This window comes from Chamaea fasciata, unplaced genomic scaffold, assembly GCF_029207755.1.
Source record: "Chamaea fasciata isolate MVZ Bird 193981 ecotype frontalis unplaced genomic scaffold, bChaFas1.0.hap1 SCAF_16, whole genome shotgun sequence".
Classification (NCBI taxonomy): domain Eukaryota; kingdom Metazoa; phylum Chordata; class Aves; order Passeriformes; family Sylviidae; genus Chamaea; species Chamaea fasciata.
The window spans coordinates 4,481,813-4,625,991 of NW_027094101.1; the positions used below are offsets into that span (position 1 = coordinate 4,481,813).

At 40.4% G+C, this 144,179-nt stretch overlaps 2 protein-coding genes across 2 annotated transcripts; one reads left to right on the forward strand and one right to left on the reverse strand.

The window, feature by feature from the left end:
* Positions 1-1,354: 1,354 nt before the first annotated feature.
* On the reverse strand, positions 1,355-10,888 carry TMEM130 (transmembrane protein 130). The gene is made up of 8 exons (XM_066198075.1): positions 10,750-10,888; positions 8,153-8,443; positions 6,961-7,129; positions 6,373-6,542; positions 5,620-5,704; positions 3,759-3,961; positions 2,653-2,765; positions 1,355-1,926 (listed from the first exon to the last, which is right to left on the reverse strand). Exons 1-8 carry the CDS (start codon positions 10,814-10,816, stop codon positions 1,750-1,752), a joined length of 1,275 nt encoding a protein of 424 aa, XP_066054172.1. The 5' UTR covers positions 10,817-10,888; the 3' UTR covers positions 1,355-1,749.
* A 791-nt stretch (positions 10,889-11,679) lies between these two features.
* Positions 11,680-87,142, forward strand: TRRAP (transformation/transcription domain associated protein). The gene is made up of 72 exons (XM_066197744.1): positions 11,680-11,895; positions 12,086-12,160; positions 12,733-12,883; positions 13,256-13,305; positions 14,237-14,347; positions 14,902-15,006; positions 15,658-15,741; positions 16,500-16,556; positions 17,208-17,333; positions 17,661-17,738; positions 17,963-18,051; positions 18,880-18,976; positions 19,343-19,481; positions 19,981-20,059; positions 21,086-21,320; positions 22,094-22,421; positions 22,534-22,631; positions 23,287-23,481; positions 23,981-24,172; positions 25,565-25,730; positions 26,954-27,210; positions 27,854-28,054; positions 29,919-30,070; positions 31,102-31,301; positions 32,869-33,086; positions 33,208-33,405; positions 33,831-34,091; positions 35,054-35,215; positions 35,526-35,622; positions 36,056-36,177; positions 37,627-37,797; positions 38,491-38,559; positions 42,336-42,455; positions 42,775-42,894; positions 43,250-43,414; positions 43,817-43,998; positions 44,265-44,463; positions 44,878-45,006; positions 45,619-45,885; positions 46,431-46,637; positions 47,502-47,660; positions 47,747-47,881; positions 48,053-48,163; positions 49,007-49,153; positions 49,463-49,676; positions 50,363-50,488; positions 52,130-52,276; positions 53,472-53,674; positions 54,361-54,482; positions 55,339-55,552; positions 56,314-56,493; positions 56,815-56,961; positions 57,625-57,744; positions 58,038-58,325; positions 58,882-59,019; positions 59,413-59,525; positions 60,052-60,187; positions 62,522-62,713; positions 65,106-65,301; positions 65,538-65,803; positions 66,995-67,095; positions 69,251-69,452; positions 70,548-70,712; positions 72,537-72,627; positions 74,087-74,286; positions 75,034-75,295; positions 81,766-81,991; positions 82,386-82,603; positions 83,293-83,477; positions 83,733-83,936; positions 84,861-85,055; positions 85,872-87,142. Exons 3-72 carry the CDS (start codon positions 12,784-12,786, stop codon positions 86,154-86,156), a joined length of 11,514 nt encoding a protein of 3,837 aa, XP_066053841.1. The 5' UTR covers positions 11,680-11,895; positions 12,086-12,160; positions 12,733-12,783; the 3' UTR covers positions 86,157-87,142.
* Positions 87,143-144,179: the final 57,037 nt, after the last annotated feature.

Sequence of the window (144,179 nt, forward strand, 5' to 3'; positions counted from 1 at the left end):
TACAATATGGAGAAGAAAGGGCTTTTTACACATTCATTAACATGTCAAGGGGCTTCTTTAAGTGTATTACAACAGCAAGGGCCACATGTCTTTCACAAATGTAATTAAAGAAGCCCAAACTAAATTCTGGCTGTAGAAACCCCTGTGCAGTCTGTCCCAGGACTCTGTCATTCTGAGCTGCATTTTGCATATCAGAAATCTCTTCTTTCCAGTGCCCGCAGACCCTGTAGTCCTTTAAAAACCACACTGACATCCCAGAACAAGTCACTGCCTTTGGCAGTGGCTCAGAGGGCTGGGATCTCAGGAATAAACAATAAAACTGAAGCTCTCAGGCACAGTAGCTTCGTTGCTAAAGAGAGGCACATTCTTAGCAGTAACTGAATATGGCTGATGATAAGATTTTGATACCAGAGCACTGAGAAAGAACACAAAGAACACCACTCCTGATCAACAAATTTGCTTAGAAATAGCATTTCTCCTTGAAAGAAAAGATGAAAGAAGTTCTGCTTTGGAAAGGGCCTTTAGAAAAAACTTGGGTTTATAGATTTGTTATCTTAGATAACCCTATTCTATTTTAAATGTATCAGGTTAGTTAAGGGTCATGCAATTTCTTTCACAGAAGAACTGAAGCTCTGGGCTCCTCTTAGGAAGCACAGAAGTTAAACATGTGAGATGAGCACCCCAAAAAGCTCATGGTAAATCCACTCACATTCAGACAATTACCTTCCAATCATTTGAGAAACTATGAAAACCCCAAGCCCACAATACCCGTATGCTTTAAGCAGAGGTGGGGAGGGTGTGTCACATTTAAAAAAAGAAGCGGACACAAAGGCACTTCTGTTTAAAAGCCTCCAGGGTACTCTGAAATGCCAGCAGGCAAAGCCTGGCTGAGCAGGAAGCTGACAGTAGATGTAGTCTGCAACAGACATGGAGTTTATCCAACCTTGAAGATTGATTAGGAATTTCAGTTAAATATGTTTTGCTGAACAGCTTTCAGCTACAGGTTATTGTATTTTTTGGAAGAGGACTTTTGATGGCTAATTGGGGAGCAATATGAGATAAAAAAGAAGCATGAATAGCCAAAAAAAAAAAAAAGATATTTATACAGATTAGAGTGGAGTTCTATTTTAGAAAGTGGTCAACATGTGGAGGTTTCTGCAGGACCAAAATACTGCTAGCAGGTGAGTGTGTCACCACCACTGCAGTCTGACCGAAGTCCATTAGCTAAAGAAGGGGTCTTTTAGGAGAGGAAAAAGGACAACATAATTAGGTAGTCTGGTTCATTGGAAACACCTCCTCTGTTTCAACCTGGACACATCAGTTCCTTGATAGAAGAAATGCACATTCAACAGTATTTCGGATGACTTCCATTTTCAGTAACATTGTTGTACATAGGAAAGGAGGTATGTTTGTCTTAGGCATTTTTTTCTTTGAAACAGACAGCAGAAGGAACGGAGAAATTACAAGAGGTAGTGAATTCAGCAAACCTGCACATAAAACAATCTTTCATAAGAATAAAATGCTGCGTTTACAGCTGTAAATGTACACACCCATAGAGTTAAAAATACAAAGCTACTTGGACTGTGTTTCTTGTTCTTTTTAAGTTCAGAGAATGAAGTACTCAAGTGCTGGACTTAAAGTGGTGAACCTTGTTGCATTGGCAAAACCAAACCTCCCATGCAGCACCAGGCTTTTGACTTAGCCTAAGTGAGAAAGTTAGACAGTGCAACCAAAGTGCAGTTGTGTTCTTCACAGCGTGTACATTTTGACTGGCTTGTAAAGTGAATGTAGAAGTTCATGACTCTCCCAGTCAGCTTCTCTGGATGCTTGAAGAAAACATGATCTGCAACATACTGGGCCACAGCCTGACTTGGGATGGTTAGACCGGTGTTCATCAGACAGTGGAGAAAAGTCAAAGTCAGCTACCTGGAAAAGGAACATCAGAAAGATAATTTTTAGTTCAGTTCCCACTGGCTCAGGTCCAGCAAGAACACACTGGGCTACAAATGGCACTTGGTCCTCAACCATTTTCACTCAGCCACTACAAATAGAGTTCTGATTTATACCTGCTGTGCACATGGCTTATAGACAGTGTCTCTAGAGGCATATAATTTATATTGTGGCAGAATGAAAAGGGTATTAGGTACTTTCCAAAGTAACATGAAAGCTACTTTTGATTTAAGAACTCATGCTTATTGCAAACACCTTTTGTAGCAAGTGAAAGTATATTAGAGGTGGAAAGGAGCTGGGGAGGTGAAGGCCACATACAAGGGGTAAGTAACAATTTAGGGCTGCTTTAGGTAACATACCCCTCCTTTTTATTATCCTGTATCTTCATGCACTGTCTCCTTGCTTTCCTTCATGTAACTACTCTGAGGTAGATCCTCTGGAATGGATGCTTCAATGCAAGCATCTGCTTGGGAATATTAACAAACTGCCCATTATTATCCTGGCAATTTAGAGTTCTCTGCAACAAGCCAGAAGCATGGCTGTTTCTTCATTTGCCTTTACTGCTTGGATTTTCTGGTGGAACAGATCACACGTACCAGGGAAATTCTCCCTCCTGCTTTGTTTGTCTGGGGATTAAAGAATCTTTCATGGCTGAAAGCTACCTAATTACTATCCCAGCTCGAGGTAAGAGTAACTGAATACCTCCACGAGATCTTTTTGTTGTGTGTTACTTCGAAAAGTGGTGTACAGCACCAGTACCAGCATCACTGAAACCAGAGCAGTGCAGAGCAGGACAAAGAAAGCTGGGTGGATTCCTAGGAAAAAGCACAAGGACACATTCCTGGAGTGACACAATACCCCAGAAAAAGGCAACAGTGAGAAGGAAACAATGAAGAAATTTTAGGAGTATTTTTAGAAAAAAAGAAGGAACGTGTGTAAGAAGGAATAAAATTTTCAGCCCCAATCACTCCAGGTTTTTCTGAAATCTCAGGAGTGGGAGAGGGGCTTGTAAGGTCTTTCCCTTTATTCACTCTTTTCTCTTGAAGAGCCTAAAAATCTCCACCCTGTTACATATATTAGCCCCTGACTCCCCGGGTCTTTGTGGTACCCCAAGAGGATGGGAAGCAGTCTCACCCCCACAGCAGCTGAGAACCTCCAGCACAGGGGATTCAGCCCTGAATGCACACCAGAGCCTTCTGCAGAGGGCTGCCCTGTCTGTACACAGCTGGCTCAGAGTGACACGGTGTGACCAGCCTGTGTCACAGCCTGGCTGTGCCCTGTCCCCTTCACTTGGCCACCCAACTGCTCTCCCAGCTGGTTTAGGGACCCAAGAGGGTTGTGTGTGACCATGCATGTGGGAGCCAGCTCGGGTCACCAGCAAGATGGACAGAGACTTGTAATGAGATGGAGGCCTAGAAAAATCTACCCTCAAAAATCTATAACTAAACTAAGCAAAAAGAATTGAGACTGCTTAATTAAGATACTGTTACAGACACATACGTTTGCCTAGTTATCCTCTCTAACTACAAAACAAAAGCTGGACTATTTAAACTGAAAAATATTTAAGTAATACAGCCTTCCCAGTGTATTTAGCAGCTTCAAGACACTCTTGGGACTAAGGGTTCAGCAGAACACAAGAAGCTCAGAGCAATTACAGCAAGCACATTATAAATTCTCATTTCCCCTTTTATTCCTCTCTTTTTAGGGATCTACACTACATTCCTGACACCTCATCAGCAGGTTTAATCCACGTTTGTCCCTAGGGTGTTTGGGGCTCTCCGTGCTGCTCGGAGTCCCCTGCTCCTCACCTGCCGGCCGCACTCTGATGCCGTGGTACGTCTGCAGCACCGTCACGCCGTTCTCCACCCTGACACTGAGGCAGTACTGTCCCGCGTCCCTGAAGGTGTGGCTCAGGTTGTAGCAGGAGCCACTGATCTCCACCAGATGGCATTTGTCACCTTCAAGTGGAATGCACTCCGATTTTATAAGCCAGCATAATGCCAGTGGTGGGCTGAAACGACAAAAGCAAAACGGCAAAATTAAAAAAGGTGAAAACTCTGCGAAAATTTCAGCAAAGAGTTTGGTTAAAATAGCAGGATTATTTTGAAACTAATTAAGCTAATCAAAATACAAATAAAGAAATAATTAACTGCGCTGTTGTTAGGTTTATAGAGTCTGCCAAATGAAAAAGTTCTTTGTGATGCTTCTATAAAGGCAGGTCTTTTCAGCTGAGAGCTGAATACCTGTGTTCAACCTGCAAGGGTCATCAGCAGGCCACTGTGTGTAGAAAACTCCTTAGTCCTTCCTCAACAAAGATAAAAGGAATCTTTTTTCCTGTACTTCCAAGGGAAGGTAGTTTTTTTCTTTGTCCTTCACACACAGAAATCACTGTCTAAAACTGAAGCACACCCAAGACTTTTAATTAAAAAACTCCACAAATGAAACTGGAAAGAATATTAGATGAGCTCTGTACAAAGGACTAATAGCTGGAAAACGTAAGTAAATTTCAAGGATCACAACATTCCCTTACATTAACAAAAGGGTTTTTATTTGCTATCAAGCAATTTAGTGCAACCCACTTCATGGCCGTGTGGCTTCTCACCACATCTAATTAAAGCCTTTTATTGACCTTTCCAGATCCCTGTTTCAACTGATTCTGCTTGAACTCACCTTATGCACTATAGACTTTGATTCTGACAACAGGCAGAGTTTTCTTTACCCTATTTTATTAGTATTTTGTTTCTTATCTCTTTACGACATTCCTTGCTAAAGAAAGCATCATCTTTATGTGTTTAGCTCATTATCTAGCTTTGTTTTTGGTAACCCATCTCTTTGTCACTGCATCTCTATCTTAAACTCTTGCATCAGCCCCAGTCCTGTGACTAGGAGGTCACCAAGCCTGTTCTTAGTGATCCCAGGTTTGCCTGTCATAGTTTTTGGCTGTTCACCTTTACTGGGATGCCACCTCCAGTTCCCATTCCTGCCAATTCCTTTCACTTTCCTTTCACAGCAAACTGTCCTGCTTTGTCTGCAGGGACTGTTTGTGCTTTTGGTAAATGACTCTGGGTGCTGCTCCTTCAAAACTCCAGTGTGTTCTAATACTGCAACCTGAGAAAACTTGTGCTGGATTGAGGTGCTCACAACTCTTGTTATTTTTCTATGATCCTTGCTGCATGGGGCTTTTATGTCCTATTCATCTTGTGGCAATCTGAACTTTGCCAGGATTACTCCCCAAACCTATTAATCCCCTATGCCAGTCAAGTTTTGCTGCTATGCAACAAGACTTGGAATATATTTCAATTTAATAGCAGGGAAATTGGTGAAGGAGAAAAGTTCAGAAAGAAGTTTTCAGATGTATTTCCCCCCACTATTTCTCTGGCTGCATTTTAACATTCCTTTTACAAAGATCACAAAAAAAATAACATTTGCTTTACTTAGGAGGATTCTACTTTTCTGTAAAGATGCAGGGTCTTCCAGGCTCTTAGAGCTCATGGCATTTCAAGTCAAGAAAATGCAATATTCAAGAGTATTTTTGGGGGGGAAGGAGGTGGTTTTGATTTTTTAAAGTAAATGTTCTGTGGGGTTCAACTGACTATTTTTAGGAAACACGGGGGAAAAACACTTAAAGAGACAATTTTGGGTGGGAAAGAAGTTGTGTTTGCTACTTACGTGCCATTGATACGAAGGGATAAATTCAAGTTTTCCATTACATGAGTCTCTCTGGAGCCCACTATGTTAATACTTTTAACAGCATCTGGGAAGAAATGAAAAGCCAGCATGTCACACTCCACATGTAAACTTGACTCTCACTGGTTTCCCAGTGAAGGTTTGTTCCCACAGACTTGCAGATATGAGCTTCGTCAGTCACACAAATAATAGTATTTGTCTCACACCCCAAAAGGAAACATATCACTAGAGACAATGTAAGTTTTCTGACGTTTTGTCTGATTGCTTTTTAATATGTATAATCAACTTTATTAATTCTTTACATTTTTAGTTCTGTGTCTATTTACTCCTGATGCTGATCAAATCAATGAGACTTTCCTAATGCTTGATATAACTAATTTATCGTTTAGGGATAGCTGGTGTAAATTGGACAAATAAATCCACCATAAGTTACCATAAATACTTCATTGTTTGAATCGTATGTGAGGCTGTTACAAAAAGACAGTAAGATTGTCTGTAGATTAAAAAGAAACTGAAGATTTGATCTGTTTCCACCCATTTTTCTGCCCCAGAAGATTTTGCAGTCAATTCTGCAATGGAAACACTTCACCGAATGACGTTGACCAGTCATTGCACATGAAACGATGTTGAAGTTGTGTTACTGTGTTAAAGCTAGATTGTATCTGTACACACCAGACTGTGTCTGCACATATAGGGCTAGTTCTGCATTGAAGGTGCAAAACGTTCCATAATTACCCAAGAGCTCCAGAGCTGTGGTAAAATCACCAGTTTTCTGCATAATTTCTCTTTCGTGTATGATGCTCCCAGTTTGCTCCCATTCAGCCACAACCTTCAGATGCACTGTGCGATTCCCCATGGAGGAGCAGTTGCAGTAGACAAAGGGTTCCTTGGTAATCTGGTAAACTCTGGGTGCAACAGGAAAAGATTTAGAATCAAAATTGCCTTTTACCAAGTGCTTGCATATTTCTGGTTTAAAAAGGGACAGGCTCTAATATATTTTCTTTACAGACAGTGCTCCAGTGGCTGTGATTCTAATTCTACTTTACGTCCAAATAAATGAGGATTTATGTCTGTGGTATTACCTATACAACTACAATTAGTACAAGATCCAGAGTAAATCTCTGCATTTTTAATTAAAGTAACTAAAGATAATGCTAGAAGAATTCACAAAATTGAATAGGAATAGTCAGTAAATTATGAAAACAACTTTTATAGCAGGCAGACTATTAGCTAACTGATTTAATTGGAATTTTTCTCTAGATGAACATCTGAGTCAGAGGCATCTTGAATACTCATTAAAGCAAACAAAGTAACCACACCTACCCATCTCCAAAATCCCAGTTGTAGACAAATGATGCTGACTTGAAGTAATGACTTGGGTCATGAAGAGAGAAAGAAATTCGGGTCACTGTGTCCATAGAGGAACCAGAACCATGTGTGGTAACTCTGTTGTCTTCTATCTGGGCAATGGTGAGGTTCCCTGTGATAAATTCTGCAGAATAAAAAGGGGGAAGAAGAATGACAACATATGTGATAGAAGAATGACAGCATGTATGACAGCATATATGGCAAAAGAATGACAGTATGCTTCAACAGAACGCTGTGTGTGCATCAAAACATTCTTTCAGATATTCTGTGTAAGTCTTTCTGTTTCCTAGTCCAAGTGGTTAAGTGTTTTTTATATCTATTACTCAGTGTTGTCACACGTGTGAAGGAACCAGTGAAATTTGTGTTTTGATGAGACACTTATCAGCTCGTTATAAAATTAATGGGCTGTTGATTACCAGTAACAGAATCTTATCCTGTTAACAATTCATTAAATCTGGTTAACAGCTTTCTTGGTGATGCACAAGTAATAATTGCAATTACTGCTGGAATGGGGCTGTCAATCAGAGTTTAGGTTAACCATAGCACACCAGTGGTTAACTTGTGAAAGACCAAAACATATTTATGGTTATGAATATTCCCAGAAAACTGAAATTGCACTTAGCAACATTTAGAAATGCAGCCATGACTTCACATTCAACTCAGACAGAGCTTTAAAAGAAAAAGTAATGCTCTGCTGTGCTGATGGCCTAAGATTTGCTGTGTCATGCAACAGGGAAAAGCAGCAGATTGTCACTGCTGATGGCCATCCTAACTTTAGGTCTAGAAATGCTGGGAGGCAGTAGAAGAATCATTGTTCTAGGAGTCTGGGCATCACGAACCCATGCTGATGTGTGATCTGCAGCTGCTGAGGCAACTAGTTTCTAGTTCAGTTTCTCTAAGTGACAGAGGCAGGAAAACATGGGCAGCATTACATTTTCTTCCTGGATGTAGAGAGACTGGAGTGTGGCTGTAATGGTGCTGACTGCACCATGCCACCCAAACCCACCTTCAGCCACAGGGCTACAAATCAAACTCTGTTGTCAGAAGCCATATGTACACACACTGCCTTTCCTCCTGACGCTGGCAAGGGCATCTATACTGAGTTCCTGGAGAGCTACAGGTTGTAAAGTAATTCTACCCATTTTACCTGTAATCTGAAGCACGGTGATGTTCCTTATAACCGGCCGACACAACCAACAGTTTTTGTGAGTCACCCAGACAGACACAGGGAAAGTGCCAGGAAATTCACCAGTCACATTAATTACAGAATTTAACCGCTGCTCGGATTTCTCTATCAGAATCAGAGGAGCATAAATCCAGTTAAAGTGATACAAGTTTGATGTGTCATTTTCGTTCTTCATTCTTAGCCTGGCCTGAACAGTAGCTTGGGCTCCTGTTGTGATGGGACCATTGTTGGTTATTTCCAGGCTATACAACTCTGTGGAAATCAGAAGAAAATGAGTAAACCAAACCTTGTTGTATGGCATTTTAAATTTCTTTTTTTTTTTTTAAATAGATTTTAGCCAGTCAGTTCTAGTTATATGACTCACGATGACACTCATCCCAACAAAGACTTTACCACCATAATTTTTTACTGTTTAAATATCCGGAATAGAAACTGTGTATATTGTCACTAATGATCTAACATGATCAGTAGACTTCTAGCTACTGGAAGTGACTAAGCTCTAATCTCTGCCCTAAAAAATGTACACTTTCAAACTCAGGAGAGATTTCATTCACTAGATTCCTTTGCCACCTCTGTTAAAAAGCTTCTCTAACTCTCCTCATACGTAAACATAAAAAAATGTCAGTAAAATATTTTCTGTGCTATGGTTCACCTTCAATCTCCTTTTCCAGAGAAGGACCAAAAATCCAAAAGAAAGTTGTACCATGCTCTAAGTGGCAGATCAGTTGCTGTCCATAGGGACCAGGACAAGCTCAAAAAATGGGCCTGTGGAAACCTCCTGGGGTTGAACAAGGCAGAGTGCAAGGTGCTGCATCTGGATTGGGGCAACCCCTGGTATTCAGTACAGGCTGGGGGGTGAAGGGATAGAGAAGGACGTGGGGGTAGCAGTGGATGAAAATCTGGACTTGAGCCAACAATGTGCACCCAAGAAAGATCTGAGGCTCCTGCTTGAGGTAGGTGATGTTTCACAATGAGGGTGGTGAAACACTGGCACGGGTTGCCCAATATCTTCATACAAGGTCATTCAATATATTCAAGGTGAGGTTGGATTGGGGTCTGAGCTACCTGATCTAGTTGAAGATGTCTCTGCTCATAGCAAGGGGTTCAACTAGACCTTTAAAGGTCCCTTCCAACCCAAACTATGCTATGGTTCTATGAAACATCAAGGCATGAGTGGTGCAGGACCTGTGATATTGAACCAGCTTTGCTGCTCTGAATGACTCACCATTATCTTCTCTGCCATGTGTACTCAAATTACTTACAATGGGCAGTGTTGAGTTTTGTGGAAAGGATACATTAATTTTATCGAAAAAATAGCAGTGCAGCAGCATTAAAGGATATGCGTGTGTTAAACAACAAAATCAACCCCCAAACCCCAACACAAATGGAAAGGCAAAATAGCTGTGAACTGGGACAGAGGTGGGAACAGGATCTGGTTGCTTGCCCCCAACATGGAGCAAGATCCCTTCCCTGTATCAGAGCTCTTCTTGGCTCTCCTCTCATCAGCAGTGCTGGGCAGAGCAGCAGAGCTGGGGGGTTCTAATGCAAGCACTTTCCTTATCCTCTTTCAGCAGCCACCAAACTGCTAACAGGGACCTGAATCTCTGGCCTTTAGAAACTGCATTTCTCACTCATCCATCACCTTAATATGAAGGGAGCACTGGGGCCAGCTAACTCCTGTGCTGGCTTTTCTGCACCCATCTGCTTGGGATGGGATGGAAGAGACAGCATTCATGCCTGCATTTTATTTTACAGATCACAGGTGCTGAACAATTCTGGAGGCAGAAGGTCTGTGAGAAATGAACTGCAGCACTACTGCCTGAGAAAGAACTCCACTGTTCCCATTTCACAGCACAAGAAATGGGAACAGTGAGTTCAGGTTTTTGAGTTAAAAGTGAAAAGATCGTGATTTGATGAAACCTGGCAGAGGGAGGTTTCATGTCTCTAGAAGATTCAGGCTACGCTCCCCTTGGTTTCAGCAGAATTCGGGAAAAAAAATAGCCGACTACCTCATGCTTATCTAGCACTTCTCCTTGGAGGTTATCACGGCGCTTTACAAATCAGGGCCATACCAGCCCAACAGCTGCAACAGCTGGAGGTTCAGTGGCTAACCCAAGGTCACCCGGGGAGTGACCGGCACAGCGAGACACCCCATCCAATTCAGGGCTTTCTGCTGCCTTTTCTCTCTGCAGAGCTGTGGGAGCTCTGTGGGTTCCACGGCGAGGGGCAGCAGCTGCCCAGGTGCCTTGTGACCCGCGGCGCGGGGTCAGCGGAGGAAGCAGAAGTGCAAATTTGGGTTAGAAGTGCAAACCAGAACCCCTTCTGCCCGGGATGCCCCACCTTCATTGCAGGCACCAAGATCGCAGAGCCCGAGAGTAAAGTCTGGGGTGGTGGGAGCGTGCCCAGAGCTGCTTCCATCCCTTGTCACATCGATCAGGCTCGGGCGGGGAACCACCCCCACCCGGGATGCAGCTCACTCCTGAGGTCTGAGCCCTCGCCCCCCGCGCCCCTCGCCCGCTCCCCGGCGGCGATGCCAGCGCAGACCGGCGGCCCCTTACCTGCGGCCGGGGAGCGACCGTGGCCGAGCTGCAGCAGCGGCAGCAGCGCGCAGAACAGCCGCAGCATGCTGTGGACAGCGGCTCAGTGCCTCCGGGGCCGGGACTGGGGCCGGCTCTCGAACCGGGAGCGGCTCTGGCCGCGCTGTCCCCGCGGCACTGCGGCTCCTGTGTCCGCGCCCCCGGGACGCTCCCCCGCGGCAGCGCCCAGCCCGCCTCTCCGGGGGCAGATCCTGCGGGATGGCGCTGCCGGCGCGGCCGGGCTGCACAGCCGCCGGAGGTTTAAACAAACAGTCAATAAAAAACACAAATGCCTCGCATCGAGGCCGTGGGGACACCCCGGAGCGTTTGGGAAGGGGTTTGTGCTGCGCTTTGGTTGCGGCAAGCACCCATAAAGTATTTCTGCGGTGGCGCGGGGATGCCGCTGCCGGGGGCAGTTCGGCTGCTGTTACCGGTCCCGCAGCGCTCCGAACGGCCTCTACCGGGTGCGCTGCCGGAGAGAAGCGAGGGCAAAAGCGCCGGAATGTGGTTTTCTGGTGTTCTTTTTTTTTTTTGTCGTTTTATTTTCTTTTTTTCCTGTTTCGTTTTGTATATTTTGGTTTTAATTCGTTTACTTATATTTTTTTAATTTTCTTAAACTCAACATTCGAAGCCCTTTCTCACTCCTGGCCGCCGTTCTGTTCCTTGCGGCGGATCAGCCTCTCTGCGCGCTCCGCTTCCGGTGATGCCGCCGCTCCCCCGGGGCACCGGCGGGGCGGAGCGGGCTCTGCGCCGGCCGGGGGCACCGGCCGCGGCCGCCTCTGCCCCGGTAACTCCTCTCCCGCCGTTATCGGCGGAACCTCCGGGGACGGGAGGGGCTCGCCTCAGACGGCGGCCGCTGGCAGCGCCCAGCCGGGCCGAGACCGCCCCGGCGGGGCGGGTCGGGGCGAGGCTGTGCCGGGGTCGCGGGGCCGGCGAAGGGAGCGGGCGGCGCGGCGGAGCTGCGCGCCCGCCTCCGCCCGGGGAGAGGCGCGGGAGGCGGCACCGGGAGGAGGCGGCCGGAACTGAGCACGGGCGCTTCCGTCGCGCCCATGCGCTGCCGGCGGCCTCCGGGAGCAACAAAGGAGGGAGCCGGGGGCCCGGGGCCGGGCGATCCCGGGGAGCCGCGGGGTGAGGGGCGCGGCGGCAGTGCCCCGGTGGAGCCCGGGCCAGGGCGGGGGGAGGCGGGACCGGCGCGCCGCGGGCGGGAGGGAGCGGCCGGAGCCCCGCCGGAGGCCTGGGGCCGAGCAGGGCATCGGGAGGGCTGAGGGACGGGGGGGGGAAGCGCCGCCGCGGCTGATCACGGTGCCCGTGTTCGCAGGGCGGAGATGGGCTCGGCCTGATGGCGCCCTGGCAGCGCGGAGCGACCCGGGAGAGCGGCGCTGCGGCGGGGAAGGTGAGGGGCGCGGGGTCCCGGGCCGGCTCGGCCCGACCTGGCCGGGAGTGAAACTGACTGGAACGCACCAGGGGCGGAGGGAAGTCGCCGGGCTTTGAAGCTAGATGTGATTTTAGGCTTCTTTACGAGCGAGACAGGCAGCCTGTGGCAGCAGGACAGCTGCTGGCGCCCCAGGGAGTGAGTCCTGCAGGGATGTGTCCGAGGGTAGCTGGAAGTTCGGGATCTGGCTGGGGCGGAAGGCAGGATGACAGGTGTGCGGTGTCGGGAGCATCCCTGAGCCTGGAGCATCCCTGAGCCTGGAGCCTGCTGCTGGGAGAGAGGAAACCGGGCAAAACACCTGAATTTTTGTGCTATGCAAAGCTCAATAACCCCTTTTAACTGTTAGTGCAGTCCTGTCACAGTGGGTGCTGTACATGCTTGGTGTTGTATTTGTAAGCCTAAGTGGATGTTTCAGTTGTGGTTTTTGGAAAAGGTGGTTCTCTTCAATATGTTAGAAGAATGGATGTAGGTGATGGGATATCTGCTGTTAACAAGCCATATGAACTAACAAATACTTCTGTATTCTTTTGTAGGTGTGTTGAGCTTCATTTTATGTACTGAAAGCTGATCTTTCCTCCTCCAAGATGGCATTTGTTTCAGCACAAGGGCCTACGGTGGTGGACCAAACCACCTTGATGAAAAAATACCTTCAGTTTGTGGCAGCTCTTACAGATGTCAATACACGTAAGAGACTTTTTCTTTATTGTAAATTGCAGGTCTTCAGTAGTTTGTTTCCCAAGTGTTGCAGACTTGTTCAGATAGCTGATAAATGAGACAGTGAAGGGTGTCAAATTCACTTTGAAATTTGAATTTTGATTCTTGAAGAGGCAAAATGATGACAAACACTTACATGAGCCAAAGTGAGTGAGCTGTGTGTGTGTGTGTGTGCAGTTGTGTGGTGGTTGTTTGAGAGAGCTGTGTGCCTTATAATTGGGCAGTGATAGCTAAACTGATAAGATCTGATTGCTTCTTTGATCAATGAGCCTGGTGTTTTCCTTCATGACCTAGTTTTGCACTCACCTTTTTTTTTATTTTTTCCTGAATTTCCATTTTCAGCTGATGAAACCAAATTGAAAATGATGCAAGAAGTCAGTGAGAATTTTGAGGTAAATAAAAAGATAACAAAACCCCAACAAAAATCCCTAAACTTTCTGCAATGGCAGCAGAATTGAATTTCTGATCTTATGCAGTTAAAATATTCATAGTAGTATCCTGTGACTTATGATTTATATGGCTACAAGTCATTGATTTTAGGTTTGTATTTAGGAATTAACCAGGTTGTTGAAGAATTACATTTGGACTTAGAGAGCTTTCATTGCCAAATCTTTATTCATTAAGCATTTAAATAAAAGTGAAGTAAGAGACTTTCAATCTATTTTTTGAATGCCATGAAATGTCTGTATGTAAAGCTTTCTTTTATTTAGTTCAAATGTGTATTGTACCCTTGTGAAACAGAGGCCCTTCTGATTCCTCTGAGTATTCCGTGGTGTGGAAGTGAGAGAGGAGTTGTCAGATGCAGAATCTGACATCAGGAGTGGAGATGTCTCCAGTGACATCTTCTGCGTGGTGATGGACCATCATTTAGATGAGCAGCAGAGAAGATGTGAAACACAGGTTAACCCAGCCTTGTGTTAGCAGAAATTATACTTTAGTTGAATACTTAGTTGTTATATGCCTGTTGTGAAGTTACAGAAAACGAAAAATCATTCTTGTCTAATCATTATCTGCTTAAGCTATTTCTGAAACAGTTTATCTGACTAAAAGAATAGTTTTAACTGCTTAGTCTGGTGATCTGTTTAGAATCTGAAGACTTAGTTGATTCTCTTTGCTGTTCCCTGCAGTAGGGAAGAACTTGTTCAGTATTTGTTTTGGTAATGTTCTCTTGGAACTCACTTGGTTCTGTAGTGTGTCAGCAGATACTTAGTCACTGAATCTATTCAAAATTCACTGAAAATGTTGAATAGTGGCTTTGAATGTAACTGAATAGAATCTGTGTGATGTCTGTTTTATAACTTCCCATTTTTTGTTCTTAATTAGAATGTGACATCATCCCCTCAGTATTCTACATTCCTGGAACACATCATCCCTCGGTTTCTCACCTTTCTACAGGATGGGGAAGTTCAGTTCCTGCAGGAGAAGCCAGCACAGGTAAACTGTGTGGAGCATCTCCTGCTTTTTTTGCTGTGAAGTCCTTGATTAACCTAATGAACTCATTTAAAACTTGTTAAAAATAGATCTGTCCTTTGGAGTGGAACTGAAAAAGTCCTGTTTCTAAATCAGTTACTTATAAACTTTGCTAATCTGGGCTTCTGTGAAGAAGGCGGAAAAGTAGGTGCAACAGAATTGGCTGTCTTACTGAAGTATTACACATTGGTACAAGTTACTGGCTTCACTGAAGGTTAGGAATGAAAGGCAAAAGTTGAATCTTTGTCATTAAGTACTTAAAATTGCATTCCTTAAAAGAAGTTTGATTTTTCAACTATACCTTTGTTAATTTTGCCTCATTCACATAGGTGGGTAGTAGGAAGGGTTATGTCTTTGTATATAGGCTTATGTATACATGAAATAAATTGGCTTTTTTCTGTTTCAACATGCAGAAGTATTAAGCTGAAAAAGATGCTGCAACCAATCGTTAGTTTTTGTAGACTTTTCAGAAAGTTCTGTCATATCATTATTTTTCCTTTTCTTATATTTTTCCCCAGCAACTCCGGAAGCTTGTGCTTGAAATAATTCACAGAATACCAACAAATGAACATCTTCGTCTTCATACCAAAAATATCCTGTCTGTGATGTTCAGATTTCTAGAGGTATTTTTTACTTCCTCTTAAAAATGTTGGAAATTTTCAGAAATATTTTCCTCTACTTCCTTCATCTCCAAAATTTGCTGGGGGTAGGATTGTCAATAGCTGTGCTGCCAGAGCAGGAATGAGAGGACCTATTTAAGCTTCACTCATGCCCTCTTCTTGTCACCTGCAGGTTTTCTGCATGTTCTCTTCTGCCCTTTAGAAACTTGGGTCTTACAAATGCAGGGAGCTGTTCTCATGCTGGGCAAGATTTTCTGGCAGATAGCTTATTCTTGGGAGTTTGTTTTCTGTCTTGGAATTCACAACACTGTCATTTGAAGCTCACGTGGGGGTCTCTGTTTGAGGGACAGTGGGGTCAGATCTTATGGTGCAGAGTGGTTGAAATGTCTGGGTTTTATTGCCCCAGGGTGGATTTAATTTCGGCTGTATATTGATATATTGATGTATTTCAGCTATATGTTAATTTCAGCCATACTGTAGGACTGCAGGGTATCCAAGGAAAAGCATCTTGCTCATGCAAGTCTGTATTAATAGGGCACTTTAGGTTGTTGAGAGGAGTATAATTTTACAGGGTTTTGAAGTACCCACTGAGTAGCTGAAGAATTCAGCAGTGGGCTCGCTAAACAGTTTCTTTCTTTTTTTTTTTTTTTCCAGACAGAGAATGAAGAAAATGTACTGATTTGTTTAAGAATAATTATTGAATTGCACAAACAGTTCCGACCAGCAATCACTCAAGAAGTGAGTCATAACTCTTGTTACTTGCTATAAAACTTGCTGCCATGCTCTTCAGAGCTGCCATTTTGTTCAAGTGGGTTGGTTGGTTTGTTTTGCTGTTGCCCTTTTATGTTGACCTGTCGTGGCAACCATATGTTTAGTTTTTTTTTTTCCCTTTTTTTAATCTTAAAGTAATTTTCAAAAGAGGATTGCATAATGCTGCCACTCCTAGGGAAAAAAATACCTAAACTGTTAAAGCTTAGTTATACTTGGTTGAAGTGTTTATGGACAATATGATCAGTCTTAGGAATAAAATTCCCACACAAAGGAAGAGAATTGATGCCTTTTTAGTTCGTAAACTAAAATCCCGAAGAAGGAATTTACTCTGATTGACTTCCCCCTGCCTCCCCTCTTCTCTCCTGTGACTCATCAAGGGGAATTTGGAAGTTTACATTGTTATTCTCTTGCCTTTCACCTTGATTTTCTCTTGGGAAGACTTAGTTGTTTCATAGTAATTATACCTAACGATACTGTATTGGAGCTATGTAGAGATGATAGGTAGATGAGATTCTTTCCAAGTGAAATTTGAATTAATACTGACAGAGCAGAAGGAGGTAGGAGAACATTTTCAGATTATTTTCAGTTATCATGGAAAATATACTGTACTGGTGAGTAGAGATTTTATGTATTTGTACTGTTAATACAGAGATTCTAAAATTGTGTTTTTTAAGTTATTTAAAAAAAAAAAAATTCTTTATAGTAACTGACTTCTTCCTTCCTAGATTCATCATTTTTTGGACTTTGTGAAACAGATTTACAAGGAACTTCCAAAAGTAGTGGTAAGCTTTTTATTTCTTAAACTGCCCTTGCTATAGTCAGAAAACTAGTTTTTATTTCTTAATTTTATCTCTCAAATATATCAACAGAAAAGAGTTTCTTTTATTCTTCTTAATTATTACTGACATAAAATAATTATTTTGCATGTAGTGATACAAAGTAAATATAGTTTTAATGAATCTATCAAAACTGTGTCTAAAAATGGAGACATTTAGATTTTGATTTGGAAAACCTTCTGTTTCTGGCATACTGTTACTGGTAGGAGAAAACTGAGGTGAGCTGAAATTGGGGGGCAGGATGAGGTTGGCTGCAGTTTTCTCCAGGTAGCCAAATGTGTCTGTTTTTGAGGGAAGGGTGATGTCATGAAGGGAGGCCAGGTCTGATCCTCCCTGCCTGCTCCAGAGTGACTCTGGGGGTGTTTTCTTTAGCAGAAGAGCTGCTTTGGCTGGGGGTGGACTTTCCTGCTTCTCCCTCCAGTGGGGAAGGCTGCAGGGTGTGTGTCTGGCCCAGGCAGATGCTGCAGTGCAAACATCACGTGCAGAGAGGAGAAAACTGCTCCGGGGGAAAATTATCTGGAGGAGTTCTGAGGAGATGGATGGCCTTTCCACTATTAACTGGCATGATGATGTTTTTCTTCTGCTCTTTGCTTGTAGAATCGGTATTTTGAGAACCCTCAGGTGATTCCAGAGAACACTGTTCCCACTCCTGAGATGGTTGGCATGATTACAACCATTGTGGTGAAAGTGAACCCTGAGCGAGAGGACAGTGAGACGAGGACAGTGAGTGTTCTGGCTGCTCTTAACTGGGGGACTGTCTGTAGCACAGGACCACAGACTGTAAGGCCAGGCAAAAGTAACAGACTGTCTTTTTGCTTGTTTTTCATATCAAAACTTTCCTGTAGAAGTTGATTGAAACTTTCCAGATATTTTCTATGCTGCTGTAATTACCGGGTTTTTATTTAATGTAATACCCAATGCTTTTGTGTTAAATATTATTATTGTTAAATACAGTGCTACTAATATGAGCAGTTTCTGTAAAACTGTGTTTTACATACTCTTTTGAATTAATAATTAGAGTATTTATAAAGCATGTATTCTTTCTTTCAGCATTCAATAATTCCCAGAGGATCTTTATCACTAAAGGTCTTGGCTGAGCTGCCTATTATTGTTGTTCTCATGTATCAGGTTCGTACGCTTCAGTACTTTGCATGTAAATACTTCATTACTGAATGGCTTGTGTAACTTCTCTTGGCTAATATTAGTAAGAATGAATGTAATATACTTTTGAAATTAAAATATCATCTAAAAATAAGCTGGTGAGATGTCATAATTTTTTTCTGATTTGCTCACCAGTAATTTGACTGCAAGTGTGACTTGTCAATTTCTCTAATAATACTTTTTTTTTTAAGCTCTACAAACTGAACATTCATAATGTAGTAGCTGAATTTGTGCCCTTGATTATGAACACTATTATAATACAAGTTTCTGCTCAAGCAAGGTAAGAGCGTTTAACAGTATTTTGATTATATTTGAGATAAACTACTTAAACCTGTCATTCAGTATTGCTCAAAATATTTTTGTCTTCTATCTTGTGATTTTTGATTCTAGTCTTACTGCTTTTAATCTCAAAAGTAGCAATGATTATTTGAGTAAAAATTACCAAGGGTCTGTAGGTGAAGTTATTGGCATTACATGCCATTGGTAAAGTCCATAGTTGTGCAGTAGGTCCCAGTTTATTATTTGATAATGATTTTTTTAAAAATAGAGTGTCTGACAAAAATCCACAGTGTCACAGACAGTGATGAAGACCATGGGAGAGTGGACACTTGCTGTTGTTTAATCTTTGATACCATCAATGATAGATTTGTGCTCTTCTAAGCCTACCTGAAGCCTTGTGATGTTGCAGGGTTAGGCACTGCTTTCCCTGCCTCAGGGAGGGATGTTTCTGAAGAGCAGCAAGTGGTTCTGGTCAGGGCAGTGGGAGCAAGATCTCTGCCTTTGCCTGTCTGCCTGGATGACCTGATTGAGTGGTTGAAGCTTGAGAGAGACAGACAAGTCTGTGGGAGGGAATATTGCTCAGAGAAAAATTTCCCCCAGTTAGGGCAACTGAACCAAATGTGTGCTGCTTTGTGTTGGCTTGGCTTTCTGTAGAAAGGTGCTGCTGGCAATGTGAATGGCAGAGGGCTTGTTGAAAATGGGCTCCTCCAGAGCTTCTTTAAGAAGCAAGGACTTTACTACAAGATGATGTAATTTGAAACTTCACTGAATTTTCTGAGTGAAGCTACTAAAGGGGCAAAATTGTAACCACTGTTCGATTTAATTTCAGACAACATAAACTTTACAACAAGGAGTTGTATGCTGATTTTATCGCTGCCCAGATTAAAACATTGTCTTTTTTGGCTTACATCATCAGAATTTACCAGGTAGGATGAATTTTTATTGCTTTGGTGCTTCATGCATCAGGTTTCTAGTTGCTTTATGGCAGACAAGTGACCTGCATGACTGCAGTGCATCAAGGGTTGGAGACGGGAGCATTTGTGTAGAGTATCTGAAGGTGGAGGTGTACTTGGTTATCCTTTCAAAAGTATCCTCATGTGAATACAGAGTAAAAATATGCTGTTCCCCCTTCCTGGGCATTTATGGAATGACTATTATATTTTAGTTTTAGGATTAGATTTTGGAAGGGAAACCAGTGAATTTTAATGGAGTGCTATTTCACAAATGTAACACAAACCTTTAGAATAGGACGTTGTAGTAGTTGCACTCATGTTATTCTTTTTTTGTTGCAGGAATTGGTGGCTAAATATTCTCAGCAAATGGTAAAAGGAATGCTGCAGCTGCTCTCCAATTGTCCAGCTGAAACAGCGCACCTCAGGAAGGAACTCCTGATTGCTGCTAAACACATCCTGACAACAGACCTGAGGAGCCGTATGTAGCACTTTTTATAAGTGTACCTCTAAACTGGAAAGATTTCTGCTATTGCTGTCAATTTAAGAGGCATATTGCTTATTTATATTAGATTATCACAAGATGCCCGGCCAAATAGAATTGCTCTGTGCAGGGTTGCCCAACTTGACATTTCCAGTAACTCATTAGCTATATACAGAAAAATTTTCAAAGTTGTAAATAACCTGAGCATTTTTTTTCTCTTTGCAAATGTAATTTGCTTTGACTGGGTGCTGCAGTGTTACTCAAAGGGCAAGTGTCAGTGGAGTAGACAATCACAAAAGGTTGTTTGAAAACTTCCTTGCAAGTGGCACTGCCTTTTATAAGCTTCAGGAATTAATTTGGGGATAAAATCACTTTCTAACTTTAGGTTTAAACAGCTAAGTTAAGTGGTTTAATGCTCAACTATCTTATTTTGATTATTTCCTTTGTCAATTGTTGTGTATGGCTTTTTCATTTTCCTGTTTTTTTTAAATTCTAGAATTTATTCCATGCATGGACAAACTGTTTGATGAATCTATACTGATTGGCTCTGGATACACTGCCCGGGAGACTCTGAGGTATGAGAAAGTTTAGAGTAACTATCTGAGTGCTTGCCAGGGCTGCTTACTTTGAAAATTATTAATATTTACAGCAGCTTCTGTATAGGGTCCTAAATCTTTGCTTCAAATAACTAATTTTATTGTTTTATTGGCAGAGCTTCTGCTGCTGTAATGGGGGCTTTTGTTTAACACTTTGATGGCCCAGCATGGTAATGTAAGTGTAGGACAATATAAGAAAAATGGGTGAATGAAGATGATTTCAGTTTTTTGAATTGTGGAGGACAATTCAAAACAGAGAAACAAACTCAGTATCTGCCCAATATTTCATGAAACACCCTAAATGTTATGTCCAGTGTAAAATCTGAATGAGATACACTCATTTTGTGTAATAAATAAACTCTTTTGTCAATGAATACTTCAAAACTTACTTGTTTGCAATTGAAAAAGTAAATGGAGAGAATACTTAGCTTTCTGTGTCTTCAATAGTCTAAGTTTTAGGTGAGCTTGCTGACCAAATTGGTATCTGAACTAGGAGAATTACTTCATTTTGTTTAAGTATCAAGTGTACCTTATTGACAACATGTGTTAGAAGTATTTGCTCTGCTAGATTCTTTGCCTTTGGTATTTGAAATGAAATTATTTTAAAAATTTATCATTTTTCTTGACTGCCTTTGAAATCATGAATCATTTATGATTAATTATGAAACAGATTACCAGCACTGCTCAAAATGGGGCTGACATGCATGTTAAGTGCAGGCAGATGATAAATGTGGTGGGGTGTTCTGCAGTGAAGGAAGAAAGATCAGAGAGGCAATAGCAGAGTCGTGGGATAGACTGGTGTGTCTTTGGTTAGATGGTGCTGGTTAAAATTCCCTTGTGTAGCCAGAAAAGCCTCATGAACTCTGGATTTGCATATGAAACTAGAAAACTTACACTGAGAAATTTGGAAGTATCTCCAGACGGCAATTATTTATTTAATTAACGAATTAACAACATTTTTGGTTGTGCTCAGTGTGTTTTCCTCATCCCTTCTCTTGGCTGTAGACCCCTTGCATACAGCACCCTGGCAGACCTGGTGCATCATGTCAGGCAGCATTTGCCTCTCAATGACCTCTCCCTGGCTGTCCAGCTGTTTGCCAAGAACATTGATGATGAATCCTTGCCAAGCAGTATCCAGACCATGTCTTGCAAGCTTCTGCTGAATTTGGTAGACTGTATCCGGTCTAAAAGTGAACAGGAAAATGGAAATGGTAGAGACATCCTTATGAGAATGCTGGAGGTATTGATTTGCTTAAAGCATTTGATAATTGCTTGGATATCCTGTTTTGTAGTATGTTGTCAATCAGGTTTTACTTTCTCCTTTTTTCAGGAAAGAGAATATGTAGGAACAGCCTGTGTACTGTATTTCACTTCAGTGCTTTAGAGAAGGGCTCTTTAAAATGCTCTGCAGCTGGGATAATACCTCAAGTGTAGCAGAGATGCTTTGTCAACTCGGCTTCATTCAGTTGCTAGTTTCGAAGCAGGAAATTGAATGCTTGTTTTGAGTAGCTTGGATTCTTTTAAATAATTTTATTCTGAGTTTTAGTTATAATCATTTTTTCCTTGCATAAGGGTATGCAAAAATTGTATTTTTAATGCCTTCTGGTTATGGGTGTGCTTTTTGGTGGGGGTTTTTTTTTTACACCCTGAGAGAGGATCTTGGCACAGATCTTTGGCATGGCACATTACAGTCTGTACAGTTGGAAATATCTGTTCTTTGAAGACCTAGTGATCCTTTTAAGGATCTGTATATGGAGGGTTTTTTTGTATTTTTGAAAATCAAGGATGCACTTGTTGTTTGAAGAAGGCAAACTAGTTCATTCATGCACTTGAAAACGTTTGCTGTCATTTGAATGACTTCAAAAAATATCTGTAAGTTTTATTGGTCTCAGTATGCTGATTTGAAATACTAGTGCTAATAAATTTAGGATGATTTTCGAAGAAAAAACTTATTTCCTTTTTCTTTCCTCCCCCCTCCCTGCTCTTTGATCTGCCTCTCCACCTTTCCCTTAGGTGTTTGTTCTGAAATTCCACACCATAGCACGCTACCAGCTGTCTGTCATTTTTAAGAAGTGCAAGCCCCAGTCCGAGCTCGGGGCAGCTGAAGCTGCGTTACCTGGAGTGCCCACAGGAGCAAATGCAGCCCCTGTTCCTGTCCCATCTCCTGCTCCAGCCACTCCCGTGGCCCCTGCACCAGTACCTGTGTTTGAAAAGCAAGGGGAGAAAGAAAAAGAAGACAAGCAGACATTTCAGGTCACGGATTGCCGGAGCTTAGTGAAAACTTTGGTCTGTGGGGTCAAGACGATCACGTGGGGCATCACCTCATGCAAAGCTCCTGGTGGTAAAGCTGCATATTTAATTGCATTTATCTCTCATAATTCTACAGAAAAAAGCCTCTCTAGAATGAAAGCAAATAGTATTTTTAATGCTCTACTATCTTATTCTTCTTTCAGAAGCACAATTCATTCCTAATAAGCAGTTGCAACCTAAGGAGACTCAAATCTATATAAAACTGGTAAAATATGCAATGCAAGCATTAGATATTTATCAGGTATGTAACCTGCCCACATAGCACTTCTATTTATGCAATTACTTTATGTTAGATCTTTTAATAAGGATGGATTTGTCAGCTAAAACACAGATTACATATAGTATATTTTTACTAAGTCTTTAATTGGGACCACAACAATTGAGAAATGCCCAGTATGAAGAATTAATTTCAAAAGTGAATTTCAATGTACTTACTGTTTGCAAGCAACAGATTGTTTTCCCAACAGCTGTTTTTGTCTCTTCATGCTGGAAGGTCAGATTGGAAATAATTGTCTTTCATGCAGTGAATTAAATCTTCCCTTGAAAGAAATAGTTTAGCTAACAGTTGAAGCATTCACATGTCTGTGTTTATCTTCTGTAGTTGCACAAAGTACTAATGAAGTGTAAATGTGTTTGATTCGGTATCAAATATTTTACAAATACACCGATATCTCCTACTGTTGTCTTTCTCAGTTTCTAACTTCCTAGTTTTAAAATCTTGAACACTCAATTTTAGTATTTTTGTCATGGTTGGCTCTTGTGCCCAGCTTCTAGTTGTGTGGGGCTTGCATGTAAAACCCATAAAATCTCAGTTACTTTCAAAAGCTATTTTAAGAATAATGGGGAATAAGCTACTCAAATTCTGTAACCAGTGTATGTGTTCTCAATTGCTGTAGGTACAAATAGCAGGAAATGGACAAACATATGTTCGAGTAGCAAACTGTCAGACAGTCAGGATGAAAGAGGAAAAGGAAGTTCTGGAGCATTTTGCTGGTGTGTTCACAATGATGAACCCTTTAACTTTTAAAGAAATCTTTCAAACTACTGTTCCTTACATGGTGGAGAGGATCTCTAAAAACTATGCTCTTCAGGTATGTTATTGTTTACTTTTTGAATTGATATACATATGGCTGACATGGAATTATAAATATATTGAAATTAGCATGTGAGATTTGAAGCAGTCTGCATACAGAGTAGTCTATGAAAATAATTTAAAGGTGGATTTTCAAAAAACCTTACCTGACTTAGTGATGCAATACAAAAAAGAACACTTCAGTTTAGAAGATATGGACTTCATTCTTGAGGAGTGCTGAACATTATGGACTTGTTTTGTTCAGGTTGTTGTGCTGGTGTTCTATAGTTTTACAGAATGCACATCCTATTAAACACCCATTTAAAATTTAACCAAAGATTTCAACATTAAGCTACATACATGGTTGTTTTCCACTGAGAGCAAACTGAATCACTTGGGTAGCAGTGGAGATGGGGAAAGAAATTTGTCTTAGGTGTTTTTTTAAAATGGATAGTGCATTTATCCTTTTGTTCTTTTTATTACAGCAGTAATAAGTTCTTTGTGGTTTCCTTTTATAGATTGTTGCCAATTCTTTCTTGGCAAACCCTACTACCTCTGCTCTCTTTGCAACCATTTTGGTGGAGTATCTTCTGGATCGTCTGCCAGAAATGGGCTCTAATGTGGAACTCTCCAATCTGTATCTCAAGCTGTTCAAGTTAGTCTTTGGCTCAGTTTCACTATTTGCAGCTGAAAATGAGCAAATGCTGAAGGTAAAGGTCATTTGTGTTAAAAATAAGTCTGCTTTAATAACAACACTGTTAAGAGTTTTGCACAGTCTAACATTTGAGTCATTTAATGTTTGAAGCACAATTTGTGTCACATCTCCGTTTCTTTCCAAATTCTAAGTACATTTTCTTGTTTATAAGAGATGGTTTCTGTGAGTATTTTCTTCATATTTGAAAATATGAAGTGATGTACTAATTCTGAGTATAAATGCCTGATAAATTACTGTGGTCTGTGATTGCCATAAGCCCACGTAACTTCATGGTCAGGACATGCATAAATTCTTGCATATCTTCTCCCTTTGTTTCTGTATTAACTGTAGAGTTGTACTTGGACTGAAATGACTTTTTTGTGTTGGTAAATCTTGTTCACTCATGTCATATTCAGTGACATGTACTTCTTGAGTTAGATTTTTCTATGCTCTTGGGAAGTCTGGGCTTAAGGAATGCTATTTTTTCTACTGACAACATATTGTGTATTCCAGGGATCTATTTATGTTGATTAGATCATCTTATTATTCAGTGAATCTAGAAGTGCTGAGCTTGTAGCAAGCGTGCACTTTCCTCATAAAAGCAGCAGCTGCCTGTATCTAGAAAAGGCATTAAGAATTTAATGGAACACTGATTGTTTTCTCATGATTTCTCTTAGTTTTTCTTCCTTGTACTTTGTACCAAACAAAATTTCTGATACAGGTAACTGTGTAGAACAGAGGGAGGATTACCTATTTCCCAGAACGTTTGAAAACCAACAGTAATATGAAGCAATATTCATGTAATCCTGCTTTAATTCTTGCAGTTTGTCATCACAATCAAGGTCATTTGGATTTTATAAGATAGAGATGAAGTTTAAGGAGTGTAATTTACTACCTTCACAGTTTCATGCTTCTGCTACTTTTTTTTCTGTTTCCGCAGGATGGATGATAGGGGCCTTGGGCAGACAATTTAATTGAATGATGAAGGCTGTTTGCAGCATTTGCATAGCAATGCAGAAAGCTTTTTAGATGCTAATATATCCAGACATGTTACTGTTTGTCTCTGGCTCGTGAGAATATTGGTATTTATCAACTATTTTTAATGCATCTTGCAAGGTGTTCATGTCCTCTGCTCTAGAAAGTCCACCAGTTCCATAGCCTTTTTTACCTGAGAGAGTTGGCTTTCAAAATGAAATTTTAGCATTCACAAAATTAAGACCTAGTGATGAAATTAGATCAGGGGTAAATTAATATTGTTAAGTGTCCTCTCTTGTCATTCTGACCCCTCTGATTTCTGCTCCACATGTCAGATTTATAGAATCTCACGCTAAACTCTTGTACAGTACAATGATGACAGTGATGATAAAATTGGTATTTTATTAATCTTCAAGCTTTATTTTCTTTATAGCCACATTTGCACAAGATTGTGAACAGCTCTATGGAACTTGCACAGACTGCCAAAGAGCCCTATAACTATTTCCTGCTGCTCAGAGCACTGTTCAGATCTATTGGAGGAGGCAGTCATGATCTGTTATACCAAGAATTCTTGCCGCTGTTACCAAACTTACTGCAAGGTAGAACAATACCTTCTTTCCCCGCCCCAGCTTCTGATTTTTTTATATGAATAGCAGTAATAAAGTTATGTTATGTAGTTAAAAACCCCTCAAAACTAAAGCCCTACCCCTGGTAAGTAGCTTCTGATTTTGAGTTTAGTGATTGATTTAAATACCTTGAATGTGCTTATTTTCATTTCCTATCAGCTGCTTCAGGCTCCATAGTTTTGGCTGCTTCACAATTTCTGCTGCTTGTTTTTCTTCTTTTCATTGTGGGGCTGTTGGGGTTTTCTCATTTGTTCCTTTTGCTTGTTTGGGTTTTTTTGCAACGGGTGACTTTGTTGGCATAAAGCATTTGAGGGATGAGTGAGTAGGTGAAGCAATGTTGCCAGGCCATCACTGGTTTTGTGGGGAGAGCACAGCAATGAAGCTCTGGCTGTTGTGCAGTTGAGGGCATGTGTGTGCACCTGCAAGGGCATGGTAAATAGAAATTCAAGTAGTGCCAGACTGCAGAAAGAAATGGAAATAACAATCAGTTTGATTAATTGAGCATTTATGCTTGTAAGAACTGTGTTCCAGAAATACTGAGGGTGAGCAAGGAGATGTGGAGAGCTACTTATACCTAATGACAAGCTAATCAGAACTATCCCAAGACTGTAGACTGGTTTAGATCTACAGCTGTAGGGACTGTTTTTTTATTGTAGTACATATGTAAACAATGAATATGTAAAACTCATGTCAGTAGATTTATGGAATATGTGAAATCTTTATGGGCAGAAAAATCACTTGAGGAATGTGCTTAGTCTGTATGGGGCAATTAATGTACTTGAACTCACTGAATGTTTCTTTTCAGGATTCAAAATATTTTAGAAACAGTCGTTCTGCGTGGGTTTAGTTTATATTGTTACAAGGCTGATGTTTGAGTCAAATTATCTTTTTCTCTTTTTTTAATCTGCTGTATTCAAATGCTGCCTTATTGAGTCTAATTTTACCTTTAAAATATGCATTGGTGCTTTTTCTTCTATATGTGTGTACATGAAAAAGCATTCACTGCATGACATCCTCAGATGTAAGTTAGAATAATGAATGGTATTAGTATTTTGTAAATCCATTATTTACTGAGTTTTAAACTCTGCAGTGTTTAAAAACGTCAGGTTCTTCTGAATTTAGGAAATAGCAGTTTTTAGCAGTGCGCTGTGGACTGTCTTTTTGCTGTGAGTATATAACTTCTCTGTACTTTTCAGGACTTAATATGTTACAAAGTGGCCTTCACAAACAGCACATGAAAGACTTGTTTGTTGAGCTCTGCCTCACTGTGCCCGTCCGCCTGAGCTCGCTGCTGCCTTATCTGCCTATGCTGATGGACCCCTTGGTGTCAGCTCTCAATGGATCCCAGACCCTGGTTAGCCAGGGCTTGAGAACTCTGGAATTGTGTGTGGATAACCTGCAGCCTGACTTCCTGTATGACCACATCCAGCCAGTTCGAGCTGAGCTCATGCAGGTAAATGTGTTGTTTCCTCTTAGACCACAAGAGGTCATTGATTTGCTGAATATTATTAGAAATTTGTGTGGAGTTTTGGTTGCAAAAACTTGAAAAATCTCTCATGAGTTACCAGTTTGATATGAGTGTAGGAGGATAGTTGGTGTTGTGCTGTTAAGCTGAAAACTCTGAAACTTTAGAAGTGAATGAATTGTTCCTCCTATATACTTTGTTAAATGGTTATATTCTATTTACTTTATTTGCTTTTGTATTTCAAAACTAGCTCTGAGCTTAATTCAGTTCAGCCTGTTAACTGCTCTGCTTTTTTAATGAACAGTATTGTTTAATATCCATCATAAACATGAAACTACTATTCCAGGATAGCAAAGATTTTGTAGCTGATGACAGTTTAACCTAAAACTGAATTTAGGACAACCTTGTTACAAAGCACTTGGGCTCTTGTGAACTGAGACTGCTTATATTCAACCTTGATAAGGAACTTATTCAGAGTCAGTTATCCAAACACAAGAACAAAGCGTTTTCCTTGACTTTTTTTTACATTACAAGTTGAAAAGTGTTGAAGTAAGACTGTTTTTTTTTTTACATTACAACGTGAACAATGTTGCAGTAAGCCTGGTGTGCCCATGTGCCTTTTCACCCCCAGGCTTTGTGGCGAACCCTGCGCAATCCTGCCGACAGCATCTCCCACGTGGCTTATCGTGTGCTTGGGAAATTTGGTGGAAGTAACAGGAAGATGTTGAAGGAATCACAGAAACTGCAATATGTGGTCACAGAAATCCAAGGACCCAGTATCACAATTGAATTTTCAGACTGTAAAGCGTCCATTCAGCTCCCAATGGAAAAGGTAAGGGCTTAAGTTACTTTCAATGCTGAGAAACCAGCTTTAAAAATATCAGTCTGGAAGTTCTTTCTTGATTTCTTCTATAAACTGTGTAAGATTTCACTCCCAAAATAATACATTTATGCATGCTATACTGCTCTTATGTAGTGATAGGATAAGGAGTAAAACTGGCCCAAATAAATGTTTTCACAGAATGGGTAAGGTTGGAACTTCTGCTGTATTGCTTAGGTAAGGAGCAGGAATCTCATCTAACAGTCTCTGTTTGCTTTTTGAAATGTACCAAAAATTTACTGTAGAAATTCTTCAACGGTGATTATTCTCATGACTCCAGTGATTTGGTTTTGTTTGTTGTCTCTAGAAGCACTTTGTACTCCACTGGCTTTCATCTGGCAGTCACAGTGTATCACAAGTGCTTAGTTCTCACTAATTACAGCAATCTAGTCTCTGAGAGTGAAGCTGGATTCTGAGATAATTTGGTCTGTAGAGTTTTAATACTTACCTTTTCAATTAGACTTTCATAAGTAGATATGATCTGAATGTAGTAAGCAATTTTCTTCACAGGCAGCTGGCTCTCTGGCTCCATCCAGCCAACAGGCTTAAAAATAGCTTGGAAAAGTGATTCTTAAAATGCAGATTTACTGATTTCTCCACTGTACTGAAGCTGATGAATTGAATATGTATAAACACTGTAGTTGCTGACATTTACCTGTCCTGCCAGGTTTAATTCAAACTAACTTTTCCAAAGGATTTTAGCATCTAATATTGATATGGAGCAATCTTCAGCTGCTTGGTGTTGACCAAGAAAGCATTATCTACTGAAGGGTTTGTATCTGTGAGGAGGAAATGTCAAAGTTCAAAGTAAAAAAAAGCAGAATAAATTGAAAACAAAAAATCCTTGTTTTCTTTTAGTGCCCTGGTAGACTATTGTGGTCTGTCCAAAACTAATTTTTCTTTTCATTGAGATGCCGTGATAAAAACTTGGAATGACAATTGGTTAAGTAAGTGGAAATACCAAGGAAGCGAAATGCGCGGGGAAATGCCCACTTTGTAGCTGGGGCTTTTTCTGCATAAACTTATTAAGTATGGATGATTAGATTTTACGTGCAATTGATAATTCTTTTTTTCATGCATTCCAGAACAATTTTTACGTGTTTTCTTTTTTTTTATTTAATGGCCTTATTTATTTATTTAATTCCTTTCTTTTGTGGGAGAAGGATAGAAATCAGACAGTTGTGCTCTTATGTATTTTTATTTCTTTATATATATATATATGTATATAGATACAGAAAACAGAAATTTCCCAGAGAGATGTACTCCCCTTTTTAATCATCTTCATATTTTAAAAGATTGATTTAAATTATTCCCCAATGTATTAAATCTTCTTAAAAGGAGGAGTACTATTTCCATTAAATAACTGGTGTTTAGAAGTTGCTTACATGGACATTTCATCATGCATGGAAAGGTACCATTTATATATGGGTATAAATGCATTGTATACCTACAGCGTAAAGGGATTAGGCGCAGCAATTATTGCTGTTGGGAAGGCAAGGAAAGTTTTCTTTTTGGGGAAGAAGAGAGACACAGTGAAGGTTTACCTCACTCATAACTTGAAATGCTGTCTGACCATGGAGGTAGATGTATCTGCCATGAAGCTTAGCACATACAAAAGCACAGAAAATACCATGGTGTTTTCAACAGCTTTCAGGCTCTCTGGCTCTCTCTGCATTTCTTCGCTTGGGCACTCCAAACTGTGCATACTTTAAAAGTGACTTTTAATATATATTAATGATACCATTCCCTTGATTAATGACCATATGGTAAATGCCAAGAGCAAGGAATGTCTGGGCTCTCTCTTGTTCCATTCTAGGCCATCGAGACGGCCCTGGACTGTCTGAAGAGCGCCAACACGGAGCCCTATTACCGCAGGCAGGCCTGGGAGGTCATCAAGTGCTTCCTGGTGGCCATGATGAGCCTGGATGATAACAAACATGCATTATACCAGCTGCTTGCACACCCCAAGTATGACAATTCTTTAAACGTAAATGTGTATGTAAAATTTATGGTGTCTTTGGAGCAACCTAGTTTAGAGACGATGATTAGTCTGTGCAGTTCGTGGGGTTTTTGCCTGCTGGTGAAAAGGAATTTTCTTAGCATGTTTTTTAATGCCAGTGACATGTTAATGTGTCATAGTTTAATTTTCTCCCCCTAATTACGGTCCAGTGCATAATCTATTACATATGATCAATATGATTAATTTTAGTTTCATGTATATAAATAATTGGAATATTCTGGTGCTTAATTGTATTTTAAAGATTAATTTAGATTGTGACATTTTGTGTGTGCATCTAAGCTTTTACTAAAGTGAAAGAGAAAATTCCGTTTCGTTTAGTGACTAAGCTGTAGCATAGTCACACACAACTTCTGTTTATCTTAGTGTGGGAGCCTTATATTGAAGCTTTTCTTACATGTTTTGCAATTTTAGTCAGTGCTATTTCACAAGTTTATTGCTTTTAGACAACTTTAACATCTTTGCCCAAAAAGTGTGGGCTGACTTTGACTCTTGCAATGTAGTAAGTGTAGCTAAAGAGCATAGTAGCTTTCACAGTCTGGGGTTGTTAGACTTGACATAAATATAGCTTTGCAATGAATAAGTTTTGTTGGGCAGTGATTTGATAAATAATGCTTCAATCACTCAAGATTAAAATCAAATGTCATTTTTAAAAAGGGAAAAATGTCAAAATATTGAAAATGACATTCTGTAATTGAGTTGCAGTGTGATGCCTGTATACCTGTTATTGTATATACACGGCTTCTTCTGAACCACTGGCTTTAAATGCTCCTGATGAAATTGAGCTATCCATCATGCTGGAGACCAGTGGCTGACAAAATTAATATGGGCTGAACTGGTCCGGCTCTATCAAAATGGGGGCAAAACAGGAGGTGGAGAAGCAGTTAGATATCGAGAGCCAACTTCCAATGAAGTACCTGGCTGCGATGGGGCTGGGGGTGCTGCAGTGTGGGGTTGTGCTCAGCGGGACGTTGTGTTCCAGCTTCACAGAGAAGTCCATCCCCAGCGTGATCATCTCGCACCGCTACAAGGCCCAGGACACGCCGGCTCGGAAGACGTTTGAGCAGGCCCTGACCGGGGCCTTCATGTCGGCCGTCATCAAGGACCTGCGGCCCAGCGCGCTGCCCTTCGTGGCCAGCCTCATCCGCCACTACACCATGGTGGCCGTGGCTCAGCAGTGCGGTGAGTGCGGGGACACGGCGCCTGTGTCTGTGCTGTGCTGTGGTGGCCCGGGGGCCTGCCGCCAGGGCAGCTGTGCCTCAAGCCTGGGGGGGCCGATGCAAACACGCAGAAACACCCCTCTGGGTTGTGAGAAAAGCCTCCCTCGCATGGGCCTTTGCAGCCACGTGATGATATCTTTTAAGTTCTGTTGTGGTATTGGTTAGTTAGTTGATGTCTCCTCTGCTGAGCTCCGTTAAACCCTGGAGGGACTGACATAAACAGGCAGAAACACCCCTCTGGCTTATGGTGGGAAAAGTCTCCCTCCTGTGGGCCTTTGCAGCCGCATGATAATGTCTTTTAAGTTCTGTTATATTATTGGTTAGGTGATATCACCACTGTTCAGCCCCTGTTCACCATGTATGTACCCTTTCCAGAATACTCTTCCCCTTCCTTAACTCCCATTGGCTTAATTTTGCCATGGTACTCCACCCCTGTTACCCTGTTGGTTCACCCCAGTTCCTACTTACCCCTTTGCACCACTTCTCTTTATCCCTGTTGGCCGTTGACCGTCAGATCTGCCCGTTTTGTCTTGTATATAACCCTGTGCCCTTGGCCTGATCCTTGTTCTTGTTCCTGATCCCATTCGAGGCTGTTCTTGTCCTTGATCCCGGTCGAGGCTGTTCTCATCCCTGATCCCATTTGAAGCTGTTCTTGTCTCTGACGTCCCTGGACCCCTTTGCTATTCCTGTTTGTGTCCCTGAATTAACAGCCGTTGGATATCCAAAGGAGACCCAGTCCCTTTGCCAAATCCTCAGTGCCGTTACAGTCCTGTGCTCTGGGCTCAGAGATGCCGAGTTGCTCTCTAGGCCCATGTTTTAAACTCACAGTTGGTTTTAAAAAGTCACAATACTGCAGTTGCTCCTGGGTAACCGTGCTGGATTTTTGTTTGATGGCTGAATTATGTTTTAATTCTTTGGAGCAGTGGAAATTATTAAACGAATTTTTAAAAAGCAATTAATCACCTAATAATGCTCTGTAAATGCTACAGCCAATGAAATAATTGCAGTGTGGAACAGCTTGTATAGTTCCAGAGCATTTGTGTAACTTAATACTCACAGTACTATTTGCAGATGGTTTTAAATGGGTTGTTTCCAGTAGTAGTTTTGAAGGACCTTTAGAGGAACTAAGTAAATGTTGGAGCACTGCAGTGTCCTATATCCATGAAGAAAACTTTTTTGTTTGGGCTGTATGACAGGTAATTTGGTAAAAGGCATACTATAAGCATATCACTTTTCATTGTCACATTAATGTAACTGGGTTTTTTATGACTCTTCTTTTTAATTAAATCTTCTTGCAGTGCATAGTCTAGTGCAGAGAAGAAAATATTCAAGTAGATGTGATCTTTTTTTCTTCTAGGAGTGAAGGATGCCTTACAATCCATTTATATGCAAATAGGCACAGGGCTTACTGGTTTTGCCATCAGCTAGTCCTAGGAGTAGTAAAATCTAATTAAAAGACTATTCATATTGAAATATCCATTGTTTTATCTTTCTTTCCCCTCCTCCCCATTCCCTGTTACATATTCCAGGTCCCTTCTTGCTGCAGTGCTATCAGGTTGGGAGCCAGCCTAGCACAGCCATGTTTCACAGTGAAGAAAATGGGTCAAAAGGCATGGATCCCTTGGTGCTTATTGATGCCATAGCAATCTGCATGGCATATGAGGAGAAGGAGCTCTGCAAAATAGGAGAGGTGGCCCTAGCAGTCATATTTGATGTTGCGAGCATCATCTTGGGTTCAAAGGAAAGGGTAAGATTTTTAAAAATTGTGTTGAAATGGTTGAGTTTCAGCCAATGTAATTTTGCTTCTAAACTTTTGGAGGCTATCAGTAAGCTGAGAACAGGAAACTGATCCATTTGTTTGTTTCCAGGCTTGTCAACTTCCCTTGTTTTCATACATTGTGGAACGTTTATGTGCTTGCTGTTACGAGCAAGCTTGGTATGCTAAACTAGGAGGTGTTGTGTCCATTAAATTTCTTATGGAACGACTGCCACTGATTTGGGTCCTCCAGAACCAGCAGACTTTCCTGAAGGCACTTCTCTTCGTTATGATGGACCTAACTGGAGAAGTATGTAATGAATGAGTTTTATCAAATAGTGTTGGGAAAATTTCTGGCCTTTAATTCACATAGATTGAACTCTTAGTAAGCTTGATTTTGCTGAACTTCAGAATGCATTTTACCTGCAAGAGTAAGTAGTGAATTCTAGTCATTTTAACTCAAACCCAGATCTGAAGTTGGGAATGAGGTCAGATTTTTCCACACAACTTTGCTGAAGTTTTTGAGATTACACTTGCTGCTTTCAGAGTAGAAATGTACAGGCCACATGTAGGTCACAAATGAACACAGATTCACTGTCACTTACCGCAGAATCACTAATCTTAGTTGGAAATCAAAATCACAGGATTCATCCAAATCAAATTCTAAGTTGATGAGTAATGATTTGTGATCTTTGTTCTGTACTTAGCTGATAAAAATGATCTCTGATGCCTCAGGTTTCCAATGGAGCAGTCGCTATGGCAAAGACCACATTAGAACAGCTCTTGATTAGATGTGCAACTCCTTTAAAAGATGAAGAGAAAACAGAAGAAATCCTTGCGGCACAGGAAAAATCTTTCCATCATGTCACACACGACCTCGTCCGAGAAGTGACCTCTCCAAACTCCACTGTGAGAAAACAAGCCATGCATTCCTTGCAGGTGCTTGCACAGGTCACTGGCAAAAGTGTCACAGTCATCATGGAGCCACATAAAGAGGTAAGCAGAAATATTTACTGAACCGGAGCTTGAAGTTGTTTTCTAGTTTGGATTTGCAGAAATGCTTTTCTTAGTACAATTTTCCACACTAGTGAATTAAGTTAGTAGTGCTTTGGTAGCATATGTTTGTCATCTGCTAAGTTTTGTTGTTCAAACATGCACAGTGGCTGGAGCACTATGGAGTTTCATACAGGCTCTGCCTGACTCTTAGCCAGTATTTATAGAGTCTTCAGATTGATTTACTTCCTTAAATTATGGGCTGCTCATGCTGCCACCGATCAGACATAGGCTGGGCCATATAGACACTACATTTTGACACTCAGTTTTGTTATTCTCTAAAAATGTGGCATTATTGCTATGCCTTTCCCTATCCAGAAGGAGACTATGAAGTTCAAAGCTGGTTGAAATAACTTTTGGCTAGATACTCCTTAAAGCTGATATTTTTTAGTCTTTTGGAAGATAATTGAATGCACATAAGTCTTAAGGGCCTTGACAGTGTTCCAGATTATACTGAGAAGCTCCCTAATTGATATCTTACTTTGCTAAAGATGTTAAATGAGTAAAGTGAGAAGTTGGTGTAATGGAAAAAAGTTACACAAACTTTTTTGGTATTTTGATGTTTTAGGAGCTTAAAATATTCTTGTTTCTTGAGTGTTTGAAATGCTTCAGTCTATGAATTTCTTTGTTCATGATGTTGTGTGAAGTTATTAAAGATCATAGATCTGTTCACAGAGAATATGTATTAATTACAGCTACTACACTGTTTTGCAAACTGACTGTGAATCAAAGTAATTCAGAGAATTACTTTTCCTCTTGCTTAATTGTTTCTCAAGACACATCTGGAGCCACAATAGAAAATCGATAAAAACCTACAGCCATGACTAATGTTGTCTTCTCGGTGGCTGGGTGTGTGGGGTCACTTCAATAGCTGCTAATTCAGTAATCTAAATTACATCATGTAGGTTCTCCAGGACATGGTTCCTCCTAAAAAACATTTGCTTCGGCACCAACCTGCAAACGCCCAGATTGGCCTGATGGAGGGAAATACATTTTGTACAACCCTGCAGCCCCGATTGTTTACAATGGATCTGAATGTTGTGGAGCACAAGGTTTTCTACACAGAGGTACTTTCTTTTTATGTTCTCATCTTTGAATGTAGATGCTTCTGTATGATAGCATTAGTACTTTCATTGTTAAAAATACATATCTTTCTTTGTGCATTTTAAACTTCCACTGAAATGTAAGAATTTCCCTTCTGAAACATCAAGTGAAGTCTGCTTTGCCTGCAGCAGTCAATGCAGAAGTTCCTCTGGTTTTGCGTTAAGAAAAAACCAAAGTGCTGTAGATGAAAAGCTGTCTGTAAAGGTGGGAGTGAGATAGTGGTGTTTCAAATGTGAGTTGCAATATTAAAATGATCGTTCATTTTTTTCCTAGTTACTGAATTTGTGTGAGGCTGAAGATGCTGCCCTAATGAAATTACCTTGCTACAAAAGCCTTCCATCACTTGTACCTCTTCGAATTGCAGCCTTAAGTAAGTAAAAACAAGACTTGGTGCAGTTAAATGTCCTTGTGAGCAGTGGGCAGTCTGCTTCCTGAGATCAGCAGAAAACCTGAGCGCTGGAAGACTGATGACCGCTCTCCTGAGGTTACAGTTTAATGGAGAGAATAATGGGAAAGTATTGCTGCCTTCTTAATGACTAGAATTCAGTTTTCTGAAAGGAACCCAAAATATTTTAAGATTAATTATGTTACAAAGCATAGGAAAACTATAGAACATTAATAGAATTCTCATTCCTTTACTATTTTATGATGCCTGTTGATTTTGGCAATGCATAGAGTGTTTTAGCTGTCTGCAATTTGAGAAAAAGAAACTGTAATAGAAGTGGTGTAGAATTGGGGTTTATTTTCTCCTCTCCTTTGAATTTGAGTTAACAAAGGGAACAAATTTACTTTGATATTTGCAGATGCTCTAGCTGCCTGCAATTACTTGCCTCAGTCAAGAGAGAAAATCATTGCTGCACTTTTCAAGGCACTGAATTCAACAAATAACGAGCTGCAGGAGGCAGGAGAAGCGTGCATGAGAAAGGTGACTGTATTAAAACAACATTCCTTTTGAGGCCATTGTTCTCTCTGCTTTACTTCCTTGGTACAAGACTTCTTGGGGAAGTTCTCTACAGGAAATATTGTTGCTCTGTTCAGTTTTTGTAGTGATGCTGATAAAAGTTTGTGTCAGATGTGTTTGTTGGGGATTTCAACTTGGCCATAAAAAATTAGTTTTGGTTGCAATTAAGAATTATAAGCTCTTGGATAAGGACCGTGGTAAATCTTTCAGTCTTTCTGTCCAGTCTTTCCCTCTTTCTGCTGGTCTGGTCTTTGTAAATGAGTCTTCTTTTCTAAATAGCATCAGTCCTTCTCAGCTGTTCCGCAAATATGCAGGCTTAGCTTTATTGTGAAATCCCTTCCCATGTTTTGTCTATGTTCCTAAAAGAAGTGGTGGAGATCCCAAAGCTGGTTTTGGAAAAGTAAAGCCGGACAGGACAGTTAGACTCGGCATCACAGTGTGATGGTTACCTTAAGGAACAGGACCCTGGCTGTCCTGTTTGAGTTAGTGTCCTTGCCTGACACTGCCCTGTCTGTCCTGTGGAAGCTACATTATCATGTACAAAGGCTGGAAGGACAGGGAAAGGATATTGTTTCATCATGCTTTGTTGTTCAGTAGCTGTGCCTAATTCTGATTCAGCAAGATTTTAATCCTATTCTTCTAAACGAAAAAGAAAAAGCTGATGAAATGACTTACAGCCTTTTTGTAATGCTTTGTAGGTGGGCTGACATGGAACAGAGAATATAACTGCAGTAATGCTGGTGGTTTGCATTAGTTTGTGCCATTGGCTGGCCAGAGGTTGTGTGTCTTTTCATGTCACTGGGGTCATGAGAGGGAATGTACTTAATATTTATGGCTTGTTAACAACGCAGTTGGGTTTAGAGGTAGCAAATAAGGGTTGTCTGACCTATACATCAGGTTTGTCTGATTGGTTTTTTTTTTTCCTGTGATAAACACATGCCCACAGGATATTTGGTTATGACAGGAAATATTCTCTCTGACTGCTTGCAGCCAGGCTCTTTTGACCTTTTCTGTTGCTCAGGATGCATGCAGATTATAACACAGAAATTTGCTCAACTGCCTTCAGCCAGATTCACAGGGAGTTCTTAATATTGGGTAGTAGTTTGTTCACAGCTGTGTATTTAATTTATAGCTGTAGCACTGTAGCAGTTTTTCAGTCTGTCTGTAATTACAATGTCCTACTTGATTATTTTATGGAATGTCCTACTGTGTGTCAGAAATACCTCAGTGCTTCCCAAATCCATCTTGTCACTGTGTATATTTCCAGCACTAGATGTTATTTGAACTATTGCATTCTGAAGGAACAAAATAAAAGAAGAAAAATCAAGTCAGCTGGATCTATTTTAAGAAAAATGCTTGCGTGAAAAGTCACATCCCTCTCCACCTGTATCTTAATTGTGCACTCTCTTACAGTTCTTGGAGGGAGCTACCATAGAAGTTGATCAAATTCATACCCACATGAGACCATTGCTGATGATGCTGGGAGACTATCGGAGTCTGACCCTCAATGTTGTGAATCGTCTGACATCAGTCACTAGACTTTTCCCCAACTCTTTCAATGATAAATTCTGTGATCAGATGATGGTAAGCCCATCTGAGTTTCTATTTTAGCTCTTCCAGAGGAAATTTTCTTCTAGCTACTATTTTTGTTGGTGAAAAATCAAAGAAGTTCAGTAGTGACTGAAGTAAAGGATTTTTCTTTCACAATTAACGTCTTTAAACATTTTGAGTAATTTCTAAAGGGCTTCTAAACAAAAAAAAATTAATTTTTAGTGAAGACATAAATAGTTATGCTAAGGTTTGGGCAAATTTATGTCTAAGGAAGGTGTCACCAGCACCTTTAACAATTTTACTTCCCAATGCACTAAATCTGTTTTGCTGCTTTCTTGAGTTATAAAGTTTTGGGAGGTACTGCTCTGTTTATTTGCGGTGTTTAAACTGAATATGGGAATCCTTTATCCCCTTGGCATGAATATTTAAATATTTAAATGCATGCACATCAAGCAAGTCCTCAAGGATGTGTAAGACTATCAGACTTAAGTTTTTTGTGTGTATATATATGTATATATATATGTACTTGTAATTCCTGCTTTCTTGAATATGGAGAGGACTTCTGGCAACAGTGAACTTTTCAACTTGAGGGAATGAAAATAACTGATAATTCTTTCCTTTGTTTCCTTCAAAGAATTATTTCTGCCTCTACATTGTTTCTTGTAGCAAATGCCAAAATGGAACAGTCTAATTACAAGAATAATACTAATTATCCTTTCTTTATAGCAACACCTGCGTAAATGGATGGAAGTTGTAGTTATTACACACAAAGGTGGACAAAGGAGTGATGGAAATGTAAGTTGATGAATGCTTTTATGTGAAAAGAGAAGAAATAAATAGTATTAATGTTTTGGAATGAAAGAACTCATTCAGTTATAAATGCTGCCATAACTGATTACACACTGATGCTTTGTTACAGGCTAACAGACTTGTTGAATTGAATATAGAATATTGAATATCTGTTAGAAGTCTGAGTAAGAGGAGCTTCTTATCTGCTGACAATGGTTACTTTAAAGACTTAAGTTAGTGTGGGGACAGCTCAAGCGTTTGTATTTCTCTTCCCCCTCAGGATTTTCTGCTTAGAAATACGTTCTTCACTGGAATAGCTGATGAGCTCAGCAGCATAATCCCCCTTTTTTCATTAATATGTTTGATGTTCATAACATAGCCTGTTGAAAATTATACATAATGATAACATAATCCCAGCTAATTTAAAATTTAATTTATTAAAACCAAGTTCAATATTTACTAGTTGGGATCACATTAAAATCACCCTCCCAGTGAAACTAATGGCTTCAGTGTTGAAGCATGGGAAGCTGATCAGTTCTCTTATAAATGGAAAACTGTGCAGTGTAATGTCAGTGTGTGTGCTCCTACCAATACTGATGGGAATTCCTGCTTCAGTGCAGTTTCCTGTACATTACCAGAAGTCCCATGATTCTATTAATGTTTTACTAAATGCTTTTATTAAGTGTTCAGATTTATGATTGCTCCTAAGAAAAAATGCAGGGAATTCTATTAATATATTTGTTTTTCAAATTATAGTGAAATTACATTGGCTTTTTTATTTCCCTCAAAACATGGAAATGGCTTAATGGCTTTTCATTTCTCTTGCCTGTCATTGCCAAGAGAGCTTTTAATCTGAATTTGGTCCTTGCTTTATATTAGACCTAGGTGTTCTCTAATGAAGTAGCATAAGATTGGTTTCTTATGTTTTAACTAAAACACTGTGCATTCTTCAGTTAACCTCATTTTATTCATGTCAGAGTAGTTCTAAGGCCTTCCTATACTTCTGGGATTCACTTTTCCTCAAATGTGATGATTACGGAGATCTTGCAGATCTTTTTATAGCAATAGTCTTTTAAACCACAATGTGGCACCTCCAGACCAGTTTTTATTTGTCACTAAGCCACGTTTAGTTGGGAATCCCCCTGCTTTTAATGTTTTTTTGTTGATGTTTTCTGTGTAATTATGTGTTAAGAGATATATGTTGAGTGGGGGGTGCACACCAGACACTTGAGGAAGAATCTACTGTCACATATTGCGGGAGAAGTCTGGAAACATTTCAAGTAGAATTGTGTCAATGCAAAGCTGATTGAATATTACTTTTCCACTTCCTAGTTGTTGCTCCAACATTTCCTTAAAAATAAAAACTCTAGGAAACGGCAAGAGGACACAGCTTGGTCTTTGTACAATTGCTGTGGTAGGCTGTGTTTGTGTGTCTGTATGTACATTGTGCTGTTGAAGAACTGTCTTCTGAATATAGAAAAACAGGGATGGTGAAAGTGGTGGTCAGTTATTGTAGCTGGCATTTCACTTTCTGTCCTTTCTTCATGATCCTAGTGTGATTTCAGCATCTGAGACACTCATTATAAGCAGTGTTGGGAAGTAGGTTGGCTCATCCAGACTGTGAGGTTAAGTAGAGGAGGTGGTGAACACTCAGTGGAGAACAGAATTGACCAGGACAGCCTGATGTTCCCTGCCTGAGCTGGTGCTGTTCCAAGCATTTCATCCTTTTCCAGCAGCCCAGGGTGAAGGTGCCATTTGAGGATGGTGCCAGGCACTTCTCCAGCATAGTGCAGATAGTGGCTGTCAGCAAGGCCTCTTAGTTACAAGAGTTACAAGGTCGGTGGGGTGAATTTTCATATGTAAATGGGAACTACAGACAAACTGAAAGCTTAGTTAGAAATGCTGCATAATGATGACTATTGTAAAGATCCACGCTGATGCCGGAATAACTAAGCCTTGTTCACCTAAATAATTTATGACAGTCCTGCTGTGATCCTGAGCTGTGATCTGGCTGTTTAGAGAAATGAACAAATTAAAACATGATATATTAAGTAGTGATTAAAATCTAATGTGTTGGTCCAGGGAATAAAATATTTGATTTAAATCTTTCTTCCTCTCTTCCCTGCCTCTCCAAGGAAAGGCATGGGATATCAGGTCATGTCTGGTAATTGAAAGAATGAGTTTTGAGTAGATGGTTGCCTCAAGCTGTCCCTGCTGTGAGAGGGTGGAAATTTCCATGGTGGAGATTCTGCATTATAGCCTAGGAGGACTTTATAGCTCTAGAGGACTTCATAGCTTGGTAGCTCAAGTACTGAAAGTGGTTTTGTAATAGATGCTGGCCAAATTTGTCTCCAAAAATGCTAAAATGTTGTTTCTCCTGATTTAATCATCTCTATTATCATTTTGTTCAGTACAAATATTTGAGAAGCTATGTCGGATCAATGTAAGAGTAGAAAAAAGGATGTTTTTCATCCTGCTTCTTTGGAGGACAATTTGGAGCATGTGAGATGCTCATTGTCTCCATTCCTTCTGTTTGAGATGAGGAAGTAACCGAGCTGAAGTCAGACTGCAGCCTGGAGAATAACATGTGCTGATTTGTACATTTATTTGATACTTTTGTGGGTTTTTTCCTTTCATGCTGTGACTTCTGTTTTGGTTCAGCCTGCCACAGAAGGGGTAGAGGTGAGAAACTCAGTGGAGGCACCAGGAACTCTTTTTGTTGTCATGGTTTCTTTTGTTGTTGTTGTTTTGTTCGGTTTTATTTTTCCTTTTAATTTGTGGTTTGTTTTATCGTTGTGTTTTGGGCACAGTGCATTGTGCCTTTGAGTGCAGTGCTGTGAATTGTCTTCTGTTTGTCTGTGGCAGAGCTGTTTTGATCACGTTGCTGTTAAGGATGTTGAGCATGTTTGTACCAGGAGGAGCAGGATTTTTAGTTTCTATGAAGGCAAAAGTGATTTCAAAAGGTTTTTATGTATTCTCAGCCCTGCACTTCAGTCCTTGAGAGGAGTCTTGTGGGGTCTGTCTGCACAGATCAGGTTAAAGGAGTGGAGCCTAATGCTTTGTGTTTAAATTCAGTTGAGAAAATGCAATGCACTTCATAAAATAATTTTGGATACTGCACGCTGGAACTTGGTTTTGGAGAGATGGTGAGGGTGGATTTGTTGTTTTGTTTTTTCCTTTCCCTTTTCTGTACTGAAGGAAATCTACACTCTAGCTAACTGACATACAGTCTCTATATAAATCTCACAATGAAAAAAATGCAAAATTATTTTGGACTCCTGGAGAATTTAATATCTAGTGAGGGAACAGAGCTGACTTTATAGTAACCAGCTGTTTGGGAGATAGGCTGAACAGTGCTGTGAGAAAGCTGAATATCTCTTTCTTCATGTGCAGTCTGGGGGTGTATAGGAGAAATGGTTTAGGGGGGAGGTCTGGCTGTTTGATGCACGACCCACTTGGTGTAGAGCAGTGAGCACTCTGTAACTCCCCCATCAGCAGCTTCGTTACAGTGTTTAGCTCTTACCTGTAAAACACCACTCTTCTGGCAAGGAAAATAAACTTTAAACCGTGATATTACCAGAGGGGGAAGGGCAGGCTTTCACAAGTACAAATTTTTCATGCATTATGGTAAGTAGATGCTGTGTATATGTTAACCCTTTGCATTTGGCTGCTGGCTATGCTAATACAGGGGGAAAAAAGAAAAGTAAGATGTGTGATATTGTTCTTACACATTTTTATACAGCCAGTAATACTTATTTAATTGTGTTTCTTTTTACCTGTAGGAAATGAAGATTTGTTCAGCAATTATAAATTTATTCCATCTGATCCCAGCTGCCCCACAGACTCTGGTTAAACCTCTCCTGGAGGTTGTTATGAAAACAGAACGAGCAATGTTAATCGAGGTAAAAGTGGAACTCAACATTGCTGAAATTTTTGCTTTATAATCTTCTTAAATATTAATATATGATAACTATAATATTTTAAATATGGTGTGAGAACATTTGATGTAATAAATATGCTCTTCAAGCCTTTAGGAGGTATTAAATTTGCCTTACACCCTTAGAAGTGAAGTTTAGAAAGTGTCAAATTCTCATCATGCATGTTCTGAACACTTTGTGTCTGCATAAATGCCAAGTCAAATGCATTTTTCTGAGTGGTAGTAAATTAGTCAGAAATACTTTATACTCTGCATTTTTAATTTAAGGTTTATGAATTTTTCAGGCTGGCAGTCCATTCAGGGAACCACTGATAAAGTTTTTGACACGTCATCCATCCCAGACTGTGGAGCTGTTCATGATGGAAGCCACTTTAAATGATCCACAGTGGAGCAGAATGTTTATGGTAAGCTGTGTGGGGGGAGGAGCAGGAAAAAACCCTCAACTTGACAAATCTGATGAACAAAAAGGTTTCATCTTTTGCATCTTTTTTTCCTCTATGACCTTGTAGTCCTTTATCATGGTCTTAATCTTGACTGCAGGGTTCCTGTTCCTGGTTTTGTATTTGTTTGTCCTGAAGGGTTGATTTTATATCTTCCCAGATCATGTAAGCCTATTACTGAAGTGTAGATGTTATTTTTATATACATGAAATACAACCTCTGCAACTTTACTGTGGACTATAAAAGCTGCAGGATGATATAGTCGCCCGGTATTCTGGCTTTTAAAGGTTATTAAAATTATTTCTTCCCCTTTTTGCAGAGTTTCTTGAAACATAAAGATGCCAAACCTCTGCGGGATGTACTGGCAGCTAATCCCAACCGATTTATCACCCTGCTGCTGCCCGTGGGCGCCCAGGCAGCCGTGAGACCTGGCTCCCCCAGCACCACCACCATGCGTCTCGACCTGCAGTTCCAGGCTATCAAGGTGTTCATTTATCCTTGTTTGTCTCTGCACTGGAGAGCTGAAACCCCTTCAGCTACAAGCCTCTTACATCCAGGCTTTCAGTGTGTTTGTGTGTGTTACAGCTTATAGAAAACCACTTGTAAAAAGTGTGGAGTGTTTGTAGTCAGAGCTGCTCTGCAAAGGGAAAAGAGACTCAGATTAACTATGCTTTTTTTGTCCAGTAGGATACAAGACAAAAGCATGACAGCAGAAAAAGAAATTTATTTTTCTTAATCTAAACTATTTTGTGTTTCACTCTTTTGTTTTGCCGTTGAATATTTTAGAACCCTTAACTGACCTTAAACAAGTGCTTGTATATCGTCGTTTCTCCTGACAGATCTCTTGTGTATTGACTGTGCATTTGTCTTGTTTTGCTTTGGACAGATCATAAGTATTATTGTTAAGAATGATGAATGTTGGTTAGCAAATCAGCACTCCTTGGTGAATCAGCTGAAACGTGTGTGGGTGAGTGAAGCTTTTCAGGAGAGACATAGGAAGGAGAATATGGCTGCAACAAACTGGAAGGAGCCCAAGCTCTTGGCCTATTGCTTACTGAATTACTGCAAGTACGTAAAAATCTTTATTTCCTAGACCCTGCATGTATTTTTTTAATTTTAGTTTTGAAAATACTGTAAAGGTATATAGGGCTACTAAAAATGGTTTGCAGTTATTGAAGAGAAAGTGTAATATATTTCATAATACTGCCTTTAGCTCTAAAACCATGCATGTGGTACTGACTGCTCTTCTCTGCTCCTTTAAAAGATTAGTTTCATCAGCATAGCAGTTTGTGTATTTTTTTCACAGAAGCTTTGTATTTTATGTGTTTTCACAGAAGGAATTATGGTGATATAGAGTTACTCTTCCAGTTGCTTCGAGCTTTTACCGGTCGATTTCTCTGCAATATGACTTTCTTAAAGGAATATATGGAAGAAGAGATCCCCAAAAACTACAGTATTCCCCAAAAACGGGCTTTGTTCTTCCGCTTTGTAGACTTGAATGACCCAAACTTTGGAGATGAGCTCAAAGCCAAGGTAACTAAAGCAATTAAATCAAAGAAGCCTGGTATTTAGGTTTAATTTTCTTCTTGGGAACTAGGGCAACCAAACTCCCTTACTTAAATGTCAACGAGTTTGATAATTGGCAGAGTCATTTAGGTGAAAATATCATACCTGAAGAAGAGTGATAATAAACAGAGAGAGCAATTCATCTTGTGTTCAGTGCTGACTGCCTTAGTTTACACTTTCTAAGAATCTATGCCCTTGGAAGGAAGGAAGAGAGGGAAAAAATCAGTGTGTATCTTTTTCTTGAGGTTTTATTTATAGTTTCCTTTTGTAACTCAGTGAGTGTGTCCAGCAGGTAGGTTTGCATGTGGGAGTACATGAATGTTGGCTGCCTTTAGAATAACATAATAGTCCAGTAACACTTGCTTTGTTTATATTCTGTAGGTGCTGCAACATATCCTGAATCCTGCTTTTTTGTACAGTTTTGAAAAAGGAGAAGGTGAACAGCTGTTAGGCCCCCCAAACCCAGAAGGAGATAATCCAGAAAGCATCACTAGCGTTTTTATAACAAAGGTAACAATCTTTGCTTACATTGAAGTACGTGAAAATTAAAACAAAAAGTTGTTCCTCTCATTTGACTTTTCCTCCTGATTTGAATTAGTTGTTCTCTTCTGAATAGTATGGTCTGTTATGTCAAATTGGTTCATAATGTTGAATGTGAAATTCATCAGTCATCGGTATGATGGGACTACAATTTTCTGTTTATGCTGTTTTCAGAACTGGAATGTGTCTTTAGAAATGGGCCTTACTTGGCTGTAATCCCAGTCTTTTTTCTAAGGAAAGCTTTCCATGACCCAACATCAGTATCTTTGTAATTCACTGCTATTTCATGGAACCAGTCAGCAGTTGTAAAATAAATGTTGAAGATGAGGGTTGGGGTTTTTTATTTATTTCTTTTTATATGTTAGCAGTTTGGGAGTTCCCAGTTGTACTCATTATTTAAAGATTCACACTTCAGGAGGTTGTTTTGTGGGTACTAAACTGAGTCAACAAAGTAGTTACAAATTCTTAGTCTTCTTAAAAACCGCTCAAAAAGCAAAAAATTTGAGACTTTGCCTTTATAATAGTAAAAGTTGTTTTTTTGGTCAGCTTCATTCTCTCCTCTTTGATCATGCCTGGAACTAGGTACTTGATCCAGAAAAGCAGGCTGATATGCTGGATTCTCTGAGGATCTATCTGCTGCAGTTTGCCACGCTGCTGGTGGAGCATGCCCCCCACCACATCCACGACAACAACAAGAACAGGAACAGCAAACTGCGACGCCTGATGACCTTTGCCTGGCCTTGCCTCCTGTCCAAGGCCTGCGTGGACCCAGCCTGCAAGTACAGTGGCCACTTGCTCTTGGCACACATCATTGCCAAGTTTGCCATTCACAAGAAGATCGTTCTGCAGGTATAGACCATGGGCTTGTGTTAAGTTCCATAGAGCACTTCCTTTTATTTTAAGATTCAGAGAAGAAGCTGCACAGTGGTTTTGAATGCTGAGTATAAGTGAAACACCACAAACAAATGCAGAAGCAGCAGGCCGAATGTTTAATACGGATTTGCTTGGGAATAAGGGAGTATAGAAAGACCTGTGAAGACACATGAAAGCAGGAAGGGTAAGACAAGTAGACCTTTTGGTTGAATTAGCAAAACTGGGAATGTTTCTTCATTAGAGGCACACACTTCAGTTGAAACACAATGTAGGGGCTAAGGGAAAACTTCAAATTGGACAGTGGAGAGGGAGGAAGAAAAGGGAATGTAAGGGAAACAGAAGTACATGCTCTGTGCTTCTGCTGCTGATAAAAGTATCATGATATTTTTAACAAATTGTAGGCCTTTAGAGAAAAATTTTGTGTTTTTTAGAAAACGTGTTGTAGTTTCCCTTTCTTTATAAATGCTTTGTTTTTGTAAATACATACAGTATTGATGTTGATGAGAAACTCTGCTCTTCAGGTTTTTCACAGCCTTCTCAAAGCTCATGCAATGGAGGCCAGGGCTATTGTCAGGCAGGCCATGGCTATCCTGACTCCAGCTGTGCCTGCTCGAATGGAGGATGGACACCAGATGCTCACTCACTGGACACGAAAAATCATTGTGGAAGAGGGCCATACAGTGCCACAGCTAGTACATATTTTGCACTTGATAGTACAACATTTCAAGGTACTTGTACTGTTGTTCTAGTACTCACTGTTTCTCCTGTATCAAGGAAGTAAACAGTTCGATTAGAAAAACGGCATAATCTGGTTTATATGGTTTAGCTTCAAAATGCGTCATTTGTAAAGATACTTATCTATAACTGAATATAACTGTTTAATAGCAAATAATTTATTAAGTTCTATCATGAATGAAGTTAGAGCTCCAAATGTTAGGTTAGAGTCTACTAGATGAATTCATTGCACGTGCATTAGCACTGTTCTTTAACAGGCCTGTGAAGATTGTCTAAGAGTTTTTTAAAAAAGGGCAGAACCATATTCTTTGCCATCCTTCAGTAGTCCTTGTTTGTTTGATTTTATATTTTCTGTGGGATTAACTTGATCACTTTTATCTCCAGCCAATGTATGTTAGGGAACGTGAAACGAATGGGGGAATGGTGCAGAATGTCAACATAGGATCATTTTTGAAAACATATATTAAAATGCCGTCGAAAGGGACAGCTAATGCACATTTTTCAGGAACTGATGCCTCGACAATTTTTGAAAAAATATCTGAGTATGTTCAAATGTGAGTTTAAGCTCTTTTAAAGGCTTGGAAATGGGATGACTGGTCCTTGAGATAACCCGTGAATCTTAAAAAGAACATGTTCATTTGAGAGCATGAAATCAGTAGTCACTGCTGAAAGTTGTAGCCAAAATACCGTTTTCAATGCACTGATTACTTTTCCATCTTGCAAAATCTGAAGTGGTACAGGTTTAGCAACTTTGGGATTGATGGCTGTTTTACAATTTTGCTTTATTTCAACTTTGTAGGTTTTGTGTAGAATGTTATTGGTTAATGACTAACATTTCTGTGAAACCTTTTTTTCAGGTTTATTATCCTGTGAGACATCACTTAGTTCAGCATATGGTTAGTGCCATGCAGAGACTGGGCTTCACTCCCAGTGTTACAATAGAGCAAAGAAAATTAGCTGTGGATCTTGCTGAAGTTGTTATTAAATGGGAATTGCAAAGAATCAAAGACCAGCAGGTAGGAAATCAAAATAAATGGGTAAAGATTGAACTGTTCCACAGTTTAATGTACTTTTTTTAACATGCACATTGCTGATATTTCAGCCAGATTCAGATATGGACTCAAGTGCAAGTGGAGAAGGAGCAAGTTCTGCTTCATCTGCTGTTAAAAGAGGATTGTCTGTGGATTCTGGCCAAGAAGTAAAACGATTCAGGACAGCTACAGGAGCAATAAGTGCTGTAAGAGAAAATCAGGATCTGTTCAGAACTCTAAGTAGTGTAATTGTTTTTTCCACATGACTCAAAACTCCCTAAATGGAAGGTTTTAGCTTTAGCAAGTATTTTAAATCTGTTGTTGTTGTTTTCCTCCTCCAGCCTCGCTGATGCCTTTTGTGTTTTGTGTGCACGCAGGTGTTTGGCCGGAGCCAGTCCTTGCCAGGAGCCGATGCCCTCCTTGCCAAGCCCATTGACAAGCAGCACACAGACACTGTTGTGAATTTCCTGATTAGAATTGCTTGCCAGGTACTGTGCTTATTCTGATATGCAAATGCCAGTGTGGAGTAGCAGCCAAACCCATAAACCCCTCTTTTCACACAGGTCCTTTTAGGCTTGGATTATTCTAATGTTTCTATACTTTGTTATCATGATTAATTTGCATATTTGGGTGATGCTGCAATGTATGCTTGTTCTGTTGCCTAGGTTAAATGGCAAGAATACCTTATCCCAAAATATTTAAAGAGTTTTGTGGGGAATGACTGCATCCAGGGGTAATGATTGTGGTTTTATTTTCAAACTCCTATACATGGAATTACTTTCCTGCAGCATGTAGACCTAAAGCTTTTCCCCAAATTTGGAGGGAGTTAACTCTTCTAGGATGGGGAAAATTCTCTGGGTGTACCTGTAGGCTGACAAATTTTATGGCTTCTTCTCCTGTAGCAGACTCAGCTGGTAGGTAGCTTGGGATTTTATATCCCACAGTCCATTGCACAAAGTAGGTGTGCTCTTAAGTATAAAGATGAATTGAGTAAAGAGCTGCACATGTTTATGGATACCTTACAAACAGTAAAGATTAACCATCTTGAGTATGTTCAGAGTTGTAGTAATAAAGGATGGCATGAAACTTTTTTTAAAATGCACCTTTAATGGGTGATTTGGGTTAATTAGCAAGCAATTTAGACACCAGTTCTACTGTTTACTATTAGTTGTCAGCTTTTTATGCGTTAAATACTCTGTGACTGTACGGATAAAACTACTTAAGCTCATCCATTTCAGAAATAAGAAATTATATGCTTGCATGGAATGCATAATAAATTAATGACTTGGTTCCAAAAGAGTGTCATTTTGATAACTCTGATTAATTGCTAGGTAAATGACAACTCCAACACTGCTGGATCCCCTGGGGAGTTGCTGTCTCGCCGCTGCGTCAACCTCCTGAAAACAGCTTTGAGGCCAGACATGTGGCCCAAGTCAGAACTGAAGTTGCAGTGGTTTGATAAGCTGCTCATGACTGTGGTAGGTAACATTCCAGTCCTGTAGGTCTTTAGGTTTCCCTGGCATGTGAGATGATAGGATACTATATCACGTCTAGATGGAGAGTTTTACAGTACTGACCTTTTCTTTGTAGTGAAATAAATAAGTTGTTTAGTGTGTGAATTGCATCAGTGGTTATAATTTATAGAGCTGCAGTGCTTACTGCTTGGTGTGGTTATTTATTTATTTATTTATTTATTAGCAGGTTTTAACAGGTTTGATCTGAGTTTAGTAATCTGTGTAATTCTTGTTTACCCCTACCCACTGCCTTTTTGTGTGCTTTCTCTTTAGGAACAACCCAATCAGGCCAACTTTGCCAATATTTGCACTGGCTTAGAGGTCTTAAGTTTCCTGTTGACTGTGCTGCAGCCCCCTGCTATCCTCAGCAGCTTCAAGCCCCTCCAGAGAGGGGTGGCAGCCTGTATGACCTGTGGGAACACCAAGGTTTTGAGAGCTGTCCACAGTTTGCTGTCTCGCTTGATGGGAATTTTCCCCACAGAACCAAGTGTGTGGTGTTTTCTTCCTCCTCTTTTCTTTCATTGCTACGTAACTTAAGTGGTTGGGGGTGGGATGAAGGCACTCTTTGGAATGTGCTAATACTCTGTTTTATGATTCCTGCATTTAGTGGTCCATTTTAGCTTGCACTTTCAACCTCTGATTAAAAAAGGAAAAGCTGAAATAAGTAATCATGTGGAATACATCATTATCCATTGACATAAAAACTTAATAACCTGTGGCTGTCAGAACTTTAGTTCAAGAAATGCATGCTATAAATTTAATGTATTTTTGCAATTAGAATTTTTCAGCTTCAGAAGTGCAATTTTTTAGTTATTAAGCTTTGCTGTTTTGCTGAAATAAGGAAGGGAGATAAAGTGTAATAAAGAAAGGCAATAGTAATATGCTGTGTCTTAATAGAAGCTAATGTAGATGATCTTTTCTTGGAAAAAAGTAAATCAGTAATGTAAGACTGCTCATCAAATTGAGTTACTCAGAAGGGGTACATTATTATAAAGGACATACTGGTATAATAAAGGGGTTTATATAAATGAGGCATCTGCCCGTGTCACCGTAGACTGTTGACAGTATAAGACTCCAGTGATGTTTTAGTGTCTGTACATTCACAATGTAACTGTTCTTTGCCTGTTCTGTGGGTAGTGTCCCCAAAACTAAACACGCCTCTAAACTCTGCAGGTACCTCAAGTGTAGCTTCCAAGTACGAAGAGCTGGAGTGCCTTTATGCTGCAGTTGGGAAGGTGATTTATGAAGGACTGACTAATTACGAAAAAGCCACCAATGCCAACCCTTCCCAGCTCTTTGGTAGGTGTCCCACATCCCTGGCAGCCCTGTGGGAATGCCCCTGAATGTGGAATGTCTTTGTCACCAGCTTCCTTTTCCATAAGGAAATTACAGTCTGATCTGATGCAGAGGAAGCTGTGGGAAGCATTTCAAGCTAACGTGAGAGAAGAGCTTGGGATGTCAAATCTGTGAAGAAAGGGAATGGAGGGGGCTCATTGTGTTCTGTCTGCTCCCTGAGGTGACTTGGGAGCAATTTTTGGAGGTGGGGAGCTGTAGATCTGTCAGGTGGAAGCCTTTTGTTTGCAAAGTGCATAGGAAAAAGGTGCAGTACTGATATTAGTCAAAAAATAAAGTAAAAGTTACTGGCATCTTCTTACATGGAAAAAAAGCAAATCCTGCAGGTCCTCTGAGATACAACAGAATAATTCAAGAAATCTGTGTAGAATCTTATGTGTTCCTGCCTTTTAAATTTTTTTTAAGCCTCGTTTATTAGCTGATTTAGATAGTGTGTTAAGATTTATGTATTTATAGATCTTAAACTCTCAGTAATCAAGAAATTACAAAAATACTATTTCTTCTTGAGTGATAAAATCTGATTTTTTAGCATAGAACCTTCTAAAGAGCTGAAATGGTTTTCTTTTCTTGTTTTTTGTACTTACTGAGCTGCTAGACAACTCAGCTACATAATAGAATGACAAAGATATATTGGAATAATAGAGTTTGGCCCAGAACTGGTTGTGTTGGTAATACAGACCTGAAATTGTACAGTGTTGGAAAACCTGCTGATTTAAATGGCAAATGTCCTTCACTGTTCTATTCTCTGAGCTGTGTAGATGGTTGTAATTTCACTTTGGGAATTGCCTATTTGTCAGATGTCTGGATGTGCTTTACATCAAACTAACCATGAAAGATGTTTCTTACATTTTGTCCAGAGTTCCCTTAAAAGCAGCACCACCATCAATCTGTCAGGAGGTGCATTTTGTAGTAATTCTGTGGCTCAGAGGCTGAGCTTTGTGGGCCAGATTTTGTGCCCATCTGATCAGAAAAAGAAATCAAAACTTTGGCAGGAGCCATTCAATGACCAGAGCATGCTTCTGTAGATATGCTGTGTAGATATGTTGAATTAGAAAGTTGCAGTAGATTTTTTTAAGGAGGTATAATTTTACAGGATGTGTGTGTTTTAAGGGTGAAGTAGTCAATTTGAGTTAACTTCTTCAATCTACAGAAACTGATTTATGGAGCTTTATCAAGTTTCTAGATTAGAAAACCAAATTTCTTAATTACTAAACCTTGGCCTATTCATTTAAAAGTTTTTCTACTTTTTTGTTACTAAAATAAGTGTGCAACATCAAGAGTAGTTACATTTTTTTACTGTCTCAGGGAAGTATTTGTTCTCAATCCTTTCTTCCTGTCCTCCCGTTTTCCACTTGCTGTTCATCAAACACTTACACACAAAGTTTTGAAATATTTTGATTAGTGCAAAAGTAACCTTTTAGACTTAGTCTAAGGACTAAAGCTGAGACTGAATTTTTTCTCCAAATCTCTCCGTATTTCTGATGTTTGTAACCTGGGTCGTCCCATCCTTCTTTCATGGCATCTGTACCTTACTCAGGTCATGCCCAATAGAAGTTTTAATTCCTGAAGCCTTGTTTTTATCTCTAGGGACTCTGATGATTCTGAAATCTGCATGCAGCAACAACCCCAGCTACATTGACAGGCTGATCTCAGTTTTCATGAGATCCCTGCAGAAGATGGTCAGGGAACACCTGAACCCACAGGCAACAGCAGGAACAGCAGAAGCAAGTACAGGTATTACCTTACACTGTCCGTTAATGATTAGAAGTGTTATATAGTATTAAAATATTTTCATCCTAAAGGAACTCAAATGACTTTGCAGGGTTTGTGTGCATTATTACTTGTTGAAAAATACTTCAGCCTGAGTGAGTAGTATTACTAAAGTACTGAGAGCTAAAAGTGCACTTACGAGTTCCAATTACCTGCTTAATGTATTAATTTTAGTATTAGCCCAACTTTCCAGTGGAGGGTCAGTGAAACATTTGTTGAGCTGCAGCATAAATAGAAGTACTGAAATTCTTCAAGGCTTTAGTGTCGAGGGGACAGGGGCTGAATTTTTTTGATTGCTCTGTGCTTTCATTTTTTTTTTACTCCTTCCTATTTTATAATATTGGAATGACTGTGTTTGAATTAACTTGTTGGAGCTGATGCTTTAGCTTTTAATCTTTAAATAACATTATTTTCAGTCAGTATAATTCTGTCTGTTGTCAAATGAATTAGGTCATGAGTCATTGAAAAATCAGATGTTCTTGTAGAAGAAAATTCAGTGCTGGTAAGGGGCCCTGTAATTTACTAATGAGTAAGCTACTGAAGTAAACACTTTGAAAGAATTGCTGCTGTTAGATTCCCAGTCCATACTTTAATTAGGTAAATGAGGACCTTGTAAATTTTATTAGCACTGAGAAACAATTGGAAAATTATTAAACTTCATAGATAAGCAAGTCAGGAAATTAGCTGAACAGAATTAGGGAATTAGCTGCATCACAGACAATTTCTTTCACAAAGTTAATTGTAGTTTTTCAGTATTAGTGGTCTGTAATACCTTTTACTAAAGATTTGCAGAAAGGAAAGGACAGAGTTGGCTTTGGGATTTTGAGTGGATTTGGTTTTGAAAGGAGTCATAGAATCATGGAATGGTTTGGGTTAGACGTAACCTTAAAGATCATTGAATTCCTGTTCTTTGCCATGGGCAGGGACACCTTCCACTGGACAGTTGCTAATAAAGCCCCATCCACCCTGGCCTTGGGTTCTGCCTTCCTTGTGTAGCAATGTCAAGTAGTAATTCTGAACACATTATTTCTGGGGATTTATTTCCAGGCAATAGATGATGTTGCTGGTATTTTTAAAATTACAGCATCTTATCTGGAAATCTTTTCCTGGGTGTTTCGTAAGTGTACACACAACTCTAATCCTTTTTTTGCATCCATAGCAGGTACAAGTGAGCTGGTAATGCTGAGTCTGGATCTTGTGAAAACTCGCCTGGCTGTGATGAGCATGGAGATGAGGAAAAATTTTATCCAAGCTATTCTAACATCTCTCATTGAAAAATCCACTGATGCCAAAATTCTTCGTGCAGTGGTAAAAATAGTGGAGGAGTGGGTGAAAAACAATTCCCCGATGGCAGCTAATCAGGTAAATTGAGTAGATGAAGTCATCATTGCTCTCAAATACTAAATAACTATGATTAGCCACTGTAATTCATCAGTTTTGACAATGAGGTTTGTAATGATCTGTTAAGTATGTTTAGACGCCCTTGATGATGTTTAGACTATTTTCATTCCCTATGAAAATAGCTGCAGCTATTGATACTTGGCATTTTATAGGCTTATATTTGGTGTTTGATCTCAAATGCTATTTTGTGGAGAACTTCCTTTAAAGTAAAAGTTTTATAATATACTTCACATGAACCTGGATAGAGAGACTCTTCCGGAGGAAGATGACTAATGCTGATAGAAATTGTTACTCTGTAACATTTTGTGGCTTCCTCAATCTGCCATATTTTTGTTAAGAGCTGAGCTCTTTACAGTCTAGTGCAGTACAAAAGGACCTACCTTTTATAATATACATCAAAACTTTTTAATCCCTGAACAACTTAAACTTATTTTTGGTCACAATTTTAAAATTCTCCAGCGTATATTAGAAGGATAAATGACTGAGTTATTTTTCTTTTTAAGAACTATGACCTACCAAGCTCTTTTTCAGTACTTTAGAAGTGAAAGAGTCATGTAAAGGATGGCTGAGTTGTAGTTTGAATGTGCTAGTTCTCTGCATGTTTTAAGATGAATTGACAAAATTAATCATGTCTTCTTTTACCACAGACACCTACTCTCCGGGAGAAGTCCATTTTACTGGTGAAAATGATGACTTACATTGAAAAGCGTTTTCCAGAGGACCTTGAATTAAATGCTCAGTTCTTAGACCTTGTTAACTACGTCTATAGGTAATTATAGCAATTAATCATTTATTGCAGCTTGTTGGTTCATAATTTGTACCATATATGAACTTTATAACATGTCATCAATCTTTTTAGATCCGAATTAAAGGATATATTTTATTTTTTTCTAAAACGCAAAATAAATTCACTTTGCTGAGGCCACAGTGCATATTTATGGAAGGCAATTCAAAACCAGAAATTCCTTAGTGAGGATTATGACTTTTGGCACTGATAAAATACCTCCATCCCAGCTTCTTTCTTTCCCAAGATACCAAGGCACTCTTGTAGCTGACTGTATTCTCAACACTGTGGTTGCAGCTAAGATCTGTCTTTTCACATTCATTGGATATAAAGATTCTTTTTCCTTGAAACTTTATTGTAAATCAGACTTTCAGGAGAGTTACTTTCCCAGGTAGACTTGCAGATTTTGGACCACAATGAAATAATTAAAATAGTCACCTTTTCAACAAATGCCAGGTATTTAATGGTGTGCTGCTGCCTCACATCCTTTTGCAGTCACTTTACTGCTATACTCTGCTGATTCACTGTGCGAAACCTTAGTGTGCACAAAGTGCTCAGAAAATTTTATCAATCAATACCATTTGTCATTTCAAACACACATACAAATGTGGCTCAGTGTTTCACAATTACAAGATTTTATCCTGAAAGAGTACTTCTACAGATAGTTCTGGGGCAGTTTTACAGCAAGCAGCAATATTTTCTTTGCTGTTTCTCTCAAAAGCTGCACCTGGATGTTTGCCACATGACAGAATGTCACCTCTTCAGATTTTTAGCATGTTATACAAAGCCTAGGAGTCTTCTCTTTCTAATGGCTCTGTTATTTCATCTGTACTCATTTCAGGGATGAGAATCTTTCTGGGAGTGAACTTACAGCTAAACTGGAGCCAGCATTTCTCTCTGGTTTGCGCTGTGCCCAGCCACTCATCCGAGCCAAATTCTTCGAGGTCTTTGACAATTCCATGAAACGTCGCGTTTACGAGCGCTTGCTTTACGTGACCTGTTCCCAAAACTGGGAAGCAATGGGAAATCACTTCTGGATAAAGCAGTGCATCGAGGTAGGGAAACTCCTTGTATCAGAAATGCAATTAGAAATACGTTTTATTCTTTATTTTTCCTCGTTGAGTGTAAAAGCATTATGTGTGTGTGTTGTCTGTATCAAAGCTGAAAGTACCAAGTCTGCTGCCTCAGCTCCTGTGGTGCTTAAAAATACAGACAATGGCTAAACAGTGAAATGCTGATGCTTGGGAAGTGGCTTTAATATAAATATTTAAAATCTATTTTCTCTGCCAAAAGCTTAATGACCAGGTTAATACTTAAGGAGAACAGTCTCTTATAATCGATAATGACTATGAAAATACCCCAAGAATTGTTATAGGAGAAGATTTCAGGAAAACTGTTAAAGCTGGAATGTCTCCTCTAACAGTATGACAGCTGTTAGGTGGGATTGCATTGAAATGAAATTGCATCTTTGCTTGGTTTATTTAAAATAAAATGGGACAAAACCTTTTATTTTAACAATTTGCATATTAAAGCATGAATTTAAGGTGATTGTGAACATCCTTTTTAGGGTAACAGAGTCGTGTTTATTAGCAGATAGGGGGCACTTAATACATGTGTTAAAAAGTACAAAATACAGCTTTTAGGCCTAGGAGATCTATTAATAAAGGTGATAAATAAAGTTACTATTAAGGTGATAATTAAACTTACTATTGCGATTTTTGAGTTGTTTTTAAGTATTAAACCATAGTGATGTTTTCTTTGAAGTACTACAGTAAAATGTATCTTCAAAAACTCCTGTTACTTTTCCACGTGGTAGCTGCTGTTGGCAGTGTGTGAGAGGAACACCACGATTGGCACAAGCTGCCAGGGGGCCATGCTGCCCTCCATCACCAATGTCATCAACCTCGCTGACAGCCACGACAGGGCAGCCTTTGCCATGGTCACACACGTCAAGCAAGAGCCTCGGGAGAGGGAGAACAGCGAATCCAAAGAGGAGGTAACTGACAGAAAGTACTGGGGGAAAAGCAACCTCTATGGTGGAATTTAGCTCTTCCCAGTTTCTCGCCAGATAGCTTTGGAAAATGTGTGATGGAGATGATGTGTCTCGTGGTTTAAGCATGTGTGGGTCTCTCAGAACTCCCATTCATTCATTTAGCCTTCAGCACCCTAGGCAATTACAGATCTGAACCTGAAGAAGTAGCAGAAACAGTGAGGCCTGAAATAAATTGATCAGGAGGGTGTTTTCTATTGTGGAAAATAAGCAAAAGTACACAGAAGATGCCTGTTTTTACTTAATGAGTTGTTTATTTCTGTGTAGGATGTTGAAATAGACATTGAATTGGCTCCGGGAGATCAGACCAGCACTCCCAAAACAAAGGAACTGTCAGAGAAGGACATTGGCAACCAGCTGCACATGCTGACCAACAGGCATGACAAATTCCTCGACTCCCTTCGGGAAGTGAAGGTGGGTGCAGGTTGTTGGTGGCAAACCACTTTAATCCTAAAATCTTCAAACTGATCTGAGGTGGGGGTTTTTTTCCTTTTTCTATCTCACACTTCTCATTTTTTAGCTGAGTTTTCCTATGTAAACATCTCTTGTAATCTGTAATTTCTTATTTGCCTATGGTAAAAAATTCTTAAGCCTTGACTTCATTGCGAGTTATTACTATATCCCTGTCCTACGAAATTAAATATCATCCTCCTTCACTTTAAGTGTATTTAAACAATTCAGTTCAGAAACTAGTGGTGACAAACACAGGGTATGGGATCAAAATGTGTATCAGCATCTTATGATTAAATAATTTCTAAGAAAATAATTTAGCTGAAAGCTATGTTTAAATAGCTCCACACTAGCAGCAGCTCTATCCAATTAACCTGATTATACCTATTACCAACATGATCAACATCTTCCCTTTTTCCTTCGTTTTTTTTGGTGGTTACAGTAATGAATCAGAGTCTTGATCAACATGAAATAGAACTAATTTCTTGTTGCAAGTCTATATTGCTAAAGGAAACGTATTTTTGTTGAAAAGACATTAGTATTTCTACTGAAACAACTGTATAACTGAGCTGTTTTGCCACAGGATTAATTGCATTTTCCTATTTCTATACATCTGTCTGTTAACAGACGGGAGCCTTGCTGAGTGCCTTTGTTCAGTTATGTCACATCTCTACACCTTTGGCAGAGAAGACTTGGATACAGCTATTTTCACGACTTTGGAAAATCTTGTCTGACAGACAGCAACATGTGAGAACCTCTCTGTCTCCCACTTGCAGATTCCTCTTTGTAAATGACTGCTGTTCCAGGAAAATGTATTTGTGTGGTGACTTTGTTCACCAGCTTTGAGATATTTGCCATTCTCTCACTGTTGAATGCTGTGTACCTGTATCAATACATATTTTGAAAGAAATAGGGCCTTTCATTTTACAAAGAGAAACGTACTTATTGAATGGTTGTTCCCTATACTAAAGAGATTTTAAATCTGATTTCTCCAACTGAAGAATCTGAATAGAGAGATAATATTTTGTTTTTTCTTCTAGGCTCTAGCAGGTGAAATAAGCCCTTTCTTGTGCAGTGGAAGCCATCAGGTGCAGCGAGATTGCCAGCCAAGTGCCCTGAACTGCTTTGTGGAAGCAATGTCACAGTGTGTTCCTCCCATTCCCATCAGACCTTGTGTCCTGAAATACTTGGGTAAAACTCACAACCTCTGGTTTCGTTCTACACTGATGCTGGAACATCAAGCCTTTGAAAAAGGACTGAGTCTGCAGATTAAGCCTAAACAGACAACAGAATTTTATGAGCAGGAAAGCATAACTCCTCCTCAACAGGTAGTGTTATATTTATTGAAGTATCTTATGAAACACAAAGAGAAAAACCTAACACTGACAAGTCCTCCACTAAACCATATCCCCAGGTCTCACATTTTACATGTATTTTAAACACCTCCAAGGGCAGTGACTCTGGGCAGCCTGTTCCAGTTCTTCACAGCCTTTTCAGTGAAGAGATTTTTCATAATATCAAATCTAATAAACCTCTCCTGGTGCAACTTGAAGCTGTTTCCTCTTGTCCTGTTGTAATATTGACTTGAATTGAAAAATTTTGTTTTCTATGATTCAATCTGTTGTGTTAGGGAAGACAGGCAAGAGTCAGTGTACGAGCCTTAGGATTTTTTTTTTTGTTGTTGTGCAGTGTTGTTCTCAGTACATGGTTATTACTAATTTCTTGCCTTGTAGAGTTTCAAAGATAGTTTTAGTAAGTTTTATAAACACTTCTCTATTTCCATGTCTCTCTCAGGTTGCCTCAGTGTAGAACATGAGATTTGTGCCTACTGTGCTTAAAAAAGACAGGTTGACTGTGGAGAAATCTGTGTTCTTAACATTGTAGGAAATCCTGGATTCCCTTGCTGAGCTCTACTCTTTGTTACAAGAGGAGGATATGTGGGCTGGGCTGTGGCAGAAACGCTGCAAATTCCCAGAGACAGCGACAGCCATTGCCTATGAACAGCATGGCTTTTTTGAACAGGTACAGTCTTAATTTTAGAAATCATCTGAGTAGTTCTACTGTCAGGATGAATATTCTGGACAGCAGGAAAAAACTCTGAATATTAATTAATAACTTCAGTCCTGTAAAATAGGATGTGCCATGGCTTCCCTACTGTCTACAGTAGTACTTTAAGGCCTTGTAATACTGAGGTAAGGTGAAATTTTTGTGATGGTTCCATGAAACTGTCAGATTTTCATGACATTTTTCAAGCTCCCAAATAATAGCTATATTCGGGAATGTATTTAACAGACTTGGCTTTTTTTTCCCAAGTCATCAAGGGTTTTCTTATCACTTATTTTTTTTTAAAAAAAAGAGTACTGAGTTATTGTATATATAGCAGATGGAAACATGGTGTGGTTGGATTTTCTTTAGGCGCAGGAGACTTATGAAAAAGCAATGGAGAAGGCTAAAAAGGAGCACGAAAGGAACAACGCTTCCCCTTCCATCTTTCCCGAGTACCAGCTCTGGGAGGACCACTGGATTCGGTAAGACTTCAGAGCTGATGTGGAGCAAGTATTTTACCCTGCAATAGAACCTAAATGCCCTGCTCTTGGTTTGAAGCATTAGTTATGAGAATAAATTTATCTCAGGACTTAACTCAGATACAAGGGAAACTTGAGGGAATTAAAAAAGCTATTTTGTATTCCCTTAACAGAGCCTCAGTAGTGATCTGCCTGAATTGCTGTAAAAATGTTAATTTGCTATTGGTGGAAACAGACTGGAGCTAAAATTTGTTTTTCCTTTTTGAAATGGTTGTTTTGGGAGACACAAAATGCAGGTCTTCCCTGTTCACAGATTTTTGTATTATAACTGATAATAAATAAATAAATAAATAAAAAAGTCTTCCCATCTGGATAAAACTTCTGCAGTGCTTGCAAAGCAGTGTGTTGACAAACAAATATGCAGATAATATTCTGATACACAACATCTCTTGTCACTTTTATTGAATTTTTTGGTGTTTTTTTTTGTTTTGTTTTGTAACAAAATTGACACTGCATTTGATTTTCTTAGTTGCTCAAAAGAGTTGAACCAGTGGGAGCCTTTGACAGAATATGGACAGTCCAAGGGTCACATAAACCCTTACCTGGTGTTGAAGTGTGCCTGGAGGGTCTCAAACTGGATTGCTATGAAGGAGGCTCTGGTGCAGGTGAGGGCCTTTTGTGCTCATGTTTAGTTTATCCTCCTCCTGCCTTGGGTATCTTCATCCCAACTGTTTTAAGAACCATCCCATGAGAATAAGATGGTGGTTACTGTTCTGTAGGCTGCTATAAAATGTCAGACTGTATGGACATCTTGAGCTTCTTGAGGCCAATGGCACACTTCTGTTGGAGCTGCCAGTAGAATTGTCTGGAATTTTTTTTTAAGCATTATATATGGTGTCACTAATCTAAAGAAGATGGAAAAGGTGGGGGATTTTTTGTGTTTTGGTTTGGTTTTTCTTCAGTTTGTTTTTTCTGTTTTGTTTTAATGTTAAAGAAATATATTCTCTTTTCATGGTAGGTAGAGTTGTTCATCTGTGATGAGTTAATATAGAAACATTAACCAGATGTAAAACTGAAGTCTAAAAGGTGAGAATGTTGCATTAAATCACAGGTGGAAAGGAGTTTGCAGATCTTTCTTGAACTGTTGTATACAGTGGGACAATACTGGAATTACTGTGCCTAAGATGCTAGAATTTGCAGTAAAGGGGTGAAGTACGTATTTAAAATACAATGTGAAGCCAAATCTCTAAGTAGCAAACTGCACATGCAAAAAGCCCCCCTGTCCTATGGATGCTATTTACATTTTAATTCATTTCTTTTGTTCCTATAACACTTAGTATTTTGTGTCCTATTTAAGTATGCAGCTTCAGAGGCCAAGTATAGAAACATGTGAGAAACCTTTAAAGCCTAAAATAGAACTATATTGTACAGTATATCATAAGCCCTGGGCTTGAAGAGAGTGAAATAGATCATGTCTGACAGCTTCTGGTTTTGGACAATTGCAAGTTGAGTGGAAGTGACAACCCTGAGTAAGTGCTGATATGCTTTAGCTGCAGTTACATTAAATGAGGTATTTTCAGTAATGAGACATTTACCAAATGACTGAGGAGAAGATGCTGCTGAAGCCATAAATGGAGCCTTTGTGACTCTACTTAGGTTCTTGTAAAAGTGTCAGCACACGTTTGCATAAATATTGGGATCTGAAGGAATAATTGATTCTGTGCTGCTGTACTCACTACTCCAATTTTATTGATATTCTTTAATGTGGCTGTTTTTTGTCAAGCTCCATGGTTGATTCACAAGAGAGGCCAGAAACGATGGCAAATATCTATCACTTTTCGTAAATCTTTGTGAAAGATTTTTAATAATCTGCCCATTAAAGTTGAGCTATTAAAACAGCAAGTAGCCTTTGATAGGACCCAAGACTCATTTCCATTTGCTCACACTGCCATTGTGTTTAATGATCCAGTAGATAACATAATAAAGAAGGAGATTATTTTCACTGTGTAAGTGTAAGGATGCTACCTGGCACTTTCTCTTTGCTGGCTGAGGCGTAAAAGTTAGTTGAGGCTAACAGGGATAACAATTGTAATGGTCACCATACAGCTTATCAACAGGAGGATGATGCTGGGGGATTTCTGTGTAACCATAAAGGGCTTGATGTAAAGTGGTGGTAAAAGAGGTGAAAAAGTTTTAGTTGAAAGGCCTGCAGCATCAGCTGGTGAGCACTGGCTCAGTGCAAGTTTGCTGTAAAATACTTACAGAATTTAGGTGCTGCACAATTCAAGTGCTTTGCTGGGTTTAGTTGCCGTATTTACACTGTTCCAGAATTCTAAGGAAATGGCTTAAAATTATTTTATAAATTATTTTAGCACTATGACCTGACTTTGTACCTGTGAACAGAAATTACTTTAGCATAAATGAGAAGGTTGGTTGGTGATTACTTGAAAAAATACTAGCTGTTTATTTTCATAAACTTAGCAATACCCTGGAGCAGCCAGGGGATATAATGCTGCATGATGTGGGACAGGTAGGGACAGGATCCTGTTGGTGAGATGTTGCCATTACATGTTCTGGAGCCCCAGAAGCATTTCAGACATAGCGTATATTATCTGCTGAGAAGCATTTTCTGGCTTTGTACAGGGGGAATTGTTTGCTGTGAACTTCCTGCTCCTTTGGCAGGGTTGCTTTGGGCTGGCTCAGCTCTTTGAGCTGCATTACAGTTGTCAGTGTAAAAATACCCCAGCAGCAAGCTTGGGCATGGGCACTTGTACTGTAGTGCTGAATTGGTAGTTTATGTGTTAGCCTGCCCTTGCCAGTTACTTTAGGAGAGCTGAAACTCCTCTAGTGACATAAATGTTAATACTTCAATCCAATGTTTTTAAAAAAGATGGTTTTTTTAAAACCCCAAAGCTGTTTGTTTAAGCAGGCTTTAAAAAAAATTACCTGTTTGTGTAGGGAAAGATCTTTACTGGGTGTTTTTCCTATTCTACAACCAGGTGGAGCTGAGTTGTCCAAAAGAGATGGCCTGGAAGGTGAACATGTACAGGGGGTACCTGGCCATCTGCCACCCCGAGGAGCAGCAGCTGAACTTCATCGAGCGGCTGGTGGAGATGGCGAGCAGCCTGGCCATCCGCGAGTGGCGGCGCCTGCCCCACGTCGTGTCCCACGTCCACACCCCCCTGCTCCAGGTAACAGCAAACTCTTCTTCTTTCCAGTCCTCCTCTCTTGATGCTGTTGTCCGCCACAACGACACAGATTCTGACTTCAGGAGGCTGAAAATGACTCCGTTATTTTTTGGGATGTGTCTCCTTTTTGTATTCTACGCAGACCAATTCGATTGGTGAAACAGAGACAAACCTCTTCAATCACATTGGTCAGACCAGAGGGACATCAAGAGGAAGTCTCTTCTAGGGAAAGAATGTAAACAAAGTTGCAGTTACAAAAACATGTCTCTTGTTTACAGAAAATTCCCTGGGAATATCTCAGGCAAGAAACCAGGGCTACACTCTGTTGTTGTAGGACACGGAAGACTCCAAATATTTCAGAAGGCAAAGAGTATAGAAAAAGAAGGCTTTATTGTTTAAATTCTTACTATCTTTTATAAGGTGTTCTGATACAGACTTAACACGATTGTTGAATAGGAACTACACCTCTCTAATGCCATTGGTTAAACTAGAGAAACAGCAAACACCAGACAGACAACAATTGTTTGGAAAAAAAATAGTTGTTTACCAAGATTGTTTTAAAAAAAAAATATCTCAAGCTCACACTCCTCCAGTAGCAGGTCTCAGAACTTTTAGTAGCTGCAAATGTAAAATATTTTACTGTATATAGTCCTGATTGTTTTTGCATCTTGGGGTTTTTTTTTTTTGTTCAAAGTTGCAGAATGTGTGTTTCTATTTCTTCAAAGTTGCTTATCAGGAACAGCTTGAAAGAGATTGAACCCACCCTTTTTCAGACCTCCAGAAATATTTTTTGGGAAGCACTTGGCACAATTCTGATTATATGGAATATGTAGTTTAACTATTACATGAAATGAAATAACATGTATTACATGGTGAAAAATGAATGGTTGTGAAGTTTGCAACTTTCACACACATTTTACCATAACAGGAATGGATTTCTGTTTCCTTTTGAAATGTATAAAATACCAACACCCTGCTGTTTTCTCTTTGGTTTAATCATGTAAATAATTCATTTTGCAACTGTAAGAGAAGAATTTTTGAGAGTAGATGTTTTATTGACAAGTATAATCACACGGAAGTAGGTGCCTAAATCCATCTTTAAAAAATTTGATTTGGCCTTGAATTACTTTCAGAAGATTCTTGAAAATGAACCTTCTCTCCTCTGGTCTTTGTGGTACAGCTGGAGCCAGTGTGGAAGTGGGGCTGGGTTTGGCAGTGTGGGATTTAGGCAAAACATGCCATTCTTTTGGCATTTAAGCTTTGTCCCTCTTTAGATACCTATAAATATATACCTGACAAAGCTCTTGTTCCTGTGGGGGAACCTTTTTTCTCCAGGGGAGAAACGGTGGAATATCTCAGTTTTCATAACAGGTATCATTTCTTGATGGGCCATTGCTCAGAGATCTGTGACTGAGCCCTGCCTGTGGAAGTGCAGAGGACTTTGCTTTGAGTTCTCATTGATACAGAGGCCTCTGTGATTCTGTGTGTGTGTGATTCATAACCAGTCTACACAATATGAGAAGGGACCTCTATAAAATGGTTGCTGCTGTGGGTAGAGCTCACACAGCAGCTCATAACTTTGAATTTTTATAATATAAATTGATGCATCTGATAACGTGAATGAATATGGAAGTTTTCTTCATATTCAGAAGAAGTTATCAAGTAATAGGTACAATTTGTGAGCTCACACAATACCATTAGATGGCTTCTGAATGAATTTAATTCCTGCTAAGTTTTCACCTCTATTTCAAGTTGCCCCTCCCGTTCCCCGCTCAAGAATGGCAGCATCTGCAGCAGGAAAAGATTAATATTGCTAAATAAAGTATTTAAGAGCTTTCAGATATCAATTAAAACAAGCTTTTAAAACAATCTAATATGTATATATCCCTCGTGAAGAAATGATAAATTAGTCAGTGACTGACAGAGGTACAAATGCAGCCTCGAATTTGCACTGCAGTAATTACTTTTTTTTTAATATCAGATAGTATGTGATTAAATACCCATGAGAAAATTAAATTTATGTGATGAATGGGTGTAGGATGAAGGTTAAGCTATTGTGAGAGCTGATACTGAGATGATTGTAGGAAAATATTACTTTAATTTATTTTGTTTCAAGAGATTTCACTCTATAAATTTGGACTGCCTTTTTTTTTTTTTCCTCAAATAGTTATCTCATTTGGTTGATTAACAATGAATACAACTGTTATCTGCCAAGTGGTAGCTTAGAGAATACTACACTGGCTTTACTGTACTAGAGGTAATTAAATTCCATTAAAGTTTGTGGGCCTTTTCTTCAGGTGGTTGAAGTTTTAACAAAGTGTCTGCTGCCTTTAGAGGGTTCAAGACTGCTGCCATCTTCTGTTTGTTCCTTCTTTATATTGTTTATGTTTTCTAGGCAGCACAACAAATAATTGAACTTCAGGAAGCAGCCCAAATAAATGCAGGGTTGCAACCAACTAATCTGGGGAGGAACAACAGCTTACATGATATGAAGACTGTTGTCAAGACTTGGAGGAACAGGTTACCTATCGTGTCAGATGATTTATCCCACTGGAGCAGCATTTTCATGTGGAGACAGCATCATTACCAGGGTAAGTCTGCGTGGTCCAGTATGCATTCATCACAGAATTTTCCAGACAACGTAAGTTCTCAGTGGCTTGGTTTTTGACAAGTTTTAGATTTTATTCGGTTTCCATTTAAATGTATGATTATCTTCAGCCGTCGGTTTCCTGTGTGTTGCTGTGTGAGGCGCTGCTCTCTGTATAACCATTTACAACGACAAACATTGGCCGTTTACAACGACAAACATTTCATGTTGCCTTTCCAGCCATCGTGACTGCATATGAGAACAGCTCCCAGCACGACCCCAGCTCCAACAACGCCATGCTGGGGGTTCACGCCTCGGCCTCGGCCATCATCCAGTACGGGAAGATCGCGCGGAAACAGGGGCTGGTCAACGTGGCCCTGGACATCCTGAGCCGCATCCACACCATCCCCACCGTGCCCATCGTGGACTGCTTCCAGAAGATCCGCCAGCAGGTCAAGTGTTACCTGCAGCTGGCTGGAGTCATGGGCAAAAATGAGTGCATGCAGGTAGGGCAGCTTCATTCCTGAAGCTGTTGCTGGAACTTGTGGGATTGCAGGGACCATCAGATGGATTGTTCTAGACAAGCTGCCTGTGTCCAAAACGGGGGCTGAATTGCCTTGGCCTGATGCTGTTTTACACCACAACGACACAGACTCTGAACTTCAGAGGGCTGAAAATGACTGCTTTATTTTTGGGATGTGTCTCCCTTATGTACTATTTTGCACAGACCAATCTGTTTGGTGACAAAAGGCAAACCTCTTCAATCGCATTGGTCAGACCAGAGGGACCTCAAGAAGAAATCCCTCCTGGGAAAAGGAATGAAAAACAAAGTACAGTCTACAAAACACTTCTCTTGTTTACAGTAAATTCCCTGGGAAAAGAATTTCAGAAAACCAAAACATCTCAGGCACAAAACCAGGGCTACATTAGCCCTGTTGTAACCTGCAGGGAGTGTTGTTTGGAGGAATGCTATTAGTCCAAAGCAGTTAATGTCCTCTGTGAACTGGATATTATATGCCATTATCTGCTTATTCTAAATTTGGATAGCTACATTGTGAGGTATATATTAATATATCCAATATATTAAAAATATATCAATTAATATATGAAGATTATTTAATTTATTAAGATTAAGATTTTATTAATTAAAATTAATGTGTTAAATTAATATATTAAGAATATATTAAAAATTAGCTGATCCACAAGTAAAGTGGGAGTAGGTTTTTTGTAATCATACAAGATCGATAAATGGAAGGGACTTTGAAAATGGCATTATTTGTGATGGGAAAAAGCAACGCTGCTGCAAGACTGACTGAAGCTCTGAGTATCCAGCTCATGAGTGGTGGATGCTGTCTAACTGAAGTAAAATTGTATGTGTTGAAAAGGACAAAAAGTGATTTTAGGCAAAACCCACTGGTATGTGCTTGGCCAGCAAATGAACCTTGTAATATAACATGATATAATTAATATTATACCATAAACAAGGTGGAAAAATCACCTGCTTAATGTTGTCTGTGGTGTTTGGTTTCCAGTGGAAACTTAAAATTGTCAGTCTGTATTTTTTAAAATGAAAATGAAATACTAGCAAGTTGTGCTATTTAAATTTCAAGAGAATATTTGGCTGTTGTTTTATGGCACTTTCATTTAACAAAGCCTTCTCTTTCAAAAGACTTTCCTCACTAAGTCTTATTTAACAGGGTCTGGAAGTTATTGAATCAACCAATCTGAAGTACTTCACCAAGGAGATGACTGCAGAGTTTTATGCATTAAAGGGAATGTTCTTGGCACAGATTAACAAGTGAGTACGCTGGCTGCAAGTGGCACTAGCACACATCTGAAAAAAAAATGCAGCTGAAGTATTCAACACAATATTTGAGCAGAAAAGCTGTTCTGTATCTTTATACCAGCCTAAAATTTCTCACTGCTGTGTAAGGAAGTAAAAGTACCTGTGAGAGTTCCTTTACACTTTGGAGATGCAATGACTGGTCTTACGTTGAAGCCTTGTAGGACAGAAATAGTAATGGTTTTGCCTTGCACTGACAGGCATTTTACTGTTTTGAGGAAGATCTCTCTTTAATTCAATAAATAAAGATCTCATCAGTCAAATTTTGCTTAGTGATGCCAAAAGGACCCCTTCAGATTTTAAGAGCTCTTAGTGGGCATGGGATTTAATGGCAGTTTTGCTCTGTGTTACATGAGTGGAATAATTCCTTTACCACTGCATTGTGGCCACTTATGGAATGAAATCCATCAGGTCTTAAGCTGTACACTGCAACCTCACACAGCAATTCAAGTCAGGAAATGATGAATATCTTCTTCTGTGCATACAAGAGAGAATTTTAAATAGGCAGAATGCAATTACTTTGATGGAAAGTACAGTGGGCTTTTATATGGTCACAGGCTTAATCGTAGTTGTGTAAAGAAAAGAAAGTGTGCCTCCCCTGTATTTTTTATTTTTTAAAATTCTCACAGAGAAATGTCTCTTTTTGTTCCTTCAGAATAAAATGGATAAAGGTTTCTGTTTAAAAACATGGTTCTGATGTACTTACAGTTCCTTAATCTTACCAAAAAACAGACAGGCATTTTTTAGCACTGCAATTGAGGTCAGGGATTTGAGAAGGTTTTAGTTAGGAGCAGTGGCAGTGTTGAACCTGAAAATGGGGCTGCTGATTGATTACCTGTGTGTCAACGAGACTGAAGTTAAAGGTCACCTCTGGTCCTGCATCCTCCTGTGCTGCCCATTGGCTTGGCAAGGTGATAGAAACCATTTAAAAAAAATCACCTCAGGTGTCAAGAGTGATGGATTGTAGAGTGGGAGGAAGGAAAACGGACAGAGAACTCCCTTTTTTATAAAGGGGCAGTAGTGATACAAAGTCATCCATCAGGCTGCTGCTGCTGCTGGGCTGGCTCACTTCAGGCCTTCATCCAGGGTGCAGGAAGCTTCTGAAAGCAAGGACATTAGTGTAGCACAGCAACTGTTTTCCTTCTTAGAGTTATGCCTCAGTAGCTGGTCATTTAAATTTAGTATTATAATCCTCCAAGCTAATATTGTTGTGTAAAAAATACATTACAGGTAATTTAAAAAAATGAGTCAAATGAGCATTGTGTTACTTTCATATAGTTTATTTCAATGCCTATTCTGCAAGGGAGCAGTGAAGCTCTTTCTGTTAATGAGTCTTGAAATACTTTAAGTTTTTTCATTTTGGTAGTGCTTCTGTGAGTTCTCTCATCCTTTATTTTTATGCCTAAGAAGTAACATAGATTCAAGGGCTGTATGTATATTCGGGTGAATCATGCCAAATTTTGGTCTTGTGACACTTGAGGAAACATGGAGAAAACCTCAGAAGAAACAAACAATAATCTTTTAGTTACCCAGAACTGTGTGATTAACTTTCAAATTCCTTCACTTTTCCTGTTAAAAAAAGAAACTTTTACAGCTGTGGGGGTGAGGAACTGTTTCCAGAAAATGTTGATTGTAAAATTTTTCATGACTTCTCCGGAAAAGGAGTTAAGTAAGATGTACTCCTCTAAAAGATAACTTAAATAACATCCTCCCAATGTTGTTTTACTCTTTTTTTGCTCAGTGGAGCAGCATGTTTAAACGATTTTGCTTCCACTCCCCTTGTGTTATCATTTGCTCTTCTTTCTCCCAGTTTTACTGCTTGGGTTTCCACTGCAGTGCACTGGAAGTTTTGTCTTTTTTTTTTTTAAAGAGTATTGTGGAGATTTTTAACATGAAACTGATTTCATTATGAAGCATTTACTTTTGTAGGTGCTGAACTTTAAGGAAAGCAATGACAAAAGAGTTGTGAGGTACCTTACTGAAGAACTTAATGCAAAAATATCACTGAGTATTAAGAAACTAATTGCTTGCCCTATCAGAAATCTGACTTACACTAGCAAACAGGTACTAAATAATATAAAAGTCATATTTTTTTCTTGTCACCACGCAGGTCTGAAGAGGCAAACAAAGCTTTTTCTGCAGCTGTGCAGATGCATGATGTGCTGGTGAAGGCGTGGGCCATGTGGGGGGATTACCTGGAGAATATCTTCGTGAAGGAGAGGCAGCTTCACCTGGGGGTGTCTGCCATCACCTGCTACCTGCACGCCTGCCGCCACCAGAACGAGAGCAAGTCCAGGAAATACTTGGCAAAGGTAAGGTCCAGGTGCTTAAAAAAGGATCAGAGCTGCACCCCCTTGGGAAGGGCTGGGATGATGTTCAGTGCTCAAATTTTTGGAGTTGGAGAAAAGGTTACTGAGGGAAAGCTTTTATTTAGATGGAAAGGCTGTGTGTGGTTGCTCTGAACTCATCTTGGGGTTTTTTACTTCAGTGGGATGTCTGGGGTTTCCTTTAGATGTGGAACCTTTCTGTAGGAGGAAGAGGACAAATCACTTCCAGCATTTCTGCCATGTAGTGTGGTGAAATACTTGCAGAAAGACATCCTTTGGTCCTTTGAAAAGTAACATAGTTTGAGGTTTGTTTATTATTACGGTGGATAAGTAATATTGACATTTACCTGAGCACTGCATTTTATTCCAGATAAGCCTTTTCTGTACAGTTTTACTCTGAAAATCAGCAAAATTTTGGCCAAAAAAAAGGTATTTGTATGATTCTCAGTCTGGGGATTTTTAATCTCTTTAATGAAGAAAATTAAAAAATTGTACCAGACCAGGGAAGACAAGGTTCTGACCATGAATCAAACACAGAAATATTGTTTGAGATTAAAGGTGGCCTCAGTAGCACGCTGAAGTTAATTATTCTCCCTGTCCAGTTGCATAATAGTTCATGATTTTTAGTCTGTGCTTAATATATTTACATTTAAATTAATCTAGGGGTGGACAGTTAAAATAATTAAGAACATCCAAAGAAATAATTAAGTTCTTGCATCAAGGTTCATTTATCTGAGTTGCATATTTTACGTTCTATAAAATTGCCTAAATTTATATCCACAACTCCAGCTAAAAACCCAAAGAATTTCTGGAATGCAATCATGTTCATTTGCTCTTTTCTGTCTTATTTCACAGCAAGGAGTACACTTACATTTATTTTTTACGTCTTTTAAGTATTATTTCTGAGGGGAAAAATAGCACTGGTTAGGCATAATGAGTAAGTTCTTGTCTCTGAGGCAGCTTTAACATTTAAAAGGACTCCACAGTCTTATTAATAAAATATCTCTGCTTTTGTGCATTGTAATGATTGATGTGTCCTAAATTTCAGCACTGAGAGATCCTCTTGAAATTCTCTTGCAGGTTCTTTGGCTGCTGAGTTTTGATGATGACAAGAACACCTTGGCAGATGCAGTGGACAAGTATTGTATTGGTGTCCCACCCATCCAGTGGCTGGCCTGGATCCCACAGCTGCTGACCTGCCTGGTTGGCTCAGAGGGCAAACTCCTCCTCAACCTCATCAGTCAGGTACAGAAGAGAATCTCTAATTCTTTTTTGTCTGTCATCTTCCTTGGCAAGATGACTCACGGATATTTTTTAAAGCAAGTTACAGAAATGCCAAGCTTTAAAAATGGCATTGTTTGCAACTGCTGATGTGTTAAAAAATGGTAATTTCTGCCTTTAAGCAGGGTATTTTAAATTTCAGGGGGACTTTCACTTACTGAGATTAAATCCAGTGAAGTTGTATCCTTATTTGCATGAGGTATTATAGCTCTCCCTCTGGAATTCTATTTAATGTATTTTTGTGAATGATATAGAACACATAAAATACATAGTCAAAAATGCTTTTAATGTAGGAGTAAAGAATGGTTAGCTTTAGTAGCTAAAGGGCAAACTCTTTTTGGAAGTGTTTTGGTGTTTGTTCATTCAGGTTGATGTAAAACAGATGTGAAGTCCCATTAATGCACAGGAGGCCATGGGAAGCTCTCACAATACCTGAGTTCCAGGCCTGCACTGCTCAACTGTTTCCTGGAAACTGGCACAGGACAATTGTTGTGCTGAATTCCTCACAGAACTCCTTTCTTTCCCTCCACTCTTGATTTTTTTGAGATACAGACTTACCTTGTGAGTCCCTTCCAGTTCAGGGTATTCTGTGATCCTGTGAGATTGAGCTCCTTTTATCCTATCCCCTGTCTTTGCTCTTTCAGACCTCTGATGGTGTGTCTTTTTGTCCACTTGTGTTGACAAGGGTGTACACAACTCTAGATATGTAGGTGTGTGCAGAGGTACTCATGTTTCCTTCCCTCTCTCTGCATAAAATTAAAATGTAACTTTGAAGGGACCATGCTTCTGAGCAGCTTAAGATGCCAAAGTAAGTAAGGCAAACGTGGATGGGTATGGCTTGGTGTTGTCTGGTAACACTGGTGTGCTCTACTGTCTTCTGACAGAAAAATACTCATTTCAACACAATGTAGACACTTTTTTATTTTTGAGATCTCTATAATATGTTTAAAGGTGAGTGTTTGCTCAGGAGTCATACTTAGTTGGAGCTTAGACTTCTGTGTTACAGCGTTGAAGCATGTGTCTGTCAGGTTAGTGATCTGTCATAAATATCAGGTTACTGAATACTTCAACCCCATTGCAACATTTCTACCACTTCCCATATCCATTTGGATGGAGAAAGGATCTGTGATTTAGTAAAATTGTGGCTGGAGAAGCCTCAAATGATGTCTTAAGATGTGCTCAGTTGCAGGTAGTAGACACATGGTTTCTTTCCTTTAATAGATACCAAGATTTACAGATTCAAATGGATGCTGAATGTTAACATCTCTTTAGGGTTTGGTGTTTTTTTTTTTTTTAATGGAAGCCATAAAATCCTGTTTTTATTTTTGGGTGCAGTTGGTATCCCCTTACATTAAGTGCCACAATTAGGTGGAGTAAAGTTACTCTCTAATGGGCTTTCTTATCAAGTATCGTGGGGCTTGCTGGGAATTGTGGCCTAATTTAAAGACTAACTGCTGTCATTATGTCTGTTTTTCTTCCATTATGCACATGAGTAAGATCTTTGAGCTGGCCCAGCTGGGGCTCTGACATTATGCTGCTTTCAGGTTTATTAGGCAATATGATCTGGAAGCCCTAATTAGGTAATATCTTAACAGTGTGTGTGCAGGGAGCTACCAATTCATCCTCTTTGGGTTTCTGTTACTGAAAGAATCTTTAATTTCCATAAGCTGTTATTTAACACAAAGAGCTGATTATTCCTGAATTGGACTCATTTACAAGAGAATCTGTCCATGTTGATGTGATCTGCAGTCAGTATTCCTTAACTGAGAAATGTGTATCTCCTAATAGGTGGGAAGAGTCTATCCCCAGGCTGTTTATTTCCCTATCAGGACCCTCTATTTGACCTTGAAGATAGAACAGCGGGAGCGCTACAAGAGCGGTGAGTTCGGTCCTCACAGAATCGTTTCGGCTCTTTCTAACTTAATTGTTATGTTGAGTTTTCGCTGGATTTTACAAAGAAAACAGATTCTCTAGAAAACATACCAACTTAACAAGGCTAAGGAAGAAAACATGATGCGTTGCATTGATTTGTTTCTGTGAAGTTAAACCTGCCGATGGCTTGAGCTGTCTTGAATTTTCTTGTATAAAAATACTCACCAAGAAGAGTTTCATGTCTTTCATTCTCATGTCACCTTAATTATGGAGAATCACATGTTCTTTACTGGGTGTTTATCTTGATAAATTTGTGGTGAAGCAGAAAATTCTTGGTTTATAAATACAGGAGAGCATCACAATTTTCTAAGATTCTCTAGACTAATTTTCCTTGGAAGCATGAACCGTGCAACAGTTTGTTTGTTTTCAAAGGTGCCACACTTGTAAAAATACCTCCACAGTAACTTCTTACGGTGAATTTTCAAGTGAAATAGTCATTTCAGTTTACACCAGATAAAAGCAATATTGGCTTTGAGAAATGTTTGGGAGATGGGGAAAGCATTCAGCAAGTTGCACAACAGCTCTTTTCCCAAGAACAAATCACATCTTGAATAGTTATGTCAAATGGTCCTGCAGAATTTAGTTGTTCTTTTGTCCCATATAATTTCCTGGGAATCTTGGGAGAGCTACTTGAAGAACTCTCATTTCAGTTCTGTGTTCTTCATTACAAAGTACATTGTTTAGTTAATTGCCCTTTCCATTTGGGAATTAGTTCGCTAAATTTCTGTATAAAATTTGAAAGGGCACTAATTAAATAATGTTTTATTTTTGTTTGGGTAGTCTTTTGCAGAAGGAGGTGCCCACATACGCTAATAATTTATTATTTTCCAGCAACAGTGGAATATTTTCCTGTAGGTTCTGCCAAAAAACACTGCTGGGTGGGATGTGTCAGTTAGTGGGAGTCATCCGATAAAGCAAAACTCTGCTTAATCACTCTCTGATGGAGTTGTCATGCTAGAGATGTTTTGGGCCAAAACATTTTATGTCTGTTGTTGGCAGCAACATATTTATTCTTCAGTTATGTGTGGAAGGTCTCCCCAACAGGGAAGGGAAAAAGACTGCCCATAATTCAAATAATTTGATGCTTTATGAAACAATATCTGTTCCTTCAAGAGCATAGGTTAGTAATGTAAAAGCTGCACCTCCTGTGTGGTTTTGAGGAGAGTTTATTTTGCTTTAATGTTGGGAAGTCTGTACCACTAAATAGCATTTGGTGCAGAGTTTTCTTTCTAAAACCCCCAATTTTCTTTTTAAAAAATTCTTTCCAAAACTCAGTAAGCAATACGTAATTAATAGTTAATGTAAATCTCAATCCAGTTGTTGGAACAATTTATTGTATTTCAAACAGGCACATACCAAGTTCATGAAAGGTAATTCTTATTTCCTTTTTAATGTTCGCTTTCCAGATTCAGGGCAACAGCAGCCAAGTTCAGTTGGAAATCAGTCCCACTCTGCCTCAGACCCCGGGCCCATCAGAGCCACTGCCCCAATGTGGAGATGCAGCAGGATCATGCACATGCAGCGGGAATTGCATCCCACACTTCTGTCCTCTCTGGAAGGCATTGTGGATCAGATGGTCTGGTTCAGGGAGAATTGGCATGAAGAGGTATTTGGCTTCAAAACACCTTCAATGTATGGATTATCTAAGGGAAAGTTCACTGCAAAATATTTATCCAGAATTAACTTTAAACATCAAGGCATAACTGTTTGTTTCGATTAGTAAACTGATGTTTGTAGAACTGACTGTTCTGATTGGAGTTTAAGGATCCTGGTTATTTCTGGAAGCGGTTCAGGGGTTTTGCCGAACTGTTAATGTGATGAATTCCTCTAGGATTTAAGCTGTTGCTCAAACTAACTGAAAATGTGTATTCTTACACTAAGTTTCAGAGATATCAGTCTCTTCCTTGATCTGGTGGTCTGTGACAGGTGGTGATTATTACCTGAAATTTGCATTGCAACAGAGAGCAGATGGACCTGCCACTCTGCTGTTACTTGCCTCTCAAAGTCTGTTCTGTCTGCCTAGCATGGTGTTTATTTGAAGGTTTCCTCATATCACCCTTTTTTTCATATATCTCAAAATATGAAATCTAAAAGTTACCTGCTGTTGGAAGAGCAAGTTGTCCTTTGTGAAGCAGCATTTCCTCTGCTCAGTTTGTTTGTCTGCAATGCTGATGAAATTCAGTGCTGCCATTCTGATTGACCCTCCGATGCAATTTAAGAGTAGAGTTTTAAGCAGATGTTTCTGAGAGCATAATTTTACTATATAAAATGCAGCATGGGGATGACTATTTGGTATCAAATCAGAAGGCCTGGTCTTCCTGACTATTTTGCTTTTTCTGTTTTTCATTCTTAGGTTCTCAGACAACTGCAGCAGGGCTTGGCAAAGTGCTACTCTGTTGCCTTTGAGAAAAGTGGGGCCGTTTCAGATGCCAAAATCACTCCTCATACACTGAATTTTGTCAAGAAGTTAGTCAGCACCTTTGGAGTAGGTCTTGAGAATGTCTCCAATGTGTCCACCATGTTTTCTAGTGCAGCCTCAGAGTCACTAGCTAGGAGAGCACAGGCGACAGCTCAAGACCCCGTGTTCCAGAAGTTAAAAGGCCAATTTACAACAGGTAAATGTTTAAATTTTTTATTCCAATATCTTTCCTGAAAGAAAATTTAGAGAATGGCACCTTTCTGTCATTCAGCAAACCTGAAATAGTTTTGTTCCTGTCTTTTGTGCAGTAATAAGTGTAATTCAAGTGGAAAACAGACATCAATCCAGAGAAGAAATATATTTTTATTATTGAAAGCTGTGGTTTGATCACATATGTGTTTAAAGATAAATTAGATTACTTCAGTATAGTATTTTTTCAATTTGCACAGAACTGCCAGCTGTATCTGAGGGACAATAATGATCTGTGTCTCTTTATGATGACAGAATTTAATGAAATTTTCACCCCAGAACTCCAAACTGATGATTTTATATGAAGTCTTTCAAAACAGCCTACTTCTGATGAGTAAGATTACTTTAGTGTTTTGGATAACTAGATTATAAAAATTCTATTACCCAATTTTACATCACTGGTAAATTGAATCAATAACTTTAATCAGATCTAATAAAAAAGATACTTAAGGGAAGTAGCTTTTTTGCTTCATTCATTTTCTCTTAACCAGTGGTTACATATTTTGAGGATCTGATCTTGATTTAAAATTCTAAGAAAAGCTTGTTTACAAGCTTGATTTGTTTGGAGAAATGTGTTAAGGCCACACAGCTCAGATATGACAGAAAGTGACACTGATTGGCATCAGTGTTTTGGGTTGCCAGAATTTTGAGTTTTGCATAAATTCCTTGGCTTTTCTTTAAACATGACTGAGAGTGTTTGGCAAGTAGACTTTGGGTGTTTTTTCAAGCATTTTGCTGATAGTATTGTGAAAAAAGGGAACTGATGGGAATCCTGTGGAAGTAACTGGGTTGTGGGAGTGACCTACATATCTCGTGCACGCCATGCTTTGCACCATGTCCTGTCTGAGGCACAGCAGTTGCATGACAGCAGATAATGAAAGTCCTGAACCATATGATTGAATTTTTATTGGATGAAGTGTACTAGGGAGGGAAATGGAAGTAGAAACACTTTGCGTGTCTTTAATGGGAGTGTACAGGGGGGAAACAATCACTGGATAATGATTAATGGGATGAAATTTCACCAGTCCAAGTGCTGGATTCTGTACCTAGAACAGAGTAATAATGGCAGGTACAGGTGTAAATGGGGAGAGGAGAGGCTGGAGAGCAGCCCTGGATCAGGGATCTGGGGATGCTTGTTGTAGATCCCTTCCAGCTGTAATACTCTGCCTTAAATACAAGTTTGGACTTGACTTTAATCTTTAATAATGGTTTATAGTCTTTACATTGCAACAGTAGTATAGCCAGTTTTTTATTGCTGTAAGTGTTGTTGATGCACTCAGTTTTGGTCAGATTTGAGTTATTTTTGGTCTGTCACACTGTCTCCTACTTCCTTTCCCATGAGCATCAGAGAGCTCTGGGGTTTCCAAGGTGTAAAGGAAAAGTAAATATAATGCCAGACTAAAGCCTGCAATATCTGAAGTAATATTTCAAAACATTTCTAGAGAAACATTTTAAAAAGTTTAATTACAATTCAGTTACAATTTTTAGTTGAAACAAAAAATGGAGAGGATTTACTGTCTTTTTATGCTGTTTTATATTTTTTGCATATCTTTGTGAAATGTAAAGCTTTTCAGATTTTCTCTCTTAATTAAAGAATTATATGGTACAGCATATAAACCAAAGTATGACATAGGCTGGGTCATAAAAATCATGTAAAGTCATGAAATGCAAAATGTTTCTTAGTAAACTTCAGTTAAATAACAGTAATTAATTTTTTGGCAGAGATTTCATGTTTTATTTTTCAAGTATGATGAAATATAAATGTCTGCAGGATACAAGTAATTATTTTGCTTAGTGCTGGATTAGATTTTATTTTAATCTGTTACTTTCAGTGTTTAAATTTACAGACTAAATGTGGAAAACCAGAAGAAATTAAACCAATCAGCACACTTAATAATTTCTGTAATCTAATTTATTATACAGAAAATGAAGTAAGTTTTTTATTGATTTTGCAATAACAGTAAAATGTATGTAAATAACTGAATGGGATTGTAATTACTGTCCTGACTGTTGCAAGGCTGTTGTAACATTATGAGAAATCAGTTGTAGAATGTGCCTGATGTGTCCTGCTGTCACACCACAATGTTCATGTTTGTTTTTCCCCTTCTCAGTACCAATTGCATTTGGATGATGGACAGATAATTACAGTGGTTGCCATTCATTTCAAAAGTATCCAAGCTAAAGAGCTGTCTTGGAGTAAACTTTTTGTCAATTATTCCCAGATTAATGTTGACAGCTATGGTTTGTAGACACTTTCAATGGAGTTTGGTTGCATAATCATTTTCATCAACATCAGAGTTGTATTTTGATTCCTGTTTGGAGCCACTGGAGACTCTCACACCGTTTCTTATATTCTAAATTCTTTGTCTGCAGCAGTCTGGACTGTTAGAGCTGTGATAGGTCATCTTTATCCATCCTAATGTTTTATTATAAAAACAAATTTTACTTTGAATTTTTTTCTAGAACTTCAAATACATAGTTCTTTGACCATCTGTTCTTTGTTCTCTCTCTCTCCTTTCCTGCTAAACCTTTTGGCATCAAAGAATAGAAAATGCTGAAAAATGCTCCCTTTGAGAGCTCTCTCAGCAGTGAAAGCAGAAGAAAAGCTGCCTCAATTGTCCTTTTGTGGGCAGATGATAGTTTAGAGTTTGGATCAGCTTCTTTCTGCAACCCTCGCTCCACTCAAGCTGAATACGAATGGAAAGTTCCAAAATACACCCTTGAAGGGCACGGTAATTTCCTTGAGACTTTGTCACCCAGCACAATGAATCCTTCAGTGTAGTCAGGAGGAAGCTCTTGAAACCCAAGTGTGGCTCTGAACTCTTAGGAGAGGGCAGAGGAAAGAGCTCTGTTCATTTTCAGCTTTTTTAGGGATTTTTTTTTTTCCTTTTGCTCAAGAGTGAACACAGCATACTTTGGTAGCTCTTTCTTTGCTTCCTTGTAATTTTTAGGTAAAAAGGTTTTTTTTCCAGGAAATCCAGGTAAAGAGATTGATAATATTTGACCTTGGTGTCTGGTCTACACAGTATTAGTTTTTTGGAGCTGAGTGATAAACCGGAAGTCCTGCTCATATTTCTGCTTTCCTCTCACTGAGATTTTTCATCTTTATTGTTTTTTTTCAAAAGTTCTTGTGAGATTGGAAAGAAGTTTTGGGAAGTAGAGTATATGAATGTTTAGAATAATAACTTCAAAAGCAAGACAGCACTTCAAATTTGGAGAATGCTTGGATCTTCTTCGATGTCCTGGGCATAAAGAATTGTCCTGCTCTGTGCAGTAAACTTGCAACTCAGTCCTCAGGAACACCTGACATGATGGATGTCTTGGGTTTTTAAGCTGGAGCTCCTTGAGGTGTGAACCTTTAATGGAGTCAGGCTTTTCCTATGGTCAGAATAATCTTAAAAATCTTCAAACAAACTGTTGCTTGCTCTAAAAGCTTTAATAGCCTGTTGCCTTTGATCAGAATTCCTTTTCTTCCAGTGTAGCAGAAGGGTTTTTTAATATAATTCTGGAGTCTTAGTTTGGAGGTCTTCTTTGTTTTCTTAATGCCACGTTAATGTTGTGTAGGTCGAGGGGCCTGGGGGGGACAGAGGGTTTGATACTCTAATTTTGCCACCGTGAGGATGCTTTTTGGTGTTTCTTCCTGAGGAGTGGTGGTGGTACAGCCTTCAATCAAAGTGTGTTAGGAGCCATCAGGATTTTTTTTAGGTCTGCCTCTCTGGGAAGAAGTGTGCCCCATTTCTCCTTCCCCTGAGAGTGGCAAGAAACTTCAGCAGCATTGAGAAGAGAGAGCAAACTGCCTCCACTGCAGTCTGTGCCGTGGCCTTCAGTGAAAATCTCCCTTAAGGATGAGGGGGAAAAACTTCCCATCCTTTTTTAGGAATAGGTGGTGCGAGTGGTGAGGTACTTCAGACCAGTGTGTGGTAGCTTGAAAAAGGTGTTTCCCAGTACTAAGTACTGAAGACATGGATTTTTTTTGAAACAAAACCACTGTTTATATAGGTTAAGATATCTACAAAGCAGAGAAACTTTGTACACAAATAATGTGTGGTTTTGTATTTCCCTTTCTTCCAGCTGAAGTGATTTTTCTTCTCAGATGGGCTCTCTGAGACACGAGCAGAAAGACTAATTGAACTCTCTGTTTTTCCCATCTGCCACTGGGAAACAAAAGAACAACAAAAGTCCTAAAATAACCATTCAACAAACTAGAGCTGCTCTTGTGGTGAACTGAGTGACTTTTTTTTTTTTGTAAGGAAAATATATTGATGCGTGTTTTTACCTCTTGGCTGATTCACATTAGCACAAAAACTAGTTGCAGTTTGAGGGTACTTTCCTGCACTTCAGAGATTTGGAAGATAAATGATGCAATAATTTTGTCACTTTGATGAAATGATTTACTCCCACTGCTCACTAGAGGGTAGGCTTGGGATTTTAATAAGAGTGTTTTACAGTGATATTGCAATGGATGCACTGCCCAAAGCAGGCAGAAAAAGAAAAGGGAATATTACATCCATAAATATGAAACTGTATTTTTCATTATAGACTTTTTTCTTACAGAAGTGCAAAGGATTTTGTATGAGCTGCTGTTTTTTTTCTCTGTTTTAGGCTGGTAAACTTAGGTCTTTCACTGAAATCTTTTAGCATATCAGTTTATTGTGGATACACAGTGAAATATGTTGGGTTATATGTTCTCTGGTATTTATTTAAGTAACAGAACAGCAAAATGGAAGCAATCCTAAGGTGCATTGTTTTCTTAGGCCTTAGAATCCTGGATTAAGGAAAAGAACTTAGAAGAGTGTATGTATAGAACGATAGGAGCTCTGCTAGCTAAATGAAGGTTTTAAGTTGCTTGTAGGAGTAAGTCTTTTGGACAGTTGGAGTTTTGAGTGGTTTAATTGTGGTTGAAAAAAACTTTTATATGCAGTAATTGCTGTGTGCACATACTTAATTCACTCTTGGCACACTTGCAGGCAGATGCTTGTAGCATATTTATGTGGTCGAATTTTCTGAGCAGCACTCATGTTTGTTTGTTTTTTGGTATTTTTATCAACTTAGGAAAATATTGAATGTACATAACATATTGAAATGCAGGTTCTGCAAGAAAATTAAACGCATTTTCAAGACTTAATTTTCTGTTGTATTGAATAATACTGAAGATTCTGTTCTGCTCTAGCTGTAAATCTCAGGAATACTGAATTGTCATTCTCTGTTTTTTTTCTCCAGTTGCTTTTTCATTTGAGACATGTTGAACTTAAAATGGCATCTTCTAGGGGGTGGAGATGAGTTTAAAAATTCGAGTCTGTTGGTTAACTTGCACAGCTTGGGATGCCATAACTAATGAGGTTTACACAGAGTAGTTTGTCTTCTTATCCAAGTGTGTTTAATCTTTCGTTGTTGTGGCACTGAAGTGCTGAGCCATCATTTCATGTATGTGCTTTATTAATTTTCCCTCTTTAGGGAAATTCAGAGACATTTATTTATTTATTATTTGCTTTGTCTGAAACTGCAGTGAGAGCACTGTTGGGAAGGTGGTGTTGGTGTGGCCCAGAAAATGCTCAGTATTGCAGTGATTTCTGTTACAGAATTACTTGCATGATGTACTGAAGTCCATGTATTGACCTTGAGAAAGTTCCTTCTTCCCCTGCATGTGGATTAAATGAGATATTCTCACTCTGTAATACCATTGCAGTAGAAGAGCAGGCTGTTTGCATAATATTGTCATTTTTCTTGGGCTGCTGTGGCTGTTCTTCCTGTAGTGTCTTTCAATTGCTGTCTAAGACAGGAAAGACCAAGAATTTTCTTGCAGCTGTGAAGAGAAGAATAGAAATAATAACAATTTTATTATTTGCCCTTCAGTTTCTCACATACAACACTCTATGTTGTATCCTCAACTGGGGCTTTCATTCCTTTTAGAAGTAAAAAGTCTCCACTGATTTTAGATAAATAAATGGCTTGTAATGAAACAGATAGAAAATTATAGTGCTATAAAGTAAGCCTACTTCTCCTTTTTCACTAAGTAGTCTGATCTAATAATTTGGGGTTTTACTGCTTTCTTTCTATGCAGTATGTCTGGTTGCAGTATATAGAGAATTCAATACAGTAATAGTATTTAAATTTTTCATGGTATGCTTTTCAATGTTTGTGTGACTGTGAAACAGGAAGATCTTAGGAAGTTCAATATTTTAGAATATTTTAGAGTTGCATACTCTAAAAAAATGAAAAGAGGTAGCAGATTCTGACAGGTTTAAGTTATTGTTACAGGTAATGCTAGGACTTTCCTATAAGATTTTCTAGAGAAAATAAAAATATTCAACAGTGCCTGTCTTTTAAAGGCTGTTCAGCTTAGTGGTGGGCACGTGTGTGTTTGGTTTGCACTATTGGATTGGGTGATTTGGTATTTTTTGGCTTTTTTTTTTTTAGATTTTGACTTCAGTGTGCCAGGATCAATGAAACTCCACAACCTTATCTCCAAACTAAAGAAATGGATCAAAATTCTGGAGGCCAAAACTAAACAGCTTCCAAAGTTCTTCCTCATAGAGGAAAAGTGCCGCTTTCTAAGTAACTTTTCAGCTCAAACTGCGGAAGTGGAGATACCTGGAGAATTCCTTATGCCAAAGCCAACACATTACTACATCAAGATTGCAAGGTAATCTAAAAATTCCGTTTGGTGGCTGTGAGTCTGAAAACAGAGAAGAAAATTACAGCCCTCCCCATCCTTTCATCCATCCATCCATCCATCCATCCATCTGTCCATCCACTCTGCAAAAGTAGATGGATATTTTATAGTAGATATATATTTTATATATGTGTGTTACATACATAAAACTTTGAAGTGAGACCTTTTTAATTTATCCTCCTTCAATAATTTTACATTTCATCACTAAACACCTACTCTGTTCAGAGTACATTTGGTTCTCTTGTACGTTGCCGTACGGTTTTCTCGTACGTTGCTGTAAGTTGAGATTCGTGCCTTTACTGCAGTCCCTGGAGATGCTGTTGTTCAAACCAGTGACAAAGGTCTCTCCAACTGATGCTGGCAGGTTCATGCCCAGGGTGGAGATCGTGCAGAAGCACAACACAGCGGCTCGCAGGCTGTACATCCGCGGGCACAACGGGAAGATCTACCCCTACCTGGTGATGAATGACGCGTGCCTGACCGAGTCGCGCCGCGAGGAGCGCGTCCTGCAGCTCCTCCGCCTCCTCAACCCCTGCCTGGAGAAGAGGAAGGAGACCACCAAAAGGCATTTGTTCTTCACAGGTACCAAAAAGACAGAGATCTGCCTTGTTTTTAAATGTGTGTTGTGCTCAGAGGTTACGATTGCTGGAGGTTTTTTGAATATTCAGGAGGTAAATTCACATCTGTCTGGGTGATTAGTCTTGTCTGGAGCTGTAGCACCCCTCTGGAGAAGCTGATTGCATGGGATCTGGGGTGTTTTCAGAAATGCTTATGTGCATTGCTTATGATATCAAGTGCACTTGTGCCTATTTAAGGCAGAGATGCCCACCGCACCTGTTGGTGTGGAAATGGGTGCACATACTTCAGAATAAACATTTAGAGACAACTGAAGAGGGACAGAGCAAAACCTTTTCTCCCTGAATTGTGATATACGTATATTGAATTTCTTTTACGTCTTCCACATAAGAAATATTTTTTTCTTTTTTCTGCTGGATTTCATCTGAACAAAGTATTACCCTCTTTGCTAAAGGCAGAGAAAAACAGGAAGAATGATGAGTGCTCAATGTTATTTTGAAAATACAGTTGGTATTTCTGTTAAGAAAAAAAAAAACAACCTGAACTTGTAAATTAGTTACGAGCATAGCATTGAATTTTTCTGTTGATGGGTTTCAGTTGATGATGAGGGTTGCATTTTATGGGCTGGTGTGTCAGCATTTGGGATCTGGATGGGCTCAGCTTTGCTTTGCTGTCCCTGCCCCGCCCCTGCGCAGTGCCGCGGGTGGTGGCGGTGTCCCCGCAGATGCGGCTGGTGGAGGACAACCCCTCCTCGCTGTCCCTGGTGGAGATCTACAAGCAGCGCTGCGCCAAGAAGGGCATCGAGCACGACAACCCCATCTCCCGCTACTACGACCGGCTGGCCACCGTGCAGGCTCGGGGCACGCAGGCCAGTCACCAGGTACCGCACCGGGCTTTCCCCCGGGCTTTCCTCAGCACCCTGCTGTGCCCCCGGCAAGTCATCCAGGGCTTTTCCTGGGCAATTCATCCAGGGCTTTCCCCAGCACCCTGCTGTGGCCAGGGAAATTTCACCCTGGGTTTTAACCCCAGCACCCTGCTGTGTCTGAACAGATTGGTAGTTGATTTAGGTCAATTTGTCTGTTGCTAAGAAGTGCAATAAAGACGCCTTTTTCCAACTAACCCCTGTGCTGTGCAGGTTCTCAGAGACATCCTGAAGGAAGTGCAGAGTAACATGGTGCCTCGAAGCATGCTCAAGGAGTGGGCTCTGCACACCTTCCCCAACGCCACGGATTACTGGACCTTCAGGAAGATGTTCACCATCCAGCTGGCCCTCATTGGCTTTGCAGAATTCATCTTTCATTTGAACAGGCTCAACCCTGAGATGCTGCAGATTGCCCAGGTATGCTGCAGTTTGTTCATTCTCTCGTCTTGGATCACATGGAGATCTGCACTGTGCTTTGGAAATCAAAGTTCAGCGTAGATAATTAACAGTGCATTTCAGGAGGCTTTTTATTTCTGTGTGATTGCACATCCTGTAGGGAGTACTTTAACCTGCAGTCCCTGTGGACATCAACTCTGCCTTCTGTGGTGAGAGTTGAGAACTTTGTGAAATTGTTCTTAGGTATTAGAACTCTTCATGTAAATGACTGTTAAGTCTCTCTTTTTAGTCTTCTTTCAAATATATTCCTTTCAAAATACCTTTGTTTTAAATCAATTAAGTGTAAGAAAAATAAAATTTAGAGCTTCAGTTTCTTAAAGGGCTATACCCCTTTTCAAATACCATTCTCTTTTGAGCATATCCTTCAAGTTACAATTCTTATTAATCACAATTTTTTTGTTTTAACCCAACATTTAAAATGAGGTTTACCACCTTAAATAGAGCAAAGGTGTTTTTTATTAAAGTCTCAATGTCATTTTAACGCATGGAGAGCTATAGTCTGTATAGCAATTAGGATTTTTTAATCCCTCTATTAAGTGTTCAGCTGTTTACCCACAGTGAACCTTGGACATTGAATGCTGTCTCAGAGGTCTGTTGGCAGTGACTCTGTACAGCTCAGTATTCAGAGTAATCTATTCATTAAGTTTGGTATTACATGTATTTAGTAAGGGATTTGGACACAACATTTTGAGAGAAATACTTACCTTTGTGCACGCCATTATTTATAACTTCATTGCTCAAAAGTTGTTTGACTAAAGAAGTGAAAAGCTATTGAAGTACTGTTGGAACTCATGATTAACAGAAACAAAAATCCAGCTGCTTTTGGTTCCGTGAACAAAAATCAGTTCCTTTAAAGGCTTTTGTGCATCTTTCTGTCAAACCCAGGACACCGGCAAGCTGAACGTGGCTTACTTTCGCTTCGACATCAACGATGCCACCGGGGATTTGGACGCCAATCGTCCGGTCCCGTTCCGCCTCACCCCCAACATCTCCGAGTTCCTCACCACCATCGGGGTCTCGGGGCCCCTCACTGCATCCATGATTGCAGTGGCTCGCTGCTTTGCGCAGCCAAACTTCAAGGTTGGTACACCTCCTGCAACGTTATTCGCAGGTTTGTATTTATAAACGAAACAGCGCTTTTTTTGGTGCAGGTAGGAGCTGAATGATGCTGCATATTTGTTTTAAAATTTCACCCTGAGGCCAGCTGAAATGTTGGAAATTTTTGGAAATGTTTTGTTTGTTATGTGTAGACATTTAATTTGACTCAGAGTGGACACATAAAAGTTTGCTTTAGAGGCTTGAGACGGTTGGAGTTGGAAGATTAATACCAGTAACTCAACTCAGTGATGAGATAAAATAGGAAAGCATTTGTTGCAGGCGTTTCTTTTTCATCCACGGATAGAACTGGCCTATACAACATGTGTGTGTATATGGATTAGATACATATGTATGGATGTTGTAGTCAGTGTTCTTCCCCTGTGTAGCAGAATATAATATTCTCTGAGACAGTAATGACTGCAAAAAAACTCTTTTCAGAGAACTCGAAATCTTTGCCCAAGACTTCTGTGTGTGTATGTGGTAAACGCCAATCAATTTAGTAGAATAATTTAAAAATAGATGTACACAACTCTATCTGTGTATCAATATCTTAATATATGGAATTAATTTCTGTAGGAGTCGTTGTGTTGTGTTTTTGTAATAGAAACTTTTAAAGAAAAGAAACACCTGGAGAGGAAATAATAAAGCCACCCTCACCTTGAAAAGTCTGAAATTGCAACGTGGCACCAAGAGTGCCAAAATGCTGTCGACTAAAATCCAGTTGCAGCTCTGTAATCCGATAGAACCTGATCGTTCTTTGGATTAAGTGCAATAATCTGATTTTTCTTCTTCATCTAGGTTGACGGCATCCTAAAAACTGTGCTAAGGGACGAAATCATTGCGTGGCACAAAAAAACCCAAGAGGACACCTCCTCTCCGCTGTCAGCAGCTGGGCAGCCCGAGAACATGGACAGCCAGCAGCTGGTTTCACTGGTTCAGAAAGCTGTGACTGCCATCATGACTCGCCTGCACAACCTGGCCCAGTTTGAGGGAGGGGAAAGCAAAGTCAACACTCTGGTAGCAGCTGCCAACAGCTTGGACAACCTCTGCAGGATGGACCCTGCCTGGCACCCTTGGCTGTGACTTGACACTCAGTAGTTTGGAGGAAGAGAATTATTGTTTTTGTTGGTTTTGTTTTTTTTTTTTTTTTTTTCTTGTTTTTATTTCCTCCTGTTGTTTGTAGTGTGAGCCATATTTTTGTGTTAAGAAAATGTGAAAGAAGCTTTCCAGACAATGGCTTACCTGTCCCACTCCATTTTGTCAGCTTTCATTCTAGCTGTGTTTGCAGTAGTATGGCGTTTTTCCTGGTTTTAATTTCAGGAGGAGACATTTCCTCCTGTTTAAGCAGCTTTTGCAAATAGATTAAAATGAAGAGAGAAAAATAATATACAGAAAAGTCTAATTTTATGATGAAGACTATGAACTAGCATCGTTAGATTTAGGGTCTGCCATTCTTAATAACGTGCAGTATATAAATTTTTTATACAATAGTAATTACTAAAAAAAAGGAAAATACAGTAATGAGTTTTACTCTGAAATTTTACTTAATCACCCCCTCTTCATAATGCCAAATTGAAGGCACAGATAAATGCTTTTAACTTTTAAGTTTGCTTCAAATTTACATGAGCAATGTTGCTTTGTACAGACAATTTTGTACCGAATGTTAGAGAGGTGAGATTTTGTTAGGCACTGAGAAAATGATGATGAAATTGTGCCGACTTTTCCTGGAGCACAAGCTATGTACAGTAAAAGTGTAAACCATTTAGAGTATTTGGTTTAGCTGTGGACAGTGTTTGGGGGGAAGTTTATAAGAGGATGGAAAAGGTCATCCTTTGATACCTGTATTTGTCTGTAATAGAGAGAAAATGAAATCTTACCAAGTTCTCTTTACTATTTAGAAGTACAGTAGCTTCTTTAGAATGGATCTGTTCCTTTGTAATTTAAGAAAAAGAGCAGTTTAATGTTTCACTCGTCTTTCTGTTGTGTTAGCATTTTTATAAAACTTCGGTGTTAAGAATGTTAAATTTGTACAGAGTGATCTTTTTCAAAATAAATATTTTATAAAACTCTCTGTGGTATTCATTTTACTTATAATATTTTTAATATCCTATGAGTATGATTTTGCTTCATTTTATGATGGATGAATCACGCATGGCCCTTCATTCCAATGCCTGGTGCTCCTTTTGTGTCAAAGAGAGTTTTGCTCTGGGGCACAGTGTACAAGGGGAAGCTCAAATGTATGAATGCTAAGGACTATATGAGGATTTGGAAAACAAAGATAATGTTTTTTTGGCAAAGACTTCCTTATCAAAATCATGTTGGCAAGAATAATCTTATAAAACCTAGCGCTTCCTGCATGTGTCACCACACACTCTGTCTGCAGTCATTCACAACTGAGCTCAGTGCTTTCATGACTTGGAGGCAATTGTTGCCTTCCCTTTATTGAAGACTGTAATGTTTGCAGCTGTGAAATACAGCACACACTGCACAGAGGAGTTGCAGGATCATTTCTTAATCATTTGCACGTCCTGGATATGTCTGAGGGATGACAGCATTCCCTGACAGGAAGTCATCGGATAATTCAGCTGCTTCTCTCTGTCCATGATAGAAATCTTAATGGGAAAATGCGACTGTGAGTTAAGAGACAGACTTTGTTGTCTTTAGATTTGTGACATCTCTCTTGCTTGTGGCATCATCTCGGATATACTCCTGAAAGAGTAGGGGTGTGAGGGAGCAGAGAGTCATTTTAATGAGCTCCCTGATTGTGTTAATGTGCAGATGTTGATACCTGGTTCTCTTCTTTCATGAGCACATGCTATGGATGTACCTTAATTTGTGAGAAGGCTTACACAGCCTTAACCCAGAGTTTTACCACCAGCTCCAGGAGATAAATCTGAAAGCTTTTAGTTATACATGAGCATTCTTCAGAGCCTGGGGGATATCTGACATCCCTTGTATCAGCAGCAGCTGTCCATTAGCCGGAAAGTGGTTTGACAAAGTACCGGGGGTGACGTTCCTGATTATCTTCATGAACATGTGACATCTATCTTAGCTGCATTTAATTTTTTATGATTGTAGATAAGGGTTCCCTCTGTCTTGTTAGAGATCCATGCTCAGAATGCATCTTGCTGAGCAGATACTTGAAAGTGAGCTACATTAATTGCCAATTCACTCTAAGTATTCCCTTCAAGGTCTCTTCCCTCAGATTAGATACTACACAAAAAAAGCCCCATGTCATTACTCTGTAAAATCAGAGAGATTAAGAGAGGTCACATTTAACATTCTCTCTGAAATTGTGTGTAGGAGCATCATGCCATTCTGAAAATTCCTCCTGTTGTGTTTGTTTTTAACCCCTGTAGAGCTGTGGACAGATCTCACCTGATTTTCATGAGGGTAACTAGTCACAAGTCCTTGGCACCAAAGTTGTGCCAGCCACAATTCTGTATAAAATACAGAGATATATGTGTTGGTAAACTTTGGCACATGCGCCTGTGTTGGTGTGAATTGGGTTCTTTGGAATGTCACTCAAGGAATAGAAATACTGATAACTAAGAAGCAAATTTGGCATGAAAAACTGGATAAAAATGTAAGCTGTGGATATTATATGGAGAATAAATAGTTGTCAGGTTTCTCAAATTACACTCTTTTTTAAGTCTCCTGATTTTGTAATCATGTTTGACTCTGTCTCTATTCGATGCTGCTGCTGCAATTTAACGTTTTATTATTACAGTCTGCTCTCAAAGTAGATTATCAGAATTTGTTTGCTTAAATGAATTGCACTCTGAAACAAAAGCCTTTAACAGTAGTTGAGTGTTTGAGTCCACCCTCTGAGAGTGCTGTGCCACTTTCCTCTCCTGTAATTGGGCCGTCCATGAATTGTCAGATACAGAGAGAGTGAGCAAGGGATTAGTTATTAGTGGAAGATGATGACTCAAAGTGTTTCAGTGGCAGACAATGAAAGCTCTGTTTCATAATGGCAGTGGAATAAAGTTGCTTTTAAGGCTCTGATCTGTTTCAAATATGATGTATGAAATGTTCCTTTGTGGTGTAGAAGCCTATTCAGAGAGATTTCACACTCACAGGAGCTTTTAATCAGCTCAGTGTGGGTGCATTTCACATTTAAGAGGTTCAAGAGAGCACCTGTGAAACAACTGGTGTTTTGTGTGTGGTTTATCATCATCATCCCTTGACTGTGTTGGGTCTCACTGTCCCTGTGTGCATGAGCTGTGAGCCAAAGGGCAGTGTCACCTCACCAGAGACCTCTTAAACCAGGTCTTAAGGTGCTGAAATGCAGGGAAAAAAGGAAGTCTGTGAAATTGTTAACTTAGATTTTCCTCTCTTGGCTGTGGCCTTTTCATCTTAAATGAGCATTGCCTTTCCCTGAGAGCTCCAGGCATGTGTTGTGCTCCCTCTGTGCCTTCAAACTTCTTCCTCCCCTGTTATAATCCAATGCTCTACTCTGAGAAATCTTTTCATTTCTTCCAATTCCCCCCAGAAGACACCACATAGGATTGGAGCAGCCTGGTTCCAGCTGGGATCCCTCAGCTCCTGGCATTGCATCCCCCAGTGCCTGGGGGAGCAGCAATGGCTGCGTCAGTATTGCTCTACCATCCCTCGAAGCAATAGAAAGTGGCACAGAACTTTTAATTGAGTGTGGTGGTGTCACTGAAATGTTGTTTCCTTGTCTAACAGCTGCCCCTCTTCCTTTCTGTAACATAAAAAAAATAGCGATTATCAAGTAGAGAAAGATGCCATATTGAAATTTTGTAAAATTATTTACAAATTGTAAAGTTATTTACAATAACTGCCTGCGTTATTGTAAAGTCTGTTTTTTTAACCTCTCGCGCAGTACACTATGCTATCATTTATTTTTTAGCTTGAGCATGCGAAGAAGGAACCCATCTTTGTGAGGTTCTGTGGAGGAGCAGGGATTGGGACTTCAGGGTTCCTTGTCTGTGTGTGGTGCAAACTCTCTGGTATGAACTAAAACTGTGGGGGAAAGGATTTGATATTTTTGATACTTAGGATGTGTGTGTGTGTGGTGTAAAACATAGTGGCTTTGTAGTCTGCGAGCGAAAAGAAGTGTCTCCCAGTTAAAACAATATTCTTGCCTTTCTTGTTTAGGTACAGCAGTCTGGGTGGTCCGAACTCAATTTTGCTGGGATTAAACGAATTTAGAGAAAATTCTCTGGGACAGTGTCCAAAATTCTGTGGTCTCTCAGAGCCCTTTTGCCCTCTTCTCCCTTCCACTCTATATTCCTGGCAGAGACAAACTAGCAGAGACAAAATGTATGGACGTGACAGACACACAGGAGATGGCACAGTGTCAATAAAACTGAGGCTGGTCGGATGAGTTTGCCCTGCAGGCAGTATCTGGTTTCCAGATGTGGAGCTGGATGCACCCTGTGTGAGATGTGCTGCCCTTGCTTTAGCCTTAGGAAATTTCTGGAGAGAAAAGAGTAATTTTTTTACTGTGGCCTGTAAATTCTTGGTGAAAGTGTTGGGATTCTTTTGTATTCTGGAAATGGATCAAAACCTGCAGGTTTATGAAACAGAGACACTGAGGAACTGGAATAGTGGAGACCCTTCCTCTGACCACCTACTACCTATCTTTGATCTGGTGATTAGGGGAAAAGAAAGACTCAAACTTCCTGAGCCTTTCACCGTCCTGCAAAAAACAAACATTAGTTTGGGGTAAAATTATGACTTGCTTGTCTCTGCTTTGGCTGTTTCACTGAGCTGGTATGTTGTGAATGAGGTAACTACTGAAAGTGCCAAAATGCTTGTTTTATTCCTTCTGTGACAGATGTGATGCTGTAGAGCTGTGGGATGGTTCAGTACCGATAGGAATTCTGTGTTCAGCTCTCAAACAGGCTGCCAGTCATGCAGGGAAAGACACCTAGCTCAGTTTAGCTTTCACTCACATGTATTTTTTAGGAATTATGTGTACTATGGGATTCCTCTGTTCTTTTCTGTGACATGAATGAAGGTATTTTTGCTGTAGGAATAATTACATCCAAGGGTGCTCAGCTTCCTTTGTAGCACTCTTCTGCAAATCCACCTAGAAGGAGAACTCAGTTTTGGTAACTGTTTTTAACCACACACATGTTTTTTTAATGAAATGAGTTCATAGATTGACACAAAAGTTATTCTTTAGGGGGGCTGATTTAATGTCGGTGAAACTCAATTCAGTGTCTAAACTCCCACTTCTTAATAGGAGGTTTTATTTTAGAAAACATTTTGGAACTTTTTAGGCTGTTTCCGAATAAGAGTGGATACTTGGTTAGGCTGTGCTTGTGTAGCTCTTGGTATTTATTGCAGCATGATAAGCAATGCTTGAGAAGAGGACTTTCATCAATTTTTAGTCCTGTCTTCGTAAAATATCAGAACCATAGATTTCAGGGGTTTTGTTAAGAGCAGCATACTCAGAATTAACGGCATAATCCCTCATTCCAGATTCTAACAAGACAAAACGCTTATGTATAATGAGAAATACTGCCTTTAGCTTCTCAGTGTTTCTCCTACTTTCAAATGTTGTTCAGTCAAAGAATAGTCTTGAGTTTTCTAAAGATCAGAGTATCTTCCTCAGATCACAATCTTAAAAATCTCACTGTTATATACACAGACCTGAATGTAGACGCAGAATTGGATTTTTTCACTGACTGCAGTTCATTCTTGGAGGAATGAAGCTGAATGGTTTGAAACTTAGTTTGCAGTTCCTACATCTGTGGATGTGAGAGAAACTCTGACATCTGCCAGCCATGGCACAGGCTGGAAAATGCCCAGATCTGTTCTCTGTTTCTCATTGATTCACTTTGTCACGTTGGTTGAATTACTTCGCCCCTTCCTCCTTCTGATTCCCCTGCTACTCTTGTACATTTTTCTTAAAGAAAAAGTTCGAACAGAGCTTGGCACAATGAGAGCCCGATGCAGGACCATGTCTTTAAGTGCCCCTGCTGTGTAAATAATGTGTGGCTCTTCAGCTATGATTATTTTCATCATTCAGGAGCTGGATGCACACAGAAAAGAAGCCTCATCCCTTTTACCTTTAGCAGAATTGTTCCCATTTAATTTATCCGTGTTTGGCACTTTTGAGGTATTCTGCTTTTCCTAGAGAGAAAGAAAACACAAACACACTGGTTAATTGCCTTAGCTGCAAAATTCTTCCTCTCTGTATTTGCAAATTTGGTTAACAATTATATTCCTATTTTGCCCGAATCAATGGTTAGAACTGCACACTTAGAGTTGTGTGATTCACCTCTCTCTATGCTTTTAATGTTATTCAGAAGGAGCAGGGATAAATGCTCTCAGTTGAAGCAGTAGATTACAGGACATGAATCAGTGATAAAAATGTGCAAATGGACCTGACATCAGTGGTGCAGCTGAAATATTTTTTCATGACTGCTCTTAGGGATTTGCAGTATCTGTCCCCGCCATCTTTAATAGGTAGCTGTTCATGAATCAAATAATACAATTTCAGTCAAGGAGGAACCTGCTGGTGGGAGGAAGCGTATAAACATAAATTACATAATTATTATTCCACTGGCTTCTATGCATTTAATCACAAAACAGCAGAAGCCTGAAGATACAAAATAAACCTTAAAGGCATCATAATCTTAAACAACAGTAGCAACACACCAACATGTGCCCTGTAAAATAGAAAAAAGATTAGTAAAAGAGTGGCACTTTTTAATTTATTTTCCTCTTTTGTGATCATTAGGCAGCAACACGAAATTAGCTTACCATACTTGCTTACCAAGTCAACAATTCTTGAAGCAAAGCTACAAAGAACTGGAAGCTTATTGGGATACATGGATTGTACCTCCTCTTATTAGAGGAGAAGAAAAAAGAGGGCATTTTATCTATATTTTGTCAGGGCAACTCTCCCTGTGTGATAGATATAACCTGATGCAGTGATTCTGCCTGAATTTCCACTGCAACAACAGACCTGAGGGGAAGAGTGCATCTTTGGGAACTGGTTACTGACACCAATGTCAGTCATGGATTTTTTCAGCTGTGAACTGTGCTCCTGTTTGTGAAAGAAGAGCAAGAGTCATGTAGGGAATTCCCACCATCAAGAAACACAGTTTCTTTTGTAGTCAGTCAGTAATCAAAATAAAATCAATTCTTTTTGCCTATGAATGGATATCTCTAATATTTTCCCTTTTTAGCGCACATTTCAAATATTTAGCTTGCCTTGGAGGCACAGGAAGCAGAACAAACATTTAGTGCTTTAGTGTGGCCATCGATGTGTCTTTTGCAGTAGATTACAAGCAGTGTGTCTTGGAGGAGAGCCACTGGCCTAGGGAAGAGGCTATTTTAGATTTAGATGGTTCAGATATTTAGTTTTGGATCTAGATATATCCATACCTATAGATATTAGATGGATATTAGTTTAGTTTATTCAGTGTGTTTGCCATTGGCTTTTTGCTCTTCCAGCAATTTGATTTTGGCTGTTCACTCCTTTTTCCCTGGGCTGAACCCTCCAGGTGTCTGTGAACCAGAGCCCTGAGGGTGAGGTCCCCGAGCCCCCTCCAGACTCTGGAGCTTTGTCACCTGTCCCTGCATGAGCTGCCACCCCGATCCAGCCTGGGGAAGGGCAGGACTCACCATGGAGGCTGAAACAACAGGAAATTTGTGCTCAGTGCTCTCAGGGTGAAGGTGGCCCTGCCACGTGGCCCTGTGGGTGCCAAGCTGGCTCAGGAGTTAACTGTGTGTCCCAGAGAATGACCTGGGGATCTTATTTTTGTTACTTTAATTCTGTATACATCACAAACTAACAAGCCATAATGGGAAAACCATCTTATCAATGTCCTGTGTCAATGATATGGAGATTAAGGGCAGCTGGATTCCAGCACAAGCACAAAATGTTGGGCAGAGCATTCCTACGCAATTTAATCCTTTAATCCACGCAGCAAATAAATGTTTTTGATCTGAAACACAATCACTTTGATTACAGCAGCAGAGGGGCATATTTTTTATTCTGCTGCGTTATGTGGGCTAAATAGGAAAGAGACTGATGGAGGTTTGGCAGATCAAGCCCTACAAATGGACTGTCTTCCTGTTATTTAGACAAATTAATCTGTGGGTAAGGGCACTGTTATCAGCAGCCCAGACCAAGGGTCAGTCTCTTGTCACCCATCTCTCAAGTATGAGAAGTATTCTCTCCCAGAAAAGTTTAGTTTTCAGAAATTTTGCCTTCAGAAAAAAAAGATCATTGTTGTTCTTTTTAAAACTATCTTCAAATGAAAATAATTTTCGTTTTTTAAAAAATTCAATGCATTTTATATGGAAATTTTTACCTTCAAAATTTAAAAATAGTAAGAATCAATTTTTTTTTCAGTTCAACCAGACACCCCTTAAAACAAATTTTACTGTCCAATGTCTATGCCTGATTTCTCTCTTTCTCAGTTTTGCATCCCAAACCTGTTGCCCTTTTGCAAAATTTGGAAAGTATCATCCTAAATTACAAATGGATCCAGCCTTGGTGGCTATTGGGAGTTTATTTAAATTTTAATTTGTTTGTAATATCCTTTTACTTGAAATGTTATGGAGCATATTATTGCCATTTATTTTTCTTTAAAGACAAAAAAGGAAATGTTGTGTATCCAGTTTTATTTTGAAGACAATAATTAATTATACTTTGATTTTTGAATAATCAATCCCTTATGATGTCTCAAACAGACATTTTTAAGTGTAGAGCTTAAATTTTTGTGAAAGAACTGTCATTTTCTTTGTTTACATGCTGCCCACTACAATGGGGTTTTTATTCATCTGAGCTGTCCCAAAGTAAATAGTTCAGTGATGAGGCATTTTCCTCAGAAATCCAGAGGGACTTTTTAGTACAATTTTTTTTAAAAAAATGTAATATTTTAAGTCTGATTTTCCATCCCACGAGCTATAAATCATACCTGTTTACAGGTATGTATGGAATTCTGTGGACTAATGATTTGAAAGTGCTATCACAGGAAAACAATGGTGTAGCACAATAGTTGACTCCCCCAGGAAATTGCAGAGCTATCTCAGTGCTCAGGAGGTTTAAAACTGTCAGTGCTTGGTAAAGATGAGTAATAGCAATCCTAGGTGTTCTCAGCCTTGAGTTTTAAAATTGTTTTCAACTCTCAATGCAAATGTCCCTTTCAAGGTGAAAAATGTCACACCAGAAAGGCTGAAAAGTTTCCAGGCAATTACACTGGTGAATAAGTGTGTATGGGTTCTTGATAACTTCAAAATAAGCTCTTTTAAAATAAATAATAATAGTGAAAAAGACAAGAAGCCCTTGTAATTTATCTATGGGTTGACTGGAGGAAATAAAGCGTGGAGTAAATCCGTAAGGCTATTTACTGATTGCTGAAGTCTAGGCAGGGTTTTTTTCAGTTCTGCACTAAGGTTGCCCCTACAGAGCAGCACCACAGAGGCTGTCAGGTTTTATGTAATGACATGATCTAGTCTCAGGCAATGACATTCAAAACCCCAGATTTCATTTTAAATTGGAAACCAATATTAGTAGGCAGTAGCCCATCCACAGTTGATCTCTTGTTAATTTGACAGAATATGTAACCAGCAAACAGGGTTTCACTTTTTTTCTCACCTGCAGCTCTTTCTGCTGTAGAGAACATGAAGTCTTTCACAATAATTTTTTTTTCACGTTCGTATTATGCCAAGAATCTGGTTACCCCTTCAACAGGTGCAAAAATTCTCCTTTTGTCTTTTCCTGGCAATTTTAGGAGGTTTAAAGACAGAGGCACAGAAAGAGTGTTGTTACAGCTGTAATTGCAACTGAGCAAATGAAGGTTAATATTTCAGAGGACAGGGAGGAATTTGTTTAATGTCTGCTGTGATTCTCATAATTTTCTGTTCACATATGATGGCTGGTTGGTGGGCACCCAAACGGCAACATACTCATTTTTGACACAACTGAGATTAAATAGCTGCGCTGTCTCTATGTAGAAAACAAGAATCCTTGTATGTCAGGAAACAAACATGCTTCCTTGAAACTATTATTTGTAGGCACTTTGAAAAATGGCATTTTAATCCCTGCTTAGAAAATTCCCTTATGCAAAAGGGAATTTTTATTAATTAAAAAATTATTGTTATTTAATGTGGATTTGAAATTTAAATAACCTATTTCCAAAGAAATATCTACACTTGATTGCAATTCTTTCTCCCATCGTTACCCTTTAGGGGAATAGTACAAAATGTGCCTGGAGAAACCTGGAGGCCCTCTTAGTAAACTGCATCGTCTCTACAAGGAAGGCGGGTATATTTAGATGCTTTGCAAATGGCAGAAATAAATCTGGTGTTATTTGGTATCAGGCATAGATTTGTAATCTAAATGTAAAGAGCAAGTTTTTCTTTTAACACTGTGACTCCAAAGCATAATAGGTAAAAGAGCTGAAAAATATAAATTTAAAGCAACTTTTCTTTAGGCAAAAAAGGAACAAAGAAGGATTAAAGCAGGTAAAGGAGGTACATGAATGGATAACTGGAGGAAAGAATTATGTGAATCATGTACTACAGACAACTTTCAAAGATATGAGGCTCTACAACTATTTTTATCCAGTGCTTTATGGCTGTAATCTGGAAAATTGCTCGCACACGTATAACATGGAAGCAATTCCATTGCTTTCAGTGAGTTAGGAACAAATGGGGCAGCCATATGTGAATATGTTTTCCAGCTTAGAGCTATCAGACTCTCCTTTGTGCCTATTCAAAGCATCCAGTGAAGTCAGTGGGAATTTGGGCCAGTTGGAGATTTCATCTGGAGCTCATTTGGAGCAGCCTCACAGCAGAGCTTGTGTTTCCTTTCAGGATGTAACTCACAGGAAAAGAAAAATCAGGCATCATTTCACCCTTTCAAGTGGTCTTTTCAGGACAAAACACACTCTGATTGCTGCTCAGGAGGGAAACCTGAGGCACACCATTGCTCACCCTGGAGGGAGTTACCCTCCCAGCTCTGCAGATTGCAGGGCTGAGCCAGAGCTGAGCCAGGCAAGCCTCATGCTGATGCCAGTGCTGTCTGCTGAGGGCTGAATCTCCTCCTGAAAGCTGAAATTTGGGCTTCTTGACCAGTGCCATGAACGGGCTGATGCCAGTTTTAAAATCGTTTTCAACTCTCAATGCAAGTGTCCCTTTTGAGGTGAAAAATGTCACACCAGAAAGGCTGAAAAGTTTCCAGGCAATTACACTGGTGAATAAGTGTGTATGGATTCTTGATAATTTCAAAATAAACTCTTTTAAAATAAATAATGATAGTGAAAACAGGAAATTCTTGTCCTCTGTCCTCCCTGCCTATGTTTAATTAAACTAGCCACCCTCCACTCTTTTCCAAATCTGGCTTGGGAAGGACAAGCCCTGGGTTAGCTTGGCTTGGTGAGGTAGATTGAAACAATGGGCCAAAAATGGCCACTTGCTAAATTATTTGTGGTACAGTTGAAAAGAGTAAAGATATCAAAGTCTGGGTATCAGTGCTCTAGTCCTGAAAATGCTAACTGTGATTTCAGTCACAGCTCTTACCTTTAAGGATCAATGGTGTGTATAAAACTGCAAGCTGTTTCCATTATAACCTATCAACTGAATAATATTTGTTTTTTCTCAGAAGCGTCTCCTTTTTTGCCTGTGAGAAAATTAAAAAAAAAAAACAAAAAAGAGTTTAAAAGTATTTTTCCCAAAGGAATAATTTTTCATGATATGTTCATACACACTTGAAAAGCAGCACCTTTCATGAAAACATCATTCCTTACCTACCAATTATGTAGAGTCACTGAGTTGAAAGGCAACTGTACCCTCCTACCACGAGCAGAACAACACCATGCATCTCTGAAGCAGTGCATTGATATGGACCTATTTAGATTTTTATCAGTTTCAGCTCTGTGTAACCATTTTATTATAATTGACCTGGGTTTGTTTCTACATGTCTCCCTCATTAAAATGTATAGCACCTGGGCTAATGGATTTTGTTTCTATCAAGATATAATGAGGACTGGCATATCTGCATATTCTCCGAGTGCACCAAAAGCAGAGACAAATACTCCATTTTATTACCATCTGACAGAGACATAATGATTGCTGAGAAACTCATTACCATCATATTATGCAATGATTTAACTCGAAAACCTTGCTGTGCTGCAGCCTGGCAGTGGTAGAGCTCTTGGAAATGCCTGTTTTAGTGTTTGAACAGTGTGAGCTGAGCTGATTCCCTTTGCCCCGTGTGCTGCACATAGTCTATTTGCTTTGCAGATTTCTGGCTGATTCTGAATGTGTTTCATTAGTGCGTAATTAAGAAATACCACTGAAAGGTGGTTAGAAAAGCACATATAATGAAAATACAGGTAGTGAAGGAAGTTGGCACCAGAGGGAGAACTGAGAGAGAAGGGAGAATACTCAGTTCTCCCTCCTTTGCACACCCCATAACTCTGTGGTTTATAGGTGAGGCACCCTGGCTCCTCCTCTTTTGAGGCAGCTGCCGAGAGAGTTCCAGCAACTCTTGGTCAACTTTTCCGCCGCTTTGCAGATACAGACAGGTACTTAGAGATAAAAGGTTTTCAGCTGCAATTTGTGTCTTTGCTCTCTGTACAACTTTCCTCTTCCAAATGGTGCTGCTGAGCCGATTTCTTCAGAGCTCAGTTTAGTGCAGAAGACCGTGACAGAAAATGTCACTGAGCACAGTTTATCATTTGAGCACAAAACCCCTCAGTAATGCAAAATAACACGGTTCAGCTGGCAAATGCTGGCTGCAGCCACTCTGCTTCCATGCTAGACAGGGGAGGAGGGTGGACTGATAATTTGTCTCTGTCACCTGAGATAGGAGGTCCTTAAGTGTTGTAAATATCTATATAGTAGTCAAGAAGCCTCTAGTCAAGTTCTAACCCTTTCCAGCCTGTTTGACAAATTCACCTCAAGGTTTAACATTTCACTGTATGTGAAGGGGTGGGAGCAATGTTCTCATTTCTCCTTCCAATGTGTAGAATTCATAATGCTGAAATACGTTGAAGGGTTCATTCTTTCATATATGTAACTATAGGGAAATGCACAATTTTAACGGGGGGATGGTGAGAGAGTTTTGGCACTTTGTAAACTTTTTCAATTTCAGAAATTGTGTTAACGTTTCAAATTTCAAACGTTGAGCAGCACTAACCAAATGTCAGGCTGGACACATGTTTGGGATGGCATTGTCATTTTATGTCACTGGACAGTTATTCAGCAATTTGGATCCCTTTGAAAATAATCTGTTCTTTTAAGCAAGTTCAGTTACTAAAGAAACACGCAGTGTGTTCACACCACATAGATGTGATTTGTTTGGTAGGTGAGAGGAGGAGTGATTTAGAAATCTAGAAATCTAAATTTAGCCATTTGATTTCAGTATAGTAGATTCAATGGATAGAGATTAGTCCCTGTATGCAGAAAGAAAAATGCCAGGGATGATTAATGAACCTGTTTCCATCTAAACAGCAATGAGAACTTTGCAATACAAAAGTCTATAAAGACTGAATTCAATCCTGAGCTTGTTTACCTCTGTTTTAGTATTTAGAAAGGAGGAGAATGGGTAAGCTTCTTCTGTTTATGGACATTGATGAGCGAGTTAACAGGTTCAAATTCTTGCTGAAAAAGGAAACATGAAATTGATAAAATAGGTCATGCATACCTAAAAATAAATGGGGAGCTTTCTCCATATTCAGTGTTTGATCACGTAAGTAATTTAGCTGTGTTACACCACAGAATTGTGAACAGAGGATTTCACCTGGGAGAGCTGCTGTGGGTTTTGAGAGCAGGTTTCCCAGTTGGAAAATGAACCATATGGTGCATATGTCAAACCCAGGGAAGGAGGTAAACCTTACACAGACCTAACAGATTCACTCTTAATTAAGATCAGATGGTGCCTACCATTATTCAGGACACCCAGGCAGTCTATTTATATTTTCCTTGATCTAGCCTGTGAAGATGTTGTGGGAGCAAATTCCTCCAATCACCCGAAATCAGTGGAGTTTCACTGATATGGATGGAAGCTCCACACGACCCTTTGTGTTGGGGGAATTCTTGTGAGGGGAGACGGGAATTTTCTGGACAAGCCACGTGTCTGGTCTAGGGCTGCCAGCTCGGAGAAAGACAACAGACAGAGCAGCAGGGAACTGGGAAGAGCCGTGTGTGATAGATCTTGTTTCTAGAGTGCAGAAAAGGGTGAGGTCCCTTAATTTCTCCACCTCCTTGCTGTTTCCATCTAGCTCCTGGCTCTTCACTGTGCATTCAGATTCCAGAATGCACAAAGGCTTTTCAGTCTGTTGGAAAAGGCTCATTTGCTCTTGAAAACTTTGAAGATCATTTTACAAAAATGGTGATGTGTAGAAACCAAAGAGATCTAAAATCCTTGGTGGTCTACAGATGCCATCAGCCCTCAACTGCTAAGTTTTATTTTATTTTCTACACGCATTTAAGTCAACCCCAGCTGGCTCCTCTTCAAAGTGGCCCAAAATCATTCAGCAACATTGTGTCAGCCCCACAAAAGCTGGGACTCCTCTCGCCCAGCGAGCGCCATCAGGCTGGGATCTCCTTATCACTGTCATAAGCAAAGAAATATTTCTTTTGTAATGCAACTTACAAGGGAAAGTTAAAAATACACTCCTCTGGAAGAGTCGGTAGATATTAGTTACTAGCCAGCCTTGGCACTGAGGCTGTGGAAAGAATTTTTTTTTCCCCAGCATTTTTTCTTCCCTGTAGCTTTATCTTTGGAGAAGGCAATGACTCTATCCATGTCTTATATCCAGGAGTATGGAGTGTGTGTAAGAAAGTGCCAGAACAATTTTTGAGTACTGGGAAGGAAAACACAGTTGGACACAGAATAATTTCCATCAAATTGGAGGATTGCTGTCCCAACATTCAAATTTGGAGCTCAAATGCTTCCCCACCTCGCATTAATCTTGCCCACAGAATCCCATGTTGATGGTATTGACTGGATGGAAATAAGGTCACTGCACAGTGAGGCACTGAGCTTATTACTGATGTTATAAAGGATTGTTTTCCTTAGGTAAGTACAAGGATGTTGATAGCTAAAATATACCATGTGTTTGTTTTGGGTAAATATTTTGCTGTAATTCAATTTATGAGAGGGATCTTTCTCTTAAAAGCATTGGACACGTCTGCATACTAATGTGAGATTATGTTCTTCAGCTCTACATACTGGAGAGCCTGAAAACTGGTAATTTAAGTCCAGGAGAAGTATTTTTACTGTGTAATTATGAAATAAAAAAGACAGCACCCAAAATGACGACCAGGATGCTGATTTTGGAAACCTCCTTTCTTTGGAAACAAGAGCTGCGTTCATTCTTGTGTTTCTTGGGCTGGAGAACTAGGATGTTTTAATGTAAGACATAAATAAACCACGTGATAAAGAAAACCAGTGAAAATACCTATAGTTGTGCAAAATTCAGAAGGATGAGAATTGTTGTTTCCCCAGGACAGGTTTAGGTCCACAATGTACCAAAAGGAGTCTCCTGATGTCATTGGGTTTTTTGTGGTTCTTTTTTCCTCCCTAAACAAAGCAGGAAGTTTTGTCCTGAACAATATTTGGTGCGGCAGTGGGATACGGAAGAAGCCAATTTGTGGTTATCTTGTAAAGAATAAATTCTGAGGGAAATCCTTTTACATCTGTAAGCATTCAATCCTCATTCCAGAGTTTGGTAAGTGATTCTTTCTGCTGTAATACGCAGTTTAATTCTTTAACATGAACTCTTACCTCCGAGGCTGTGTTTGCACAGCTCAGGGAAGCCCTGACACCAGGCCTTTTACTCCAGATCAGTATCAGGAAAACTTTCTTCCCTGAAAGGGTGGTCAGGCACTGAAATAGGACGCCCAGGGAAGTGGTGGTGGAATCACCATCCCTGGAAGTGATCAAAAGCCATGCGGATGTGGCACCTGGGGACATGGCTTGCTTCTCCCAGGAGGTTTATTGGCTGCTCAACACTCTGACTCTGTAGCAGCACTGAAAATTTAGGTTTTGAGTTGTTTATTATACCCATTGCTGTTCTGTCTCTAGCTTTGGATTTGGGAGAAGGAAGGAAGGTGGTGTCAGGCCACCTCAGCTCCCTGTCTTAGCTGAACGTGCTTTTGCTGCCCTGTGGATGCTGGAACACCATCCAGGGCTGGGATCCTGCCAGCTGGAGAGGTGTGGGGGCGCTGGGACAGCCTGGGGGCACTGTCCCACCAGCTGGAGCTGCAGGGGGCACCTTGGTTTGTCCCCTCCTGCCTCCTGCATGGCTCAGTCTGTGAGGGCACTGCTCATTCTCATGCAGGGCCACCTTTACGCAGCCTCACCAGTAAAGTCACTGCAACTCAGTTTTAATTGGCCAATTTTTTAAAAGCTGCCACAGTCTTTAGGCTCCTAATGACTCCTAAAACATGAAATGAATTCCTAGTCACTGAGGCCGAAACAAAAATAAAAAAGAGCTCGGTGCTTTCTCTACTGTGTTTTTCTTGCCTTTTCATGGGTGAATTATTATAAAGGAAGCTATGTATCCCTGGAGACATTCATTATTGTAATGATAACTGGAAAGGGCTTCCTGTTGAGGAAATAATAAGTGTGTCCTGGTTTGAATGAACTCCAAGAGAGAAAACTCTGTCCCAGCATGGTGCCCCTCCACAGGAGCCCTGATGATTTCTACGTGGAGCACGAGGGAGAAGCTGCTCCTCACAGCACCCATCTCTGGCTGTGTTTGGGACACCAAATGGGAGCCCAAAGGGGAGGTAATAGAGCTGGGAAATACATTTACCTCCCTCTAGGTGCCATCTGCTGTCCCCTCCCGTGCAGGAGCCCTGCCAGTGACGGAGTGGGTACAAAGCACAGCCATGGGAAGGTGAACGGGATGTTCTCAGTTTGCTTTGGGGAGGCTCCTGGCTGCTGTGGGAGGAGAGTGGCTCTCAAGGGAGAACTCTGTGAGTTTGAGAAGCAGAAATTCTAGAACAGCAGCCACTCCCAATGCTTTTCTACATTCAGGAGCATTTTAGAGGGAAACCTTAGAGGGTTTGTCTTCCTTTTCCTAAGCTCCACGGCCTGGCCCTCATTCCTCTGAACCAGCTGTAAAACCTGTAAATGGGGAGTGCTGGTGGACAAGGCAGGAAGGATAGCCATGTGAAAACAGTTTGGAATAAATCATCTCCCTCTCTATGCACATCTGCTTCTGACCTTGTGGGCAGTGTGGGTCATTTACTGAGGAGTGTTCACCCAGGGCTCCATTGGGGTATTTAGATTTTGTTTGAAGCGAGCTGGGGAAATGTATCAGCTCCAGCAGGGAGAGCAGAGAACCATGCAGAGTGTATTGGCTGATTGGAAAAAAAAAAATTAAAATAATTAAAGGAAATCACTGACCTTGGATTGAATGTTGCAGTCAGCTGCTCAGAGCATGGAGCTTTGCATAGCTGTGGGGCGATTATGCAGATCAAATGCACAACCAACCAGAAAATAGGAATTCTGTTTTGTAAAAATCTAGAATTGTGCAACAGTACCACAACAGCATCCCTGCACCCAGGGTGGCTGGAGCAGGGCTCCCTCAGTCTGTACCAATAAGCTACACACACAGAGGCCAATCAAAATTCTTCTTCGTTCAAAATCCTTTTATTCTAGATAAAAAATTTCACGGTTAATCATTATCATCTTGTTCCCTTGCTAGGTAATTAGTATTGCATTGTTGCTTTGTGCCTTTCTCTATGTTCCCTTCATGTTAGAGAAGTTTAATTGACATTAAAAGAAGAGGAAATTAAAGGGATTTTAATCAGTTGGTCTGTCCTATCTGTTTAAAAAAAAAAAAAAAGCCGGAGTAATAGAAAAATAGGCTGGTGTCTATGCTCTCTTATCATCCATTTTGCCGTTCATTACTGAATTGATGAGAATGTCTGCTTTGCATATTTAATCATAGAACTGCTTAAAATACAACTGGGCTTTCTTTCTGTTAGTCATTCTCTAGGCAGCACTGTCGGTGTCAACAGGCTTTTGCCTAATTATTACCTCAACTTTTTTTTTCAGTTTTCACTCAGAAACCAACACTGTGAGGTGAAAAAAGGGCACTTGCTGTGGTTTTCTCAGAAGATTCCTTGATATCTAGAGAAAGATTTCATCTCATAAAGAGTTAAGTGAGAAAATAATGTTATCTGAAAGAACTTTTCAAATCTATAGTTTAACATAAGAGTTTGCTTGAAGCTATTTACTTAGAGATTTTCTGAATCAGGACTTTGGCGCATTAAACTTGCAGAATCTATAAATACCCAATATCTGCATTATAAAATGGTTGGTAAACTTACACTGAAGGCAGCAAGCGGGTAGTACAGGTCACAAAAAATAATATTTGGACTATACTAAATATTCAAATCCTGAGAAATTTTGAAAACACTCTAAGTAATAAATCTTTTCTAGAATTTGACTCAAACAACAAAATAAGTTTAATGTATTTTAGTGACCTGGATGAAAACAGAAAAAATTGGTCTCATTTTTCTTAAACAAAGGTGTTGAAGAATTGCTATTGTTTGTCAGTTGTTCCTATAGTGAAAAGCAAATATGCATTTTAAATATAGTGCTTATTAGGCTCTCTTCTGAAAATTGCAACAATAAGGAAAATCAGAGCAGCATTCTTCAAATAGCCTTGGAGAAATTTGCCAGAAGAATAGGAGTTCTGCAATTGATGGTGTGCTGTTCAGAGGCGAACTCGAATGTGCCACTACCAGGCATTTAATACAAAGCAAATTGCCAGGGACTTGGGGCTGTACACACTGGAATGAGCAGGAGGGCTCCCACTGATTTCACTGTGCTTGGAGTCAGGCAGTGAAAATGAGATCCTGGCAGTTCTCCAGTGCAGCCTGATGGCAAAACTCCATTGCCTCATTAGGGGCAGGATTTTGTACTGGGTTCATTCAAGACTTCATTCCCACCTAACTTTTATCCTCAAAATGAAGGAAAGCAGGAGATGCATCTCATTGGGTCCCTGCTATTGCTGTGCAGTGAAAAGCAGTGAAATGCCACGGCTGGCTTTAAAAGCCTGGCTGGTGATGGGAGATGGGCTTCAGGAGCTTTACTGCCCATTCTTGGGGGGGAGCCTCTCCTGAGCAGGTGCTTCCAAGCTCTGCCTGTGTGGAGCCTGCAGAGTGACACATTGGTGGGAACAGGTCGTGGAAATGATGGATATGGAAAGGGAGGTGCCTTGCTTGCATCCTCTTGCTGCCTGTGCTCATTCACTCACGCCTCCCGGTCATGGAGGTGGGCAGAGGTTTTCTGAATCCCAAGGAGCAGGGTTTCTTTTTCAAACTTTCTCCTTTCTATTCCTGGCATGTGATAGCAAGTTGGACAAATTGCTTATAAACCTCAAGACCCTCCCTGGGATTTATTGGATCCCTGAGTTAAGATTTTCTGCGTCTCAGAGGTCCATGCAACCCCAAGCACCAGTGAATCTCCTGTCTGAGGTGAATGCATTGGAGAGAAGATTTTGGCCTCTTCCGCCTAAAGTGGAAACTTTGCACAGTATCCATTCTGATTTGTTGTCCACAGGTGAATTTTGGTGATCATTTGAGAACTGACAAAAAATAAGCAGCGGGTTTTTTTTTCTTCTGTAATTTTGAAACTTGCTGTCCAAATATGACACCGGAACTGTTCTGATTCTGCTGAAATGAACACAGACTTCTCTGCTTTGATTTTAATAAACAATGGATTGGTTCCTCTGCCTACATGTTTGTAATTATGAGAGTAATTGTGTGTGACTGTAATTACTTCTGTCCTTAATTTTCATCCTGGTTAAAGGCAGAAGGAAGTTATCCAATAAAAAATGGAAGTGGTTTGTTCCCAGATATGGAATCATGTTCTTGCATTAAAAAAGTTGGCTGACAGACTAGATTAAATGCAGATCTCTTCTGGGAGGCCTTTAACTATTGTGTGCCTAAAAGAAAATGTATTTACAATAAAGTGTTCCTCTCAGATTTTATTTTGGGTGTATTTTGGAGAAGGTGTCTTTGTCTCTTTGAGAGGCATCACCTACGTGAAAACCACAAGCCCTTGGGAACGTGTGTGCCTTCATGAAAATCTGTAAATGGAGGAACGCAAGGACAGGTGAAATGTGATTCTCCTAGGTGTGGGATGATGCTTTCCCTGTAACAGGGGTCATTTCCTCGCTGAAAGAGAAAATGTATTTCTGAAACTTTCTTTTCTGAAGCCCTTAATTGGGAGGTCTTGAGACTGATTTAATTTCTGGATGTCCTTATAGATAACTTCCCGGGTGTCAGAAAGCATGGAAGTAATTTAAAAATGCTTTCTTTGTCCTATGATAACACTGCTACAGTAGTGAAGATGTTGTCTAAGCTGCCATGAAACCATCTTTATGGATCTGGAGAAGCAGAGTACCAGCAGTACAGGGTAGTTACAGGTCAAAAACCCCCTTCATTTTAAATTCAGTGAGGCCAGCACTAGGATACAGATGCATTCCTGAAGCTCTTTCCTTCTCCTTTGAGTGACTACAGTCTCTAAAAGGAACACAGACACCACCATTAGCAAGGGACAAAGAGACAGCTGTGTTGCTTTTCAGCAAGTGGGCAAATAGAATAGCTTGGGAAGGAGATCTGAGGAAAAAGGAGACTCAAACCCAAGAACTTTGGTTAATCAACCATCTCCATCCAGCAGTAGTCCATCTAAAAATTCCTGTATAGAGTTATCTCCTAGCAATGGCATTGGAGGACATTGTACATCCCCAGTCTTCTCTTTCCCTGTCTTGTTTCTGTGCTCCATAAGCGGAAAGCTTTGCCACAAATTGACAAAAGTCCCAATGGTTTCATAGCAGTCAGCAGTTTCCTGCAGGCTTTGCAGGGTGTCCTGATGTGAAGCCTGGAATAATGAGCAATTCCCTCTGCAGCCATGGCTGGGTCCATGGTCACTGCTTGAGTGCTCTGGGAAAATCAGGAAGGTCTCCTGTTGGACCTCTGGTGGGATTTCCCCGTGCAGAGGCTTGCTCCCTGAGGCTCTACTCTTTTAATCTGAAGTTCTCTTTTATTTTTTTTCTGGGATAGGAGCCTTATGATAAGGGCCCTGCATGTCAAATTATTTTAGTGAATTAGACCTTTAGGAAGCCATGAACAGAGGCCTGTGCTGTGTAAAACATGCTCATTGTGTGGCAGCAGCTCCATCTGCCCCTCCACAGCCCTTCTCCAGGGCACCACATCACACAGACCGTGAGCCACGGGGAATTGCGCTCTTGCAAGCACAGGTTTTTTTAGTCCGCCCAGCTTCCAGCAGTGCTGGTGTGATCAGGTGGCCTTTGGCGGGGCACGAGGCTGAGGAGGACCAGGCTGTCCTGTGAGCCGTGCCAGGATGCTCCGTGTGTGCCACGAGGGGGAGGCAGATGCTGCTGCATCACGCCGGAGGATGCTCACGGGAGAGGCAGCCCCAGGGGCAGGGAGGCTGCCCCGGGACACTCAGCCCTGGGAGGAGGTGCTGGGACCTCGCTCTCCTCTGCCAATCAGACCCACCCTGTGTTTCAAACACCGGCGGTGTCACCGTGTCACCCATTTCACAGGTGGACGACCTGCCCTCCAAAACTCCCCTGTGAGCTGACAAGGCTCGCTGAGAGGAGCTGGGTCACAAGGCACTGGGTGCCTGCCTCTGGCCCAGTGGCGTCTTTGAGGGGCAAAGGTTCCTTCCTCATCTTGTCCCCACACTCCCTTGCTGGACAAGCCCTGTGTTTTTGCAGCGTTTTTGCACTGTGTGCTACTCTGCTGGTCCTCAATGCCCAAAGGAAGCCTTTTGCAGTCCTTCTGCTCCAGGTGCTACAGGTAATTTTTCAGCTCCCCCCACATGGGAACATGCCCTGGGAACTTGCTCAAGCAGAAGTTTTGCTCTGCTTGCTTAGAGAGCTGTGACCTTTCTTCGGAAATGCAAGTGTTGCCCTTGGTTTTCAGCAAAGAAAAGATGAGCACATATTTACAACTTCACATAATTATATTTTATGATAACCTGATGCTAATGCGAACACCAAATTGAACATAAGAATCTAATTGTGTACTTCCTGTTGAATAATGCAAGACAGCAGCAGTCATTAGCCTTGTACTGTCTGAGAATAGAAGGCTCTTCCCTTTCTGGAAAGCACATAAACAGAAGACAAAGAAACAAAATCTTCTCGCAAGGTTGCCATTGTTCCTTTCTCTCAAATCAGCAGCAGTGTCTCAGTGAATCAGATTCCCAGTGTTGAGCACTCCCTGGTGTCTGGATGCTCAAAGAGAGGGTGTAAAACACGCTGTACCAGCTACCAAGCCATACTGGCTTCTTTGAAGCCACTGTTTGCACTAAGTGCCCACCAGGTTTTGAAATGCTGACCTTGGACTGACACCCTGTACGTGCCTCAGCCAGTCCCGCAGGGCTCTGCTACTGTGGCAAAGTGCAAGGACAGGAAAGAAAGGAGAAATTTCATGTTGTGTCTGAAGGACAGAAGGAATGAAAAGCAGCAAATGGACCAGCACTCTTGGCAACACCACCTGTTTCCAGGTAGCCACTGTTATAACATTCTGCAAAGTACCAGGGGTCAAATATCTCCGGGTTCACTGGCAGATTCAAATCCCGGACTTGGTGTGAGGTCTTGATTTTCAAACCTCTTTTCAGTAAGGAGCCTTCCTCGTGGAGAGGGTAGGAAGAAAAAGAGGAATTTTGTTTGAAGCAGAGTACAAGGCAAAAGAACCTGCAGACCTATCTCATTAATGAAATTTGGAAGTGGACTGCAATGTTTTGACAAGGCTGCTGAAACAATTGTTTTCAAATAACTGACCCAAGTTGTGGTCACTCCGTGTTTCTGCAAATCCAAGCTTTAGTATGGGGCTATTCATCAATTCAGCAAACTGAAATGTAACAGTAAAACAAGAGAAACATACAAAATGGAGCGACATAACAGATCAAAGGTTTCTTGATCTGTGCCTCAGCCTTCCTCTCTGTCTCCCTGGTGTTCAGTGGGCAAGGGAAGAGAGCAGAGGGGATCTTCCCCCTAATACAAACTCCCAGCAAGAGAGAATTTTCCTCTTTAGCAGGCAGAAGCCTGGGAGAGGGATTAATAGTGGTCTGAAAGTTATCCTTATCCCCAGTGGACCATGTGTTTAGTGCTGGCCCTGGGAAGAATGGCAGGATTTAATTCATGGTGTGCTTCCTTTGTCTGTCCTGTGGCAGTCACATCCCACTTTTAAACAGTTCTTACGCTGTTATATTCGCCCTGATGGGATTCAGACTTGCCCTGTGCTGGATCCAGGGAGTATCATGTACCTGGATATCCTTCCTGTGTTACAGCAGAGCCTGGTGGCCCATGGATGTGACCAGTCAGCAATGCACAGCCATGGGTAGGTAAAAGCCACAGAGGGGGAAGAAGTGACTGTCACACACAGCTAAAAGTTCAGGGAGTATCTTTATGTCTTTTGATTTGCACTGGGAGCACCAGCTGCCAATGCACAGCAGAGGCAGCTCTGACTCACTATTGTTCCTGTTCCTGGCAATCTCAGTATTTGCAATCACCATCGGGCTAATTGTTATGAGAAGTGCCACTCTGCTTCACACATCTGATGCGTGTTGATTGTAGCTGTATAACAGAGCAGTTTGGAACATTCTGCTTCTTGTCTGTATGAAAGGGATGTTTCTTTTCACTCTTGTGACAATTGAGAAATTAAAAGGTGCCTCAGCTGGGGCTGTGCATGATCTAAGTCTTGCGCCTGCCTTCTTCTGTCATAGAGCTCCCTTTATTCCTTTGGAAAAGGATGCTGGCAAGGGTTTGCTTATGTGCACAAGCATAATAGCACAGGCTATTGTGCCTTCAGGTTGCAAGGGGGAATTTCTAAGAATTCAAGATGGTTGTACAATTTTTCCAGGCTCTGAAAGGGCAAACCATTGCTCCTGAAGTCAGCTCAGTGTGATTTGAGGTGCATGTGGGCATGGCAGGAGTGTCAGTACCTTGACAGGGTCACCTGGTCAGACTGGCCTCTGTTGGAAGCACAGTAACAATCACCAGCGCCGGGCTGAGGTCAAGCTGTCCTTCTGTGGCCCAGCCTTAAGAGGATGTTCCTGGCGAATTTACAAACTTGGTCTTGTAAATGTGTCTCCGTGATGTGAACACGAGAAAGATGAAAGTAGCATGAGTTTGGTTGCTTTTTCCTTGAGCTGAATGTTGATGCTTTGCCATTAGTCTTATGCAAGGTATGAGTGGTCTGGGAGAGTTCCTTACACTTTCCTTTTCCCTCAGATTCCTTCTAGACCTGTATAAATCCTAAATTCAAGCCTCTTTGGCACTGCCAAGTGCATTTCATAGATGTAAGTTGGGTGGGCTATGCTTGGGACTCTGGCATTGCTGACATACAACTACTGTCGCTCTCTCTTGTCAGTTACTGCCTGGCTCTGCTGGGTTTTTTCTTCCTGATTTTGGCCAAATGCAAATATCTAATAAAGTTTGTGAATGTTATGAAGATAACCAGCCTTTTGAGCTCTCCTTATGTCTGTAGACTGTCTAAAAATGGTCAATAAAGTTTTTCTTATTGGCATAAACAAGTATCTCAGTGTTTCCAGGGCTGTATTTCTATCTGTACTATGTGAAGGTTGCAAGGTGAGGGAAGGTTTTCCTCTGTGCTTACCTCTCCCACTCTCTGGTATAAATGATTTTTTGGATAGATTTGTATCTCCTCTGAGAAGCTAACTCCCTCTTTTGGCAATTTATCTCTCCTTTTTTGGTTTCTCCTTTATTTTTTTTCCTCTTCTCCTAACCTGTGCAAGAACAATTTTGCCTTGCTCTGTGTCAGATCCTTGAAGAGGAACATTTTAACTATGGTTATTTGAGGATTTTAAAGCAGCAGTTCTGAGGCATATTTAGAAAGAATACTATTTCCTTACCAAGAGAAGGAAGCAGTGTCTGTACTTTTGTCAGATTGCTGAACTCTCTGCCTTCCCAGGCTGAGTCTGCTTGTGCCCTTGTCTCATTTTTGTCATTGCAAAGGCTTTTCTTACAGACTTATTTGGTCAGCGCCCCACAGTTGCAATGGTTGCCCAGCCATTACTCATCCCTAGAAGAGGAGCTGTGCCATTTCATTGCTAGGGGTGGTCCCCACAGCTGGTGGGACACTCTGCATGTGCTGGTGGCCTCAGCCAGCACCTGGCACCAGGCTGTGAGTGTTTCTCTCTGGTGAGCACCTTGCCCACGTCCCTGCACTGGGACTGTAACCACCAGAAATCACTCCTGCAGGTGAGTAGGGGCAATTTTCTTAGAAGGAAAATTATCCTGGCCGGATACTTCACCTCACTCTGTCACAGCTGTGCATGGCACCAGGGTGATTTCCACCCTTGGAGGGAATTGCCTCAAGGATGTACAGGGCATGAGAAACTAGAAATGGCCAAGTGGCCACTGAACTTCAAAGAGGAGGCAAGGTGCTTTTAATAACTCTTGCACATACTTAAATACTTCTGTAAATGTAGATTTTAATTGTTTAAGACCACATCTCCTTGAATGCCCCTGGGGCTTGGCTCATTTGCTGAGGCTTTCAGGGGAGCCAAGGCCAATGCTCTGATGCCTGTGGAAGTTGTACCAAGCCTACCCTCTCAACAAAGTGTAACCTACAGATGACAAATGGAATGCGTGTTTCAAAACAAAACAACACAAAAAGTGCTGCCAAAAAGCACACTAGGAGTTTTGAAAGGAAAAAGTTGTGGAAGAGAATGGATCTGATGGACAACATCATGACCCGTTTTCTGGGAAATGGCTCAGAATGGCATGCAACGACATTTTCTAATCTTTCAAGAGCAGGCAAAAGGCTTTCAGCTCACTGCTTGTAGCATTATGTGTTGTGGCTTGGCTCTGTACTGAAATACAAATAATTTAATGTTTAGCTGAGAGTAAATGTCTTTGGAAGCAAGAGGGCGAGAGTGGCAGCCTGCAGTCTGGAAGGACTGGTGTTTTAGGCCCAGTTTTTGTTTGGTTTCTGAATATAATGAAAATGGTCTTGATACATCAATAACCAATAACTTCCCTGAGCTTCTTAAATAAAAAGGATGAGTGGGTGTACTGCAGAGTGACATCTTGTGAGTACACAGCTTCTCTTTGGGAGGTTTTGCCCTTTGTCATTCACATCTCACACGGTTACTGGAGCACTGTCGTTGTTCTGGAAGATGAAGAATTTTTTCTTTCCATATTATTCCCGCTAATGCTGCTTAATTTTTTCAAACAGATCGGTGTATTGACTTACTAGCTGTAGTCATGAGAAAGCAGGACCAGTGCTGTGAGCACCAGAGGATAAATCTGTCAGGCAGAGAAGCAGGGATTTGTGTTACAGAGAAGTCAATATGAGACTGTTGTCCTGAAGTCCATAATCCATTTAAGCTCTTGTCTCAACACACATTAGTATGTACATTTTCCTGTAGAGCAATCAGCATTTACCCTGAGACATGTCCCTGCCTTGAAAGGTAGGGACAGCTGGGCAGTGCATATTTCCAATAGGACAGACGTACTTAGGAAGTATCTATTAATTATTCCACATAATGTATACATTGACCCTTTTGTTTTCATCATCTCAAGGTATTGAAAAAATTCTCTCTGCATTCCAAACCCATATGAACAAAGAAACTATTGCTTTATGGAAATACAGCCTGCAGGGGGCAAATTTTCTTGATTTTATTTTTTAAATCCTACAAGGGAACTTCAAACCTACCAGACTCTTAGTATGTCATCTAGGGGGAGGGATTTTTTCTTTCTCTTGGTTTTGTTTGTTTGTTTGTTTCTTTTCCTGTATCAGAGCTTTGCACCAGTAGCTTTTGGTATATTGTCCTCCTGAACTAGTGTTATATTCCCATTTCTCCCGTTCTAGTCACCAGAAATGGAGACTCTAGTTAAAAATCCACTCACTTCTCCCAAAACGTTTCCAGCTGAGAGACAAATCAGGCCTGTATCATTTTTATTTGGTAGCTGTCAACGTCACTTTCCTCTGAGGTACTTTTTGTAGCTGTGGCCGATTGTTTCGTAGCTATTGCTTTCAGACATGCCATGCACTTCATCTGTCAGAGCCAGGAAATATGTCTTAGCCTAATTATGGTGTTTGTGAGGAACAAACTGATCAACTGAGCTCTGAGTTTATTTCCAAAGATAGGTCTGAAATGATGTATGTACATAATGTGGTGGCTTTCTGTGTGGTCAGGGGAGATGACAGTGAAACCTGGGAGGAAGGAAGTGGCCTGTGGATGTTACAGCTCTCGCTGCTGGTTTGTATCCGGTGCTGACCAGAGGAAATGGGTGAAGGATATTGGCTCTTTTGCCCCACTTTACTTAACCAGGCGTGTTCTGACCTGTGGTTTTTATCAGATGATTAAACTGCAGCACTTGTAGGCAGTTCTCTGCAGAGGCACAGTCCTTAGAATTGATGTAGTATAGGCACAAATGCTGACCAAAGTTTGTTTTCTGTCTTACAAGCATGTTTCCTTCTCAAGACTGATTTTCTGGTTTCTCTTTAGAAACTGGCTCCTCTGTATGTCAGATTGCTCTATGTGCTGCACAGAGATTAATTTTAGATGTGAAATAGATAGCACTACTCAAAAACTTACTGTTTTGTGTGAGAGTGGAAGGGTAAGAACAGTGATTGGTCACGTGTTTTCTAAGGAAAGCTCCTACTCTGGGATTTGGCATTGCATTCCCTGGTATAGCAGAGCCTCCTTTTCTCCTCCTTATGTCTTGAGGATGAAGTGGAGGGTCTTGCTTGGGTGACCTTTTTCCCCTGCAGGAAAGAATAAATAAAATCCATGGGAGTTTTATCAGAGTCCATCTGCTAAGGAGAACTTTACCACATTGAGGAGTCAGCTGGATTAAAGGATCAAGATAGCTTTCTGAAATTTCAGGGCTGAGAGTTCTTTTCTGACTGTAAATAACCTCTTGCAGGTTTATCACAAAGGAATATACCACATAATGGATGGTAGTGAAAATCCAGTCATCAAATGATTAACTAAATAAATAATCTCCAGAAAAAAACCCCAACCTGATACATGTTTCCAATGGATTATAACTAACAGGAAATGCTTCATCACTTAAATTGGTTTTTCAGTGTGTTCTTTAATGGAATTACCTTTTTGTGGAACTGATGGAATGTATGTATTTATACACAGTGGTAATTTACTGAGGTAGAGTCGGGGTCTTTTCTGGAAATGTTGACACCAGAGTGAGTCAACATCCCAGAAAAAACACCAACGACCTACATAGCTTTGAGTTCTGTATTTACAGTGGGCACCTTAAATGCAAGACTGGCATATTTATATACAAGCGAAACCTTATTCTCCGTGTCTGCTCTTACATTATTGGTCTTTCTAGTCTGTTCCATGCCTGAGGATGGGTGAGAACTCTTTGCAGAATTCTGCAGCCCGTATTTGTCTTGTGAAGTTTAATGAGTACTTTTTCACGAGGCTGTGCTAATGGAGTGAGCCCAGGGTGAGCCACTGTGTCAGGGTGAAGTCCTGAGGGCGGCTGTGAAATGCTCTACCCCTGATGTCAGAAATGGTCTTTGGAAAAGGAGAACAAACACAATAATTGTGCCGTTTCCCTTACCCAAGGAAAAGTGAAGCCAGCCTATTCAGGAGCTTCTCTTTTACTGGAACCTCTGTTACAGAACAAAATTCCAGTCTGAAATAAAAAGCAGAAATATCAATGCTTCCTGCAGTTCGAAAATGAAAAAAATGAAAAGTGTCAGGAATCTACTGCTTCTTATTAGGACAATATCAGAATGATTATTCACATGAAATAGTTTTAATTGAAATACTGATTTAAACTCACTTTGAATTTGTGATTTTGGTTGTGGTATTTAACTTTTATGCTTAAATATTAATTTCTGAATCTATAGTGACAGATACTGCAATGAATCACATTTTCAGCATTGAAGTGGAGATGCTCTGATAGCCTTACACAACCAAAGGAAAGTAAAAAATGAATCGTTTTGATTTTGTATTCAACCCTTAGCCTATATCTCAGACAAAGCTAACTTCACAAGCTCCTTTCTTTATAAATAGAATATGAGAAGTGTAAAAAGCTTCATTCTAAACCAGTGTCCTTGAATCCAGATGAGATGGATTGCTTGCCCCTGAGGTCATCAAGGTGTCAAGCGTGTAGAAGTGGTTCTTTCTTTTCAGCCTTTGGGAGGTGTCTCTTACCTGACTGGGGTGTGACCCTTTGGATGCAGTGTGTGCAGAGCTCGGTGCCTGTAAGTGGAGAAAAGCAGCATGTGAGCTCTCTGACACCTCTGGGTGACTGTGCAGTGATGTCACTGACCACGCAAGAAACCACTCTTGTATTTAATGTGCCACTCAAGCTGTGGACAGCTTTTAAGAAATCAGTGATTTTACATTGCTAAATTTTAGTGGTCTCAAGTGGAAAAGTGAATGCTCAAGTGAGAATGGCTCTCATGTTTCCTCACCTAGATATTTTTATTTCCCTTTCTTTCTGATTCTTTCACCGAATACCTTCCACTGGCTCAGCTTGACCTTTCAAGGACTTGGTATTACAGCTTCCTTTCCTCCTTAAAAAAAAAAATCTTCCTGTGGTTTTGAACAATGGGATAGAAGTGGCAGCCAAGACAGCTTGGACCATTAGAGTGATCACCTGTTGTCTTTTATCACTGGTAATTTTTCTCCAGCCAAGCTGCCTATTGTTATTTGTGTCTTTCTTGTTCCCAGAGCTACAAATATAATCAGTGAATTGGAAAGTTTTCAGGGGGGGTGGCTGTAATGAGTAGGAACATCCTGCTTGCTTCAGGTCCAAATTTAGGCTACGTGGAGCATCTTCCTGGTTTTGGCAGACTTGAACTCATTTTGTGAATGCAAGGGGATTAAGAGTAAATGGAGTCATTATATTTAAAGCTTTTCTGCTGTTTCTCTTCAGAAATCATACCTATAAGCCATAGCTTCACTGTGTCATGTCTAGGATCCTCATTAAACCAAATTTAATTTTCTTTTCTGACTTCAGACACAGAGAGGAGGTACCTGTGTACAGTTTGTTACTGTACTCTGATGTATTGCTCTAGGGATTGTATTTAATGGCATTACTAAAATCCCCTTTCCCCCAGTCAACGTCCAAAGACAAACCTGTGTGAGTTCAGGCTATTCATAAAACACCTTATGTCTCACCTGTAACTGACAGACTACGTTTTTTACCATGGGTGGTAGTTGGTATTTAGAGCCCCAGTTCTCCTGTGGATTTTCTTTAGGAATCTCCATGTTCCACGTGCCAAGCTGCAGTTCAAGTTGAAGTGTAACACTTCAAACATCCAATTTCTACTACAGCTTACCCTAATGACCTTGAGGGATTCTTCATATGCTGCAAAGTCCTAGAAAACAGCATGAGGCAAAACAGATAGAGAATGATATGCATGGTGGCTGATTGCAATCCAATCATGTCCTCCTTTTATTTTTATTTCTTAAAGACAATAATACCCTAAGCGGGAAACACACAGGGACTCTTCATTGCCTACTGAGCCTTCTCCTCCAAGTCTATGAGCATAAATCAGCAATTATCAGTGGCAATTTCTTGAGAAGTGAGGGCTTGGGGCATGTGTACAGAATTACAAGCCTGATGCAAATAGACCTCAGGGTGGTTCCCAGAGAGCCAGGGAGGCTTCTCTCACGCTGAGATTACTGCCAGGCAATAGTCTGTTCACATCACTGTGCTCAGTCTTGTTATTCTCATTGTTTACTCTGTGGTGCTTAAAAAAATCCAAGCCCAAAAAGTCAATGGACACTTTTTTGTCTGTAAGAATGTTTTTGACAAATGCAGTAATTCCAAGGATGTGGCGCCTGGCGTGGTTATGACCTCAAGGAGGAAGAACACATGAGTTTGGGCTTGTGCCTCCACACATGTGCGTTTCAGGAGAATTAAATATGTGTTTCAGGCAGAAGGAAAAGCGGTAACTTCCCAGCCAGCTAAATGGGCTTGTTTGGCCCATTCCCCACCTTCAATATAGCTGCACTTGCAGCCTGACTCTAGTCCGTGGCAGCTGCCTGCCAGCACTTGGCATGAAATCCTTGCAAACAACCTGTTTCATAAATAGTTGGTGTTTGGTACAGTTGAACCAGAAAGTTTCCCTTCGTGGTTTTCCTCCATCTCCTTGTTCTCTTTCTCTTTAATCTGAGGAGCCTTAAGTCGTGGTCTTATTTGGCTGTTCTGCTTCCCGCTCAAAAGGAGTAGGTTACTGCTTGGCAGTGGGCATTTACTGAATAAGTTTCAAGTAGTTCCATCCTAGGAACCAGGGGGATGTCTGCAGAGAGTGATGGTGTAATTAAAAGATATGCAGTGGGGTTGCCCAGCAGTAGTGCAAAACTGCAATATTAAGGGTGAGCTGAGTGTGAGTTCTGGGGTTAAGGGTTTCCGAGCATGTTCCTGAGTTAAGCACCTAAATTAGTGACCTGCCTTTCAAAACAAATGAGCTCCTGAGTGATTTCATTGTCTAAAATTCTCCTTTCTCTCAGTTTGCCTGTCACATGAACGGGATGGTTTAGCTCGCTGCTGGGATAGGGCAGGGCTTGATTTGTCTGTGTTTTTTAACAGTGAAACGATAGTCTAAGGTAAAAGCACTGATATCAAACCGAGGAGACTTGGATTTCATTTCTAAATATATCACAGAGTACATGTGACCCTGGGCAGCTCATTTAATCTGTCTGTGCCATGGTTTTCAGTAGTAAAATAGGGCAAATCCTATCTTTCACGCAGCTTTTCCCCTTCTAGCTTCAGTTTGGATCATTAAGACCTCTCCAAGTCAGAGGACCATTTCTCACTCTGGGTACGTTCAGTTCAAGACTGTGGGCCTAAATATAATTCTGCTGCTAGAAGGATAAAGAGCAAACCTTTCCACAGAATCTCACTGACTTGAGGCTCACTTTGCTGCTGCTTCAGTTTGCAGAAGTTCTTCCATATTTCCTGAAGTATTCACTAACACTTCACTCAGGCTTTTTCAGTGCCTTATTAGAATGGGTTTGAGAGGCAGAAAAGAGGAGCATGCTCCAGTTCTGGGTACTGAATTAAAATCCTCCGCACCTCCATTTCCCCCCATTAGACAGAGAGATTTCCACAGCAACTCTAAAATGCCTGTACTTTTTTTTTGGCTATTATTTCCTTTTTCCGGATTTTCTCAAGTTCGGAGCATTTCATTTAATAAAATAAGACTTGTGTGCTCACAGATGACCTTGTTAAGTATTTTTAATTAAAAAAATCAGCTTTTCTTTTTTTCCCCCTAGGGAATGATTTTGTGACTTATTTCCAACGGAGTGTTCTTATTTTCCTAGACAATATTTTATTTACAGGCACCACATAAGTGATTTGCTTTGCTGTGACATTTTCCAGCTAGCTAAAAGAAAGCCACCTTTTGCTATTTTCTCAGTGGGGGCCTTGCTGTCAGGGGACTCCTTTCTCTGCCTGTTTGCGGTTTGTGGTGATTCTTTGTTTAGTCAGAATATTTTTTCCAAGTCAGGAAAAGGAATCACTCTTTGACCTGACTTTTATTGCTGCTCTGAGCCAAACATCACCCATAAATTGCGCATCCTCTTTTATCTGAATGAAACGCTGTAAATTCTATTAAACATTTTACCATTTCTCTGTCTTGCAAGAATGTTGGAGTGTCATCCAACCCAGAGGAATCGTTTCATTTTTGTTATTAAATAATCTGGTCCTGCTCTTTATCAATCTGTATTTTAAATGAGTTTGGCTAAATTAAATGACTCTTTATTGTGGCTGACAAGACAGAATGGTTTAGTGCTGTGGCCTTTTATCTCTGGAGACCTGAAGGCCATGCTTTTGGTCCAGATAAGGCTGCTTTGCACCTCTGAAGCAGTATAAAGTGACATTCAGCAGCCTCAGAGGACTGTTAGCAGAATCCTTTATAGCTTGAGAGCCCTTCACAGAGACTTTTAAGAAAGTTCCTTTCCAATCATTGCGTTGTGCTACTATAGTGCAAAAAGATGGTCGGAAAACTCTTGTGCTCAAGAGCAAAACCTTGTGCTGGTTTCCTGCTGCAGGTCCCAGCCAAACGATTTGTTCGGATTCTTCTGGGTCTGGTGGGTCTGGCCGTGTCCCAGGGCTGTGCTGCAGTTTGCTCTCAGTCTGACCTGCTGCTTCCCAGCTCCAGGGGTGACCAGACCTGCAGCCCTGGGCAATGGCTGTAAGTCCATCCTGGCCAAACTGTCCTTGGTTTTTATTACTTTGCCCCGCTCTAAAACCCAGGGACTCATTTCACCTAGAGGGTAATGCATTTATTTATACACCTTGGGCCCAGTTCAGCCTTCTCTGGTGGTGCTGAGGGTTGTGCTCATCAGCACATGCCGAAGCAGAGGTGGGTTCTGTAGAGTCTGTGGGAAGAGAACTTGGTTCTGTTGGAACATTGCAGCTGGAGTGTTGTACACAGCTTTGCCCAAATCCTTGTAAAAGTAGAGGGGTTGTGAGAACTGCATTGCTCAGCCCCACAGGGTCTGTGTGCTGCTATCTTGTAAAAAACTTTGGACTTTAGGAATTATTTTAACAGTCTCCCGTGGTTTGATGAAAAGCCAGTGACTGTCAGGATTTTTATTTCTGTGAGTTCCAACGAGGAAGATATTTTGGAAATGGAGAAGTAGAAAAGTTTTAAGAAGTAGTTTTAGAATGAAAGGGAATTGGCTGGCAAGAAAAATAAACCTTCAGGAATCTAAGGGAGATCTATATGTAGTTGGCAGAGATGCATAAAGTGACATTGGCTGCTTCTGTACTCAGGTAAGTGAATCTGCACTTGGTTGCAGACAGACAGGTATTGATCTGGTTCTGAGAACCCTTTCAAACCCATAACTTTGGCTGCTGCCTTGGGGATCTGGCTTTACTGTAATGTTCGTGGGAGTCTTGCTGAAGTTCAGGAGTCTGGGAATTGGATTTTACCAGCCTCAGTGTTACTCATGAAAAACTCCTACAATTTTCCTGTCCCTCCAATAACCACTGCAGGAGTCACACAGGAGGAGCAGAACTACCTTAGATGACATTGCAGCAGCTGAACACTGGCTGTAAAAGGGCTGCGTGAGGAAGCAATTGGATTTACACCATGCTGATACAGCAGCATATGACAGGGACTGGAGGAACCCCCAGCTTTGCAAACCTGGACTTTTAGAGAAGCTCAGATCTTTTGACTTCTTTCCTTTAACTTGCTGCTGGTGCACTTCTCTCTGCTGGACTCTGCTGAACTCAGCTGAGCTAATCTGAGGTAGCACTGTGCGCTCCTCTTCACAGCTAGAGAACCAAAGCTTTAGTGGCCAACCTTTGATTTGATTAAAAAAAAAACAAAACAGAAAAGAAGAAAAAAGAAGAAGAAGAGAAGAGGAAAACAAAAGAACTTGCTGTTACAAGAATAGTCTCAATGAACTTTCTAGCTGTCATCATGATAACTTCTATTGCATTACGTTTGAAATTTCATTATACTCAACTCTGGCACTGATTCACCTAGACAGTGAGAGAGTATTAAGACCAGCTTATCAAATAGTTGCAGTAATAAAATATTTCCTGCCTTTCTGTGAAGAGCTTTATAGAATTAGGGAAAAGGAAGAAGTACAGCTGACGGGGGCTCCATGATGCTTCAGAGCCCAAGTGCTTTTTGTGTGTTTTTCTATTTCACAGTTTGTATTGGATTTCACAGATAAAAGACTAATCTTGTTGCTTTTTGGGCATAATTTGTTTTGTCTGCTTCATGCAACTAGGTGATTTAAATGGTCCACAAGTGAGAGATACCTTGGGGAAAAAAACTTAGTTTTCTGCTTCATATTATTCAGACTCTAAAGCTCAAAGTAATTGAATCTCTACTCAGAAATGAAGATTGAGTATTTTTGTTTTAAATTTAAGTGTCTATATAAACATGATGCCTCAGGGCTTTGCTGATTTATAATGTATGTGATTTGAAGGGTGCCTTAGTGGCTTCAGCAGAACCCTTTTCATTATGTTAGTCTTTGGGAACAAAATATGCAGCACATAATTCTTTTCCTTCCTGCACTATAATACAGCTAATGCTCTTTTCTGTCATGATCCTGTATAATGCTATTAACAAAGCAGCTGTTCTGTACCTCAGACACACCAAAAAAAACACCTCCCAATATTGGTTCCTCCACGCACTAATGATAATCTCCACTCAGTTCTTTCCCTCTTTTTGTGTTTTTCTCCTTTCCCCTGCTGCCTCTCAGCCAGGTGTCCTCAGCCTGATGGCCACAACAACAGATGAGCTGGTGATTGCAGAGCTGGCTGCTGTCACAGCGCTGCTCCTTGGGAGCCTCCCTGGGCTCACTGTCCTCATCCTGGAGCTGTTCCCTTGGGAAGGCACAGCCTGAGGGGCTGTGTGGTGTCTCACGGCCTTCTGCGGGTCTGCAGGGGGACACATCACCTTCCCAGTGTGTGCTTTTGCTGCTCCTGCCAGGGTGCAAGTTCAGGGGGGTGGAGCTGAGTGATTTCCCTCATCCTTTTGTGTGACTGAGCCCCAGGTAACAGTGCTCAGGTGATGTCTCCCGTGGGAGAAGTGGCTGAGGCAGCAGCAGGGTTTGATATTTCCAGCCAGCTGTGTTATGGCTTAACCTGTGTCAGATGTTTCCAGGCACAATCAGTTGAAAATATATTCTTTTAAGTTAAAAACCAGGACAGGTGGGAGAGAGTCACCGCTGGAGCGACCAGTGAAAAGTCCTGGTGGCACCAAAGTGAATTCTGCCTCCTGGATGAACTGTCAGTTCAGCCTTCATTTGAGACCCAAAATAAAACTTGAAAGTCGCAGAATTGGCAATTTTAAGAAGAGAACCATCTCGGTGTGACTCTGATCACTTTTAATATATTTTTCTATATTTTCCTGTGAGAACCTCTTGCCTCTTTCCCTTCATGGACAGCCAGTGGTCAGTCCTTTGCAAGGCAGTCCAGGGCCGAAATTTGGAATGACTACAATCTCATAAATCCAGCAATTTATGTACTGTAATCTGAAGGTGAGACCATAGTGATGCTTGAAGAACTTTGTTTTCCTCAGGGAGCAACAGCAAATGTGTTCAGTTTGGCGTTTCGGTGACTGTGTGTTCTGTTGATGTGCAGTGAACTGAGGAGTTGGACTGAGATAAGTGCTCTTAGTATCGGTTTCTATTTGGGAGTTTATTCTCGTCAGTCAGGCAAGGACAGTGGAGAGAATTATCTACAGCTTGGTATAATTCCCTCAGCTTCTGCAGAAATGCAGCCTGTATGAATTGAGTTGGTTCTTTTACATTTTATTTAATTTTTAAGTTTTGGACTTGCTTAATGGCCATTGATATATGAGCTGGCCTCCTTTTGTGTGCAGGAGGCAACAGTCCTTTAGCACAGTAAAAGCTTCCTATGTTTTAAAAACCTGTGGGCTCTGTAGAAGAACGTTCATTCTGTACAGAACTGACAGGAAAATTGCCTTTAAAATTGTTCAAATTATTTGAGAGTGGTGTTTTCCTTGCTTGTACTTAGATAGCAGTATAATAGGTCCCTTAGAAAAACCTAAGAGAGTGAGACGTGGCTTTAGACAAGGTGGTACTAACACTTCCACTGGCATTTTTTAGCCTGGGCTGAAGATGTTTATGCTTAAAGGAATCGTAAGTTTGTGTGTGTGCTGGTAAGCTGCTACCCAGACCTCTCTTCAAGCTCTCTGTGAGAGGTGCACATAGAAAGAAACAGGTATTTTTATATTTTTTTTTTCTGCAGCAAAGTATTTACACTCCAGAGCCTGTTGTGTGTGTGTGATGTGAGTCTGTTCTGCACCAAAGGAAAGTGCTGGCACCTGTAAATTCTGATGGTGCAAGGTCTAATCCTGCTTTTCCCCTGTTCATGCACAGATGCCGATCCACGCAGGCACAGACTCTCTGCGTGGGGCAGTGCATATACACGGCTTTTCCTGGTCAACAGGGAATGCTAGCATTGGAAAGATGAAGTCTGTAAATCACTTTTTTTAACTGAACTCTTTGTCCATGTCCCACACATCCCTCAGGCCACTGGCTGTGAATTATCCCACGCTGTTCAGCCTATTCTTATCCCTGGGCTTTCCTCATCTTCACATTTATATAATTGCACGTTACCTAAATACACTGCATATGCCAGGAAGAATGTCTATTTTTTTATTTTGACTACTGTTTAATTTCCTACTGTGCTGCTGGTTTCCTCAAGAGCCATAGAGTAACAGCTGGGGCACAACATGTACTTCCAACAGACCAATAGGGGTGTATGTCCCTTAGTTCCTAAGAAAACAAACATTTTGTTTATCTTTTCCCAGAGCAGCCTCTTTTCCACGGAGAACAAATATAATTTGTCAAACCAGGACTATTCTTCTCATGCCCAACTAAACAAAACAAATTAATTTGTAGTATTTCTTGCTCTGAATACTTCTGGGAGGCAGTTGGACACTCACCCAGGAATATTCCCGCTTCTGCCAACTTCATAGGTGAAAAGAAAATGAAAAGAAATTTTGCCAATTAAAGAAAAATTATTGTGACTAAAATATGTGAGGTCAATGAATAAATTTAAAAATCCACTTTTAGGTTAGTTATTGGAGTTTTTTACTTTCTTTGAGTTCCAGTCCCAGTTTTGAATTTCAGGAAGATTCACCCCCCATCTGACCCTGGCCCTGAAAGGGGAAATTGGTTACCAAAATTAGGATACAAATGCTAAACTTTTCCATTTGGATGTCGTGATCTGTGGAGCAGACTCACAGAAGGACAGATGGTATTTCCTACTGAATCCTGGATATGGATAACGTCTCTACTCTTCCTTACCCAAGAATTTTGGGTTTTTTGTGGTGGAAGACAGATGGTGTGGCAAAAAGAATGAGTGGTATCCCCAGAATGCCAAAATTGGTGAATTGATGTGATTTGCCCAGTCATTGAAGGCACCTATGGCAGAGCAGGGAATTCCTTTGGATCTTGTGAGTTGCAATATTTGGTGGCCTTCTCTGAAGATAACACTTTTTAAACTTCTTTTTCTCCACATTCTTTTCTTGTTATTCTTTCTTGACCAATTTTCTTTGGCACTTTGGCAGCATCCCAGATATATTCTGATAGACATCAGAGAACTGAATAAAAATTAAATTAATACAATGACAAAACCAGTCAACCATTTCAGTGACAATCAGAAAAGGTGTGGGGGGAAAAACCAACCAAACAAAACCCCTGAAACTGCCTCTAGAATAAAAGCATCCCTATTCATGAGCCATTACTGGACTTCCCATTCTCATACTTGATTTATTTATTTTTTAATAGCTTTGTACAAGGTGGAAAGTAACGTCAGAGCTGCAATGCAAAATGACAAGTGTTTGGTTTGTTACTGGTTCCAAGTAATAAATGTGAATACCGCTGTGAGTCTCTTTCAAACTGTGGACATAACAACTGGAATTTCATTCAGGCTAAATGAGGGAGCAGTTAAAAACATCTTTATTTAGCAAGGGGTGGAAGAACAGGGTCTGCCTGCAGAAGCACAGAATGGTAAAACACAGAGAAGTGGTTAGTCTGGTTGGATTCAAGCACTTCCTCAGATTAGTAGAGCACACTGAGAGGATGAACTGCTGGATACGAGGAGCATATTTTTAAGAGAAGAAAGCAGGACCAGAAAAACTGAGGAGATGATCAGAATAAGCCTCACAGCCACTGGGAACATCTCTTTGAGGAACAAGATGATAGATATTCTTCTTGCAAGAAAATAGGGTGTTATTGCTTCCTTATTTAAAAGCAAAAAAAAAAAAAAAAAAAAAGAAGAAGAAGAAGAAAAAGCAAAGTAAGATTGTATGGAAAAAAAAAAAGGTCATCTCCATCTTATCTCCATCACCTGTTTCTTTTTTGGATGTGGATGACAGCTTAGGTTTGCCTCAGTGCTCTGGTGAAAAGGGAGGTAATGAGGTCCATATTTTGGGCTGAGTCTCAGCTAATAGGAGTGAGCACAACTGCCTGCTCTTGACCCTTTGTGAGGACAAGATATGCAGGAGCAAGTGGGAAAGGTGATTGAGTTCTCTTCTCAGTTTAGGGCAAATTAGATGTCATTTGACACAGGATGGTTTCCAATTCTGACATATTTTACTGTCAAAAAGTGATGCAAGGATGAAAATAGAACTGCTGGAAAGAACGAACGTTCATCCCTCTTCTGACCAAACTGCAGAAAACAGGATAATTATAGGTGTGTGGGGGATGAGGAACCTTCTGAACTTTGCCATTTTCCCTCTAAACACTGAGCCCACTGAGACACATCCAAATTCTGTCAAGTAAACAGTGGGAGTCCACTGCTATGGCCTAATGAGAGAGGATGGTGCTCATGGGGTTTTTTGTTTGCTTGTTTATTTGTGTGTTTTTTGGTAGGTTTTTGGTCCTTAAAATCTTTTTCCTTCTGGATTCTATGTCAGCGTGTATTAAAATACATGTATTAACATGGTACCTGTGTATCAAAAATTCCCTCCTGTAATGTCAGGCTCACAGCTAACCACATCTCACCTCCAGGAAAGGTTTGGGTTTCCTCATCTTTTCTTTTTTAGCCTAAAGAGAGCAACCACTCTGCTTTTGCAAAGCTTTATGTATAATAAATATGACATGCTGATTATAAATGTATGGTGCCACCACAGTAAATTTCACTCAGACATGGTAAATAAAACAATGGGAAATTACCTAGGCAGTGATTTGCTGACAGATTTTCGTTTGGTGGTTGCTGTTTCAGTGACTATAAATTCCAGACCCACAGCAACTTTCTGCCATAATCATCCCACATTCTGCAGTTATTTGGCATGTTTTATGGTGTCAGTGTTGTTTCCTGCTCAACTGCATACCAGCTAATTTACCTTAGATAAACGAGCTGAAATCGAACCATGGTGTGACTGTGGCCCTAATGGATTTCTTTTTATTAAAAAAGGGGGGAACACAAAGTTCTAAGCCCATGAAGCCTATTTGCAGGATATGCAATTAGCTCCAGGCTGCAGAGACACCCTTGAAGAAGGTGCTGTGCAGGTTATCCATCGCCTCTGTCACTTCTCACTCAGTGTGTGCCATATGGGAACACTCAGCAGAGATTTGTGTGGAGGTAAACATCATCTTTCTGCAGCAGCTCACCCATGGAGCAGGGTTTGACAGGCAGCACTGCTTAGATTTGCCTCTAGAGTTGTACTTTAGTCTGAAACCCTTCCTGCCTACTCAGCCTCCTGCCCTTCACAATTTGCTCTGCTGAGTATTTTGGGTTTTTTCTGGAGCGGGGAGATGAAGTGATCTCCGTCCTGAGCTGCCTTTACCTGTTATAAAGTCAGATCTCCCAAGTTAAATTTTGTTAACTTTGCCTGCTCACAGCCTGAGCTGTGATTTGGCTGAGGCACGCTCGTGTCGCCAGCTCTTGCAAACATCTCAAATTTCCTGAAAACTTCAACACACTTCAGAGGAATAATAAAGTCTGGAAGACGTATTTGGTGAACAATTGTTCTGTGTTTGAAGGCCCTCCTCGTGTTTATTTCTATGAACCTCAGGCAGCAGCATCCATCCCACGTGGGAGAAAATTGTTTGCATGGCATCAGGCTGATGTTGGGATGACAAGGAACTGCTGTGGCACGTACAGGGAGCAAAAGTGTCCTAAACCAGCATTGCTGCCAGAGAAATGACACAAAATATTCTACTCCGATTTATGATAAGGTCGCAAACATTCAGGGCATTCCTAAGTTATAAAAACCACGCTGATTTAGATTCATCTGCTTTTCGAGCAGTTCTTGGGTAGCCCCGATGAGTCTATAGTGGACAAACTCTTGCAAAAGATGCCCCACTCCTATTTCATGTGTTATCCATGCTTTGTGTCTGAAGTGTTCCCCTCAGATCTCATTAAATCACAGTCTATGTGCCAACATTCTTCTCAATTTTCTGCCCTTTTCAAGCAAGTTAAAAAGGCACTCATAGGCATCACTTCAGCCACATTTTTCTGTTGATAAGAATTTTGAGTGCTCATCTAACATTTTTCAACTTCAAAGCTCTTCAGAAGTGAGGGGCCTGATCCAAAGTCCATTGAAATAAATGAACAGTCTTTCTGCTAGCTTCACAGGGACTCAAGCAGTAAATTGTGCTCCCAGTCCTGTCATTTTCCCCCATCTATTCTCTGAGTCCCTGCTATCTTTTTCACCTACTTCAGTTTTAGGCTCTGAGTAATCTCTCTCCTATTGTGCTCATGTTTGCCAGTGGCATAATGAGGCCATTTCTGAGAGCACCTTTCTGAGACATGCTCAAATTTCGGGTATGTATAAGCCCTTTGGCACTAAAATAAATCTTTGTATGTTAGCTTCCAGCCTGCCATTCAGAGTCATTTCTTCAGATGAGATGGCAATGAGGTCTCTGCTTTGGTAACAAAACCAGCTCTTTGATTTTCCTGGTGGTTCCATGATTCTTTCTAAGCCCTTCTCACTGTTAGAGAACTCCATTTCTCCTGTCAACAACCTGGATGGGTAATTCCACTTTAAGGACTGTACCAGGCTTAATCCTTGTGAAACTATTTCAAGGGTCCTAAAACCCTTTGCTGCCCACAGAGGGTTCTACATCCTCTGTGCAAGATGTAGGTGGAGATTATTCATTTAACAGCTCCGCTTTGGCTTTAACAGTTCCTCCACATTAGTTAATATCCTTTATAACTCCTGGTTTTCTTACTTTTGCATCTTTCTGGCAGATTTTGCTTACTCTGTGCTGCAGAATGCTTCTGCATTGGTTCTTCCCCCGTTCACGTTTTCTCTTCCATGTCTGTTGCATGCATTTTCCCCTCCCTGTGTTTTATCCCTTCTGTTTATTCATTCATTCCCATTGTTTTTCCTCTTCTCTCTACAGGGTACTCTGCTTCTGCAGAGGCCAGGGAACATTGTCAGGTGACAGTGTGTGGTCAGTGGGGATTACTGATATCAAAAATACTCCTCCTTCAGTCTATTAGCCATTGCTGTTGCTCTTTTCATTGCTGCTTTTTCTGCAAGTCAGCAGGAGCCACTGGAGACCTTTGTGTGACAGTCAGTGAGTTTGACTCACAGACCCAGGAGCTCCTTGGGCACCAGGGTTCTGATTTACCTCATTGCTTTTCGTGTCTTTGAGCACTCTCAAACCCACATTTAACAGAGTACACAGGAAGTGCTTTTACATGCCTGTGTGACCTTCTGTTCTTATCACTGCCAGGCTTTTCATTACCTCCAATTATCTGTCTTTTCATTAGGTTGGGGCTTGCATTAAATTAGCACTTGGTTCTTCTTATTCCTGCACTTGAATTCCTGGACCCCACTCAATCCACATTTTTCTTCCTCCTTGAACAGCATGACCACTTAGATCTGCTGCAACAGAAGATGGAAAACTGTCCTCATCTTGCTGCTGCAATGAGATAATTCAGCAGCTGAATTACCTCGAATTCTCTGTTTTTCTATAAGGACAGTAGATTCTGCCAAAGCAGCCAGATTGCCTTTGGCTTGTTTGCTTTCCTCACGAGTATCCTGGCACTGTCTCCCGTGTCCCTTTCTTTGAGCTGGTGTTGAGTCCAGATTTATTACAAACAAGGTGCAGGTTTTATTTAGCGGCCAGTGATTTACCCATTAGAGCATGCTGCTCTAGAAGGTGACGGGAACCCTCATTCTGGAAGGTGAATGTGAATCTGGGGGTTTAACAGTGCCTTCTCTGGGCGAAATCCAGTGTTGGTTGTTCTATGAAACATCAGTGTTAGCCCCTCCTGAATCTCTGATGCACCGTGAGTCCTGTTATTTTGTGTCCAGTGGAAGTGATGATGTGAGATCTGGGGCTCCTAACTCTGCCAGAGCCATGGACTGATGGGCTCCATGAGCTCTGTGGGTTTCCTCAACACACAGTTTAATGATCATCATCTTCCACATGGTGTGTAACAAAATCTTCCAGGAAAAAAGATCCTTCAAGGAAATTATAAACTGTGAAAATCATATGTTTGACTTTATAGACCCCAGTCAAAACCAGCACAGACTACCAAGTGCTTGACTCTAGGGTTGAAAAAGATATGTATTTCTTTCCACATTCTTGTTTTCAGCAATTCTTGCTCATTTGTTAAATGAGGACTGTTCTATGGGCTGCTAATGTGTTTGAAAATAATTTAATGCTGTATTTTGCTTGTAATTCATGTTTCTTGCAGCTGCCAGCAGTTTTAGACCTCTGTGTAGAGAACCAGATATTATACATCAGTTCTTTTGGGGCCAAGTTTGGCAGGGAAGGAATCTACATAAAAATAGTGAAGATGGCAGCTACTGGTGCAATTATTGGGTAAGAAGTAATGATAGACTATGGAGGTATTTTATAGCCTTCAGTTTTTCTCTCATTCATCCTAATGACCAATGTCAAAAGCTATACATCTCTTTCTTCCACCACCCCTCTCCTTGTTACTCTGGCAAAGAAATAGGATTTTTCTAAGGGCAATTTTCTCCCGAGAAACACCACAGACCATTTCCTTTTGGACTTCACTGCTCATGGAAAATTTTCACCTAGGTAATTTCTACAGCAAATTGAAGAGTTTATAGCAGAAAAAAATTGAAAGCAATTAGTTTTCTGATTAAATTCACCTTGGTATTGAGAAGCAGGTAAGCATTTTCTGTTTCCGTGTGCATTCAGATGGAACGGACCTGGTAGAACAATGGGAAAGGCCTCAGTACAGAAAATAATGACAAAGTAATGGGCTCTTCTGTGTTTTCAGTAACTGTCCTGGGTGACTGTGTCCTTTGGGGAATCAAACACATCTGTCCAACACACAAGGCATTGTTATCACAGGGCTTTGTGAGTGAGCGTTATATACGATTAATTTGTTTTTGCCTACTCTGATTTGATAACCAGCACTGCCTTTACAAGCACCTCACAGCTGAAGCTGTCACTAACATTGGCGCTGGAAGGCACTGGGGGTGTGGCATGTGCCTTTTCTGCAGACCTGAGCAAGAATCATCTGTGTCATTCTGAAGGTAAATAGTGCTGGAGTGAACTGTGAGTTAAATCATACCTTGAGCAAGAGGAAACATCCTCTGCTCCTTGAGGAGTGTCTCCTTGGGCTCTAAGGCACTTCTTTTACTGGCAATTATTTGCTGTCCTTTCTCTCCAGGAGAAGGAGCAGGATGATGAATGTCCTGTCACAGCCCCAAATGTGGATGTGCTCCCTCACATCCAGTGAAAGGATAGAGATATAATCCTGGGTCTGCATTTCCTCTGCCCCTGTCAACCTCTCCTCCTCAGCTGCTGACCCGTGGAAAGGATGTGAGGGAGGGAATTCAGGCTCTCGGTGCCTGTGCAGGTCTATTATTCATGTTAAAAATCTGGTCTTAAAATGTGGTGCCTTTAAGATGGGAAGCAGTACCAAGTTCCAAGAGGTTTGACCCTGTAACGGCTAACTGCTGGTAGGATGGAGCTTCATCTTGGCAACATCATCATGGTAGAGTGAAGAATGACAGCGTACTGCAGTGGCTGAGTGAGGAGCACTGATATTTCTACTTCACTCCTTGTTCCTCCGGCGTTTTCTGAGGTTGAATTTGCATTTCTCAGGTGTTAGGTTTGTGCTTGTGTTCCCTTCGATGAAAACACAGTTTTGTCCAACTAAAATAGTTTGTTGTTTCCACTTGCACAGAGATAATTAGTTGCTGGTTCACAGAGTCAGAAGTGGATGTTGCCCTTGTGTACTGAAATGGAGAGTGATGATAATTTTCAGCACAATAATTTAATTTGCATGGCTTTGGTAGTTAGAGCAGCCCAGGTGTTTGTTGCTAGGCTATTGCCTGAAGGGGAGCCCACAATTTCTTGTTCAGTGCTTTAGATTTAAGGGGTCTGTGTGCCTCTGGACTGTACTGACTCAGTCTGAGGTGTACTTTAGAAGGCCTAAAAGGGAGTAAAATTGGACAGAGGTCTGAATCATTGACAAAGGCTTGTAGCCTGAAACTTGGGTGTTTTCTGCAAACTCTATTTGTCTAATGAAAATGGACCACACTTCTACAAACTTTGCCCTATTCCTATTGCAGAGTTCCTCTTTGGAGTAAGGGGAACAGCCATAAGCTGCTCTAGATCTACAGTTACAATCTACAGTGATTTAGTAATGTTTAGACAAAATATTCTTTGGTTTGAGGTTGTTGAGTCAAACTGAGGAAGGAGGACAGGCATCTTCTGTTTTGATGACTCTTCTGATTGCTCCTGTTATTTTGTAGTTTTTTTTTTACCGTTTATCAAAATAGTGGCATGCTTGACTGAGGTGAGATAAATGTACCTTGTCCTGTCACGTATTTCTTACTTTGTGGAAGATGGCCCTTCACTTTAATCCTGGCTTTATCTGGAGCACACTGCCTCCTGAAAAATCATCTTATCCATCATCTGGCGTGTGATTTTGCAGGGTCAGATGCGAAATGACCCCACAAAATGCATCACCTGACCTCTTTTGATGTGGTGTGACATAAGGCATAAAAATTGCTACTTTTTCTGCTGTGGGTAGAATCATTTTAAGGGTATTTTACCTGCATTACCCGTGAAGCAGCAGTTTAGCCTGTTTGCTGACAATACATATTACTTTTGGGATTTTAAGTGTATCTCTGGTTTCCACTCTACTTTAGGAAGTCTGAAGGATTCTTAGAGATGTATTTGCAGTATGATTTCTAGGGATCTGTTGCACACCTATTTCTGTCAAGGGAAGTTATCTTGTTGTCAGCGTGTTCATCTTGTGAGAGATGAGCCAGTACTCACCAGACAATGTTGTATGTTGAAGTTTGGCTTCAGACTCCTTAAAAATCATAAAGGAGAGAAGCAAAAGAGGGGATAAAATCTCCCAACTCTCACCACTTTATCTGTAAAATTAAATAATTCTACATATGCACATTTTTTAAAAACTCCTTTTGCATTGGGCAAATCATAAGAATGTCTAGCAAAGATTTTAAGGAAAAAAGAACATAACCCACAAAGATACCTGCTTACTCTGGCTTTTTTCCATTGCCAATTAAAAAACCCCAAACACCCTCATATTTAAGGCCTTGATCTGTGTTAAGCAGGTTTGCAGTAGCAGTTTCTGACCTAATGCAGCTTTTGAAATGCCTGCTTGTTCAACATCACTTATTCTAAAAGATACCCTGTTCTTATCAAGTTTAAATTCAAGATTATATGAGACAGGGACTCACACTGATGCCTTTGCGGAGCCTAAAAAATTAGAATCTTGATCTGTGATCTCTTATGTGACACTACAGCAAAGATACAGAAAAAAATTACTTAGCAGGAAAATATGAAAAATAGTCATGGCAAGCAATTCACCCTGACATTACCAGCAATATCCACCTTTCAGGCTCTACAGCTCTGTAGTTGTGACCATGATGTGCAGCTCTACATATCAAGAAATTTCACTCCCATCTTTGAACAGTTCAGCCCATACTAACTGAAGCTTCCCCAAAATTCAGACACAAACTCATCTGCCAGCTCCAAGTCTTGTGGAAATGGGTCCAAACATTTCCAGATACTTTTGGGCTCTCAATGAGACTTGTCTGAGTTATTATACTTGTCAGTTAATTGCTCAAACAACTGACTGACATTCATTTGTCTTTGGAAGATTTAGGAGAAGACCTTTAAATTAAAGTGGGTTTTGGAGACCTCTGAAGCTGCAAGGCTAAAGCCAAGCCAGCTGTTAATACCACTGGACTGAAGTTGGCCCTACAGAGTTTTGCCTAAGGTCACTTTAATTACTTCAGCAACATTAATCTTAAATTAGCAAGGCTTATGTATGGCAAATGACTTATCTCTATTAAAGAGGGCATACATTTTCACCCAGCAAAATTATGATGTTTGAAAGTGATACGCTGTCAATAGAAAGGACAGAGAAAGAAAAGATCTTATTATACATTTCCTGCAAATGGACATTTGAAAGTCATCCTTCCTGCTACAAATATAGAACATGTTGCAGTATTTTCTTCTAAGCTCTGTTTTTTTTCTTGGCTCTTTGGGCTTTTTCTACGCCATTAGTACCACCAAATTCTGTACCCTAGACCCAGTTAAACATAGTTATAATTAAATACAGATGATCCCAGGCTGGAGGGAGGAGAGCATATCCTGAAAGGGGATTTTGTTCTCTCCCCTCCCTTCCTGGGGTGGGTGCTGACAGGCAAGGACAGTACTGAGCCATGGATTTCAGGAGCAAGGACCCAGTTCCCTTGATTTTATTTTGGGAAAAAGTGAGTGGAGACCTGGGGTTGGTCATCCTCCCACTCTGTCCATAACGTGCTGAAAGGTTTTTAACCTGCTTCCATAGGAGCTTAAGTCCAGAATTAGGTTATAATGATTTCACAGGAGATGGATTAGAGCTCCAAGCAGAGGTCCTCATGGAGGCTTAACATGTAACTCAGCGGAGAGCTTGACCTCTTTCAATTATTAAAATACAGGCTTGGAAGAGCTGTGATTTGTTTCTAAGTGAAGCACATGAGCACTAGAGGAGAAGACCTTGCTGGCCTAAGAGTGAAGGGTGAGAGTTGTCCAAGAGTGCATTTGGGTTTGTAATTAGAGGAGTTTTTTCTCAGACCAGTGGAGCAGTAGACTTCTGCAACAGCCTGCCAGGAGAAGGGTGAAAATCCAAGCTTTTAAGTTCCATTAAAGCTGACAAGAGGTAAGAGCATTTTCCCATTGTGAAGGAGAACTTACGCATGTGCTTTAATAAGTAATTGAAACACTTCTTAGGCAGAACATTAGAAATGCAGGGCATCACTTGTAAATTGTTGTCGTGGTTATTAGTTATTACTACTGCAGCTGAATAAGGTCAGCACCTTTTTGGTGAGATATCCTGAAAAGTGAAGAGCACTCCTGTTTCACATGTCTTTAATTGGGAAAGACACACCAAAGGTAGCAGGGAAAATTGCAGCAAGGAGAAGCGAAGAAGTGAAGTGACTTGCCCAAGGTCACTTGGCATTTCTCATTTCTGTCTCCCAGTGCACACGTTTTCTTTTCCTGGAATAAAATGGGTGAGTCCTGCAAGGCACATCTTATTTGTTATGAGCAGTCAGGTGAGAATTCTTATCTTGAAGTTTCAGGAGGTGCTGGTATTGCTGCCACTTCAGTGAAAGGAACATTTTCCTTAACACATAACAAGAGCTGTAAAATAAAAGGCGAAGTGAAAAATGGTTAAGATACTGTAACTTTCAGAATTAGAATCCAGCACTGAACAACATGAAGTGGAGAACTTGCTGAAAATGCGGAAATTCCCCTTTTGTTCTTTTGAAACTGAAGTTGGTCCTACTATTGCCAAATAATTAACACAGACCAAAAAGTAAAGAAAGAGTAGTTAAGTTAATGTCTCCAACTTTAGCTGAGAAAAATTCCAGTCCATGTTTAACCATGAATAAATTGGCTTCTCTTTTCTCTTCTTCCCATTGTTAGTGTCCTAAACTGACAAGACAGCCTTCTTCTCAGTTCTGGACCCTCCCACACATGAAGAAAACCTTACAGTCTTTCAAAAATCTTATTTTTAATTAACTGAAATTATATAAGCTTCGTAATATACAACCTTTTCCAAAGTTTATTCCCCTACATGAAGAATTTCTGCCACAGATGATGAAATGAGATGTAACACCTGCTGGATATTACAAATGTTCAGAATCCCTTTTCTTTTTTTTTTTTTTTTCTCTGTGCTCACAAACAAGGTTCTCTTCTATGCCTGTTCTCTTCCTGCCATATCCTTGAGCTCTGTCAAGCTCCTGAACTTGCCCAGGGTAAAATTAAATGTCAGTGTTATGTTCCCTAATAATGTTACAGCAAGTGATCTTCCCCTTTGGATTCAGTGTCAATCTGTGTTACTGGAATCAGTAAACGGGGCAGGCAGAATGATAAAACCTGGCAGGGTTTCCTGATTGTCAGTTCTGGTCTCATGATAGCTGAGTTTCCTTCCCCTTGCTGCACAAGCAATGAATTGATCATAGGTGCTGACATATAATTTATCATCGTTGGACACCTCGCTGAGTTAACAGGACAGTTTGTCAGGGACTCATATTCCAGATGTGTTCTTGACACCTCTGAATTGTTGCACTCTGCTTTTGTTTATCATCTCTGAAATACCAAAAGATAGAAATTCACTTTTTAAAGTAATAATAAAAAAATAAACTTTGAAGAGCTTGGAGACCAGCAAAAAGAATGAGCCAGTTGGGCTCATTCATTTTGATACCAAAGACAGACTTTGTAGAATCAAGGTCAGAAGTCCCCTTTTTATCTCTATATTTTTTTATACATCTGGGCTCCTCTCATGTTGTCTTTGTTGGGTTTGCAGTTCAGAATCTATTTGAGAATCAGTGGTCTCATGTGCAGCTTAGTGAAATCAAACACTTCGAATTTGGCAGTGGTATTTCAACGATTCCTTGGCTTGGATAATGCATTAATACTGGCCACTCTTTTTATTAGATTGATACTTACTATAATGTATATAAGAATTAATCAGCAAATAGAGGAAAGGGCCTGGCTTTCCTCTTTTATTGCATCGTGACCTTTTGCTCCACATTTCATTTGGAGGAAAAATAATGCATGTGAGCCAAATTGTGGATAAATTTTTGGTGGCTGGGTTTTGGAGAGCACTGGGATTTCTTGGTCTTTGCTGCTGTTACATTGGACCTTAAGCCAGAAAACCCATGAGCAAAGCCTCACTAAATTAGAGAAGAGACTGTTCTTTTATGAATAAGCCACTCTGTGCGAGTGTGTAACTCTTATCTGTGTGAAGGGGAGAGCCTCTCAGCAATCTGCTTACTGTGCACAAGCTCCTCTTGATTTAACAAGATGAATCAATTAGAAAGGCAGCCAGAAGTACCTCCGTGTGTCATATTAATTTAAACATTGTTTTCTGCAGTTGAAAACTTTATATTCAGTAACTTGTTAGATTTATCCCCTTCCCCCATTCTCTCAGTCTCTGATGCACAAAATTATTAAACTTAATTGGGTTTCTCTGGACACTACTCATTTCTCAAAATTTATTGCAATTATACAATGCCCATAGCTCATTTATTTTTTGTTTCCTAGTGATTAAAACTTAAGACACTGAAAAATGTTATGTGTATTTTCCTTTTCACCACTAATGCTTTTCTGTCCTCTGCATTCGAGACACATTCTGTAGTCATGAATCATTAAAGTAGCAAAATTCACAGGCAGACTTAGTTTATAGCTAAGTATAATAAAACCAGAATGTAGGTCAGAAATCCTGAAACATTTTTTATAAGATATTTTGGTTTTGTTTCAGAGGGTGTTTTTCTTAACAGTTGAAACATTCCTGTATTTCTTATCTCTTATTGAAGTAAAAATTAGGTTTGCTAAGTTCATGGCTATTAGCAATTTTTTTTGAGCTGTAGTTAATAAACAAAAATATTGTGTGAGCAACACCGAGTGATGCAATTGCACCCTCTGCAAGACAGAGGGACATGAAAGCAGAGGAGGTAAAAGCAGCTGGGAGTTTTTGGGATTCATGAGGTGGTGCTGGTCCTCATAATTTCCACAATCTCTGTGGCCGGTTCTGTGTGTCCTCACCCTGGAGGGGGAGGCTGTGCTTCTCCCAGGGCTCATCCAGCCCTGCTGTGCTGCCTGTAGCTGCTGTGGCAGCACCCCAGTGATTGTGCTGTGTTCTGGGACAGGGAGCCCTCAGGACCATCCCAGTGTGGGGAGGGTCCCAGTCCTGCAGCAGTGAATTTCCCAACACAGTCACCTCTGTCTCCAGCCTTGGCTCCAAGAGATGCCTGAACTCAGCTGCCTGCCCTGCTGAGAATGCTCTTCTGGGGGCTCCCTGCCACCTTTCCCCCACTGACTGGGCAGGGAACTGAGTTAAATGGAGTTTTGGTGTGATCCATGCCAGCTGTTCTGGTGGTTTTATGCCAGGAGGTGTTTGGAGGACCCGCATGGACCCATTTCGCAGAGGCGAAATGTGTTCCATGCTGCGACCCTGCTTTGTCATGCTGGTGAGTGAGTGATGGGAGTGAAGAGGGAATAATTAATACCATTATAACAACTGGGAGTGTTTTTAGCATTAGCTAAAGTAGGAGGCACAAATATTTCTTCAGGCAGAAACACTCTCTAGATAATGCAGCAGAACAATGCGTGTGCCAGGGCAGTGGTATCTGTCCAGGACAATGCAGAGTATGTTAGTTCGATAGAAACACAAATCATGTAGAGTCTCTCCCAGCTGAAACAGCAGCAAAGTTATTCAAAGCAAATATATGCAGTGGCTGAACTTCCTCTAGCGCTTTGTGAATGGAGTTCAAGTGATGAGAGTTTGGCCTGTTTCCAGAGAGCCAGGCTTCTGTTTCCAGTGCTGGCAGAATAATGTTTGGGAAATAAGCTTGAATCTGAAATGTAAACATGTCCTTTAGGTCACCAGACTTTTGAAATCAGCTAAAGGGAGTTGAAACAATTAAAAACCGTGGGGTGGAAATATGGTGGTTGGAGATACTGCAGAGGGAAGTCATTTGAAGTGTTCATCTCTTTGGAGCAGAGGACCTTCTTCGTAGGCAGAGATGGGCCTACAGTGTTGTCTTCAGGGAGCCCACAAAATTCACTCCATAAAATTACCAATAGCTCTTGCTCTCAGTGTTAACAGAGGACAGTAAGTTATTATACAAACATTTATGTCTGGACAGGTTCATCATCTTCTTCCTCTTCTTTTCTTCATGGTGAGAGATGGGTGAAAGCCAAGGCAAATAGCAGACATCTATTTTTAGGATTTTTTTAGGGACCTTGTTAGTGAGGAATTGTTATGGGCATTTTTGTTCAAATCTTCCTCACATGGCAGCCAGAGGAAAACTCTTTTGACCTGAATGGGAAACAAGTCAGGCTTCTGATATTTTTATACGCTATAAAAAATATTGTCTTTCCTCTTAGATACTTCTTTGAGTGAGTGAGAAAAATAAAAAACATTTCATTTCTGTCATGCTTTCCAGCTGAAGTCCTCTAAGTGCTTTAGAATTATTGGGGATTCTAAAGTGGACATCCCTTTAATTCTGGTAGCACTCATTTCAGCATTATGGATGGAGAGCAAAGAGAAGCTACTTGAGGTTCTCAGGCCAGAGCTGTACGAGCACCAATCTCTTCTGGCACTGTTCCCACAATTCTGTTTTTTCTCCTTGGCTATAGCGTGTCTCTACCAGCAACATGGATTTTTTCCTCCAGTATGAGCTCTGGAAACAGCTGAATAAAGCATCTCAAAATCATAACTAGGCCTGAGCTGCACAGACTTCAGCACTACATGACCTTTAAGTGCTGTCAAGGAGTCTTGCAGAGAAAGCTGATCTGTTTACCTGGGAGGCCAGTTTGCAGCAGGAAATAAAACAGGTGCATTTGGGTAATTATTGGACATGCCACACTCTCCTCGAATTGTAAGGAGCGCCCTACTGATTGTCCACACCTTAGACTCCATCCCCTTTGAGATGGAGTTTCCAACGTTGAGTTTTCATTCAGTGTTAAAATACCAAACAGGCTCTGTGAAGTGACTTAATCTTCTCCCTGTGTAGCGCTGAACAAAGTTTCACTGAAGCAACACATGGAATCTGCAGTTTGGAGGAGAGGAACTGAGATCACAGGGCAGAAAACAATGACTTTACAAAAGGACCAGTTTTATTAGAAGGCGAATGACATAGGAAATGCGTGATCATGGGCACTATAGCATTTAATTTCCTGAAAGGAGCTAGAATTTGATAACACATAATTGATTACACCTTGTAAAAGACTGCTGAAATCTACACCGGCTTTTTGTTTTCTTTGTAAAGCTGGTGGCTAACTTGTTAATCAATCATTTCGTTGTGATTCAGCCTGTGTATTCCACAGCCGTGGGATCCTTGTAGAAAAACATTTTGGACGCCTTTCATCAAGACATTCCACTTGTGTTTAAGTCATCAATGCACTTTATGCACCACAACATACAAAGAAGTGTGTTTCAGAGGGAATGAGAAACACCATTGTCAGGTTCTGGGAAAAATGCTGGCATCCTGGAAAATGTGTTTTCTGTAAACAGGATAAAACCCCCGCAACCTGGAGGCTTTGTTGTCGTTCTTAAACTAAAAATAGTGATGAAGCAATTGCTTTTGGTTAACTGAACGTTTTGTTTCCATTTCAAGATTGTATTGTTAAGTCTTGAGTTGTTTGGAGTTTTTTTTTTTTTTTTTTGCTATAATTGACAATTTTCTAAATGCATTTCATAACAAAAGAAAGAAAGGAACACAAACTTTCAAATATGTCAGAGTTACTGCTGTCGTGTGCTGAGTCTCTGGCAGCATGAGCCACCTTGAGCTGGAGTTTCTTCAGCTGGAAACAGGCACATCCGTAAACAAGCAAACACTGGAGCTGCATGAAAAGGGTTAATTGGGAGGGAAAGAGAAGGAAATTTTGACCTGGCTTATGCTTATGTAGTAGTAAAACCCTGTGAAAAGGTAAAGTCATCCAGCACAGACCTTGAAAGTCATACAATCAAACTGATTTCTATGCTGGGGGAACTGCCTTTTGCATGGAGGGGATGAGCACATGTTCATAGCACAGAAGGAAGTGGGAGGATGGCTGGCAAATTTAATTCTACTCCGATCCTGCTGTGACACAGTGGGGGTGCCCTGTCCCTCGTTCTCCTGCTGAACAATGAGAACTCACACAGATTATGGGAGCAGGATGTCTGGAGCAGTGGATGGTGTAATCACCTGGGCAAGCCCCTCGTGGTTTAACCCACCAAACAGCTGAACACTCATATCCTCTCACCAACTCCCCCTGCCCCCAGGGGGATGGGGATAAAACCTTAAAATGCATGGCTTGGGATACAGATAGGACCAAAGCAAGAAGGGAAATAATGATAGAAATGATAAAAGAATCAGAACATACAAAACAAGTGACGCCTAACTCAGCCGCTGGCCGATCCTGGCCAGCTTTCCCCATGTCTGGATGGTGGCCATGATGCTCTGTGACATCTACGGGGTCCCTTCCAACCCAAACCATCCTATGGTTCCATGGGTCTGTGCTGCCCCTCCCTGGGGCCACCAGGAACCTCCCAGCACATGGAACCAGCCCCTCTGTGACATCAGCCCAGCCAGGGCTCCACGGGCACCACACTGGAGGTGACAAACACGGGCTCCTGGCAGTGACAGGTGACACTGGTGACTCTGCTGTGCCTCCCTCCATGGGACACCTGTGGGTAAGTGGGAGCTCTGGGAGCTCCTCACTGCTGGGGTAGGGTGACGAGAAGAGGTTGTAAGTGCTGCTCAGCAACAAACTAAATCATCGGTGTTCTGGTTTCTCATCCGAAATACAAAACACAGCACTGTGCCTGGTACGAGTGAGAGAAGTCACTCTCTTCCAGCTGAAACTAGGACAAAATGTCAGGCAAAATTTTAAAAAAGAAAAGGAGGAGATATTGATTTGGTGCTGTGCACCTACGGTTCACTGTGGAATTTTTCCAAAAAAAATATAACCCAGTCACGGCCTGTGGCTGCTCTGTTCTGCTGCCACAGGTGAGGCAATGGGGCAAGGCAGAGAGATGGCTTTATATTTGTTTTTCCTTCTGTTAAAATGAGGTTTGTCCTTAAGAAAAGACTCCAATACTAGATTAAAACAGCATCTTGAAAATGATGAAAATGAAGCAACTTGTGAGATAATATTCAGCTCGCTCTCTCACTGGTGTTGCCACTGCAGCTGAATTCAATCCCTCGGGAAGTTGTGTCTTTGTAGCAGCGTGTTTTAACAACAGATTGCCCTGGGTTAGTAATGAAAACGTTTCCAGTACTGCTGTGTTTGGGGGAAACTGTTTCAACAGTGCTACAGAGAATCCCCAGCAATTCTCCGTGGTCTCCAGTGGCTGAGGTACACGGGTGTTGTACATGTAATGTTAGTCTAAGTTTGGTCTTTCATGTGTCCTTAAGGAAATGAGAAATGAGATTACAGCCACACTCTGTGTGTGTGTGTGACAGCCTAACACCTTGCCCCATAGGTTTTGGACCTAGTGTTTGATTTAAGCCATATTTGATGGAAAGTGGACATGTCCAAAGTTTTTAAGTTCGTCCATCATTCTTCAGGAGAGTAGATGCTGATGGGAGGGCAAGACCTTAGAAATACCTTTTGCATGCTCCTCAACCATAGGAAATGGTTTACTTGCAGGTTATTAAACATGCTTAAAATCCCCACAGAAGAAGGGGACCACCATCACCTCCAGCCACATATACCTTTACATGTGATCTGCTAAAAAAGAAAAAAAAATCGTGTAGCTGTGATTTAAATATCTTATTCCATAGAGATGGGTGAAAAATAGTGAGGATGTTATTCAAAAACATGAAAACAATTAATCTGGTCTTTTTTCTTTGAAATTCAAAATGATAATAGGATATTGCAAACCAGCCAGTTGCCGTTATTGAAGTGATTAATTCAACTTTCTTGGCCAAGTCAAATCAAATACTTTTTCCTCTATGAATCCATTTTTTGATTCTCCAGATTCATTGCTTGAAGATGATCTCATGCCATTGTATGAATAAGACAAACATTTATGTGATCCCTGCCTCACCCTTTTCTCTGACGATTGATTTCTCCAGGTATTTTATTTCTGTATCAGGTAATAAGACTGATCTGATTAGGGGGTGATGAGAATGTGAAATGCTTTGATATACAATACATTCAAAAAAGCCTGATTGAGAAATAAAAGGCAAGTACAGAAGTGAGCTCTTCTCAACATTGACGTACAAAGAGAAAAATACAGAAAATCTTTTAAATCCCTCCAAATCTTGTTAGCTAACAGAGGTCAGATTAGTCATTTTAGATGTAAGGTTGTACCCATTTGACTTTTTTTTCCCATTGCACTTTGAAGTTGTTAAAGGGCCTGTTGGAAAGTGAAAGCAGTTGATTCACTGCTCTTTTTAAGTGTATTCGGCATTTCTGAAGGAATTTTCTTTAAAAATTACAATACCTTTTAAGTCTAGCTCTAAATATCTTTTAGAAAGCTCCAGAATGTGCAATTCATTTTTGTGCCTTCATAAAAATGATGCTGAAGTGACAAGCAGGGTCACCCTTCCATGTGTTCAGGCTTCCCTAAACCTACTGGCGTCAGAAAGGTGCTGGTAAATAGTTCTGTCTTTAAAGCTTTAAATAATTGAATTCCTTGGGATAGCAAATAACCTCCTTAAAACTTGGCAATGCTTGAACCTTTTAGCAAGCCTGATATGAAAAGGACACTATCTAAACAGCTGAATCTGAACTTCTCATGGCTTGATGGGCAGTTCTGGTTTAAAAAAAATATGTCAAGCCAAAATATTTTCTCTGTTGTCAAGTGCTTAAAGTTTTTGGATGTGCAATGCCATTGCCAAGAAATAAAGCACAAAAATAACCCCAAATCTTTGGGAAATGCTTAGAAAAACAAATCAGTTGCACTCCCTGCTCACACTAACAAATGTATTGCTGCCAAATCCTTGAGAGAGCAGAGCCCACTGAACAAGTCAAGGCACTGGGAAACCAGTGCTTGTCCATGTGGTATGAGGACGTGTTTGAGGGAATATGAGGAAGTGTCTGAAGGAACACAATAGTGCCATGAAACTGAGGACAATGCCCCAAGTCACTGAGCACCTGCTTAGATTTCTTTACCAAACTAGTAGGCAGTGAGTCTTCTAAGCAGTGAGATGCTCCTAGTTAGCTCTGCAGGAGTAGTACATCTTCCCATGTTTAATTATTTAAAGGAAGCTGTATAATGGGGCTTTGGAATTGTGTGACCCTCTAATCAATCCATCCACTTTTGCATAATGCATGTGGCATCGATGTTGTTCCATTTCAAGATCACTTAGGAGAAGCTTTGCCAGTCTGCCCATTGCTCCTTTGCAGTGCAGACACCAGCACAGAGCTTGCAATGCCATTTGCCTGCTGTGCTTGTTTAGAGCCAGCTGTGAATGTTCCCAACAATTAGAATTTAGAGAAGAAGCAAGAAGTCTGTAAATTCCTACGTTTGAGTGGTCTTCGTCTCCCGAAACCTCTTCTTCATTTTATGTCTGAAAAAAACCCCTTTAGGGCACCTAGGCTGGACCTACTGGACTAACTCTTGCCTTTCAAATCCCGCGCTGTAATCTTAAGGAAAGCGCTGCCCGTAACAGCCTGGCAGAGTCCAAACCCTCTCCGTTCACCCTTAGGGGAGCACCTCATTGTACCTCCAGAAGGAGGAGGAAGCTTAGCTTTGGAAGGTGCGCACAGGATCCGGGACATGATGGCGCTTTCCATAAACTCCATGAAATTGTGTAGGGACTGAGAGGAGGAGAAGGAAAACCTTAATTTCAGTAATATCTTGATTAGATGCCTTTTAGTTCTTTAGCCTATTTTTGTCTCTCTTATCTTGTTTTTTATTGTATGTAAAGGAAGCAGGGAGGTTGCCTCAGTCCATGACAGTCCTGCCAGAGACAAAGGGCTGTAAATATCCACTTCTAGGAGTATACGATTATTAAACATCATGTGGCCTAGCAAAGAGAGAGTAAAAAAAGCTGTTTGTCCTATGTCTTCCCTGGAACTGTCTTCATGAGCCCCAGTATTGGCCCCTGGAAATGAAAGAAAATGATTCCCTCCAGCTAGAGCAATTTATAATTGGCTGAAAAAACGTGCTACATTTTAGCCAGACCTACTTTCCACAGAAGTGTGTCTAGGATTTTTCAATTATTCTATGTAAGAGGATTCTTTACCTATGATTGCTGATTCCTAAGTCTGGACTGGACAAACAGATTGAGGCAGCCTGCCCTGTGCTGTGGAGAGGAATACAAGGATTGCAAGCAGGTTTGTCATGCCAAGATTCCTCTCCTGTGTCATGGGTACTCGCACATCTGTTGGTCCTTCTTACAGCTGTAGTCACAATGATTATTAATGAGCTGCATCTCTTCAGAGTCTGAAGTATTTGACTGTGTACTTTAATTTAAGATCATCTGTGCTGGGTAGGTTTTTTAGGTAAAACCTTGGTCCTCACTGAGGAAGAGGTGGAGTTTTGTCATTGACTTTGTAGGGACTAAGACTTTACCCCTTATGTCTACTGGTAATGATAGGTAAGTGAACATGAGCTTTTTCACAAAAAATGCCCTGCAGTGCTTCTGAAATGCGCAACACACAGAGAAATGTATTGTAGATTTAATGATTTATTCAATGAATGTAAAAGCTGGTTGCATAAAGGAGATTTAAGTGATTATTACCAT

Bases quoted from the DNA above. Each gene is read 5' to 3' on its own strand.
- TMEM130 (XM_066198075.1), bottom strand. From the start codon at position 10,816: ATGCTGCGGCTGTTCTGCGCGCTGCTGCCGCTGCTGCAGCTCGGCCAC. The intron at 3,962-5,619 runs GTAAGTAGCAAA...TTGTCGTTTCAG, and splicing joins TCCCTTCGTATCAATGGCAC to CCCACCACTGGCATTATGCT. The intron at 2,766-3,758 runs GTGAGGAGCAGG...GCTTTTTCCTAG, and splicing joins CATCAGAGTGCGGCCGGCAG to GAATCCACCCAGCTTTCTTT.
- TRRAP (XM_066197744.1), top strand. From the start codon at position 12,784: ATGGCATTTGTTTCAGCACAAGGGCCTACGGTGGTGGACCAAACCACC. The intron at 28,055-29,918 runs GTAAGGGCTTAA...GTTCCATTCTAG, and splicing joins TTCAGCTCCCAATGGAAAAG to GCCATCGAGACGGCCCTGGA. The intron at 56,494-56,814 runs GTAACTGACAGA...ATTTCTGTGTAG, and splicing joins ACAGCGAATCCAAAGAGGAG to GATGTTGAAATAGACATTGA.